This window comes from Somniosus microcephalus, unplaced genomic scaffold (assembly GCF_052327205.1).
Source record: "Somniosus microcephalus isolate GS21.2 unplaced genomic scaffold, FLI_Smic_1.0 scaffold311, whole genome shotgun sequence".
In the NCBI taxonomy this organism is placed as follows: Eukaryota; Metazoa; Chordata; class Chondrichthyes; order Squaliformes; family Somniosidae; genus Somniosus; species Somniosus microcephalus.
In genome coordinates, this window is record NW_028225498.1 from 245,802 (window position 1) to 359,858 (window position 114,057).

Below are 114,057 nucleotides of genomic sequence, written 5' to 3' on the forward strand. Positions count from 1 at the left end.
GCACGATTAAAACACGAAGGAGGGTTTGTTTGTAGGCAGGGCAGGCAGCGATTAACATATTGCTCCACATGCTGCTCCATTTCAGGCCACCAGCAAATGGGTAATAACTTTTGTAGTGTAGTGGCCGCTGAGTAATGTCCCGCCGTCAGGTGAGAATGGAAGAGGGCTAGAATTTCTTCCTTCAACTGAGGAGGAATATAAACTACTAAGTCTCCCTCTTTATTTTTAACCATTAGCAGGGGAGGGTTTTTATCCGCACCATGTTGTACTACAGTTGCGTTTGCCCATGGGGTGGGTGCTGGTAGTGGGCGTCCCTGTTCATGCCAGGCTATTACTTGCGCATAGGGAGCGTGTGAATCCTGTAGGGCCAAAAGATCAATGGGTTTAGTTTTAGTTACCGCCCTCACTATGGGTATCTGAGTGTCATTCATCACCCACCAAGGCAATAGACAGCCGTTCTTGGCAGCTTCCTTAGCAAGGCGATCGGCTGCCTGGTTACCTCGGGAGTGGGGAGATGAATCTTTCTGATGGGCTGCTACCTTTCCTACATGACAAGGAGCGACTCGCTCCTGGAGCTCTTTCCATAGCTCACAGAGGAGACCAGAATGTAATAAAGATTTACCATCTGATGAGCAAAACTCATTTGTATGATATAGGGGAAGGGCCATAACTGCATTACAGACGTAACTGCTGTCGGACCAGGTATTAGTTTCATCCGTAGTCGTATCGTGAGCGGCGATAATTACAGCAATTAGTTCTGTTTGTTGGGAGGAGTGGGCAGGAACCTGGAATCCTACTGACCAATCGGGAGCGTCCATATCAATGAGGGCACCTCCAGTTCTAGGATGGCTGTCTACATAGTATGACGATCCGTCTACGTACACATTTCGAGCTCTAGGTATGGCATTGACCTTTACTGGGTTTGGTTCCATATCTAGGGCTGGTAATGGACACTGGTGTGGGCTTCTCTCACAGGCGAGCATAAGAGGTAAGTTCATTTAGGAGTAATGTCCAGGTCTCGCTGTAACAATTCAAGTGTCCATTTACTGATTCGCTGAGAGGACACCTTAGTCTCACTTGATTTTAGGGGCATGTGTGGCGAATGCAAAATCACTTTCTGCAGTCCGGTGATGTAAGTAAAATGATTGACTACCCAAAATGTGGCCAACAGGTGGCGCTCGCATGCTGAGAATGTGCTTTCTACCCCTCGTAAGATACGTGAGGCTTACGCGATGGGGCGCAGTGTCTCGCTGATTGCTTGGGTCTGACTTAAAACGGCAGTTAGGCTGGTAGGGGTGGAGCCTACTTCAAGATGGAAGGGCTGGCTGTGATCTGGGATAATGAGGGCTTGTTTCAAAGCACTAACTGCTGCAGTATGGTGGTCTTCCCAAACGGATTGTATCTCTTCCGCATCGCCCTTTAAAAGATCATACAAAGGTTTAGCCAAGTCTGCAAAGTTCGGAATAAATTTTGCTGATATCCAACTAAGCCTAAAAAGGGTCACAGTGCGGTCTTTGAAACTGGCAATGGGAGTCTCTGAATAGTCGCTACCTTTTGGTGGTCCGGACTGAGGCCGGTCGCTGAAATCTTTACTCCCAGAAAGGTAACCTCATCTTTTGCCAGCTGAGCCTTTTTTGGATTTATTTTCAGCCCTGCCTTCTGTACTAACCCTATCAACTCATCTAGAAGTTCTAGGTGTTCCTCCATTGTTACGGTAGCCAGGATCAGGTCGTCAACATACTGTAGAAGGGCTGATGGTTTAGAAAAGTCTTTAACTGCTCATGCCATATACTGATGAAAGATTGATGGTGAGCTATGAAACCCTTGCGGTAAACACGTAAATGTGTAACCCTGCCCCTCAAACGTGAAAGCAAATTTGTACTGGTCCTCCTGAGCAACTGGGATACTCCAAAAACCATTCGCTATGTCTAGGGGTAGGGAAGACCGTAGCTTTGGGGGGTACGGATGTCAGTAGCGAAGGGGCTTGACTGTTGGATTTTGAAGTGGGAAAGCTTTGTTTAGGGCTCGGTAATCAATAGTAAGCCTCCAGGATTCATCTGGCTTCCTAACCGGCCATGCAGGGGAATTGGTGGTAAATGAACCTTTGCACACTACTCCCTGCTCTTCTAATGAGGCAATGACTGTTCGCGAATACGGAGTACTCTCCTGGGGAATCGGGTATTGTTTACATGCGCGATGGGGTGGACCATTAATTCGCGTTTGCCCTTCCATTCTCCCGCAGTCGTGTTTAGACTTAACAAAGGCTGCTGCGTGTTTAGTCACTAAGGAGTTAACAGCAGGCAGGGAATGTGTCAGCAGTGCTATCTGCTCAGGCTTCTTTATAGCAAACACCGAGTGGACATCTGAAATTTGCACTACATCTCCCAGTTTAGACTCCACCCACAAACAGTTCTGATTGTAATCTATAATGGCTGTCATTCCTCATAGGGTGTCATTGCCAAGTATTTCCATTTTGTTGATCATACACATATATAACAGATGTGATTTTTATGGGGAAGGTCTCAAGGGAAATACTAACTTCCTCTCCTGGATATGCTGGTGCCTGTGTGCCGGTGACTCCTGTTATTACGAAGCTACTTGATGTGCCTCAATAAATCCGAGACTCAATGTTAGCGGAACAAAACAAGGCTTTTATTAACTTAGAAGGTAACACACAGTGGAGAGGTATCTTCCATCCAGAGGTCTGCTGTACTGGATGTGAGGCAGGCTGGGCCTGCTTACATAGGGGCCAGGTATGGGCGGAGCCCTACACACAATACAATACAATGGTGAGGAAACGGAACTGAGGTAAGGGAAATGAAACCAAGCCACAGTCACAGGCAGAGAATACCGATGAGTGATGAATGGCATATTTCATCACATTCACCCCTTCTATAGATTTAGTCTGTTCGGGGGTTTGATAGTCCTCTGTGACCGACGTGGCTGTTGTGGTGCCGCGGGTGTCGGCTGGGTGTCCCCGGTGGCCTCCTGGGTCTCTGCCGGGGGTGCCACCAGGGTTGTTGAAGGGGTAGTTGGTGGGGGTACCGTTGGTCGATGTTCTTCCGGGGGTGATGAAAGAGTAGTGGGTGGGTAAGAGTTGCTGTGATCGTTGTTGCTGCTGTTGTCGTGGCTGTTGTCGTTACTGGCTGGGGCGACGTCTTTTATAGACACGGTGTCCTCCCTTCCGTCGGCGTGCCGGACATACGCGTATTGGGGGTTGGCGTGGAGTAGGTGCACTGACTCCATGAGAGGGTCCCTCTTGTGGCCCCTCACATGCCTTCGCGCGAATACCAGACCTGGGGTGGAGAGCCATGACGGCATGGATACGCCTGAGGTGGATTTCCGGGGAAAGACAAACATTCGCTCATGAGGCGTGGCATTAGTGGCAGTACACAATAGTGACCGTATCGAATGGAGCACATCTGGGAGGACTTCCTGCCAGCGGGAGATAGGGAGGCCCTTGGTCCTTAGAGCTAGAGTGACTGCTTTCCATACTGTCCCGTTCTCTCGCTCCACTTGACCATTACCCCGGGGGTTGTAGCTGGTGGTACGGCTCGTGGCGATCCCCCTGGACAGCATGTACTGGCGTAGCTCTTCACTCATGAAGGACGCCCCCCTATCTGTATGGATGTAGCTTGGCATACCGAACAGGCTGTTGAGGCATTTAATGACCGTGGCGCTGGGCATGTCTGGGCAGGGGAAGGCGAATGGGAAACGGGAGTATTCGTCCACAATGTTCAGGAAGTAAACATTGCGGTCGACGGACGGGAGGGGGCCCTTGAAATCTAAGCTGAGCCGCTCAAAGGGCCGTGTAGCTTTGATTAAGTGGGCTCTATCTGGGCGGTAGAACCGAGGCTTGCACTCAGCGCAAGTGCGGCAGTTCCTGGTCAGAGACCGAACTTCCTCAATCGAGTAGGGTAAGTTGCGGGACTTTATGAAGTGGAACAGCCGCATGACCCCTGGGTGGCAGAGGTCGTTGTGGAGGGTCTGTAGCCGATCCCCGGTGGCGCTGGCACACATCCCTCGTGAGAGGGCGTCGGGGGATTCGTTAAGGGCCCCTGGCCGGTAAATGATGTCATACTCGAAGGTGGAGAGCTCGATCCGCCACCTAAGAATCTTATCATTTTTAATCTTCCCCCTCTGTTTATTATTGAACATAAACGCTACCGACCGCTGGTTGGTAAGTAGGGTGAAGCGTTTGCCGGCTAGGTAGTGGCGCCAGTGGTGCACTGCCTCCACGATGGCTTGGGCCTCCTTTTCCACGGAGGAGTGTCTGATCTCGGGCCCTTGGAGGGTCCTCGAGAAGAAAGCTACGGGCCGCCCCGCCTGGTTGAGGGTGGCCGCCAAGGCAAAGTCAGACGCATCACTTTCCACTTGAAAGGGAGTGTTCTCGTCCACTGCCTGTAGCGTGGCCCGCTCAATATCCCGCTTAATGCTTTTGAAGGCGTGGGCCTCAGCAGAGAGCGGAAAAGAGGATGCTTTCAAGAGGGGGCGGGCTTTGTCAGAGTAGTTGGGGACCCATTGGGAATAATAAGAAAATAACCCCAGGCACCTTTTCAGGGCTTTGGGAGTGTTGGGCAGGGGCAGCTCCCGTAGGGGGCGCAATCGGTCGGGGTCTGGTCCGATTTCCCCATTCTCCACCACGCTGCCTAGTATGCAGAGGCGCGTGGTGTTGTAAACGCACTTGTCCTCGTTGTAGGTGAGGTTGAGTTTTTGTGCGGTTTTCAGGAACCTCTCGAGGTTCGAGTCGTGATCCTGCTGGTTGTGACCGCAGATGGTGACGTTGTCGAGGTAGGGGAATGTTGCCTGCAAGTGGTGGTCATCGACCATGCGGTCCATCTCCTTCTGGAAGACCGAGACCCCATTCGTCACCCCAAAGGGGACTCTGAGGAATTGGTAGAGGCGTCCGTTCGCCTCGAAGGCGGTGTACGGGCGGTCCTCTGGTCTGATAGGGAGCTGGTGGTACGCTGATTTGAGGTCGATGGTGGAGAACACCCGGTATTGGGCGATTTGGTTCACCATTTCTGATATGCGGGGTAGCGGGTAGGCGTCTAGTTGGGTGTACCTGTTGATCGTTTGGCTATAGTCGATCACCATCCATTTCTTCTCGCTACCCCTTACCACCACCACTTGGGCGCGCCACGGGCTGTTGCTGCGTTCAATAATGCGCTCCTTCAGGAGCCTGTCTACCTCGGTCGCGATAAACCGCCTGTCCTCCCAGCTGTACCTCCTGCTTTTGGTCGCTATTGGCCGGCAGTTAGGGGTAAGGTTCGCGAATAGCGAAGGCGGCTTTACCTTCAGGGTAGCCAGACCGCACACTGTGAGGGGCGGCTGGGACCCACCGTACTTGAGCGTGATGCTTTGGTGGTAGCACTGGAAATCCAGGCCCAAGATCACGCTCGCACATAGATTCTTCATGATTAGTACTTTAAAATTATCGTATACCGTTCCGTTAACGGACAATTGTACCGTGCAGTAACCCATAATGGTCGATGTCTGGGTTTTATCAGCCATAGAGATGGTACCCCGAGTAGGGACCACCTTTTGGGAGAGTTGTACCAGTTCAGGGTGGATAAAACTCTCCGTGCTTCCACTGTCAATTAAACATTTAACCCCGCACCCGTTTACCTCGATGTCCACCATTGATTTGGATAGCGGGTGCGGCCTGGTCTGGTCCACTGTGACCAATGCCACTGTAGGGCCCTGATCGAGACAAGGTGGCGTCCACGCTGTCTGCTCACAAGATGGCGGACCCCACGAGGTTGGGCAAGATGGCGTCCAAGATGGCTGCTCCCACGGCGCACACGCGGCGGTGGCGGGTTTTCCGGCGGGGTTCCCTCTGCACACCTTCCCGAAGTGCCCCTTCTTACCGCACTTAAAGCAGGTGGTGCCTTTCGCCGGGCACAGGTTTCTGGTGTGCTTCGGCTGCCCGCAGAAGTAGCAGTTGGGTCCACGACGCGTCGCGGCTGTCGTAGGGCTTCTGGGGGGAGAGCAGGGCCCTGACGGTGTCGGGCTGCCGGGCGGGGAAGATGCCTTCCAAGGTGGCGGCGTGGACGGCGCAGGCTGAAGAGTAGGCGTCCGAGTTTCTCTGGGCCACATCCAGGGATCGCGCTGTGTCCACAGCCTGTTTCAGGTCCAATCCCATTTTTTCCAGCAGTCTCTGCCGGATGTAAGTGGAGCTGAGGCCTGTGATAAAGGCATCGCGAACAAGCTCGTCAGTGTACACTGCGGCTTTTACATCTTGGCACTTGCAGTCTTTGCCAAGCGTTTTCAGGGTGCCTCGGAACTCATCCAGCGATTCCCCAGGTTGCTGTGCGCGAGTAGCGAGCAGATGCCTAGCATACACCTCATTCGTAGGCTGCTGGTAATGCGCCTTTAAGATGTCGCAGGCGGCCGGGTACGTGTCGGCGTCTTGGATGAGGGGGTAAACCCGGTGGCTTACCCAATTCCGCAGAATTCCGAGTTTCATACTTGCAGCGTCCGTAGCGCCTGTGACGGCTGCGGAATTGTCCAGGAAGAATTCCATACACATAAACCAGTGTCCAAAGCGTGCCGATGCGTCCGAAGCATGCTGGTCCAAATCCAAACGTTCGGGTTTCAAGAGTTGATCCATTGTGTTGAAAAGTAAGTTAATAAAATTGATGTGCCTCAATAAATCCGAGACTCAATGTTAGCGGAACAAAACAAGGCTTTTATTAACTTAGAAGGTAACACACAGTGGAGAGGTATCTTCCATCCAGAGGTCTGCTGTACTGGATGTGAGGCAGGCTGGGCCTGCTTGGGCGGAGCCCTACACACAATACAATACAATGGTGAGGAAACGGAACTGAGGTAAGGGAAATTAAACTGAAACCAAACCACAGTCACAGGCAGAGAATACCGATGAGTGATGAATGGCATATTTCATCACACTACTTTTGCCTATTTGAAGCTGGCGTTCAGGGTCTGGGGTATGCAGGATTGTAACAGATGAACCAGTGTCTATTAGCATAGTCTGATGTCGGCCCCCAGGCAGCAAAGCTGAGACCACTGGTCGACCATGGCCATCTTGTCTGAACCCCACTTCAGACCAGGCTGGTGGGGCCGGATCCTGTCATAATGGGCCGTTGGGTTGTTGGGACAATGGTGGGAGCGGGAATGATGAACTCATAGTTGGAGCCACGGGGCACCCCGACATCTGGGTTGATGCAAGAGTTTACATGAGCCTAGGGCGTCTATTTTACTTTCCATTGGCTTGGGTGAACGGGACGAACCATATTGCGAGTAATTATTATTATTCTTCCCACCTCCAGAGCCTGTCTGTCTAGGACCTCCGCAATCCTTTTGCAAAGTGTCCCACCTTGCCACAGTTATAACATATCAAGGGTTGCTTACGGGGTGGTGGGCCTGGGGTCCCTCTACTATATGCACTGGTGTCTCTGCTGTTGGTACCTGAACCTGAGTTTTAGTGTAGGCCCATGCAGTGTTAGCGTCTCTTAAAAGGTCTATCCATTGCGAGTTGTGGCTGACAGTGTGCCCTAAGGCTGCTCGCAGTGAGGCCTGAATATTCTTTAAGTATATTTTCTTAAATGCTGCCTCATTCTTCCCGTTTAAGACATTATCATTGGGGCGTGCCTGCATCATCTCATAAACAGTGTACAATCGATCCCCGAATACAGCAGGGGTCTCATGAGGCCCTTGTTGAGACTGGTTTAATTTCTGAACCAGATCAATAGTGTCCAAGCCCAGAGCTGTTTGTATTGTTGTGATTAAGTTATTCAGGGGGCTCCCCACATTAAAGGCCATAAAGGGCAGACTAGTTCGTAGGTCCGGGGTCAAGACAGACAGTGTAACATTTTTCATGTCACTTCCTCAAAATTAGGATGGTAATTCCAGAACCCCACTATACGTTAGCTCTGTGGGGCATGTTCGTGGGTTAACTGGTCCAAATTGCTGGACGCATGCCTGTAGATCTGCATAGTTCAGGGGCTGGGATTGTTCATAAGTACCCGCCCATAACATTCCCGGGTGAGCTGCCGCTGGTTGTGCTCCTGCTTGTGCCTGGTCACCGTCTGCAGCTGGTGGCGCGTTAGGAATCACCTGGGTACGAGTCAGAACATTAACTGGGGCTTTAAAGTGTGCAGGCTCATCCACCGAGGTTTCTATGATATTGTTATCAGCATAGGCTGCGGGCCTCTCAGCCAGGTCGATGTGGTATACGAAACGGAGGCCTTTTGTGAAGGGTGTAGTAAGGGAGGATATAGTTCGCCGCTGATCTCCTCGCATTGTTTATCATAACTCATGGGGGGGTCTACTCCCGTGACTGCCGCTATTACAGCCTGTTGTTTACCCAGCTGGTTTTCCAACTGTTGTATAGTAGCTTGTCTTTTTCTAATTTATCTAACTTGGTTTTATTATTTTCCATCTCTAGGAGGGTCTCTTTATCTTGCTCTACACAATACACTGCCGCATCGGCCATTAGCTGCACTGCCCTATCTGACTTCCATTGCTTCTCCTTAACTTGTTTCTCAATGAACGCAACAACGCCCTCAAAGGATACTCTCTTATCCTTTTTTAGACATTCTACTACTAACGTCTGTAACTGTGCATCCTTGCGCTTCTTCATTAACTTCGTTTTAAAATCTACAAAAAAATTCTCACTCGACATTCTGCTGTACGTTAAAGAGACACTACCTGTTAGATAACCTAACTTTCCACAAGGACTTTCATAGAAAAACAGAAAAATTCAAGCAAAAATCCAAGTGCCTGCCTTATGCACAATAGACCTGGTTTCAGTTAATAGTCACAGCCCCACGTTGGGCGCCAATCTGTAGCTTTTAAAAGCTCTTTAGAATAATTTTTCTGTGACTACACAAACCACTCCGGGTCCAGGTATATTGTGCATCAGTAAAACAGTCCGTGACTACACAAACCACTCGGTCCAGGTATATTGTGTATCAGTAAAACAGTCCGTGACTACACAAACCACTCGGTCCAGGTATATTGTGCATCAGTAAAACAGTCCGTGATTACACAACCCACTCTGGGTCCAGGTATATTGTGTATCAGTAAAACAGTCCGTGACTACACAAACCACTCTGGGCCCAGGTATATTGTGTATCAATAAAACCGGTTTATTAAGCATTAAGCATCCAGTACAAAGAAATAATACTGAACAAGAAGATTGTCGTAATCTGTTCGTTGAACCCTGGCGTTCCTTCCGAGTGACTGTTTAACTCTTGCTGTGTTCTGTTGACTGAAGCTTCTCATCCTCTCTTTTCATGCTGCTTTCAGTGTTCAATATCTATTCCTTTTATACCTTTTTTTCTCTTTCAAAAATACATAGCAACTTGCAGCTGCTTGGGCTATCTCACCATTCTGACCTTCACAAGTATGTTCTATTATTTCCTCCCCTTTTCTGCTGTGAGCTTTACTATGGGAACTTTTACATCTTTTGCCTTTCCCATAGCCCATTATCTAGACTGGTCTGAAACTTCAGCGATAAGGGATGTTTGGTATTGAAAACCCTCGATCTTACTTTGAGACTTATTTGATGTTTTGTCTTTCACTGTCTTCGAATGTTATCTGCCACTTATCAGCCCAAGCCTAATCTGCCACTTTCAACTTCACTGCTCCACTTACTGGCATGCAATAACTGTGACCAGCTGACCAAGCGTTGACGAGCAGGAAGGAGGCTCCAACTGCATTATTTAAAGGGATCATCAGCAACTACTTGCAGCTGCCATGTTTCTTCAGTTGGAATGGCTCTGTGAAACTTCCTGCAACTCCAACAGCTTTCTAAACTTCTTTCAAGTTCCTAAGGTGACAGGGAGTGTTGGAGCAAGTGGAGAATGCCTTCATTCTCATTTAAATGCTTCTGCTCACAACACTTGCTCACAGTCATGAGGCAGTCCCCCTCGCACTCGAGTATCTTCGGGAGAGGGAGAGCAGGTAGCAAAGTTGAGGAGAAGATGCGCACAGAGGGAGGAGGAGGGTCAGGAGGGCTCTCAGCAGGAGGCCTTACCCACCTAGGGTCTTCCGAGAGCACTTCTCTTATATCGACTTAAGCGAGGAGCAGTGTAGTAGGAGGCTCCGCTTCACCAAGGAGGTGGTCACAGAATTCTGGCGCCTCCTGCAACCAGACCTGTAGCTTCAGAGCAGGGCGAACACGGCTCTCCCAGTAGCCCTCAAGGTCACCGTTGCCCTCAATTTCTGTGCCAGCGGATCCTTCCAGTCTGCAGCAGGAGACACAGCTAACATCTCCCAGTTCATCGTCCATTGCTGCATCCAGGAGATCACAGAGGCTCTCTACACCAGGAGAAGGGACTACATTTTCTTCTCTCTGAGCAGAGAGAAGCAGGAGGAGCGCACATGTGGCTTTTCCAAGATAATGGACTTCCCCATGGTGCAGAGCGCCTTTGACTGCCTTTGACTGGCCTTGTGGGCTCCGCATAACAATCCGGAGATCTTCTGTAACCGCAAAGGCTACCACTCACTTAATGTGCAGTTTCCATAAATGGCAGATTTTAATTTAAAAGATAGCCTGCTCACACTCTATGTTTTCTTGAAATTATTGACAGTAAACTGGCGGAGCCACTGAATGACTCTGGGCAACTGTATATAATTCCCTTTAACGATGTTCTAACACCAGCCTAAGCCTGTACCATTGTGTTAGACATTACTGTGTTTTGTGTATAGTGTTTGTATGTACGGGGCGTGGCCCCTTTAAGAGCGCGGGAAAACGCGATGATGTCACGTCGCAAACCACGTGACTGTCCGGGCAGTCCTCGTGGAATCTCCATCTTGTTAAGACCTGTTTTCGTGGTTCTCCTGTATCGCTCTCTACAAACTGTTTGACCTCGTTTAGTCTTACATTAAAGACTTGTTTGATTGATCTCCTGAGTCGACCTCAGTTATTGGTACGGAATTCAACAATTCCTACATTGGTGACCCCATTTTTAGTGAACGTTTTTCGCAAAAAGAACACAGCATGGAGGCCAACGCCATTTCGTTGAAGCTACCGCAGTTCTGGGAGCAGCATGCGACCTCGTGGTTCATTCAGGTCGAAGCACAGTTCGCCCTGAGGGACATCATTGCGGATCAGACCAAATATCTCTATGTGGTCTCCGCACTCGACAGCTCTACCGCCTCGCGGATCGTCAGCCTCCTCGAGAACCCTCCAACGGAGCGCAAGTATGAAACCCTCAAGGCGCGGTTGCTGCAAGTTTTCGGGCTCACTAAATCGGAGCGCGCCCGTCGATTGCTCGCTATGCCCGGGCTCGGGGACTCCAAGCCTTCGGAGTTCATGAGCCAAATGCTCACACTCCTGGGCTCGGAACCGGAATGCTTCCTATTCCATGAACTATTCCTCAGCCAGCTGCCTGAGCAGGTGCAAGCTGCCCTGGCCAGATCCGAGGTGGAAGACTGCGCGGCACTCACGGCAGAAGCGGACAAATTTTTGCGGTAACGCAGCAGTACTGCACCGCCACGAGGCGCCCATCCCCCACAGACGCCGCCCCAGCTCGTCAGCCTGCTGGGCTGTGTTTGTACCACGCACAGTTCGGTGCGAAGGCGCAACGTTGCTGCCCTCCCTGCAGCTTTCCCCCCAAAAAAACAACTGCGACTACTGAGGAACGGGCCTAACGGGCGCCCCGCGGCCGCCATGGCGATCGGCAATGCAGGCAAGTTGCTTTTCATCACCGATACGCTCTCCGGTTGTCGTTTTATGTGCGACACCGGAGCGCAGTGTAGCATTTTGCCCGCGTCCGCCCTCGATGTGCAGGCAGGGAATCATGGCCTCGCCCTTGAAGCGGCCAATGGCGGAGCAATTCGGACCTTCGGCAGATGGTGAGTGGAGGTGTGCGTCAGGGGGCAACGTTTTCACTGGGAGTTTGTGACGGCCAAGGTTTCTCAACCCATTCTCGGCGCAGATTTCCTGTGCGCCAACAGCCTCCTGGTCGACGTGAAGAACCGGCGGTTGATCAACGCGGCAACTTTAAATTCTATCCCTTACCGCAGTAACACTACGTCGCGCAGCGTCGCCTGTGCTTTCCCGACTCCTGATGAGTTTGCTCGTCTGCTCGTCGAATTTCCCGACCTCACAAGACCCACGTTCTCCTCCACAGCCACGAAACATGGTGTGGAACACCACATCACCACCAACGGCCCCCGGTCTACGCGCGGGCCCGGCGCCTGGAACCTGGTAAGCTGGCGGTCGCAAAGGCGGAGTTCTCGACCATGGAACGGTTAGGGATTATTCGCCGGTCGAATAGTCCCTGGTCTTCACCCCTCCATATCATCCCGAAGCCTGGCGGCGGATGGCGACCATGCGGCGACTATCGACGCCTAAACCACGCCACCACTCCTGATCGGTACCCGATCCCCCACATCCAGGATTTCTCTGCCCATTTGGCAGGGAGCACCGTCTTCTCGAAAGTCGACCTCGTACGGGGCTACCACCAGGTCCCAGTGCACCCACAGGACGTCCAGAAGACCGCAGTCATCACCCCATTCGGCCTCTTCGAGTTTCTGCGAATGCTGTTTGGGTTAAAGAACGCCGCCCAGGCTTTCCAATGCCTGATGGACTCCGTGCTGCGGGACCTCAAGTTCCTCTTCGTCTACCTGGACGATATCCTAATTGCCAGTCCCACTAAAGAAGAACATATCTGTCACCTACGCACCCTTTTTCGACGCCTCAGCCACCACGGCCTGATTATCAACCCGGCCAAGTGTCAGTTTGGCCTGCGCCAAATTGATTTCCTGAGACATCGCATCACCGCAGAGGGAGCGGTTCCTTTAGAAGCGAAGGTAGAGGCGGTGATATCCTTCCCACGCCCGCAAAGCATTAAGGCCCTGCAGGAATTCCTAGGCATGGTAAACTCTTACCACTGTTTCGTGCCTAAGGCAGCACTACTCATGCAGCCCCTGTACGAGGCCCTCAAGGGCAAGGCTGGCAAGAACCCGGTAGACTGGACGGATGACATGGCCCGAGCGTTCGACGACACCAAAAGCGCCTTAGCCAACACAACCATGCTGGCGCACCCGCTGCCAGGAGCCATCATCGCCCTCACCATCGACGCGTCAGACTACGCCATCGGCGCCGTGCAAGAGCAGTGGGTGAACGGGACGTGGCAGCCATTGGCATTCTACAGCCGTCAACTACGGCGGAACAAGAGAGCGTATAGCATGTTCGACCGGGAGTTGCTCGCCCTTTTTCTGGCCATCCGCCATTTTCGCTTCCTCCTGGAAGGACGTCCTTTCACCGCCTTTGTAGACCATAAGCCACTAACTTTTGCCATGGCCAAGACCGCTGAACCGTGGTCATCCCGACAGCAAGGTCAACTGACCTACATATCCGAATTCACCACGGATATACAGCATGTGGCCGGTAAGGACAACCTGGTGGCAGACTGCCTCTCCCGCGCGACATTCAATACGGTTCATTTGGGCATTGATTATGCCCTTATGGCAGCGGACCAAGCCTCAGACCCAGAAGTCCAAGCCTGCAGAACGACCGTCACTGGCCTCCGGTTGGCCGACGTCAAGTTCCATTCGGCAGGTACCACGCTGTTGTGTGACGTCTCCATACAGGACCCTCGCCCGGTCGTGCCGGTCGTCTGGCACCGTAAAGTGTTCGACGCCATACATGGGTTGTCACACCCAGGAATGAAGGCCTCTCCGAAGCTGATGTCAGCGAAATTCGTATGGCATGGCATAGCATGCACAAGGATGTCCGCGACTGGGCCAACATCTGCGTAGCCTGCCAAAAGGCCAAAGTACAGTGCCACGTCAAAGCTCCGTTGGCCACCTTCACAGTTCCGGAGCGACGGCTTGACCATGTCAATGTGGACCTGGTAGGACCACTCCCACCCTCCCATGGTTTTTCACACATCCTGACCATGGTTGACCGCACCACCAGATGGCCGGAGGCGGTTCCCCTGTCATCCACTACTTCGGCGGACGTGGCCAGGGCGTTCATTTCCACCTGGGTCACCCGGTTCGGAGTGCCCGCAGATATTTCTTCCGACAGAGGACCGCAGTTTTTCTCCGAACTCTGGAATGCAGTGGCCCAAGGACTCGGTGTCAAATTACATCGCACCACAGCCGACCACCCACAGGCAAATGGCCTCTGTGAATGTTTCCACCGATCACTGAAGGCCGCCCTGAGGGCCAGCCTCCAGGATGCTGGATGGGCAGACAAGCTACCGTGGGTCCTGTTGGGCCTTCGCATGGCCCCCAAAGAAGACCTTCGCCCTTCATCAGCAGAGCTGGTGTGCGGTCAGCCACTGCGAGTCCCGAGGGATTTCCTGCCAGCTTCGACGAAGCCATGGTCCGCAGCTGACCAGCTTACTAGTCACCAGGAGGCAGCCAGATGCTTCGCACCGGTGCCCACTTCGCACCACGGGCTGCAGAGTTCGCACATTCCCCCGGAGCTTCACAAGGCTGAGTACGTCTTTATTCGCCATGATGCTCATAAGGATCCACTCAAGGCCCCATATACTGGTCCCTTCCGCGTGTTGGAGGCAGGGGACAAAACCTTCACGGTGGATGTCGGTGGTAAACCGGACCACATTTCGGTCGATCGCTTAAAGCCAGCACATCTGGACCTCAACCGCCCCGTCGAGACAGCACTACCGCCGAGATGAGGTTGGCCACCCATCGCCGTTACAGCAGAACAAGTGCAACCGCCCGCCAGACCGCCAGCCGCCCAACAGCCTCCGCCTCAGGAGTACAGGAGTCGTTCTGACTGGCTCATCAGACCCCCTCACCATTTGACTTTGCCCGTTAAAGCGAATTCTGGGGGGGCGCATGTGGCGGAGCCACTGAATGACTCTGAGCAACTGTATATAATTCCCTTTATGATGATCTAACACCAGCCTAAGCCTGTACCATTGTGTTAGACATTACTGTGTTTTGTATATAGTGTTTGTATGTACGGGGCGTGGCCCCTTTAAGAGCGCGGGAAAATGCGGGCAAACGCGATGACGTCACGTCGCAAACCATGTGACTGTCCGGGCAGTCCTCGTGGAATCTCCATCTTGTTAAGACCTGTTTTTGTGGTTCTCCTGTATCGATCTCAACAAACTGTTTGAACTCGTTTAGTCTTACATTAAAGACCTGTTTGATTGATCTCCTGAGTCAACCTCAGTTATTGGCTAGGAATTCGTCAATTCCTACAAACCGATATTTACCAGTAAAATAAAGGGGAAACAGTGGAAATGCAAAGCAGGCCAGTCAGCATCTGTAAAGAGGAAAGATCGATTATTGATGTTTCAGGTTTGTACCCTTCATAAGAACTACCAGAAAATGCTGGAAATACACAGCAGGCCAGTCAGCATCTGTAAAGGTTATGGTGTCAGCAGTTCTTGCCAACATGTCCCAGTATCTCTTATTACATTTGAAAGGAATTTTATTATCAGTGGAATGCAGGCAAACCCTAGCAATGAAAATGTTGACACTATGCGCCACATGGAGCCACTGCTGGAACACGCGCAGAGTATTATTTTTCAAAGTGCTCTCAGAAAACTGTAATTGATCGCTCAGTTTCCAGTAAATTACTGGACAGGCCCAAAACCAACATCTGGTTGGGAACCAAATGTGTGACCACATCTGAAAGAAAGAAAGAAAAATGTAGCACCCTTAATGACCTCAGAATGCCCCAAAGCATTTTACAGCCAATGAAGTATTTCTTGAAGTGGAGTCACTGTTGTAATGTGGGAAACACGGCGACCAATTTGCGCACAGCAAGCTCCCGCAAACAGCAATGTAATAGTGACCAGATAATCTGTTTTAGTGATGTTGATTGAGGGATAAATATTGGCCAGGACACTGGGGCTAATTCCCCTGCTCTTCTTCGAAATAGTGTCACGTCAACCTGAGAGGGCAGACGGGGTTTGGTTTAACGTCTCATCCAAAAGACGGCTCCTCCGACAGTGCAGCACTCCCTTAGCACTGCACTGGAGTGTCAGCCTAGATTTTTGTGCTCAAGCCTCTGGAGTGGGACTTGAACCCGCAACCTTCTGCTCAAAGGCGAGAGTGCGACCCACTGAGCCACAGCTGGAACAGAAGAACGGAGTGTATGAAATCAAAACAGAAAATGCAGATCAGTCAGGTTCGAGTACCAATGAAGGGCCTCACCTGAATTTTTAAATGGCAGAGACTGAAGCAGACGGAACAAGACAAAGAAGAGAGGAGCAGGAGCCAAGGAGCTCATTGATTGACTGGCTTACCCTGTGGCAGAACCACTGAATGACTCTGGCTAACTGTATATAATTCTCTTTAACGATGTTCTAACACCAGCCTAGACCTGTACCATTGTGTTAGGCATTACTGTGTTTTGTATATAGAGTTTGCATGTACGGGGCATGGCCCCTTTAAGAGCGCGGCAAAACGCGGGCAAACGCGATGACGTCACGTCGCAAACCACGGGACTGCCCAGGCAGTCCTCGTGGCATCTCCGCTGAGTAAAGACCTGTTTGATTGTTCTCTTGTGTCGATCTCCGTTATTCGTAGGAATTCATTAATTCCTACATTGGTGACCCCGTTTTTGTGAACGTTTTCACAAAAGAAGAGCACAGCATGGAAGCAAACGCCGTTTCGCTAAAGCTACCGCAGTTCTGGGAGCAGCAAGCGCCCTCGTGGTTTATTCAGGTCGAGGCCCAGTTCGCCCTGAGGAACATTGATGCGGATCAGACCAAGCATCTTTACGTGGTCTCCGCACTCGACAGCTCTACCGCCTCTCGGATCGTCAGCCTCCTCGAAAACCCCCCAAGTATGAAAGTATGAAACCCTCAAAGCGCGGTTACTGCAGGTTTTCGGGCTGACAAAATCGGAGCGCGCCCGTCGATTACTCGCTATGCCCGGGCTCGGGGACTCCAAGCCTTCAGAGTTGATGAGCCAAATGCTCGCACTCCTGGACTCAGAACGGGAATGTTTCCTAATCTGCAAGATTTTCCTCAGCCAACTGCCTGAACAGGTACAAGCTGCCCTGGCCAGATCTGAAACTGAAGACTGCGCAACACTCGCTGCGGAGGCTGACAAAATTTTCGCTGTAACTCGGCAGTACTGCGCCGCCACGAGGCACCCATCCCCCGCAGACGCCGTCCCAGCTCGTCAGCCTGCTGGGCTGTGTTTCTACCACGCGCAGTTCGGCGCAAAAGCGAAGCCCTCCCTGCAGTTTTCCCCCAAAAAAACGACTGACACTGCGACCGCCGAGGAACGGGTCTAACGGGCACCCCACGGCCGCGATGGTGATCGGCAACGTGGGAAAATTGCTCTTCATCACTGATACTCTCTCCGGTCGTCGTTTTCTGTGCGACACCGGAGCGCAGTGCAGCATTTTACCCGCGTCCGCCCTCGATGTGCAGACGAGGAATCACGGCCCCGCCCTTGAAGCGGCCAATGGTGGAACAATTCGGACCTTCGGCAGACGGCGAGTGGAGGTGTGCGTCGGGGGGTAACGTTTTCACTGGGAATTTGTTACGGCCAAAGTTTCCCAGCCCCTCCTCGGCGCGGATTTCCTGTGCGCCAACAGTCTCCTGGTCGACGTTAGGAACCGGCGGCTGACCAACGCAGCAACTTTTAATTCATTTCCATGTTACCGCAGTAACACTACGTCACGCACTGTCTCCTGTGCGTTCCCGACTCCTGATGAGTTCGCTCGCCTGCTCAGCGAATTCCCCGACCTGACAAGACCCACATTCTCCTCCACAGCCACGAAACATAGTGTGGAACACCACATCACCACCAACGGCCCCCCTGGTCTACGCGCGGGCCCCGCGCCTAGAACCTGGCAAGCTGGCGGCCGCAAAGGCGGAGTTCGCGACCATGGAATGGTTAGGGATTATTCGCCAGTCGAATAGTCCCTGGTCTTCATCCCTCCATATCGTCCCGAAGCCTGATGGCCATGCGGCGACTATCGACGACTAAGCGACGCCACCACTCCTGATCGGTACCCGATCCCCCATATCCAGGATTTCTCTGCCCATTTGGCAGGGAACACCGTGTTTTCAAAAGTCGACCTCGTCCAGGGCTACCACCTGGTCCCAGTTCATCCACAAGGCGTCCAGAAGACCGCAGTCATCACCCCATTCGGCTTCTTCGAGTTTTTACGGATGCCGTTTGGGTTAAAGAACGCCGCCCAGGCTTTCCAACGCCTGATGGACTCCGTGCTGCGGGACCTCAAGCTCCTCTTCGTCTACCTGGACAATCTTCTAATTGCCAGTCCTACTAAGGAAGAACATACCTGTCACCTACGCACCCTTTTTCGACGCCTCAGCCAACATGGCCTGATTATCAACCTGGCCAAGTGTCAGTTTGGCCTGCGCCAAATTGATTTCCTGGGACATCGCATTACCGCAGAGGGAGCGGTTCCTTTTCAAGCGAAGGTAGAGGCGGTGATATCCTTCCCACGCCCGCAGAACATAAAGGCCCTGCAGGACTTCCTAGGCATGGTAAACTTTTACCACCGTTTCGTGCCTAAGGTGGCACTACTCATGCAGCCCCTGTATGAGGCCCTCAAGGGCAAGACTGGCAAGAACCCGGTAGACTGGATGGATGACATGGCCCGAGCGTTCACCGACACCAAAAGTGCCTTAGCCAATGCGACTATGCTGGCGCACCCACTGCCAGGAGTCACCATCGCCCTCACCACCGACGCGTTGGACTACGCAGTCAGGGCCGTGCAACAGCAGTGGGTGAACGGGACGTGGCAGCCGTTGGCATTCTTCAGCCGTCAACTACGGCAGAACGAGAGAGCATACAGCACGTTCGACCGGGTGTTGCTCGCCCTTTTTCTGGCCATCCACCATTTTCGGTTCCTCTTGGAAGGACGTCCTTTCACCGCTTTTGTGGACCAGAAGCCGCTGACCTTTGCAATGTCCAAGACCGCCGAACCGTGGTCAGCCCGACAGTGTCAACTGACCTACATATCCGAATTCACCACGGATATACGGCACGTGGCCGGTAAGCACAACCTGGTGGCAGACTGCCTCTCCCGCGCGATCGTCAATACGGTTCATTTGGGCATCGACTACGCCCTCATGGCAGCGGACCAAGCCTCAGACCTGGAAGTCCAAACTTACCGAACGGCCATCACTGGCCTCCAGTTGGCCGACGTCAAGTTCCATTCGGCAGGTACCACACTGTTGTGTGACGTCTCCGTACAGGATCCTCGCTCTGCCGTGCCGGTCGTCTGGCGCCGCAAAGTGTTCGACGCCATACATGGGTTGTCACACCCTGGAATGAAGGCCTCTCAGAAACTGATGTCAGCGAAATTTGTATGGCATGGCATGCATAAAGATGTCCGCGACTGGGCCAACGCCTGCGTGGTCTGCCAAAAGGCCAAGGTACAGCGCCACATCAAAGCTCTGTTGGCCGCCTTCACAGTTCCGGAGTGAAGTTTTGACCACGTCAATGTGGACCTGGTAGGACCACTCCCACCCTCCCATGGTTTTTCACACATCCTGACCATGGTTGACCGCACCACCAGATGGCCAGAGGCGGTCCCCCTGTCATCCACTACTTCGGCGGACATGGCCAGGGCGTTCGTTTCCTTCTGGATCGCCCATTTCGGAGTACCCGCCCATATTTCGTCAGACAGGGGACCGCAGTTTTCCTCCGAACTCTGAAATGCAGTGGCCCAAGGACTCGGTGTCAAATTACACCGCACCACAGCCTACCACCCACAGGCAAATGGCCTCTGCGAACGCTTCCACCGGTCAATGAAAGCCGCCCTGAGGGCCAGCCTGCAGGACGCTGAATGGGCAGACAAGCTACCGTGGGTCCTGTTGGGCCTTCGCACGGCCCCCAAAGAAGACCTTCACTCTTCATCAGCGGAGCTTGTGTATGGTCAGCCGCTGCAGGTCCCAGGGGACTTCCTACCAACATCGACGGAGCAATGGTCCGTGACTGCCCAGCTTGCTAGTCACCAAGAGGCGGCCAGATGTTTCACACTGGTACCCACTTCGCACCACGGGCCGCAGAGGTCAGACGTTCCCACGGAGCTTCACAAGGCTGAATACATTTTTATTCGCCATGACGCACATAGGGATCCACTCAAGGCCCCATATACCGGTCCCTTCCGCGTGTTGGAAGCATGGGACAAAACCTTCACGGTAGATGTCGGTGATAAACCGGACCACATTTCGGTCGACCGCTTAAAGCCAGCACGTTTGGACCTCGACTGCCCCGTCGAGACAGCACAACCGCCGAGACGGGGTCGGCCACCCTTCGTCGTTGCGGCAGACCAAGTGCGACCGCCCGCCAGACCGCCAGCCGCCCTGCAGCCTCCGCCTCGAGAGTACAGGAGTCGTTCTGACAGGCTTGTCAGACCCCCTCACCGTTTGACTTTGTCCGTTAAAGCGAATTCTGGGGGCGCGCATGCGGCAGAACCACTGAATGACTCTGGCTAACTGTATATAACTCTCTTTAACGATGTTCTAACACCAGCCTAGACCTGTACCATTGTGTTAGGCATTACTGTGTTTTGTATATAGAGTTTGCATGTACGGGGCGTGGCCCCTTTAAGAGCGCGGACAAACGCGATGACATCACGTCGCAAACCACGGGACTGCCCAGGCAGTCCTCGTGGCATCTCCGTTGAGTAAAGACCTGTTTGATTGTTCTCTTGTGTCGATCTCCGTTATTCGTAGGAATTCGTTAATTCCTACAACCCAACCTTTTAGACACTGTTTTCCTGCATTGCAGACTATTCTCCAGCCACTAGCCTGCTCCTATAAATTCTTATTTTAAAGCCAAAAATTAATCATTTCAAGGTTGACAGAATAGTTTTGCAGCTCATGCATGAGATGTCAGCAGCAAGCAATTCAACCACTTTCACATTTGGAGTACAAATTTCTTAGAAATGAAGGTTATTCGAGTATTATCAACAACTGTATACCCCAGTAGGTTTTAAAGGTCATTTATCTGCCCTTTTATCTCATCTAACATCTATTGTAAAAAGCATTTAAAATTAATTAATTTATATAACAGAACTCACATTATACCTATCCTCAGTGGGTAGGGGTGCGGTGGGGGGCTGGGGGTTACCGTGAATATAGGCTGCACCATGTCTGAATGGAACAGGCTTGACAGACCAGTTGGTCTTTTCCTGTTCTCCTTCATATGTTTCACATCTTTAGAATGAAACTAATACACCTGCTGTGTTGCAGCTTGCTAGCAGTCCAGGACCTGCAAACCCTTTGTGCCGCTGTAATAGAAAATTCATTTTGCTGACATAGAGTCATAGCGGCACAGAAGGAGGCCATTCGGCCCATCGAGTCCGTGCCGGCTTTCTGTGGAGCAATCCAGTCAGTCCCATTCCCCCGCTCTATCCCCACAGCCCTGCAAGTTTATTTCCCTCAAGTGCCTATCCAGTCTCCCCTTGAAAACATTGAGTGTCTCCGCTTCCACCACTTCCGTCGGCAGCGAATTCCAGGACCTCACCACTCGCTGCATAAAAAGGTTTTTCCTCCCATCCCCCCTGTATCTCTTGCCCAAAACCTTAAATCTGTGTCCCCTAATCTTTGTACCATCAACTAGTGGGAAAAGCCTTTCCCCGTGTAACCTATCCAAACCCATCATAATCTTGTACACCTCTATCAAATCACCCCTCAACCTCCTTTGCTCTAATTAACACAAATCCAGCTTCTCTAACCTGTCCTTGTAGCTAAGATCTCCCATCCCCGGAGCCATTCTGGTAAATCTCCTCTGCACCCTCTCAAGGGCCTTCACATCCTTCCTAAAGTGTGGTGACCAGAACTGGACACAATACTCCAGTTGTGGCCTAACCAGCGCTTTATAAAGGTTCAGCATAACTTCTCTACTTTTGTACCCAATACCCCTATTTATGAAGCCCAAGATCCCATGGGGGAAAAATTCAGTTGGTTTGCACCTCCCGTTAGCGCCTTAAGAGGGCGCTAATTGGGCGCAAAGCAACTAGCGCCCGGGCGCGGCGATGTTTGCGCCACTCGCGAAATTAACTAGGCATTTTGCGGCGGCGCTAAACACTACCGTCGCAATCTCCTGCGCCGGCAGATCGTGACATCAGTCGAGCGCGCAATGCCCCGGTAGCGCCCTGGACCAGATGTTGAGTGGCGCCCCTGCCTTACCGCCTGCCGTTAGCAACGACAGGTTGAGGGGAGCGTTTTGCAGTCAGAAAGGGACTGGGGAAGCGCTATTTAAAAGCGACCGCTTCCTGCCTTTTTTTGTTGGTGACATTTTTGCACCACGTATTCTGAGAGAGAGAGAGAAAGACCTCTGGAGAAATTCAACACTGTGTGAAGGAGTTTTGGGTACTGAGCTGCACTTTGCAGGTTCATTTTGATTTGCCCTTCCTTGTATTGATTTAGAAGAGACTGTGGGGGCTGCACTCTGAGCTCTTTCCCTGGGTCTCTCCATTGTTCTTTCCAGCAGATTTGATGTACAGGTCTCTCCAGGCCAAGATTCAAGGCTGCAATGAGCATAGAAACATAGAGATAGGAACAGGAGTAGGCCATTCGGCCCTTCGAGCCTGCTCCGCCATTCAATGAGATCATGGCTGATCTTCGTCTGAGATCATAGCTGATCTTACCAGTTCAGTACCCCGTCCCCGCCTTTTCTCCGTAACCCTTAATCCCCTTAGCCTTCAGAAATATATCCAATTCTCTCTTGAAAATATTTATTGAATTAGCCTTCACAGCCCTCTGTGGCAGGGAATTCCACAGGCTCACCACTCTTTGAGTGAAGAAATTCTTCCTCATCTCTGTTTTAAATGATTTGCCCGCTATTTTTAGACTGTGGCCCCTGGTTCTGTGCTCCCCGGCCATTGGAAACATTCTCTCTGAATTCAGCCTGTCCAGGCCTGCCATAATTTTATATGTTTCGATGAGATCCCCTCTCAATCTTCTAAACTCCAGTGAATACAAGCCCAAACTATTTAATCTCTCTTCGTAGGTCATTCCCGCCATTCCAGGTATCAGCCTGGTGAATCGCCGTTGCACTCTTTCCATGGCAAGAACATCCTTCCGCAGATGGGGCGACCAAAACTGTACACAATACTCCAGATGCGGTCTCACCAGCACCTTGTACAGCTGTAGTAAGGTATCCCTATTCCTATACTCGAACCCCCTTGATATGAAGGCCAACATACCATTTGCCTTCTTAATCGCCTGTTGCACCTGCATGCTCTCCTTCAGTGACTGGTGCACAAGAACACCCAGGTCCCTCTGCACTTCCCCATCTCCCAATCTATTGCCATTTAGATAATAATCTACCCTCCTGTTTTTACCCCCAAAGTGGATAACCTCGCATTTATCCACATTATAGTGCATCTGCCACGTATCCGCCCATTCCCCCAACCTGTCCAAATCGCACTGTAGCCTCCTGACATCCTCATCAGAGCCCACCCCTCCTCCTAGTTTAGTGTCGTCAGCGAATTTGGAAATATTGCATCCAATTCCCTGATCCAGATCATTTATATATATATTGTGAACAGCTGGGGTCCCAGGACAGATCCTTGCGGCACCCCGCTGGTCACTGCCTGCCACTCCGAAAACGAGCCGTTTATTCCAACTCTCTGTTTTCTATCCGCCAGCCAGTTCTCTATCCACGTTAATACTTTGCCCCCAATCCCATGAGCCTTAATTTTGCATGATAATCTTTTGTGTGGAACCTTATCGAAGGCTTTCTGGAAGTCAAGGTACACCACATCCACTGGCTCTCCCCCCATCTATTTTACCAGTTACTTCCTCAAAAAATTCCAGCAGATTAGTCAAACACGATTTACCCTTTGTAAATCCATGTTGACTCTGTCCGATCCTTTCCCCATTTGTCAAGTGCTCCGCTATTTTATCCTTAATAATGGACTCTAGCATTTTGCCCACAACCGATGTAAGGCTTACTGGTCTATAATTCCCTGCTTTCTCTCTACCCCCCTTTTTAAATATTGGGGTAACATTAGCTACCCTCCAATCCACGGGTACTGTTCCCGAGTCAATGGAGTTCCGGAAGATGATCCTTAGAGCATCTGCTATCTCCAGGGCCACCTCCTTAAGTACCCTAGGATGTAGTTTATCAGGCCCCGGGGATTTGTCGGCCTTCAGTCCCCTCAACTTACCCAACACCATATCCCTAGAGATACTAATTTCTGTCAGCTCCTCCCTCTCATTAGTCCCTATGTTTGCCGATATTCCTGGGAGGTTATTTGTGTCCTCCTTTGTGAATACAGAACCAAAGTATGAGTTTAATTGGTCTGCCATTTCCTTATTCTCCATTATATATTCTCCCGAATCGGACTGCAAGGGACCGACTTGGGATTTTACCAGTCTTTTCCTCCTGATATACCGATAAAAGCTTTTGCAGTCTGTCTTTATGTTTGCTGCAAGTTTACTTTCGTATTCTATTTTCCCCTTCCTGATTAATCCCTTTGTCCTCTTTTGCTGTATCCTGTACTGCCCCCAATCTTCCGGTCTGGTGCTTTTTTTTGCCAGTTGATATGCCCTTTTTTTTGATTTTATGCTGTCCCTAATTTCCCTCGTTATCCACGGTTGAGTCACCTTTTTAGGTTTATTTTTATGCCAAACCGGTATAAACATGTTCTGGAATTCTTCCATTCTATCTTTGAATGCTTGTCATTGTCTATCCACTGTCAATCCCCCCAGAAACACCACCCAATCAATCTTACCCAATTCCCGTCTCATACCCTCGTAATTCCCTTTATTTAAGTTCTGGACCTTAGTCTCTGATTCAATTTCCTCACTCTCCATCTCGACTGAGAGCTCGATCATATTATGATCGCTCTGACCCAAGGGGCCTCGTACAAGAAGATTGCTGATAAGTCCCTTCTCATTGCACAATACCCAGTCTAAAATGGCCTGATCTCGAGTCGGCTCCTCGACATATTGGTCCAGATAACCGTCCCGAAAACATTCCAGGAATTCCTCCTCCTCAGAATTTTTACTAATTTGGGTAGTCCAATCAATATGTAAATTAAAGTCACCCATGATGACAGCTGTGCTCTTATCGCACGCTTCTCTAATTTCCCTTTTTATGCCTTCCCTCACCTCCATATTACTATTTGGAGGCCTATATATCACACCCACTAACGTTTTCCTCCCCTTGCTATTTCTCATTTCTACCCATACAGATTCCGTTTCATCCGAGTTAATATCCTTCCTTTCCATTGCATTAATCCCCTCCTTTACCAGCAATGCTACCCCACCTCCCCTACCTTTTTGCCGATCCTTCCTAAATATTGTATATCCCTGGATGTTAAGTTCCCAGCCTTGCCCACCCTGCAGCCACGTTTCTGTAATCCCAATCAAATCATACTTGTTTACCTCTATTTCCACAACTAATTCATCCACCTTGTTCCTAATGCTTCTAGCATTAAGATACAAAGCCTTCAGGCTTGCTTTTTTCACACTCTCATTATGAATTAGTTTGGCCCTTTGTGTTTCTCTCCTTTGCTTATTGCTTCTCACCTTTCTACCATCTATTTCTGACTTCATATGACTTCCCTCTTTTCCACTACCTAGGTTCCCATCCCCCTGCCAAATTAGTTTAAATCCTCCCGAACCGCCCTAGAAAATATTACCCCGAGGACATCGGCTCCCTCACAGTTCAGGTGTAGACCGTCCCCTTGGTACAGGTCACTCCTCCCCAAGAACTGGTTCCAATGCCTCAAGAATTTAAATCCCTCTCCCTTGCACCACTGCTCAAGCCACGTATTTAGCTTATCTATCTTACTCTCTCTAAACTTATTAGCTCGTGGCACTGGTAGCAATCCAGAGATTACTACCTTTGAGGTCCTACTTTTCAATTTAGCTCCTAACTCCCTAAATTCAGCTTGTAGGACCTCCTCCCTCTTTTTACCTACATCGTTGGTACCTACATGTACCACGACAACTGGCTGATCCCCCTCCCCCTTCAGAATGCTCTGCACCCGCTCCGAGACATCCTTGACCCTTGCACCAGGGAGGCAACATACCATCTTGGAGTCTCGGTCTCGGCCACAGAAACTCCTATCTATCCCCCTTACAATTGAATCCCCTATCACTATAGCCCTATCCCTCTTTTTCCCGCCCTTCTGTGCAGCAGAGCCAGTCATGGTGCCCTGAACCTGGCTGCTGGTGCCTTCCCCTGATAAGTCATCTCCCCCAACAGTACCCAAAACGGTAAACCTGTTTTGGAGGGAGATGACCGCAGGTGACTCCTGCACTACCTTCCTGCCTTTACCCTGCCTTTTGGTCACCCATTTACTGTCTGAGCTAGCCTTTACCTGCGGTGTGACCAACTCACTGAATGTGCTATCCACAACATCCTCAGCATCGCGTATGCTCCAGAGTGAGTCCATTCGCAGCTCCAGCGCCGCCATGCGGTCCGCTAGGAGCTGCAGCTGGACACACTTCCTGCACACATAGTTGTCAGGGACAGTGTCCCTGATTTCCCACATGGCACAGGAGGAGCATGACACGGGTCCGAGCTGCCCTTCCATGACTTAACCCTAACAATACCCTTTTATTTACTACGATTTAGCTTAATTATTGAATTCTACTTAGAATAAGTTTGTGAAAGTACTCACCAACCAGTCACCTACCTGTTTTCTGGTGTTGTATTTTCACTGCCGCCTCCTGTCCTGGAACCTTTTCCACCTAGGTTAGGCTCCTGAAATAAAATAAATTGAACCTACCTTTTCAACTTCCCCTAACCCCTAAAAGGTTAGAGGAGGTGGAAGGGTGGGAGACACTACACTGTAGTGTTTCGGGTTTAGCAACAGCTCCACCTATATAAGAGTTACTGGCCTCCTGCTCTCCCGACTGCACCAGCTGCTCCCTGGTGACGTCACACACTGATTACTTTTTACCTCTCTCCTCTGCTGTTGATTTGGTACGCCTCGCAACTGCCGCCGGTTTTTAAGCCGGGCTCCTCCTCGCTGCTCCCTGCTGCTCCGAGTGGTCGGGCCTCGCAACTGCCGCCGGTTTTTAAGCCGGGCTCCTCCTCGCTGCTCCCTGCTGCTCCGAGTGGTCGGGCCTCGCAACTGCCGCCGGTTTTTAAGCCGGGCTCCTCCTCGCTGCTCCCTGCTGCTCCGAGTGGTCGGGCCTCGCAACTGCCGCCGGTTTTTAAGCCGGGCTCCTCCTCGCTGCTCCCTGCTGCTCCGAGTGGTCGGGCCTCGCAACTGCCGCCGGTTTTTAAGCCGGGCTCCTCCTCGCTGCTCCCTGCTGCTCCGAGTGGTCGGGCCTCGCAACTGCCGCCGGTTTTTAAGCCGGGCTCCTCCTCGCTGCTCCCTGCTGCTCCAAGTGGTCGGGCCTCGCAACTGCCGCCGGTTTTTAAGCCGGGCTCCTCCTCGCTGCTCCCTGCTGCTCCGAGGCAGGATGTGGATTGAGAGCAAAATCAACCCTCCCCTTTAAGATAAAAACAGAAAATGCTGGAGAAACTCAGCAGGTCAAGCAGCATCTGTGAAGAGAGAAACAGAGTTAACGTTTCAGGTCGATGACCTTTTGTCAGAACTCCCCTTTAAGAACTGGCCAGCGCCAGTGTGTCTGTGTTCCATTGCTGACTGACATCACATGAGCTTTGCCAGCGCTCTGAGGTAGCGCCTCGCTCCTCGGCCTTTGCGCCTTAAGACAGGTGTGAAGCGCCTGATTTAGCGCTCCAATCACCTCCAAGGGCGATAAAAGCCAAGTTTGCCGTCGGAGGCGATAATTAGCGCCAGGCGCTAAACTTTGCGCACGGCCGATAATGGCGCCCCAAACGGGGCGATACTGAATTTTTCCCCCCATATGCTTTGCTAACCCCACTCTCTCAATACGTCCTGCCACCTTCAGGGACCTATGCACATTAACTCCCTATCATGTGACTGATACAAGCTTAAAATCTGGCACACTTTAAATATTTATATTCTTGCTTTAATTTCTATGGGCACTTTGCAGTCTTTGCTTACGGTGCAAGTGCTTCATTCGTTTATTTTCCACTCCATCTCCATATTTTTCTCAGTTAGTTGCGCATTCTGAAAGATATTTCTCTTTCCTTATTTTCCACGGTAGGTTCGTAATTCTCACTGAAGCTGTCGCTGTTGTAGCACTGCCCAGGGAGGCATTGTTCATCGTGGAGTCACCAATGACCAACGTGGCAATTCACCATTAGGCTTGGCTGATTGAATTCGGTCACAGTATCTGAGTAAACATCCAATCTCGGCCCCACGTAAACCTTCCCTCTCTGTGATACAAAAGAAACCACAGCACAAATAACATTGTTAGTTCAGAATTTCTATTTACTAGTTTAAATTATACAAAATGGTCAAAAAAATGAAATATTTTTATTTTTGATATTTTCATCTGCTCATACCTCACAGTTGTTTGTAATTTTTCTGCAATCTGGTTGTCAGATTTTTGAAGGTGCACTCTGGATATTGTAGTTCCACAGGAGCAGGCTGAAAACTACAACTTCCATGATGCATCTTTCTCGCCAACAAAATTACAAGGTGGGTGGGGGAGGGAGGGAGGAACAGCTGGGGAAATTTATCATTTATTTTTTGCCTGGGCCTCCCCTTCCAGTGGTCCACTTGTATCATGGGGAGGTTCCTAATTTGAATCATTTTCACAGCCACAATAAGCCTTACAGTGGGCGAGAAATTGCTGAAAAGTGATGACGATGCACGTCGTTATTAATGTGAAAATCAGTCAGCAACTTATGGCACGGAAGAGATATGCAGTGAATTGCGAATCGCCATAAGTTGCTGGATGATATGTGCCGCTCCGCTGTTAGCTTCCAGAAAATGACATCTCGGCCTTAACCTCGCGGTGATTTTCATGGAATTGCTGCATTTGCACTTTAATTGCCCGTTAAACTTGCCACAGAAAGTTGGTCTAGTAACTAGCAGCATAAGTAACAAGATAATAATTGTTAATGACTGCCAATCAACCTCTCTGGCCCAGAAAGTGAACAATTAAAAGTGCCGAGTCTCATTCCTTCAGCTCGTGAATTGTTCTTAGAGATTTTTAAAAAATTCTTTCTTTTCCTTTCTGTCTCTTTTTCTCTCTCTCTTAATCCAATCTTATTTTTCCCTCGCTTTATTTCTCTTTCTGTGCCTGATTTGACATTGAATTCACACACTCTAATCCATGCTCCTTCTCAGTCCTTCCTCTGTTTATTTCTCAATCCTTAAATCCCATTGTTAAGGACATACCCTGTTTGTCCCATTGTTCAACAGTATCCCAGATGCCCTGCTGCCCTCCGTTATCAGCTCGCACTGCTAGCAGCTTACAGGGCAAAAAAGTATTGAGTCATAGGGGGTGATTTTGCCAATGGGGAGCTTTTGGAGGCGGGGCTCCTACTTGTCGGGTTTCAGTCCTGCCTCCATCAACTTCTGGCCAACCCACGCTATTTTCCCCTGATTGACTTTGTTAAGCCTACCTAGCGGGCTTAGCAGGCCAATTAAGGGAAAGCCGGTTGCAGAGAACGTCAACGTATGACGTTTCATCTGTCAAAAATTTTTGACAGGTGAATTGTCATCGTTTGACAGCTCTGTGAAGCTGTCAAACAGTGACACTCTCTGTAGTTTGATGAGGTCTTGAATTCAAGACCTCATCAAACCTCTTTCTTTTACAGAAATTAGATGGTTTAAGAACAAAATACACACTGCATAGGGTTTTGGCTCAACCTTTGATTCATTCGTTTACTGAACACACACACACAATTACCTCCCCAGTATAAGTCCCTATGATTTATACTAGACTAACAACCGCAAAATACAAACCCCTACGCAAGGGTCATTTGCATCGACACAATATGGCACAGTTAAATCCGTCCGCAGTTTGACTGTTATATATAAAGTTACCCAGATTGTGATCTGACTGAAACTCACAAACTTACTCAGACTCGATCACAAAAGCCCCCCTCTATGATTTGACTGCAACATACAATCACCACTCCCGATCAGCTGTCTCCTGGAGTTGATTGTAGGCCCGAATCTTTCTGCTCACTGCTCTTGCGTTAGCTCCCCACGCTGACTCTTTTCGAAGTGACTCCTCTTTAAACCAAAAAACAACTTACAATATCTGAAACACATTTCCTGGCCCCCTCCTGTGCACACGATGGCCGTATCAAAATGTGTGAATGTCTCTAGCAGGGAACTCTTGATAGTTAATTGCCCCTCGTATTGTCTATTGATTACTTGGGCATCGACTGTCTATATTGAGGTCCTTTCTGACAATGCAACCTTCCCAAGGTGACTGCGTATGCTAATTGTTGGTTTCTCTTAGCATTCGTGTTCGAATGGTTCAGGGCCCGGCCCATTGTCTAGGCCTGCGCTGATACCAGCTCTTCTGGAGCCATGGTCCAAGGTGAACAATGTAACCCCTTAAGGTAAACGGATATGCATAAATGTTCCTTTTCAGAAGCATTTGTATTTTAGATTGTCTGTGAAAATTGATATCCAGTCTCTTGATGGTTTGTACCTTCGGCTGCAATGTTTGAATTAACCCTTTATTGCCGAGCCCTTTTTGTGGGCTGTGCAGTTCTGGGTTTTTATATTTCATAGTCCAATTTTTACCGTTGGGGGGAGGAATGGATCCTACAATCCGGAGATTACTACCTTTGAGGACCTGCTTTTTAATCTCTCTCCTAGCTCCCTAAACTTTGCCTGCAGGACCTCATCCCTCTTTCTGCCTATGTCGTTGGTTCCAATATAGACAATGACCTCTGGCTGTTCACCCTCCCCCCTCAGAGTGTCCTACAGCCGCTCATTGGCATCCTTGACCCTGGCACCAGGGAGGCAACATACCATCCTGAGCTGAAGGGTGCAGGAACAAGTCTAACTAACGGGGCACGTAGCGAGATGCCCCACTTCAGCAACATCCGGCTCAGTATATTCACTGTAATGGACTGCGCTGAGCTCATTGGTCACATTGAAGGCTTCAGACCTCCACACTCAATTATATTTCAGTGCAGCTTCAGGAACCGGGTATCACATTATCGCCAAGATGCCAAACATGTTGGCAAGATTGGTGGGAGACCAGAGGATTGGGAAATTTTTTTAAACCAGCAAAGGATGACTAAAAAAATAATAAAGAGAGAGAAGATGAATTATGAGAGTAAACTGGCAAGAAATATTAAAACAGATAGTAAGAGCTTCTACAGGTATATAAAAAGGAAGAGAGTAGCTAAAGTAAACGTTGGTCCCTTAGAGGATGAGACTGGGGAATTAATAATGGGGAACGAGGAAATGGCAGAGACCCTGAACAAATATTTTGTACCTGTCTTCACGGTAGAAGACACTATCAACATCCTAATAATGGATAATCCAGGGGCCACAGGGAAGGGGGAACTAAAGACAATCACTATCACTAAGGAAATAGTACTTGGTAAAATAATGGGACTAAAAGACGACAAGTCCCCATGACCAGATGGCCTGCATCCCAGGGTCTTAAAAGAAGTGGCTGCAGAGATAGTGAATGCATTGGTTGCAATCTACCAAAATTCCCTGGACTCTGGAGAGGTCCCAGCAGATTGGAAAACTGCAAATGTAACACCCCTATTTAAGAAAGGAGGGAGACAGAAAGCAGGAAACTATAGATCAGTTAGCCCAACATCTGTTGTTGGGAAAATGCTGGAGTCCTTCATTAAGGAAGCAGTAGCAGGGTATTTGGAAAATCATAATGCAGTCACGCAGAGTCGGCATGGTTTTATGAAAGGGAAATCATGTTTTACAAATTTGCTGGAGTTCTTTGAGGATGTAACAAGCAGGGTGGACAAAGGTGAGTCAGTGGATGTGGTGTATTTGGATTTCCAGAAGGCATTCGATAAGGTGCCACATAAAAGGTTACTGCATAAGATAAGAGCTCACGGAGTTGGGGGTAATATATTAGCATAGATAGAGAATTGGCTAACTAACAGAAAGCAGAAAGTCGGGATAAATAGGTCATTTTCCGGTTGGCAAACGGTAACTAATGGGGTGCCACAGGGATTGGTGCTGGGGCCTCAACTATTTACAATCTACATTAATGACTTGGATGAAAGGACCAAATATAATGTAGCCAAGTTTGCGGATGATACAAAGATGGGTGGGAAAGCAAGTTGTGCAGAGGACTCAAAGAATCTGCAAAGAGATATAGACAGGTTAAGTGAATGGGCAAACATTTGGCAGATGGAGTATAATGTGGAAAAGTGCGAGGTTATCCACTTTGGCAGGAAAAATAAAAAAACACATTGTTATTTAAATGGAGAGAGATTACAAAATGCTACAGTTCAGAGGGACCTGGGGGTCCTTGTGCATGAAACACAAAAAGTTAGCATGCAGGTACAGCAAGTAATCAAAAAGGCAAATGGAATGTTGGCCTTTATTTCAAGGGGGTTGGAGTATAAAAGCAGGGAAGTCCTACTACAACTGTACAAGGTATTGGTGAGACCACACCTTGAGTACTGCGTACAGTTTTGGTCTCCTTATTTAAGGAAGGATATACGTGCATTGGAGGCAGTTCAGAGACGATTCACTAGGTTAATTCCAGAGATGAGGGGGTTAACTTATAAGGAAAGGTTGAGCAGGTTGGGCCTATACTCATTGGAATTTAGAAGAATGAGAGGTGATCTTATTGAAACATATAAGATACTGAGGGGGCTCGACAAGGTAGATGCAGAGAGGATGTTTCCCCTCGTGGGGAAATCTAGACCTCTGGGGCATATTTTCAGAATAAAGGGTCGCCCTCTTAGAACTGAGATTGAGATGAGGAGGAATTTCTTCTCTCAGAGGGTCATAAATCTGTGGAATTCTCTGCCCCAGAGAGCTGTGGAGGCTGGGTCATTAAATACATTTAAGGAGGAGATAGACAGATTTTTGCAAGATACGGGAGTGAAGGGTTATGGGGAGCAGGCAGGGAAGTGGCTTTGAGCCCAAGATCAGCCATGATCTTATTGAATGGCGGAGCAGGCTCGAGGGGCCAAGTGGCCTATTCCTGCTCCTATTTCTTATGTTCTTATTTCATAAGTAGTTAAAGTTGCACTGGATTGAATTGAATTGAGGATCTTTAATTCTCATAACACATTTGGTAGAAAAATATAATGGCCCAGAAATTCGGGTCTCCATGGGTGAGTACGCACAGGGTACTCACCCGTAAGCCAAATGGAAGTGCCAGTTTCCTGCATGCACTGCGCATGCGCAGGAAACCGGCACTTCCGTTCCCCTGAAAGCAGGGGTTCAGAGGTCGAACGCGTGCGCGGGGGAGGCTGCGCGTGCGCATCAAACTTCGTTTTTTTTTTACAGGTTTTCCCGGGAATGTAAGCCTGCAGAATTTAGAAATGTAAAAAGCAGGCATAAGGCTTGCTTTTTACAAAGTAAGTGGTGAATTAATTAAAATTAAAACATTTTTTCCACAGGTTTATTATTTTTAAATACTTTAAAGCAGCGTAAGTTTATTTTTAGCCCCGTTAGAAAATAAAATTATTTTTTTTTTAAATTTAAATTATTGTTTAAAATAGTTATTTCATTTAATTTATAGTTTATTTAAAAAATGTGATTTTTAAAAAATTTATTTGAAGATTTAGTGCTATTTTGGGGCCGTAGTATTTATAAGTCTTGACAGCACTTCCTGTCAGACTTATGAATGTAACATTCCCTGCTCCGATTGGCTCCCCATGGCCCACGTGATCCCAGGGGATGCATCGAACTAACTGCGCCCCTGGGATACGCAAGCACTGTGCGCCGGCAGCTGGACCAGGCCCCGGATCGAAATTCCACGGGGGCCGGCGCGCTAGGTAAGTGCAGATCGGGGGCTTGCACACGCGGGAAGCCCCCGACCTGAATTTCTGGGCCAATAACGTTTATTTCTGTGTTCATTTTGGCTCCTTTATAGCACGTGAGTAGAGTGCCTTGTAAAAATGATAGTCGATCATATTATAATTATCCATGACTTGAAAATAATCTTGTTGCTTTGCTGAGAAATTGACCATATGGCAATCTGTAGGGATGCTGAGCAGTAACAAGTAGTACTTGTGGCTAATGGAAAATATGCTCTTGTATTAATGCAGAATGATGACAGTCCTTGTATAACTTGCAAGTGATCAGGCAATTTACATTCTCAGCTCCACTGTAGCTGAATGGTGGTTTGCCTGAAAGCAAATTTCTTCCATTGATTCAGGCTGACCTCTCGTGTATGACCCTTGCCTTGCCACAAGCAGCCAGAGGGCAGTAACAAGTACTGGGAGATGGTGAAGGCATTTTGTGACTGTGGGTATCGAGGGAAACGGTCAGGTTTCAGGGTGTCACTGCTAGAAGTGAATTATGACAGAGGCTTAATGCACATGCGTATTAAGGGTAGTGTCAGTTTCTCGCGGGCTTTTTTTTTCTGCATTGTGTCCGCAAAATAATGAAGTTATATCTTGGTCCTGAAACAGCGGTGTCTCTCAGAGTACGCCGTTGTATTGAAATGCCCCGCAAGTTCGAGATTTCTGCATGCACGAAATCCGGAATTTGCGGCCTGTCGACGTACGCGTTCACAGGCCATCCGCGGGGGCCCCGAGTATGCAATCGCTGGCGCTGAGTTGGTCTATTTGGCCAGCATTTGCCCACGTGTTTGCATCAGCGTAAGGGGATATCAAAGGCTTAAATTAAACATTTTCATAACCTAAATTATGCACATACACTGTTTTAAATGAGTCTATGCAAATATTGACCTGGATTACAATTTTAATGATGTATAAAATTATCAAAAAATTAAATTTTTGTTGAGGTTGGTGCAATGAAGGTAATTATGAATAAAATTTCAATTCTGTACATTGTCTGATTATTAGATTTGGGGATTCAATTGCATATCATTAGAGGATTCTCTTCATGAATGATTGAAATGGAATTCTGCTTATTGATTGAGGGACTGGGCCCACGTAATCCCAGGTACGCTTCTGCAACACCTGCGTCCCTGGGATCCGTGGGCCATTACACTGCCCTCCGCCTCGAGGCCTGAGATCGCAACTCTGCAGAGCCTGGGTGCCAGGAGGTACTTTCATAATTGTTTTGCGGGTTGGAGGCGTACTGCAACCGCAATTTCTAGCCCAATATAAAACCATTCCAGAATAAATTTCAAATGGTGAAACAAGCTACAGGTCAAAGTGCACCAAAATAAACTCCTAGTGAAGCATGTTTCTTGCCCCCCCCCCCCCCCACCACCACCCCCACTTCCCACACGGGAAACATACTTCAGGAATTTCTAAATTAATTTTTGAGTACTTGGAGTTTTGCATTGGGTACAGTTGCAGATTAAGTCATGGCAAGTTTATGCCCCACTGAACTCCCATGGTAACTATTTCTGTACGTCATGTGTGGGTTTCAGTTTTTACTGTAAAAACAAATTGAATTGTGGAAAGTGATCCCGAAACACTAATAAAATCCTGAAACATAATGCAGCAAAAAGGAGTTTAATTTATTCAGACACCATGAAGCAGTGTTCTCAGGCATAGGCCTTTATTCAGGGCTGTTTTTCAGTTTCAGGTTTTTCACGTCGTCAACTCTTTTGGAACTGTGTCAACATTGTGAAACTGTTCATCACCTTTGTGAATGTTGTAGGTGAGCAGGTGCGCTATCTGAGAGCGACAAAGAAAGAGTTAGAAGGAAGGAAAGAAAGAGAGACAATTTTGGTTTTACTTTTCTCTGGGCATGGCACAGCACGTCAACTATTGTATATCAACAATCATATAATCTCGACAGTGACTACTGTAGTGTATGTACCTTTAAGGGGGAGAACTACTTTTTACAGCTCCTGTATCCTGTAGTACCGGCAGTGACCACACCTGTATATAAACCCTGAGTAGTGACCTGTACAGTCAGTTGCAGTTTGAACCCTCATTCAGTAAACACCTGTTGATCGTTCCCTGCAGTCTTTGTCTGATTATTGGAGGACACAACATTAAGCTACACGGATATAACATTGGTGACGACGCAGATTCGAACCTACCTGCAACTCTGGATCACCTCCCAGGGATTCGCTCCTGGAGAACAGTGGAAGGAGGTCGAATCCAGAAGCACGGGCGTCGACCACGGGCAACCGCCCAGTCATCCAGCGGAGATTTGAGCATCGCAGGGGAGGCTGTCGAGAGCCAGGCTTGGCTTTCCAGTCAGGGTGGTCCAGCGAAACGGGCTGGCAACAGGTACTGCGCAGACCCTTCCCGGACAGCGGCGGCTAGAGCCGACCGAGTGGCACAGAAAAAGACCGAGCAGCGTCGATGGGGGAGAGAGAGAGGGCAGAGCGCACAGGGCGCAGCCGGTGTTCAGGACCGAGCGGCTTCAACGGGGAGAGAGACGAGAGAGCAGAGCGCAGCCGGTGTTCAAGGGCCGAGCAGCGTCAACGGGGGAGAGAGGCGCGCAGGAAAACGCGAGGCACTGCCATTGCCATGAGAACCGCAGAGAGCGGCATTGGCAGCAGCGCAGGAGCAGCGCACGAAACACACAGGGCATCGCCATCTGCCACGAGGGCCGCCAAGAGCGGCGTTGGCAGCAGCGCAGGAGACACCATTTTAAGCCGCAGCGGGGAAGAAAGGAAAGCGCGGGAGACGCCATTTTAAGCCAGTCTAACCACACCCAAAAATGCCGAAGAGTGGCAGTATCACAGCGTTCGACAATGAAGTCGAAGATTGGACGACATATGTCGAACGCATAGAAGTATACTGCAAGGCGAATGAAGTGCCAGATGACAAGAAAGCGCTGGTATTGTTGAATTACATGGGTACGAAACCTAGTAACCCCAGAGAAGCCAGTAGAAAAGGATTTTGAAAATATTGTGTCAATCCTACAGGACCACTTAAACCCCACACCGCTGCTGATAGCAGAAAGATTTAAGTTTCACAAAAGGAACCAGCATAAAGATGAAAGTAATGCTGAGTATTTAACGGAACTGCGCAAGCTATCGAAACACTGCCAGTTTGGAACGGGATTAGCAGATACTTTAAGGGACAAGTTTGTGTGTGGGCTTCAAAGTGAAGGAACCCAGAAACGGCTTCTATCAGAAAAGGATCTTACGCTGGACAAGGCTTTCAGCATTGCAGTATCACACAAAGCAGCAGCACGGGGCGCTGCAGAGATACAACGGAGACCGCAAGAATATGGCACAAATGAAATGTCATACGGAACAGTGAAGTGCTATCGCTGCGGCAGAACAACACACGACCATAATGATTGCTGGTTCAAGGACAAAGTGTGCACAGTGTGGAAAAGTAGGACACATAGCAAGAGTCTGCAGGTCGGGAAAGAAAACCAGCAGCAAGAAATCTCCACAGGAGAAGTACAAGAAGGTACATAAGGTGACGGAGAGTAGTTCAGACGAACAGAAGAGTGACAGACTCCGGAAGCAAGGAGCTGGGTTGTCTGAAACTACATAATGTGATCAAAACGGAGGATCACCAAACTATCTGGGTCATGCTCAAGATAGCAGGAGTCCAAGTGAAAATGGAATTGGACACAGGATCAGCCCTAACAGTCATAAACCGAAGGGACTACAAGCGGCTATTCTCACATATACCCTTGAGAGATACAAAGATTGTCTTGAAGACGTACACGGGGCAAAAAGTCTACCCCAAAGGAAAAATAAGGGTGAACGTTATATATAACGGCAAGGAAACACCAAAAATGGACCTATATGTATTGCCAGATGGAGGACCACCACTACTAGGACGTGAATGGATCCGGAAGATACAGCTAGATTGGCATTCCATACAAGCACTGACTGTAGATGCCAAAAAGGATGACGACGTCACACCTGGACGACTGTCAAAAATGCTAACTGACGCACAAGAAGTGTTCCAGCAGGGACTCGGAACACTAAAAGGCATAACAGCAACGATCAAAATAGAGGAAAATGCAAGCCCAAAGTCTTTTAAGGCCAGACCAGTACCTTATGCGATCCGCCCAGCCGTCGAAGCAGAGCTGGAAGGTTTGGAACGTTCAGGAGTACTGTCCAAAGTGGACTGGAGCGAGTGGGCTACACCCATCGTTCCTGTAATGAAGAGGTCGTTGAGTAATACGCCTGGGGAACCAAAGAAGGTTCGCATCTGTGGGGACTTTAAGGTGACAGTGAACCTAGTCCTTCACACTGTACAATATCCGCTTCAGCGGAGTGAAGATATTTTTGCCTCGCTATCTGGAGGGAAACGCTTCACTAAGATTGATCTGGCCCAGGCGTACCTGCAAATGGAGGTAGAAGAAGCCTCGAAACAGTACCTCACGATCAACACTCATAAAGGTCTCTACCAATACAACCGGCTGGTGTTTGGGGTAGCATCAGCTCCGGCTATTTGGCAAAGGGCAATGGAACAAGTCCTGCAAGGGATTCCAGGGACCCAGTGTTATTTGGACGACATCCTGGTCACGGGCGAAAATGACAGTGATCACCTCGCCAACCTGGAGCAGGTGCTCACTAGATTGAAGGAATATGGGCTCCGAGCTAATCGCCACAAATGTGAGTTTTTCCAGAAGCAGATCTCGTATTGTGGCCACGTTATTGATAAAGAGGGGTTACATAAGTCCCCTGAAAAGATTGAGGCAGTAGTCAAGGCTCCAGCACCGGAAAATGTGTCACAACTGAGGTCGTTCCTCGGGCTGGTGAACTACTACCATAAGTTCTTGCCGAATTTGTCTACCGTACTACACCCACTGAACACCCTACTGCAAACGGGGGTACCATGGAAGTGGAGTGACGAATGTAAACGAGCTTTCCAGAAGAGCAAAGTATTGATCACATCAAAAGAGGTGTTGGCTCATTTCAACCCAGCACTACCAATTCGGTTGGCGTGTGATGCATCACCCTATGGCATTGGAGCGGTGCTGTCGCACAAATTCCCGGACGGCTCGGAGAGGCCAGTAGCCTTTGTGTCTCGGTCACTAACCTCAGCCGAGTGTAACTACGCCCAGATTGACAGGGAGGCCCTCAGCCTAGTGTGGGGAGTGAAAAAGTTCAATCACTATCTGCACGGGCAGAAGTTCACCTTGCTGACTGACCACCAACCACTTGTCTCCATCTTTAATCCAAAGAAGGGCGTTCCGGTGATGACTGCACAACGGCTACAAAGATGGTCCCTTTTTCTAGGGGCGCACCAATATGAAATTGAGTATAAGGGCACGAAACAGCATGGAAATGCTGATGGGCTATCACGCCTGCCACTGCCTACTGCGGAGGAAGCACCAGCAGTGGATCCTGTCGAAATATTTCGTTCGACTATAATTGAATGCTTGCCAGTAACTAACGCTGGTATAGAGAAGAAGACCTGAAATGACCCGACACTGTCTCGGGTATATGATTTGACGGTGAAGGGATGGCCAGCACATGGCGACTCACTGTTGCCAGCATTCTCATCCAGAAGAGAACAGCTGTCAGTATGCCAGGGGACCTTGATGTGTGGATCCCGAGTGGTAATTCCACCCAAGTTAAGGGAGAGAGTGCTCAATGAGCTTCACGAAGGTCATCTGGGAGGGGTGAAAATGAAAAGCCTTGCTAGGGCTTATGTGTGGTGGCCGGGGATCGATCAGCAAATCGAGGACCTGACAAAGAGCTGCTCAGGATGCCAGAAGTTCCAAAATGCACCACCACATGCCCCTCTACACCCATGGGATTGGCCCTCATCTCCATGGCAACGGGTGCATATTGATTTTGCTGGTCCATTCATGGACTCAATGTTTTTAATAGCCGTGGATGCGCACTCAAAATGGCCTGAGGTGATCAAAATGTCCTCCACCACCACGGAGAAAACTATTGCAGTCCTACGGACCATTTTTGCCAGGAACAGCTTGCCAGAGCAGATTTGCTCTGATAACGGACCACAGTTTGTGTCCGAAGAGTTTCGAAGATTTATGAAAAGGAATGGGGTAAGGCATTACACATCCGCCCCGTATCATCCAGCCACAAATGGATTGGCTGAGAGGTTCGTACAAACCTTTAAAAAAGCAGTAAAGGCCATGTGCGATGACGACATTCCACTGCAGCATAAGGTGGACAATTTCCTGTTAGCCTACAGAAATGCGACACATGCAGTCACCAACCAGGCCCCGGCCATGATGTTCTTTAACCGAAGGTTGAGATCTCGTCTGGATTTGCTCAGACCAAATGTACGAAGAGATGTTGAGAGTAAGCAATTCCAGCACATCAATGAGAAGCCGATAAGGAGCTTCAATGTCGGGCAACCAGTCTTGGCCCACGACTACCGAACAGAGAAATGGCAACCAGGAACGATATGCAAACGGCAGGGGCCACTAATGTACACAGTGGATGTTCGGGAGAACATTGTGAGACGCCATGCTGACCAGATCCTAGAGTCACAGGAACGAGTCAACCCCATGTCTCGGCCATACGTACCTGGTGAGGAACCCGACGTACAGGTCGCATCTACCTCAGAAACAATAGCATTGGAAGCTGATGAATCAACTGACGACAGGGTGTTAGAATCGCCTCCGCACCAAGAGCGAGACACTCGGGAAAGGCGTTATCCAGAAAGAATCAGGAAGCCTCCCCAAAGACTGAATTTATAAATCGACTATTTTCAGTTAATGTTGCATGTTAAAAGTGTTAATTGTAATTAGTTTGATATTTAATTGTTAAATGAGTTTTATGGTACTGTTAATCTAAAAGGGGAGGAATTGTAATGTATGTACCTTTAAGGGGGAGAACTACTTTTTACAGCTCCTGTATCCTGTAGTACCGGCAGTGACCACACCTGTATATAAACCCTGAGTAGTGATCTGTACAGTCAGTTGCAGTTTGAACCCTCATTCAGTAAACACCTGTTGATCGTTCCCTGCAGTCTGTTGCCTGATTATTGAAGGACACAACATTAAGATACACGGATATAACAATTACACTTCAAAAAAATGTACTTCATTGGGTGTAAAGTGCTTTGGGATGTCCTGAAGTCATTAATGGTGCTATATAAATGCAAGTTCTTTTTTTAACTGTTCATATACAATATATTGTAGGTTACATAATGGCCCAAAATTTGTGATTGGAGGCTTCCGACCTATAAAAAATCTATGCATTTACCTGGTGACCCAGGAGGTATGGAGGCCTGTGATCCTGGGCCTCTCTGGTATCCCGGGGTGCATGTGAGTCGGCCCAACCAATAAAAGAAGGGAATCCCCATTCATGAATGGGGATCACTTAAAAAATGCATAAAATATGACACATGAAATAAATTTTAAAAATTACTTTTTGAAAATTAATGAAAATGCCATTTAATTAAATATTTTAAACAAAAATTTAATTTAAATTTTTTTTTTAAATATGTTTTAATAGGGCTAAAAATAAACTTACTTTATTGGACAGGGTTTTTAATGTAAAAATGAGTGATACAATTTTATTTTTCTATTTTTTTTCATTTTTATGTTGGTAAAAGCAAGCCTTACGTCTGCTTTTACCAAGCGTTAGAATTTCACAGGCATTCAGCGGGCGGAAGTTGGGCAAATAGCGTAACTCTCCACCCGCAGAGGCCCTTCTCCCGGGGATGCAGAGGATCTGTCAAGAAGATTCTTGACACATTGCAAGTTCCAGGTTTTAGCGCATGTGCTTCGCATACCTAAGCCCGGAACTTGCGCGGCCCCCACGGGCGGTGCGCACCTCATACGCACCCGAAGGGGTCGCAAAATACGGCCCTTTATAATACTCCTGTTGTATAAGAATGCATCCTCTGATTGCTATTAGTTCTGCTAGTACTTATGAGTATGTTGTAAAGTCTGAAGCTGATGAGTAATACTGTGTATGGGTTCTCGAGCACTGGTATCCTTCATGGGCCCATTCTTCATATGTGACCCTAAACAAGTTAATATTGGCAGATTGTTTTACCATGAGGATATCGCAGAGAAACCAAATCCAGTTCTTTCCTGATGTCCACTTTCAGCTGGGTTTATCAGGCAGTGATCAGGAGCAGCAACGCTCGCTAAAATTATGTCCCTTCCTCAACCGAATGACACTGAGTCCCCTAATACTGCCTTGACTGAGATTCGTCAATTTAGTACAAATCAAGAATCGAACCTAGAACTTTGTTGGTGCAGTGTCCTGTAGGGTTGCTAATGCTGGCTGGAGGTATTCCTGAAGATTTGATCACCTGATGGCTGACTTCTAAACATGTGACTTGTGCAAATGTTAATACGTTTACATAATAAATGTTAAGTTCCCTGTAGTTGAGTATCTTTGTTTGTGGTTTTACGCCAGCAGCCATTGTGTGAGAGGGCGAAGAGGTGAAAACACGGGTGGGATAGAGGGGAAATCAAGGGTGGGGGAGCAATTCGCAGAGGGGAAACCAGGTGGGAGCAACTTTAATTCCACCAGTAACTAATAGTAACTCACTGATGTTATGCTAACTAATAGAAATGCTGCTAACTCAGGTTTCCTTAATAACAAACAGTAATACAGTAACTCACTGATAGTTTATATGTGAATGGTAGTAATAGGCATAATACCTGAATATCCTTCCTTAGGATCTTCTCCTCCCCACCACGATTCCCAACCCCCACCCTGCGATGTCCCCCACCGCGGCCTTTCCCTTTCTCCTTCCCTTGCTACCTCCCTCCTCTCTGGTCCTTTCGGGGGGGGCGGTGGGGGGTGGAAACTGAGGGAAAAAAACTCAAATGAGGTCCTGCTGTTAAATTCGGCAGGATCTCCGCAGTCCTCGTATTTCCGAGTTTCACGGTTGCTAAAAGTCCCCATGCTCCCTCCCCGCCCCCCTGTAAATAATGGGGCCGATGCACCAGAAACCAAGCAGATGGCATGGAGCCACTTAATCTGCAATTCACAGGTAAATTTTTAATGAAAATGTGAAAGAGCAGTGACACACCGAGAGGACTTGAAGCTGGTTAACTTCACTCAGCGATTAGTAAAACTCTTTCAAAGGGCCCAAAGCACCTCTGCGTACCACACAATGGCCCCGATTTTCCCGAAGGTGCGGGGAATTGTCGGGTTCCCCGAATGTCGGGTTCCGACCCGAATCTAAATGGGTCAGCCAGCTGCACGCAATTTTCCCTCAATTGGCCAATTAATTTCCAGCGTGTGGGCACCCTTGCTAAGTGTCCAATTCCAGTCAGAAAGCCCCACGTTATGATGTCATCATTCGTGGTGCTTTGAAAGTGTCCAGCAAGCTTCTCAACCTCTGCAGGCTTCCCAACCAGTCGGACAGAATGGCACAGGAGCCTGCACCAGCTGCTGCTAGCGACAGAGGCCGAGCTGCCGCCAAATTTGACGAGACCTCATTGCAGACATTGGTGGATGGGGTTAGGGCCCACAGGGAGGTCCTTTTCCCTAGCTCAGGGAGGAAGAGGCCTCCCAAAGAGACCAGGGCTGCCTGGATGGAGGTGGCTGCAGAGGTCAACTCTCTGGGAGTCACCCGTCGGACCTGGATGCAGTGCAGGAAGCGCTTCCATGACCTTCACCGCACAGGAAAAGTAAGTATGAAGTTTCCATCACCCTCAACCTGATCCCCATTGCCTTTCTCCAACAGCACTCAGCTTCAGCAATCTCTTCCTCCACATCCCACTTCACAGTCACATCCATGCACCCTTACCCATTCCTCTCTCTCTCTATGCTCACATTCACATAACTATTCCACCATGCAGCCCTCACACTGCCGCTCACTCTGATGCTTGGAACACAACTGACAACACACAGGGAGGGCCCTTGGTCTTGCAGCCTCACACCATCTTTGTCTCCTTCTAAGTATCTATGCTATGCAATCTCTACACTCACTCCTGCACTCTCACTCAAACTCCACTTGTCTCCCTCATTGCAGGAAAAGAGAGCTCACAATAGACGAGAGCGTGCGAGGACTGGAGGAGGACCACCCTCAGTCGCCCACCTGAGCCCCTGGGAGGAAGCTGTGATGGAGATTGCTGGGGCTGACGTGCCTGTGGATGCTGGGGCAGGAGAGACAGGAGCAAGCCCGCAAGCTGGTAACAGAATAGTTCCCCATCTCTCTCATTGACATAGCATGAGTTGCTGATATGATTCTGAAGCCACATCATTTGGACTTATGAGCATCTGCCAAATCCAATGTGCAAGTAGCCTTGTCATCACATCTCCAACTCTTTCCTTTACTCCCCCACAGGACCATCTGGAGCCCCCGTCGCCACTGCCGAGGAGGAAGAGGCTTTGCAGCCAGACTCCTCAGAGGAAGCTCCAGCCTCTGAGGGCGCAGCGTCAGCAGAAGTAAGCGCACCCAGCACCAGCGCAGACACTCACACCTCGGTGGGACCTTCAGGACATAGAGTAGTGTTGTCACCTGGTGTATCACAGCTCACAAGTGAGCATCAGCAGAGTGTGGAGACAGGGACGGCAGTGGAGAGTCCTCGTCGGAGGGCGCAGGCCTCTGCCAGCACAGCTCAGCTGCATGTCGACCCTATGCCTCTGGGTCCATCCGCAAGAGAGGAGGTGATGGATCTCCATGCACAGATGCAGGAGTCTCTGGCAGGTTTTGTCTCCAGGGTCGCTGCGAGTGTGGAGCGAATGGAGGAGTCCATGGCGAGCATGAGCAAAGCCTTATTGGAGTCATTGGTGCATTAAAGCATCACCACGGAAAAGTTGGCTACCTCCGTGGTAAGGCTGGCTACTGCCGAGGAGAGGAGGGCTGCAGCCAAGGAGAGGAGGGCTGTGGCTGAGGAGAGGAGGGCTGCAGCCGAGGAGAGGAGGGCTACAGCCATGGAGGAGCTTAGTCGCCAGGGTATCGAAAACATGGTGAGTGCTCTGAATAGAATGGCATCTCTTGAGGGGCGATGGGCATCTATTGAGCACCGAAACCAGACCTTCATGGAAGTCCCTCTGAGCAGGACTTCCAGTGCTGAGACGGGTCCCCATGGCCCCCCTGATGTGCAGCAAGGTGCTCTCCAGCCACTTGCAGGCACGGAGGGGGAGCTGACCCATGAGAGGGAGGTTGTTGGCACACCTCAAGGAAGTGGGGGCTCCTCTCCACGCGCTCACACTTCCATGCCACTTCAGAGCCCCACTGGAGTCCACACCCCAGTGAGATAGGAGTCTCAAGCCCTGCACAGCCGCAGGAGCAGCAGACTGCTGGCGAACCCTCACAGGCTCGCCACCCCAGAGGACGCCCGCCAAAGGTGTCGAGACAGGCGCAGCAGGAAAGTGAGCAAGGGGCCTCCACATCTGCTGAAGCCACAGGGGTACCACTACGTAGAAGCACACATAAGAGAAAAATAAAGCACCACTAATCACAAGGGTAGTCACTTAGGTGAAAAGTCTTGTAAATAGTTTTAATGCCATCAGTTTCCTGTACATAAAAAATCTGGTGGCAACTGCTGCAGTTATGGCGTCTGTCGTTTGGCGAATGGGGATATCACATAGAGGCCTTAGGATAACTTGCAGATGTCAGCAAGCTGGTCAAATAGGTAGGAATGTGCAGGCATGGGCCACTGACAATGGTCAGTTAAGAAGCAGTGAGGCTGCAGTGTTTGATGTACCAGGCTACGCAAATCTGCCCAGGATGAGTGCATTCCTTGCATTCTGCCCAGCAATGTTCTTGCGCACTGGTGCCGCTGGTTGGCGGGCCTCTGCAGGATGCTCATTTCTGTCCTCCTCCGCATCATCCTCCGCATCATCCTCAGCATCATCCTCATCCGAGGTGGCTCTGTGAGGAGCCTCTTGGTCCTGCGGAATTGGCAAGCCACGACGCTGTGCCATGTTGTGAAGCACACAGCATACCACGACGATTTTGGAGACCCTGGCTGATGAGTACTGTAGGGCTCCACCTGATCTATCGAGGCATCTGAAGCGCATCTTCAGCAATCTGATGGTTTGCTCGATAATGCATCTGGTGGTAATGTGGCTGGAGTTGTAGTGCTCCTCAGCTTCGCTGGCTGGTCTCCTCAACGGCGCCATTAGCCAAGAGCGCAGGGGATATCCCTTGTCTCCAAGTAGCCATCCTTGAAGTTCATTTGGCGGACTGAATAGCGGAGGCACAGTAGACTGGCGCAGTATGAAGGAGTCATGGCAGCTGCCAGGGTACTTGGCACAAACATGCAAAATCACCTTCTTGTGGTCACACACCAGCTGAATGTTAAGGGAGTGGAAGCCCTTGCGGTTGACAAAAACTCCTGGATTGCGGTGGGGTGCCCTAAGGGCCACATGTGTGCAGTCAATGACGCCCTGCACCCTTGGAAAGACTGCCAGCTGAGCTAATCCAAGCGCTCGCGCCCTCACACTTGCGCGATCCCTAGTGAAATGGATGTGATTGTGCGCGAGGGCAAAGAAGGCATCGGTGACCTGTTTGATGCAAGTGTGTGCAGCCGCCTGGGAGATGCCGCTGATGTCTGCTGCTGATCCCTGGAAGGAGCCTGAGGCATAAAAGTTGAGTGCGGTGGTGACTTTGATGGCCACTGGTAAGGAGTGTGGACCTGGTGCTCTGGGCTCCAGGTCTTGCTGCAGCATTGCGCAGATGTCAGTCACAACCTCTCGCGAAAGTCGGAGCCACCTCTGGCACTGCTGCTCAGTCATGTTGAGGTAGCTCACCCTGTGTCTGTAGACCCTGTTTGGGGGGTGTCTCCTGCGCCGATGGCCTTCCATGCGCTGGCCCCTTCTGGCCTGTGCTGCCTCAGGTGGCTGAGCCGCAGCCTGTCGCTCCTGCTGGTGCTGCTGCTGTTGCTGGTGCTGCTGCTGTTGCTGGAGTTGCTCATTGACCTGCAGCTGAAAGCAAGCAAGCTAACTTTGTTCACGCCAGGTTTCATCAACGGTGTTCCCACCAGGCGTGTTTCACGTGGGGAAAGGCTGAAAATTGCAAGGGACCCTGAAAATAGGATTAAACATGCCAATTATTGATCATTAGGCTCCCGCCGACCATTCCCACCTGCTGCGGGCGGGACTGATTTGGGCCGTGCTGAAACACGGGGGCGAAAGTCGGGCGGGGCGGGGAATCGGGCGGGGGGGGGTCGTGACCCCCTATTTCTGCAATTCAGCCCCTGCCCGACGGCTGGGGGAAAATCGGGGCCAATGACTCTATTGTGATGAAAGCCAGGAATCTCTCTGGACGAGGAAAAAAATAATGGCGCAGGTCAAAAACGTGCGATTTCTTATGATCAAAATAAGAGAGCAATTCTGCGTGTGTTAAAGTGATGGGCAGTGTGCTCTGGGCGGAGAGGGATATTCTGCACTTCAGTGGCTGCAGAATCAGCAGTTGGCAAATGGGAGCAAGTGCCTGACACATTAGCGTTGTGCTCTCCACCACCAAACCCTTTCATCTCGCCGTTATGGCACATGGTACCTTTTAAAGCAATTGCAAGATTTTAAAAACCGCTGCAAAGGAAATATTTTCTTTAGTGACCATAAGTTGGGGAAGCTGCGTGTGGGTAAATGGCAGCCAAGTTGTTTCAGTGCCTGCTCCAGCAAGGAGCAAGTTCCTTAGGATGCTCGGTCTGCTGACAGCTTCCCTGGCAATGCCTGTCTTGATAAAATGCTTGATGATGTGCCTCAATAAATCCGAGACTCGATGTTAGCGAAACAAAACAAGGCTTTTATTGACTTAGAAGGTAACACACAGGAGAGAGGTATCTTCCATCCAGAGCTCTGCCATACTGGATGTGCTGCAGGCTGGGCCAGCTTACATAGGGGCCAGGTATGGGCGGAGCCCTACACATAGTACAATACAATGGGCCAGGTATGGGCGGAGCCCTACACATAGTACAATACAATGGTGAGGAAACGGAACAGAGGTAAGGGAAATGAAACTGAAACCAACCACAGTCACAGGCAGTGATGAATGGAATATTTCATCACACTTGAGTTTGTAGTGCATCCATGCCTTTGTTACCTCTAGACTTGACTATTCCAATGCACTCCTGGCTGGCCTCCCATGTCCCACCCTACGTAAACTTGAGGTCATCCAAAACTCTGCTGCCCATGTTGTAACTCGCACCAAGTCCCATTCGCCCATCACCTCTGTGCTCGCTGACCCACATTGGCTCCTGGTTAAGCAACACCTCGATTTCAAAATTCTGATCCTTGTATTCAAATCCCTCCATGGCCTCGTCCCTTCCTATCTCTGTAATCTCCTTCAGCCTCACAACCCCCCCGAGATATCTGTGCTCTAATTCTGCCTTCTTAAGGATCCCTGATTATAATCATTCAACCTTTGGTGGCCGTGCCTTCTGTTGCCTAGGCTCTAAGCTCTGGAATTCCCTGCCTAAACCTGTCTGCCTCACTACCTCGCTTTCCTCCTTTAAGACGCTCCTTAAAACCTACCTCTTTGACCAAGCTTTTGGTCACCTGCCCTAATTTATCCTTATGTGGATCGGTGACAAATTTATTGTCTTAAAATACTCCTGTGCAGCGCCTTGGGATGTTTTACTACGTTAAAGGCGCTATATAAATACAAGTTGTTGTTGTTGCAGGCAGTGGCAACATTGACACTGGAGATTTTGTTGGGGGTTCAGGAAATATGTATTCAACTGCAGGCACAAAACCCCACTCAGCAACCCCTGACAGCTGGTGAGTGTCCCAGAGGTTTGAGTAGAGCTGATGGGATAGTCAGTTCTTTTGAAACATTAAAAGTAGGAATGGGCTGCCAGTGGATTTACACAGTTTAAAAGCCCGCCTTGCAGTTATACAACCCGCGCTCATGCCGAGCGGTGTGGCACCACCTTCTCCAGGCCAGCTACCAAGTGACGGAATGAAGGAATTCTCTAATATATCCTGATAAGTTGCTAATTGGTTGTAAATAGTCACTAAATTGAAGATCACATGACTGTGAATTAATTGTAAGTAATTACCATTGTTTGTGCTAAATTAAACTCATTTTAGTTCACCCATGGAAAGTTAGAATAAATAAATCCCATGAATTGCAAAGTTTTTACTTTAACTTAAATTGCACTAGGGCATAACATCTGGAGAATATTACCGTAACTCTACTGCATAAATCTGCATGTTTAGCATAACAATTTGTTCAAATAGGGGGATCAATCTGATTTAAAATGTGTAACTTTAACATGTTCTACCGGCAGGAGAAGACGGGTGGGAGGTTAAAATGACAGCTGGGTTTAACCCACTGCTTTCCCACAGCTTTCTCGACACCCCCACACCGACCCTTTTAACTCCTGGGTTTTCAGGAGCATGAAGGCCATTCACCGCAGGCAGGCTGGAGCCTCAAATGTTTTTGAAATGTTGATGTAATTCAGACCCCGACCTCATTTTAAAAGTAGCGGATTATGCGCAGTCTCAGAGCTACCAGCGAAAGGAGTGCTCTTCCTAACCCAACAAGGAAACCTTGGGCCACCTCAGCCCAGGGCCTCCTCCATTGCAGTTGTCCCCAGACCCTTTCCCACTCACATCCCTTGCCGTGGGCCGCTTCCTTGGCAGTGACCTGCAGCCACACGGTTACCCGCTCCCACCCGCTGGCCTCTGTCATCGGGCGGGAGTCAGTGAGGGGGTGTTTAAAATGAGGGCCAGGAGTTAAAATAGGCCAGGCCTCATGCCTCGGGGGACTAGATAGATCGCAGCCCGCTTTTTCCTCCGCACCTGCGATTCCCGGCCCAAGTTAAAATTGGGGCTACAAACGCTGCAATCCTCCATCTAAAAGCATTGCAGCAGACTAATGCACTCAAACAATATCGAATTGCACTTTATAAGAACATACATAAGAACATAAGAAATAGGAGCAGGAGTAGGCCATATGGCCCCTCGAGCCTGCTCCACCATTCAATAAGATCACAGCTGATCATTGACCTCAGCTCCACTTTCCCGCCTGATCTTCATATCCCTTAATTCCCCTAGAATCAAAAAATCTATCTATCTCAGCCTTGAATATACTCAAAGGGCTGGATTTTGTCAATGGGGACGTGGTGGAGACGGGACTTCCACTTTTTGGGTTGTAGTCCCGCCTCCATCGACTTATGGCCAACCCACGCTATTTTCCCTTGATTGACCTTGTTAAGCCCATCCAGCGGGCTCAGCAGGCCAATTAAGGGACACCTGGTTACTGGTGACGTCAGTGATTGACATTTCATCTGTCAAGAGCTTTTGACAGATGAAAAATCAGCGTTTGACAGCTCTGTGAAGCTGTCAAACACTGACAATCTGTCTACTAACTTGAGTCCTTCTACTCAGACTCAGTTAGAGATCTCTCCAGACCAGAAAGCAGAATGCTGCAACTTTTGACATTTCAGCGGCCATTCTGCTTTCTGTGCCGGTGAACTGAGGGACTCCCGAGAACTGAAGGAAGAAAGCCTGCAGGAGAAAGTAAAGGTAAGTAAAACTTATTAAAACACTTTACACTTACCTCACACACTTACCCTCTGCACACATGCACCCATCACTCACCTGCACAACGGACATCTCGACCCCTCCAACCCCTTCAGACCGACGGTCCGCCTTGCTAACTTGGCGTGGTTCGGAGCCGTCGGGAAGCCCACACTTCAGGGCTAAAAATAGGGATTAGGCAAAAAACTGCATGTTAACTACCTGTTAACAAGCAGTTAATTGCCACTAATCCCCTTCCCGCCTCGGGGAGGCGGCTCCCAGCACAGGACGGATACCCGCCTCCTGGGACATTGGCACGGAGGCGGGTTGGGGGCAGGATGGGTTCCTGCTCCCCGATTCTGCAATTTTCCCACCACTCCCGCCTCTACGGGGCTTGGAAATTCGAGCCCAAAGACTCCACATCCACAGCGCCTCTAGGGCAGAGAATTCCAAATATTCACAATGCTCTGAGTGAAGAAATTCCTCCTCATTTCAGTCTTAAATGACCTACCTCTTATCCTGAGACTATGCCCCCTAGTTCTATACACTTCAGCCAGGAGAAGCAACCTCTCAGCATCTACCTGATATAAATCTATCAAACAATGATAAGGCTGATACATGGATTGCCTGACCATATATCCCCTTGTGATAGATCGAAAGGGAGAAGGAAAGAGGCTAGCTTTGATTCAGTGCCTTATCACATTTCTGTGAAACATCTTGAAGTGCTTCACATAAAATAATTTGTTAAAGTGCAGTGAACATTATAGAAGCAATTGGAATTACCCATGTGGTGCTGACTTTAAGAACACTGATGAATAATAGAATGAGAAATGACAATTTAAAACTTCTGAGGAAAAGTTCAATAAAAAAGCTTTCAGACACACGTATATAATTCAGTAAAACCCAAGAATATTAATCCATGCTGACATCTCCATTGTTGAAACTGGGCCTGTTGGCCCTGCAAGTAACATTCCCTCCCCCAGTCCCAACAGCAGAAGAACCATAGGCCTGGAAATTCCTTGGAGCTGCGCCCGCTCCTCCGGTGTTAATTTACCAGAAGTGCGGTGGAAATCCTGTTTACCAAGGAGAATTTGATCATCCCAGTCTACACTTATCCCTAAGACTCCAATCCTATTCTTAACCAGATATTTTATCCTTGTTTCTCAAATATTTTTAGGCTATTTCAATGTAGCAGTTTTATTCATTCATCCAACATCACTGGTACAATTTTCAGTTTTGCCTTCAATATTCTCTTAAGTATAGCAGTGCTGGTTGTTCCTGGAACCAGACATAGGCCTAGAAATTCAGTGGCCTGCGCCACCAGTTTACGCCCAAAGAGGGCTTTTGCGCCACTGTGCAAACCTACCGCGATATTTAGCGGGGCGCTAATGGCGGTGCTAGCCAGTAGCGCTGTGCCACCACCGATGATGTCATCGGTGTGCGCAGCGCCCTGCTATCGCCCCGCTGGCCATATTTGGTTGCTGCCGCCTCCCCCGTGCCGGCTGCAAACAGCGACCGGTACACGGGGCCTACCTGTGCCGGTAGTGGGGCGAGTTAAGGTGGAGGTGCGGCCGGCCGCTTTTTCGGCGGCCGCCTGCCCGCACCTCCTTCCCCGGCCTCCTACACCCCCCCCCCCATCCCGCGGCATTGCCGGCTGTTTCCAGAGAGCCCGGCACTTCTCCTTGGTGCCGGGCTCATTTGCCGGCACTCGCGAGCGGGGATCGCGCTGTTGCAGGCACCTCCCCCTTAAGAATGAGAGGAAGGCCTGCAGTACCACAGGCTGCCGTGCTGCAGCGGGTGGCGCTGCGGCACTTTACACGCCGATATTCAGTTTCAGCGCCCCAAGCAGGGCGCCAAAACCCTTGTTTAGCGGCCGGCTTCCACTTGGGGCACTGAAACTGAATTTCCCGCTGGCGCAAGTGGCTTCGCGCGCAGCGGTAATTCCGGCGCCCAGGCGAGCTGGGCGCCCCTAACTGAATTTCTAGGTCTGAATGTCTTATGTTTACGGGTGTGCCGATACTGCCTAATATCTAACTACACAAAAGTGTAACCAGGGGTGTAAAAATAATATCCCCTTGAGATCTGAGTTGGATATTCATGTCTTTAGCATGTGTCTCCCCATGCACCTCTCCAATCTTTTCATAGGTGGACCAAGAAAACACTTTGTCGGGGGGAGAATTCGGTATCGCCCCGTTTGGGGCGCTAACTTTTAAAAGTTGAAAAAATTAGCACCAGGCACTAATGTTTTTCAACTTTTAAAATAATTCGGGATTTGCGTTCCAGGAAGGAAGCGAAGCACTAAATCAAGCGCTCCACTTCCTTCCTGGAGCGCAACAGGCAACAGACGGGGCGGTAGATGTCCAGCGCTGCACACTGGGCCGTGCAGCACTGCCGCGTTGGAAGGCTCCTTCCCCCTCTTAAAGGGAAGGGCCATCGCTGCAGGTTCTGCAATGGAAAGCAACTTACCTGGTCCTCGACGGCAGCCGTGATCCGGCCCAACCAGCACGATGCACTGCAACAGAGTGCCGGGCTGATCGCTGGCGAAGACGAGAAAAAAAAGAGAGAGCATTTCAGAATTCTTTTTACTTACCTCGGCCACCTCGCCTTTAAGTATCACCCCCAAAGCGCCCAGCCTCCCAGTGAACGCCTCCTGCAGCTGTAGGTGTTGTTGCCCGGTGATGCTGCAGGGGGTGGAACTGAAGTTCGGGTCCGGGACAATGTGCACGGTGATGATGTCATGATCTCTGGGCAAAGGAGATCGGGGCGCAACGCCATAACGCCGCCACAAACCTCCCGCCGAATATAGCGGGAGTCAATCTTCTTGCCGCGCCCGGTCGGTAAGTGTTTAAGGCCCGTTAGCATCCCCTGGAGGTGCTAACGGGAGGCACTGAGGTGCCCAATTTCTCCCCCTTGGTAAGATAAGGCTAAATACAAATCGTCAAGCTGTTTTATTTCACAGCAAGTGAACGTACAGCACAGTAATGATGGGACTCATTTAGTTCAGTCAGTACAACATATCTTTGCGTAATAATGCAAAATAATGAACGTGCTACATATCCCCACATCAGTGGGTAATCTTGCTTGACTCAAACAAAATAACTTCTAATGACTCTCCTGCATTCTAACCTATTGAGTCTCACAAAAGCTTGTCCTTGCAGTCTTCTGTTTGTTTAAAAACTTGACTGTCAGCCCTGTCCCCATTATTATCTCCCTCTGTTCACAACCAGAGGGAAGGACCTATGCCAGACAACCCCTGCCAAACATCTGGAACCAGGGACCTCCCAACACAATTGGTGGGAGGTTTTTTATCGATGACTGAGACAGGCTAAAGAAATGCTTATAGCCTATGGGGAAATAATTTTGATGCCTAGCTTATTAGCATTTTAAACACCTTGGCCTAGAAATTCACTATGGCCCCGCCAGCTGGCTAACGGCCAAAAGTTAGCGCTGGGCGCGGAGCCATGTGCGACCGTCCGATATTCGCTTTTTGCGCCCCAAGTCTGAACCGGCCGCTATTCCAGGGTGTACCCGCCCCCGCTTGGGGCGCAGAAACTGAATTTCAGCGCTCTAAGTGCCGCTGCGCCACCCGATGCGGTGCGGCAGGCTGCGGTACTGCAGGCCTCCTCCTTCTCTTAAGGTGGAGGTGCCTGCAACGGGGAGATCGCCGCTGGATTGTGCCGGCAAATGAGCCCGGCACCACGGAGAAGTGCCGGGCTCGTGGAAAGCAGCCGGCAATGCCGCGGGAGGGGTGGTGGAGGAGGCCGGGGAAGGAGGTGCGGGCAGGCGGCCGCCGAAAAAGCGGCCGGCCGCACCTCCACCTTTATGCGCCCCACTAAGGCTGCAGTAAGGCCCTGGTCTCCGGATGTTAGTAGCGGCTGCCACGGAGGAGGCGGCGGCAACTGAATATGGGCGTCGGGCCGGCATCGGGGCGGAAACGGGGCACTGCGCACACCGATGACGTCATCGGTGCCGGCGCAGCGCTACCGGCTACCGCCACCATTACCGCCGAGCTCAATATCAGCGCAACCTCCTATACTGGCGCAGAAACCCTCTTTAGGCGGTAACTGGGTGCAAAGCTTGCAGCGCCTTACTGAATTTCTAGGCCCTTTTGTCTCGGTATATTTATTAAGCTTGTGTGAACAGACTTTGCTTTTTAAAAAAAACCTCAATGTTTAAATGTAACTTGTTTCCAAATCTTTTCAGTGGAATAATGCTCAAAAAACACTCCCAAAATGTGGCAGACACCAATGAAAATATTTTCACCTACATTCTACCTCTGGATATCAATTTAAACATTGCCTCAACATGAACTACTCTAGCTGTAATTACTATGAGGGTGCAATCGGTCTTGGGCAGTAGCACAAGACGGGTGCTAGTGAATCGGCAGCCTGTTCTCCACCCAGCCTGAAAATCTTTCAAAATTGGAAAAGAAAGTCAGGCAGGGTGTAAAGCGGGCGGCCAATTCTCTAGTGCCTGTTTTGCGCTACTGCTGAAGACCAATTTCGCCTCCATAGTGGGAGAAAACCTTAAATATGTGGTGATTTTCATATCCAGTTATTTTTTCCATCATTTTTGTAAGAGGACTCCCCTGTGGAGCCCTGTATGTTACTTGACTCCTCGGTCGAACACTGGCACGATTGCCCGTTCGAAATCATTTATCTTTATGATGCCCATGAGTCACAAGAGATTAAAAATTAAATCAACTCCTTGACAAGTTACTGAGATATTATAAATACCCTGTATATAGTGGAGCATTCACTGTGGTAGCTCTGAAGACTAAGTAGAATATGAAAGTAGTCCTAGTCCCAAAGCCTGAATAAATTACCCTTTATTGCAAAAATGTATTCAATAGTTTTCAACTACACAAAAGTGGTATAAATATAAACATTAAAAAATAGAAATTAATGTCAAAAACAACTCCCATAGAACTATAGAAGTTCACAACACAGTTTGAGGTCATTCAGCCTATCGTGTCTATGGCTCTTTGCTAGAGTAATCCAAACTGATCACACTGCCCTGCTTTCTCCTCTCTGCTTCAAATATTTATCCCATTTTCCCTTAATAGATGCAATGGTTTCTGCCTCAATCACTCCCTGTGACTCGCAATTAGAGGGAATAGATTTTCCCGGTTAACCCTGTCAAGTCGTTTCACCATTTTAGAAACTGGTGTCACATCTGCCCTTGGCCTTCTCTGCTCCCGCGGAAATAATCCGAGTAACTCAAGTTTCTCCCCATGACTATAGTTTCTCATTCCTAGACTTGTCCTGGTGAATCTATGCTGTAGGCTCGCGATGGAGCTAATAGTTTTTCCAATTTTCTTTTCCATTGAAGCCAATGATGTAAAACCAGCAGCCGATTCACTATGAGGTCATTTTGTTCTACGGACGGAAACCAATTTCATCCCCTATGTCCTTTATATAAAGGAACACCAAAAATTGCACACAGCACTCCAACTGTGGCCTAATCATTGCCTTGTGCAAGTTATTGTTGCCTCTTTACTCTTGTACTTCATGTGCCTATTTATAAAACCTGGCATCCAAGGCTGCTGCTGGCTTTAAAAGCAAATATTTGAAAATTGCATTAAGGAACTTTTCATTAGTGTTTCACCTTTTTCAGACTTTTCTGTCAAATCAAAGATTCTCCGAAAGAGAAGCTGACTTCAACGAGGTGAGTAAAATAATCAAAAATTTACAAAATATGTCTTGTAGTTTATTAAAATGTGGTAATCTGTTAAAAGGGAAGCAAGGTGTCTTCTGATGGCAACTTGGAGAGGGGAGGGGAGCCTGACAGTCCTAGTTGTTGTAAAGATAAAGGAAGCCCGTTGTGGTCTGATGGTTTGCAGAAAATTAATTGGCACTGGCTGCATAATTCATCAGAACATAGGAATAGGAGTGGGCCATTCAACCACTTGAGCCTATTCCACCATTCATTTAGATCATGGCTGATCTGTACCTCAACTCCATTTACCTGCCTTTGCTCCACATACCTTGCTATCCTTACCCAACAAAATCTATCGATCTCAGTCTTGAAAGTTTCAATTGACCCAGCAGCCACAGCCTTTTGGTAGAGATAGTTCCAGATTTTTACTACCCTTCATGTGGAGAAGTGCTTCCTGATTTCACTTCTGAATGGTCTGGCTCCAATTTTAAGATAATGCTCCCTTGTTCTGGATTCCCCCAGTAGAGGAAATAGTTTCTCTGTATCTATCTTATAGAATCATTTTACCATTTAAAACATCTAGATTAGTTCACCCCTCAATCTTCTATACTCAAGGGAATATAAGCAAAGTTTTTTTGCAACAGTTCATGAGTGCCACAGGTAAGTTATGTTGGTAGAAACATTGATGGTTAATTTTGTATGATACTCCACTCCCAGTATGCATTTTTGGTTTGCAGTAAGTCCACACTACAATAAGGTAATTACTGTGAGGTGAGGTGAGGCTCCTGGTTGGAGCCTTGCTCAATGGGAACGTGGATCAAAGAATCGTCACGAGATTCTGCAAGTCCGATTCCCTGATTGACACCCCCTTGAGCAAGGCTCCGTGCTGGGAGCAGGGCCTTGTAAAATACAGCAAGTAACATTTTCTTATTATACTTCCAATGTCTGTTAGTTCATTGCCACTTTGGAAAGCATTTATTGGTTAGGCGTGGTGTGATACATCTGCTCCTACTTGCTTCCCAGTGTTGGAGGCTGGTGTTTCCATGTGAGATGGCAGATGCAAAGGGATAATCGCCATGGCGCCGTTTTGTAACCAAATATTTTTCAGTCTAAGTATTCAAATTTTAGAGCGCATTCAGTGCATTGCCAAACCCAACATAGGGAACAAGGGCCTAGAAATTCGATTGAGCTGCGCCTAAGGGTCCAACATGATGGACAGTGTGCATGCGCTCATTCCGTGCCAGAGGTGCATCACCCGGCATATTAGATCGGGCTGCTCAGTAGGCGTCCTGGGTATGTGCCTGAAACTGGCATTAGGCCCATTTGATATGTAAATCGGGGGCCTAATGTCTGTTTGTAATTGGTTTGCAAGTGACCGTAGCTTGCGCTGTGTATGCTGCGGTCAGGTTTTTACAGGCGCACAGCAGCCAAACCAACGGAACAGACAGAAGGTATGCCACGGCCCTGCTCACTGTAATTTAAAGGCCCAGTCCATATTCTGGCACCCTCCACAGGCGCTAGTGGGACTTCCACCCTCTCCAGTCCCTGGAATTGTGTGATGAAGAAGCCCGTAAGCTCCTCACACTTGTTATAGGCGAGGGCTGGGTAGAGGAAATTAAGAAGATAGTTGAACGTCAAGAAAAGAAACTGTTAAGTCTGTGTGTTCCAGTTGTATTAAGATTAATTACTGACACAGACTACAAGAATAAAGTTCAACAGGTCTTTACTAGTTGGAGGTCAGGACTATACTAAATACAATATCACTACACAGTACTTATATACCGGTGGTCACCACCAGTATTACGTATACAGCAGCCAGAGAAAGTAGTACATCTCTTAAGGTGGACCAGGCTTAAGTTCTCTTAAGGTGGAACAGGTTACATACACCACAATCCTCCCTTTTTAGCTTAACAGTCATATCCCCATTTAACATAACATCATAACATATATACATATATAACTTCAGGTATAAACAGTTCAAAGGTTCAGTCTCTCAGGAGGCTTCTGATTCGGTTTGGATAACGCCTTTCAGTGGTCTCTGATTCTTGTTGCTGAGGTGACTCTTCTTGTTGGTTTCCTATGTATTGGACGTCATCATCAGGTACAGTCCCTGCCGAGGTAGATGCTTCAGGTTCATTAACGTCTTCCACAGTTGTCTCTGTCGCAACCATGGGTTCGACCCTTGCTCTTGATTCTACCAGTTGATCCGCATGACGCCTTATCACATTGTTACCAATATCTACTGTGTACATCAGAGGTCCTTGTCTGGCCCGAATTGTTCCGGACTGCCATTTTTCGTTTCCATAGCTCCTTGCCAACACTGGTTGTCCTACGTCGAAACTTCAAGTGGATTTGTTATTAATATGCCGGAACTGTTTGTTTTCCACTTCCCTCCGCACATTTGGTTTTAACAAGTCCAACCTGGACCGCAACCTCCTGTTATAAAACATCATGGCAGGACTTTGGTTAGTCACTGCATGAGCGGCGTTTCGATATGCCAGTAGGAAATTGTCCACCTTGTGTTGTAACGGAATCTGATCATCGTTCATGGCCTTTATTGCCTTTTTGAATGTTTGGACAAATCTCTTGGCCAACCCGTTTGTCGCCGGATGATATGGGGCAGAGGTATAATGTTTCACCCCATTCTTCTTTAAGAATTTTTGGAATTCTTCCGACACGAACTGTGGTCCGTTGTCCGAACATATCTGTTCTGGCAATCCGTTCCTTGCGAATATTGTTCTTAACACCGCAATTGTCTTTTCTGAAGTAGTGGTATTCATCTTGATCACTTCTGGCCATTTGGAATGTGCGTCCACCGCAATTAGGGACATGGAGTCCATGAATGGACCAGCAAAGTCAATATGTACGCGTTGCCATGGGGCTGAAGGCCATTCATGGGTGTAGCGGTGCGATCGGAGGTGCATTTTGCACTTTTTGGCACCCAGCGCAGCTTTTTGTCAACTCCTCTATCTGTTGGTCAATGCCCGGCCACCATACATAAGCCCTAGCAAGACTTTTCATCTTAACTCCCCCCAGATGACCTTCATGCAGTTCCTTTAGAACTCTTTCCCGTAACTTGGGAGGAATAATCACTCTTGTCCCGTACATCAAAGTACCATGGCAGACGGACAGCTGGTCTCGCCTTGCCGAGAATGCCGGTAACAGAGGATCACCATGTGTTGGCCATCCCTTCACTGTCACCTCGTAAACTCGGGACAGTGTCAGGTCGTTCCTGGTTTCTCTTTCAATACTTGCATTGGTGACTGGTAAACACTCGATGATGGTCGAATGAAATAACTCAACAGGGTCAACTTTCGCCATCTCTTCTGCTTCAGGTAGTGGCAGGCGCGACAGCCCATCAGCATTGCCATGCCACTTTGTACCTTTGAATTCTATTTGATATTGATGTGCCCCTAGGAAAAGGGACCACCTCTGGAGTCGCTGTGCTGTCATCACCGAAACACCCTTCTTAGGGTTAAAAATGGATACCAACGGCTGATGGTCTGTCAGAAGTGTGAATTTTTGGCCCTGCAGGTAATGATTAAACTTCTTCACTCCCCATACAAGGCTGAGAGCCTCCCTATCGATCTGCGCATAGTTGCGCTCAGCGGAGGTCAATGATCTGGATGCAAACGCGACTGGCCTTTCCGTGCCATTTGGCAACTTGTGTGAGAGTACTGCCCCAATACCATATGGAGAAGCATCACAAGCCAACCGAATAGGCAGTGTCGGGTTGAAGTGAGCCAACACTTCCTCTGAGGTGATCAATTCTTTGCTTTTGCGAAATGCTTTCTTGCAGTTTTCACTCCATTCCCATGGTACCCCCTTCTGTAAAAGAGCGTTCAGCGGGTGCAGTACCGTGGATAGATTCGGTAGAAACTTATGGTAATAGTTAATCAATCCCAGAAACGACCTCAACTGAGAGACATTATCCGGAGCGGGAGCCTTTACAACTGCCTCTATCTTGTCAGGAGACTTATGAAGCCCCTCCCGGTCAATGACATGACCACAGTACAAGATCCGCTTCTGAAAGAACTCACATTTCTGCCGATTAACTCTAAGTCCATACTCTTTCAGTCTGTTGAGCACCAGTTCCAAGTTTGCGAGGTGTTCTTAATCACCATCACCTGTAATCAGAATATCGTCCAGGTAACATTGTGTGCCTGGAATTCCCTGTAATACCTGCTCCATGGCCCTCTGCCAAATTGCCGGAGCCGATGCCACTCCAAAAACCAGCCTATTATACCGGTACAAACCTCTATGCGTGTTGATCGTGAGGTACTGGCGTGACTCTTCTTCAACCTCCATCTGCAAGTACGCCTGCGCCAGGTCTATCTTGGTGAAGTGTTTCCCGCCAGACAACGAAGCAAAAATATCCTCAATCCGCGGAAGCGGATACTGCACCGCGTGAAGCACCGGATTAACGGTGATCTTGAAATCTCCACAGATGCGAACCTTCCCTGGTTCTCCTGGCTTGTTGCTCGAAGGACGTTTCATAACGGGAACAATGGGCGTAGCCCACTCACTCCAATCTACCTTAGACAGTACACCTGAACGTTCTAGCGCTTCCAGTTCCGCTTCTACAGTAGGTCGTATTGCATAGGGTACCGGTCTGGCTTTGAAAAATTTTGGTTGTGCATGTTCATCAATCTTGATGTTTGCCGTAATTCCTTTCAGTGTTCCCAGTCCTTGCTGGAGCACCTCTTTAGCATCATCCAATATTTTGGACAATCGTTTAGGTTTGACATCTGTTTCCCCGGAATCTACCGTTAGTGCTTTTAAGGAGTGCCAGTCCATATTCATTTTCCTAATCCACTCCCGTCCCAGTAGTGGTGGACCTCCTTCAGGTAGCACATATAAGTCCATTACTTGGCTTTCTTCACCCTTGTGGACCACTTTTACCTCTATCTTTCCGATGGGGTACACTCTTTGCCCCGTGTATGTTTTCAATATAATCTTCGTATCCCGTAGGGGAATATGTTGGAATAACCTTTTGTAATCTTTCTTATTCATGACCGTCAATGCCGATCCAGTGTCCAATTCCATCTTTACTTGGACTCCTGCTATCTGAAGAGTGACCCAAATTGTCTGGAGATCTGCATCCTTACCAACGTTGTGTACTCTTAAGCTACCCAGTTCATTACTGCTAGCGTCTGAATCTGACTTCTGTTCGTTTGAACTGGTCTTTGTCACCTTGTGCACCTTTATGTATTTTCTTTGCGGTGACTTTTTGTTGCTGGTCTTCTTTCCTGACCGGCATACTTTAGCTATGTGGCCAAGCCTGCCACACGTTCTGCATTCTTGGTTTTTAAACCAACACTGGTTCTGATCGTGTGTTGTCTTTCCACAACGATAACATTTTACAGTACTCAAACCCAATTTATTTGTACTGAGTTCCGGTGACTGTAGCTGCATTACTGCCGTGCCTCTCGCTGCGGCTTCGTGTGCTGCTGCCATAGTGACCGCTTTCTCAAGCGTCAGCTCATTCTCCTCGAGCAGTCGCTTTTGTGTATCTTCTTTTAATAATCCACACACAAATTTATCTCTTAGCGCTTCTGTCAGTCCCGTTCCAAACTGACAGTATTTTGCTAGCTTACGCAATTCCATTAAATATTCAGCATTGCTTTCATCCTTCAGCTGCCTTCTGCTGTAAAATTTAAATCGTTCCGCTAGCATCAGCGGCGTGGGGTTTAGATGATTTTTCAGGACAGTAACAATCTCCTCGAACGTCTTATCCGTCGGTTCATCTGGTGATAAAAGGTGTTTCAATTGCCCGTATGTCTTTGCACCCATTAAGTTCAATAAAGTTAGTGCTTTCTCTGCATCTGGGATTTTATTTGCTTTACAATAATTTTGTATGCGTTCTACATACATGGCCCAATCCTCGATGTCGCTATCAAAGGTATCAATGTTCCCATGTTTAGGCATCGTTGCAATTAATTTTATCCCAAGATGGCGGCTTCCCGCTCTTGTCTTCGTCCTCCGCCTACAAAATGGCGGTTTTCCCGTGCTTGGCGGGCTTCACCCACTGGCTGCAATGGCGTTTGGCGTGCCGCTGCTGCTCCCCTTTCCCAGCGGTTAGTAACTCCCCCGACGCTGTCTCTGCTTCACCGCGGCTCCCTCGGGCATTCGCGCTTCCCCGATGTCGCGCCTCGCAGCCCTTCTTGCAGGCCGGTTATTAGCACTGGCTGCGTTCGCCTTCACCGCGGCTCTCGCGCCTTCAGTCGCCCCAGACGCTGTGCCTTTTTGGCCCGAAAGCGGCCCGGCCCTTATCACCAGCCGCGATCGATGTCCCCGCGCTGCGCCTTTCGGCCCAAATGCGGCCCAGCCCTTATCTCCGGTCGCGATCGATCTCACCGCCCTTATTCCTCCGTCTTCCTCCCCCCGTCTGTACAGCCAACGCGGCCGACTTTCTGCTCGCGTCGCTGACCGGCTTACCCACCACCGAGGTAGAAAGAAGATAGCTAACTGCCGCTGATGGAGGCTTCGAGTTCAGGATGTCTTCTGCACTCCGGGTTCTCGATGCCTGCCGCGCGACGTGTCTTCCAGCAGGGTGATGAGGGTGGATGCCTCTCTTCGACGCCCGTTCTGTGGACGAAGCCGCCGTGGATATAAACTGCCGCAGGGTAAGAATCGGACTCGTCGCCACTGTTAAGTCTGTGTGTTCCAGTTGTATTAAGATTAATTACTGACACAGACTACAAGAATAAAGTTCAACAGGTCTTTACTAGTTGGAGGTCAGGACTATACTAAATACAATATCACTACACAGTACTTATATACCGGTGGTCAGCACCGGTATTACGTATACAGCAGCCAGAGAAAGTAGTACATCTCTTAAGGTGGAACAGGCTTAAGTTCTCTTAAGGTGGAACAGGTTACATACACCACAGAAACCAGGGGTTATCTTTCCACTCCAAGATGATCCTAGAGTAGCAGAGGAGAGTGAGGCCCAGTAGAGCTTGATGTGGCCCAGTAAAATCTGATGATGCATGGTGTGCTAAACATAGAAACATAGAAACATAGAAGATAGGAGCAGGAGTAGGCCATTCGGCCCCTCGAGCCTGCTCCGCCATTCAATGAGATCATGGCTGATCATCCAAATTCAGTACCCTGTCCCTGCCTTCTCTCCATATCCCTTGATCCCTTTAGCCTTAAGAAATATATCCAACTCCTTCTTGAATATATTTAATGAATTGGCCTCAACTGCCTTCTGTGGTAGAGAGTTCCACAGGTTCACCACTCTCTGGGTGAAGAAATTCCTCCTCATCTCAGTCCAAAATGGCTTACCCCTTATCTTTAGATTATGACCCCTAGTTCTGGACTCCCCGGCCATCGGGAACATCCTTCCTGCATCTAGCCTGTCCAGGCCTGACAGAATTTTATAGGTTTCGATAAGATCCCCTCTCAATCTTCTAAACTCCAGTGAGTATAAGCCCAATCGAACCAATCTCTCCTCATACGTCATTCCTGCCATCCCAGGTATCAGCCTGGTGAATCTTCGCTGCACTCCTTCCATGGCAAGAATATCCTTCCTCAGATAAGGCGACCAAAACTGCACACAGCACTCAAGGTGCGGTCTCACCAAGGCCCTGTACAATTGCAGCAAGACATCCTTGTTCCTGCACTCGAACCCTCTCGCTACGAAGGCCAACATTCCATTTGCCTTCTTAACCGCCTGCTGCACCTGCATGCTTACCTTTGGCGACTGGTGCACAAGAACACCCAGGTCTCTTTGCACTTCCCCTTCTCCCAATCTATTGCCATTCAAATAATAAGCTGCCTTCCTGTTTTTGCCACCAAAGTGGATAACCTCACATTTATCCACATTATAGTGCATTTGCCATGTTTCTGCCCAATCACCCAACCTGTCCAAATCGTACTGGAGTTTCACGACATCCTCCTCACAGCACACCCTCCCACCCAGCTTTGTGTCATCTGCAAATCTGGAGATATTACATCCAATTCCCTTGTCCAGATCATTAATATATATCGTGAACAGCTGGGGTCCTAGGACCGATCCCCGCGGTACCCCACTAGCCACTGCCTGCCACTCGGAAAATGACCCGTTTATTCCAACTCTATGCTTTCTATCTGCCAACCAGTTCTTTATCCAAGTCAAAACCTTGCCCCCAATCCCATGTGCCTTAATTTTGCACGCTAATCTCTTATGCGGGACCTTATCGAAAGCCTTCTGAAAGTCCAAATACACCACATCCACTGGTTCTCCCTTATCTATTTTACCAGTTACATCCTCAAAAAATTCCAGTAGATTAGTCAAGCACGATTTACCTTTTGTAAATCCATGTTGACTTTGTCCGATCCTGTCACTGCTTTCCAAGTGCTCTGCTATTACATCTTTTATAATGGACTCTAGCATTTTCCCCACTACCGATGTCAGGCTTACCGGTCTATAATTCCCTGCTTTTTCTCTAGCACCTTTTTTGAATAGTGGGGTAACATTAGCTACCCTCCAATCCATGGGTACTGTTCCAGAGTCTATCGAGTTCTGGAAGATGACCAGCAATGCATCTACTATTTCCAGGGCCACTTCCTTAAGTACCCTAGGATGTAGATTATCAGGCCCTGGGGATTTATAGGCGTTCAATCCAGTCAACTTCCCCAACACCATTTCCTTACAAATACTGATTTCTTTCAGTTCCTCCCTCTCATTAGTCCCTATGTTCCCCGACATCTCTGGGAGGTTATTTGTGTCCTCCTTTGTGAAGACAGAACCAAAATATGTATTTAGTTGGTCTGCCATTTCTTTGTTCCCCATTATAAATTCCCCTGATTCTGACTGCAAGGGACCTACGCTTGACTTCACCAATCTTTTTCTCTTCACATATCTATAAAAGCTTTTACAGTCAGTTTTTATGTTCCCTGCCAGCTTACTTTCATAATCTATTTTCCCCCTCTTAATTAATCCCTTGGTCCTCCTTTGCTGAATCCTAAACTGCTCCCAATCCTCAGGTTTGCTGCTTTTTTTGGCCAATTTATATGTCCTCTCTTTGGATCTTATGTTATCCCTAATTTCCCTTGTTAGCCACGGTTGAGTCACCTTTTTTGATTTATTTTTATGCCAGACTGGGATAAACAAATTCTGTAGTTCATCCATGCAATCTTTGAATGTTTGCCATTGCCTATCCACCATCAATCCTTTGAGTGACATTACCCAATCAATCCTACCCAGCTCACGTCTCATACCATCATAGTTCCCTTTATTTAAATTCAGGACCTTAGTCTCTGAGTCAACTACTTCACTCTCCATCTTAATGAAGAATTCTATCATATTATGATTGCTCCGACCCAAGGGGCCTCGCACAACAAGATTGCTAATTAATCCTTTCTCATTGCATAATATCCAGTCTAAGATGGCCTGATCCCTAGTTGGTTCCTTGACATATTGGTCCAAGAAACCATCCCGTATACACTCCAGGAATTCCTCCTCCACAGTATTGTTACTAATTTGGTCAGCCCAATCTATATGTAGATTAAAGTCACCCATGATGACTGCTGTGCCCTTATTGCACACATCTCTAATTTCCCTTTTAATGCCATCCCCAACCTCTGCATTACTGTTTGGAGGTCTATACACCACTCCCACTAACGTTTTCTGCCCCTTGGTATTTCTCAGTTCTACCCATACAGATTCCACATCATCAGTGCCAATATCTTTCCTTACAATTGTGTTAATCCCTTCTTTAACCAGCAATGCTACCCCACCTCCTTTTCCTTTTTGCCTATCTTTCCTGAATATTGAATACCCCTGTATGTTGAGTTCCCAGCCGAGGTCACCCTGGAGCCATGTTTCCGTAATCCCAATCATATCATATATTCATCTACCTCTATTTGCGCTGCTAATTCATCCACCTTATTACGAATGCTCCTCGCATTGAGACACAAAGGGGGAGAAATTCGGTTGATAGCGCTACCGATTAACGCCTAAAGAGGCCGAGAAGTGGGGCGCAAGCCAATTTCCGGGCGGGCGCAAGGCGCCTAGCACCTCGCCCCATATTGAGCATGCATTTAGCGCTGGCGCTAAATCTTAGCGCCCGCTCATGGGCGCAGGCTGATTATGACGTCATTTGAGTGTGCAACGCCTTTTGGGTGCCCCAGACCGGAAATTCAGTGGCGCCCCCCTCCGTAGCGCCTGGCGCTAATAGTGACAGCTTACCTGGGCCTTACCAAGTCGCTCTCGGGCTGGAGGAGCGTTATTTAAAGGGGACTGGTGTGGTTTAAAAGCAGCAGCCATTTTTGGATCACAACTTCCTCGAGAGCTGCAAAGAGTTGCTGAGCTGCACACTGAGAGCCATTTGACCACTGAGCCAGTGCAGGCAGATGATCTTCAGCCTTCTGACCATCACCTTGCTGTTGGTGAGCCTTGACAACGAGGAACCTTCCTGTGGGCTGCATTGGAGGGGAACGTCCTGCTGCTGAATCATCTGGAAAGGGCACTGAGATGCAGGGAGAGGGGGGCGGGCATGGCCAGATGGAGGAGGGCCAACAGACGTCGCCACAGCAGACCTTACGCTGGCAGGGTTATCCGACAGCAGTTTTCCTACATGAACATGCCGGAGGAGCAGTGTGTTAGAAGGCTGCGATTTGAAAGGAGGTGGTGACTGAGCTGTGCCAGCTGCTTCAGCCAGATCTGCAGCCTCAGATAAGGTGCAGGACATCTCTGTCGGTGGCTGAGAAGATGGCTGCTGGCCTGAACTTCTACGCGAGCGGCTCTTCTCAGGCTGCGCATCAGAGGCTGATCAGAAGTAGCTTCTAGGCCCCTCTCACAGAATGCTTGCTGCCATTCCAAGAACAGGAATTGGCAACAGCAAGGGCCTAGAAATTCGATGCAGAAATTAGAAATGCAGACCTACAGTGCTTGGCCTTCACGTTGGGTGTGACAGAGCTCCAACCCGGTACGGCACATATTCCCAGGACCATCTAACTTTTTAATTGAGACACCTAGAGGAAAGAGACACGGCTCATAGGACAGGAAGCCAACAGTTGGTAAAAGTAAGTGAGGAAATAAATCAAGAAGTAAGGGCCAAAATTCAAGCCTACATTTCGTTGTACTGCACTTGTGCACTAACAATGACAATAAAAGTTGATTTGATTTGATTTGGGTGTTCCACTAGTCTTCCACCATAACTTGTACCAGGTCTCCGCCCTTTCTGGGAGTTTCCTATTTGCCTTGTTCGGAGTGCAACCTTGGTCCACCCCTTACAATGCAAATGATGGCAAAGGGTTGAACCAGGAGTAGAGAATCCCTATGCCGGGAGTGCTAATTACTTTTGGCTAAGTCAGGACTGATGTGCCTCAATAATTCCGAGACTCGATGTTAGCGAAATAAAACAAGGCTTTTATTAACTTAGAAGGTAACACATAGTGGAGAGAGGTATCTTCCATCCGGAGGGCTGCAGTACTGGATATGAGGCCAGACTGAGCTTGCTTACATAGGGGCCAGGTATGGGCGGAGCCCTACACACAACACATTCCAATATACAATACAATGGTGAGGAAACGGAACTGGGGGAAGGGAAATGAAACTGAAACCGACCACAGTCACAGGCAGTGATGAATGGAATATTTCATCACATTCACCCCTTCGATAGATTTAGTCTGTTCGGGGGTTTGATAGTCCTCTGCGACCGACGTGGCTGTTGCGGTGCCGCGGGTGTCGGCTGGGTGTCCCCGGTAGCCTCCTGGGTCTCTGCCGGGGGTGCCGCCAGGGTTGTTGAAGGGGTAGTTGGTGGGGGTGCCGTTGGTCGATGTTCTTCCGGGGGTGATGAAAGAGTAGTGGGTGGGTAAGAGTTGCTGCGATCGTTGTCGCTGCTATCGCCGTGGTTGTTGTCGTTACCGGCTGGGGCGACGTCTTTTATGGACACGGTGTCCTCCCTTCCGTCGGCGTGCCGGACATATGCGTATTGGGGGTTGGCGTGGAGTAGGTACACTGGCTCCACGAGAGGGTCCGTCTTGTGGCCCCTCACATGCCTTCGCACGAATACCGGACCTGGGGTGGAGAGCCATGACGGCATGGATACGCCTGAGGTGGATTTCCGGGGAAAGACAAACATTCGTTCATGAGGCGTGGCATTAGTGGCAGTACACAATAGCGACCGTATCGAATGGAGCACATCCGAGAGGACTTCCTGCCAGCGGGAGAAAGGGAGGCCCTTGGTCCTTAGAGCTAGAGTGACTGCTTTCCATACTGTCCCGTTCTCTCGCTCCACTTGGCCGTTACCCCGGGGGTTGTAGCTGGTGGTACGGCTCGTGGCGATCCCCCTGGACAGCATGTACTGGCGTAGCTCTTCACTCATGAAGGACGCCCCCCTATCCGTATGGATGTAGCTCGGCATACCGAACAGGCTGTTGAGGCATTTAATGACCGTGGCGCTGGTCATGTCTGGGCAGGGGAAGGCGAATGGGAACCGGGAGTATTCGTCCACAATGTTCAGGAAGTAAACATTGCGGTCGACGGACGGGAGGGGGCCCTTGAAATCTAAGCTGAGCCGCTCAAAGGGCCGTGTGGCTTTGATTAAGTGGGCTCTATCTGGGCGGTAGAACCGAGGCTTGCACTCAGCGCAAGTGCGGCAGTTCCTGGTCAGAGACCGAACTTCCTCAATCGAGTAGGGTAAGTTACGGGACTTTATGAAGTGGAACAGCCGCGTGACCCCTGGGTGGCAGAGGTCGTTGTGGAGGGTCTGTAGCCGATCCCCGGTGGCGCTGGCACACATCCCTCGTGAGAGGGCGTCAGGGGATTCGTTAAGGGCCCCTGGCCGGTAAATGATGTCATACTCGAAGGTGGAGAGCTCGATCCGCCACCTAAGAATCTTATCATTTTTAATCTTCCCCCTCTGTTTATTATTGAACATAAACGCTACCGACCGCTGGTCGGTAAGTAGGGTGAAGCGTTTGCCGGCTAGGTAGTGGCGCCAGTGGCGCACTGCCTCCACGATGGCTTGGGCCTCCTTTTCCACGGAGGAGTGTCTGATCTCGGGCCCTTGGAGGGTCCTCGAGAAGAAAGCTATGGGCCGCCCCGCCTGGTTGAGGGTGGCCGCCAAGGCGAAGTCAGACGCATCACTTTCCACTTGAAATGGAGTGTTCTCGTCCACTGCCTGTAGCGTGGCCCGCTCAATATCCTGCTTAATGCTTTTGAAGGCGGCGTGGGCCTCAGCAGAGAGCGGAAAAGAGGATGCTTTCAAGAGGGGGCGGGCTTTGTCGGAGTAGTTGGGGACCCATTGGGAATAATAGGAAAATAACCCCAGGCACCTTTTCAGGGCTTTGGGAGTGTTGGGCAGGGGCAGCTCCCGTAGGGGGTGCAATCGGTCGGGGTCTGGTCCGATTTCCCCATTCTCCACCACGCTGCCTAGTATGCAGAGGCGCGTGGTGTTGAAAACGCACTTGTCCTCGTTGTAGGTGAGGTTGAGTTTTTGTGCGGTTTCCAGGAACCTCTCGAGGTTCGAGTCGTGATCCTGCTGGTTGTGACCGCAGATGGTGACGTTGTCGAGGTAGGGGAAGGTTGCCTGCAAGTGGTGGTCATCGACCATGCGGTCCATCTCCCTCTGGAAGACCGAGACCCCATTCGTCACCCCAAAGGGGACTCTGAGGAATTGGTAGAGGCGTCCGTTCGCCTCGAAGGCGGTGTACGGGCGGTCCTCTGGTCTGATAGGGAGCTGGTGGTACGCTGACTTAAGGTCGATGGTGGAGAACACCCGGTATTGGGCGATTTGGTTCACCATTTCTGATATGCGGGGTAGCGGGTAGGCGTCTAGTTGGGTGTACCTGTTGATCGTTTGACTATAGTCGATCACCATCCGTTTCTTCTCGCTACCCCTTACCACTACCACTTGGGCGCGCCACGGGCTGTTGCTGCGTTCAATAATGCGCTCTTTCAGGAGCCTGTCTACCTCGGTCGCGATAAACCGCCTGTCCTCCCAGCTGTACCTCCTGCTTTTGGTCGCTATTGGCCGGCAGTTAGGGGTAAGGTTCGCGAATAGCGAAGGCGGCTTTACCTTCAGGGTAGCCAGACCGCACACTGTGAGGGGCGGCTGGGACCCACCGTACTTGAGCGTGATGCTTTGGTGGTTGCACTGGAAATCCAGGCCCAAGATCACGCTCGCACATAGATTCTTCATGATTAATACTTTAAAATTATCATATACAGTTCCGTTAACGGACAATTGTACCGTGCAGTAACCCAGAATGGTCGATGTCTGGGTTTTGTCAGCCATAGAGATGGTACCCTGAGTAGGGACCACCTTTAGGGAGAGTTGTTGTGCCAGTTCAGGGTGGATAAAACTCTCCGTGCTTCCACTGTCAATTAAACATTTAACCCTGCACCCGTTTACCTCGATGTCCACCATTGATTTGGATAGCGGGTGCGGCCTGGTCTGGTCCACTGTGACCGATGCCACTGTAGGGCCCTGATCGAGACAAGATGGCGTCCACGCTGTCTGCTCATAAGATGGCGGACCCCACGAGGTCGGGCAAGATGGCGTCCAAGATGGCCGCTCCCACGGCGCGCACGCGGCGGGTTTTCCGGCGGTTGGTTTTCCGGCGGGGTTCCCTCTGCACACCTTCCCGAAGTGCCCCTTCTTACCGCACTTAAAGCAGGTGGTGCCTTTCGCCGGGCACAGGTTTCTGGTGTGCTTTGGCTGCCCGCAGAAGTAGCAGTTGGGTCCCCGACGCGTCGCGGCTGTCGTAGGGCTTCTGGGGGGAGAGCAGGGCCCCGACGGTGTCGGGCTGCCGGGTGGGGAAGATGCCTTCCAAGATGGCGGCGCCCTTGGTGCACACGTGGCGGCGTGGACGGCGCGGGCTGAAGAGTAGGCGTCCGAGTTTCTCTGGGCCACATCCAGGGATTGCGCGGTGTCCGCAGCCTGTTTCAGGTCCAATCCCGTTTTTTCCAGCAGTCTTTGCCGGATGTAAGTGGAGCTGAGGCCTGTGATAAGGGCATCGCGAACAAGCTCGTCAGTGTACACTGCGGCTTTTACATCTCGGCACTTGCAGTCTTTGCCAAGCATTTTCAGGGTGCCTAGGAACTCCTCCACCGATTCCCCAGGTCGCTGTGCGCGAGTAGCGAGCAGATGCCTAGCATACACCTCATTCGTAGGCTGCTGGTAATGCGCCTTTAAGATGTCGCAGGCGGCCAGGTACGTGTCGGCGTCTTGGATGAGGGGGTAAACCCGGTGGTTTACCCAATTCCGCAGAATTCCGAGTTTCATACTCGCAGCGTCCGTAGCGTCTTTGACGGCTGCGGAATTGTCCAGGAAGAATTCCATACACATAAACCAGTGTCCGAAGCGTGCTGATGCGTCCGGAGCATGCTGATCCAAATCCAAACGTTCGGGTTTCAGGAGTTGATCCATTGTGTTGAAAAATAAGTTAATAAAATTGTTGTGCCTCAATAATTCCGAGACTCGATGTTAGCGAAACAAAACAAGGCTTTTATTAACTTAGAAGGTAACACGTAGTGGAGAGAGGTATCTTCCATCCGGAGGGCTGCAGTACTGGATATGAGGCCAGACTGAGCTTGCTTACATAGGGGCCAGGTATGGGCGGAGCCCTACACACAACACATTCCAATATACAATACAATGGTGAGGAAACGGAACTGGGGGAAGGGAAATGAAACTGAAACCGACCACAGTCGCAGGCAGTGATGAATGGAATATTTCATCACAAGGACCCAATGTATCAGTGGAGGATGGGATGTCTAGTGAGGTGATGAGTGCGTGCATCCATGTGGGTACATATGCCCGGACCCGCAAAGATATCCAAAATTTAAAACAATTCATCAAGATTGGCATCCTTGCTCAAGAGGTCAAGAAGAACCTGGCCGGGGTAGGTGGGGCCTAGTGAAGGCTGGCCATTGAAGATTCTGGCTATAGTGGGTAGCAGGTGACAGAGATATGCTTATAGTAGCGCTTGCACCTGCCTGCTTCATGCCAATTAGGTGCCCACCCACTGGCCCTGCAAATTCCAATGAGGTCAGTGCTGGGAGGCATCAGCGAGTGTGATCTTGGTGTAACCACTGGGATTGTGTCCCAAAGAATTCAGCTCCTTTGTCCATGTTTGGACCAAGGCTGTAATGAGGTCAGGAGCCGAGTGGTCTTGGCGGAACCCAAACTGGGCATCAGTGAGCAGGTTATTGGTGAGTAAGTGCCACTTGATAGCACTGTCGATGACACCTTTCATCACTTTGCTGATGATTGAGAGTAGACTGATGGGGCAGTAATTGGCCGGGTTGGATTTGTCCTGCTTTTTGTGGACAGGACATACCTGGGCAGTTTCCCACATTGTCAGATAGATGCCAGTGTTGTAGCTGTACTGGAACAGCTTGGTTAGAGGAGCGGCTAGTTCTGGAGCACAAGTCTTCAGCATGACAGCCGGTATGTTGTCAGGGCCCATAGCCTTTGCTGTATCCAGTGTGCTCAGCCATTTCTTGATATCATGTGGAGTGAATCGAATTGGCTGAAGAATGGCTTCTGTGGAGGTGGGGACCTCAGGAGTAGGCCGATATGGATCATCCACTCGGCACTTCTGGCTGAAGATGGTTGTAAACGCTTCAGCCTTGTCTTTTGCACTCACGTGCTGGGCTCCGCCATCATTGAGGATGGGGATATTCATGGAGCCTCCTCCTCCTGTTAGTTGTTTAATGGTCCACCACCATTCACGACTGGATGTGGAAGGACTGCAGAGCTTTGATCTGATCCGTTGATTGTGGGATCGCTTAGCCCTGTCTATAGCATGCTGCTTCCACTTATTAGCATGCATGTAGTCCTGTGTTGCAGCTTCCCCAGGTTGGCACCTCATTTTTAGATACACCTGGTGCTGCTCCTGGCGTGCTCTTCTATACTCCTTATTGAACCAGGGTTGGTCCCCTGGCTTGATGGTAATGGTAGAGTGAGTTATATGCCGGGCCATGAGGTTACAGATTGTGGTGGAATACAATTCTGTTGCTGCTGATGGCCCACAGTGCCTCATGGATGCCCAGTTTTGAGCTGCTAGATCTGTTCTGAATCTATCCTATTTAGCACGGTGGTAGTGCCACACAACACGATGGAGGGTGTCCTCAGTGTGAAAATAGGACTTCGTCTCCACAATGACTGTGCGGTGGTCACTGCTACCAATACTGTCATGGACAGATGCATCTGCGACAGGAAGATTGGTGAGGACGAGGTCAAGTAGGTTTTTCCCTTGTGTTGGCTCTCACCACCTGTCACAGGTCCAGACCGGCAGTTACGTCCTTCAGGACTCAGCCAGTAGTGGTGCTACCGAGCCACTTTTGGTGATGGACATTGAAGTCCCCCACCCAGAGTACATTCTGTGCCCTTGCTACTCTCAGTGCTTCTTCCAAGTGGTGTTCAACATGGAGGAGTACTGATTCATCAGCTGAGGGAGGGCGGTAGGTGGTAATCAGCAGGAGGTTTCCTTGCCCATGCTTGACCTGAAGCTATGAGACTTCATGGGGTCCGGAGTCAATGTTGAGGATGCCCAGGGCCACTCCTTCCCGACTGTATACCACCACCCCTGGTGGGACAGGGCATACCCAGGGATGGTGATGGAGGAGTTTGGGACTTTGGCTGAAAGGTATGATTCTGTGAGTACAGGTAGACTACCCTTTATCCGAACTTCCGAAAACCGAAACCCTCTAAAAACCGAAGGTTTTTTCGTTCAGCGTAAGTCCAGCGTAAGTCGTGCGCACGACCCCCCGCGGACCCCCGCCGACTTACGCTGAGCGTCAGCGTAAGTCGTGCACACGACCCCCCGCGGACCCCTGCCGGCCCCGACCCCCGCCGACCCCAACCGTAAGTCGGCGGGGGTCGGGGTCCGCGGGGGGGTCGGCGGGGGTCGGGGCTGGCGGGGGTCCGCGGGGGGTGTCGTGCGCACGACCCCCCGCCGACCCCCCCGCGGACCCCCGCCGACCCACCTTCCGAAATCCGAAATTCTCCGAAAACCGAAACACGGCTGGTCCCGAGGATTTCGGATAAAGGATAGTCTACCTGTATGACTATGTCAGGCTGTTGCTTGACTCGTCTGTGTGACAGCTCTCCCAATTTTGGCACAAGTCCCCAGATGTTGGTGAGGAGGACTTTGCAGGGTGTACCGTTGCCAAGGTCGATGCCGGGTGGTCCGTCCGGTTTCATTTTTATTATTGTGTTTCATAGCGGTTTGTTACAACTGAGTCGCTTGCTAGGCCATTTCAGAGGGCAGTTAAGAGTCAACCACATTGCTGTGGGTCTGGAGTCACATATAGGCCAGACCAGGTAAGGACAGCAGATTTCCTTCCCTGAAGGGACATTAGTGAACCAAATGGGTTTTATGAAAATCCGATAGTTTCCTGGTTACCATTACTGATACTAGTAATTATTCCAAATTTATTTAATTAACTGAATTTAAATTCCCCAGCTGGTGGGATTTGAACTCCCATCTCTAGATCATTAGTCCCGGCCTCTGGATTACTAGCACAGTGACATTACCACTCCGCTACCGTTCCCTTGAAATGGTGTGATCTGTTTTGATTTCAACACAATGAGAATGAAGAGGATTTATACTGTTTAAAATACAATGCAAATAGAATGTTTGCCTTCCATCCATAAGGTCACAGGTTGCTGCCTGTCTTGAATCTGTCCATCCTGCTCAGTGGAGTGGGATACGTGGTGGTGAAAAAACATAAAACACAAATATTATTGAATAGATATAGCCCCTCCTTTTCTAAGCAGCACTGTTGGTTTATGCCTCTCTTCTAATTAGCCTGTTTGCAGTTTTGCTAAATGTTTTCAATTATATGTTCATGTGAACTGCAATAGAGAGGATATTTCAGATGCACCTAGCATTTAGATCCTGACATCTTTGAAGTTTCTATCTTATTTTTTTTTAAGAAACCGTCTGGTATGCTTAGTTGAAACCAGAAAACTTGAGCACACAAAACCCAGTAAGTCACAAAGGTCCTCAGGTGGACAACTGCATGGAACTAAATGAACAGCTGCACTGGCCTCACTACACCAGCTGGACTTGGATGTTACAGATACATTCGGCTGCTGTAAAAGTCACGGAATCGTTTGACTGCAAGAAATTTTATGGATGAATCTATCGCCAAGAAAATCAAATGGATAATTAAAATGAATTTGAACTGAAGAGGTATTATTCTGCTCCTGTGACACGGAGTCTACTTCACTGCATTTAATGGGGGAGGGGCAGACCCTGAAAATACCTCGAAAGCCGAATGGTGGTAGTCTATTAATCTATTTATCTTACTCCTGTTCTTTTAGAGATCTAGTAAAAGGACAGCTGAAACTAACAAAATCCCTCTTTGCTTTAGATGCTGCAGGTAAGAAAAATGGAAACTGTCCTCTTGACAAATTAAGTGAAACATGTTCTGCAATATTGGAATACGACACGTTTACACGCAAATTACTGGGTATATCGCAGATGAAATATTTCCATTTCCTAGTATGGTTTAAAAAGACATTTTTCTTTGAAGAGTAGAAAAATGGGTGTGTCTATAAAGTGCAAAATAAAAAATAGAAAGGAGAGGCAATGTCCGGCAGGAGGTCATCCAAATTCACAATTTGAACAGGTTTCTCTGCGTTTGTTGAAATCTTGATATATTGCTGATTTTTTTTGGTCTCTGAAGTAATGGGGGAATTTTTCGGGGGGGCGGGTGGGCAGCGGGCATGTTCGGTGGTGGGTCGGGTGGGAAAATATATTTTTTTGACCGGGTCTGATCCCACTCGACCCCAACCCAGGTTTAAAATTAGACTTAAAAAAAAAATCTGAAACAAGCCTTGGCTGGCAGAGTGGCCCTACTTATCCTACGGTAAGGTGCTGCAGTGATATCCTTCTCCCGCCTCTTTCTCCCCGCTGAGGGGGGCGGGGCACTCCAGTCGGGCCATAAATGGTGAGGGCGCCTGCCAAAGATAAGGGATCAGGGATGCATCCATGGGATGGGTAGAAGTTCTGCTCCACCCTTAGGGGGTTGTCCCAAGCTGATAGCGCCAGTCGTGGAGTGAGCACAGGCACAGGCCCTGGATCAAATTGCCTCGTCTGATCCAATGTCTATGATTCTATGAACTCAAGGGAATTATACATGAGGGTTCATTGGTGTTTAACCGTTCCCCAAGACGTGGATGGAGCAGATCTCAAGTTAAAGAAATCAAGCAGTTTAAATTTGTTATTTTTAATGACACCTTTATAGCTAATTTTTCATTTGCATAATAAAACACAGGCACAGGTACGTGGAAAGAGTACCAGTCAGGATTTTCTTTCTTTCTCTCATTTTTTTCTTCCTTCTTTCATACCGCTGCTTTAATCCTGGAACCCACTGAGCCTTTCAGCAGGCGTTACATGAGAGCACAGTCCTCGCGTTCTCTGATGTGATTTCCAGCCAGAGACAGTGCTGCCATTTCTTACGTGTTACTGTCTGACCCTTCCTAACTTCACCTGCAGGTCCAACCTGCTGACACTGCATGTAGCACGTCGTACCAAAATGTGTGAGAGAGGCCTGCAAATGGGAATATACAGTTAGTGCTAAGAGATTAATCAATTATAACATCATAGAATCATAGAATGATACAGCACAGAAGGAGACCATTCGGCTCATCGTGCCTGTGCCAGCTCTTTGAAAGAGCTATCCAATTAGTCCCACTCTTTCCCCGCAGTGCTGCAAGTTTTTCCTTTTCAGGTATATACCAATTCCCTTTTTAATGTTACTATTGAATTGGCTTCCAACAAGCTTTCAGGCAGTGCACCAGATCATAACAACTTGGTACATAAAAGTTCTCATCTCCCCTCTGGTTATTTTGCCAATTATCTTAAATCTGTTTCCTCTGGCTACCAACCCTCCTGCCAGTGGAAACAGTTTCTCCTTATCTACTCTGTCAAAACCTCTCATAATTTTGAATTGTGGGCACATTCAAATAGAAAACTGCAAAAATAAGGAAAACCACCCTCTTTTGCATAGCTTATCAATAAAGAATGCAATTCTGGATAACAGACCCAAATACAGGATCTGTTTCAGTTCCAAATGTCTTGAAGAGTTTGTATTTTCTCCATAAATGCTATAAATCACTATAAATGTTGACAGCATCCTGTAGTCTTACTCTCAGGTGCGTGTCCTCAGATTATGAGTACTGTAATACCACTGCTGTTAAAGGTGGAAATCAGCTTTTTACTGTAGTTTAATTCAAGCAGCACTTACACAAAATAATTAAGTTTAGTTCCAAGACGAGAAAATTTACCAGTAATGTAAACTGAATTTACAGAGATTTGTCTTCTGTTTTTTTCTCTCCAGATGATTAAAGATTGCGTCAAACAGAGACCAAAGTATCTTCCAACCTCAACAGGTAACACACAGCCTCATGTCTGAAGTGATGTTGGACAATGAAGTAGTTGAAGGGTTAGGTTAGGCTGGTAGCGCCCACACCTCCTCAATGACAAGATCACATTTATCGGGGAAGCGTGATTTAAATCCTGTGCAACCACCAATATTTTTAAAGACGGACTTTTTATTTTGTTTTGGTAAATAAATCTGTTACCTAAGCTTTGAAGAGTGGAAATTTCCCCACTTTCTGGTGACATTTCAAAATTTGAATTTTATTTTTGAGTGTTTTGCACTGCCTTGTGTATTGGTGCAGCCTGCGTTGTGCTTACATGGCATTTGAAAGATTCTGCATTAGCACAATGGTGAAAATTTGCTTCTTCAGTGCTCCGATGCAGAGTTTCACACCTCAGGAGCGCTTATTGCAGCATCATGAGCAGTACAAGCCCCAATTTTCTGATCTAGATGCCAGCACACAAAGCTCTGCACTGGGGACACTGAAGCAAAACTTTACCCCACTGGATTTCTTGCTATACTTATACAAACTGATGTAGTGGGTGTTGGGTATTTTGATATCAGGATATTTAGCTGGCAATAGAATAACACTCCCCTGAAATCACCTCAAATGAGTTTGGCTTGCATTGGCCACTGGTACAACCTGCTCTCGTTTGAGTCCACCTTTTATAAGAATGTATTTAGTTTTGTTCCGAGATTGGCAGCAGTAGAGGGTATCTTGTAGTGCCGGCAATGAGTAAATGTTCCCTCTGCTGCCCAATCCTCTGCAGCCCTGCGAATCAGCAGCAAGACTGCAGAGCTTCTCCAGATTCAACATGGAGTGTGCAGCACGCCATTGATGTGTAGTGACTGGCGGTTCTAAAGAATGATCTTGGAGGAAAACTGTGGGATATTGAGGGGTGGATGGCCTTTTCTCACTGCTTGCTTTCTTATGTTCTGTAGCTGCCTGCAAATAAACAGCATAGTCATTCCACAATAGTTATATTTAAACAATAGCTCGAAGGCATCATTATCTATTGCTCCTCAAATCCATCTTGTTCCCTGTTTTGTGAAGATCATTCTAACTGTATATGAAGCCTGCCAATTGGCTAGAGTGGAGATTGATCCAGTGGTGCAAGTAGAAATTGATGGTAAGAGGAAGCTGACATCGACACAGAAATCGACTAACTGTCCATCCTTCAATGAGGTAACTACTAAATAATCTTGCTGTAGTAATGCATAACTAATTCTGGTCCTCGCCATCTCCCTGCGACTCATCCTCCCATAAAGTGCAACGGCAGCCAATATGACAGCCAGAGACGTCCAGGTGCCCGCTGTGTCCACCTGAAACAGGTGATAGGCTCTTTAATATGCTAATCAAGGACCGAATGGTTGTTTTAAGACCCTGATGGCAAATTCAACAAGAACTGGGCAGTGCATTGTCGAAATCTCGACTCCGAGTAAGACTCTAAAACACAAGCAGTACCGTCAGATTGTTAGTTTAATTTTTACTTGCACAAGGAGAGAGCTGCCTGGACAAAGGCTAGGCCAACATCTCTCAAGGACATCAGCGAATGCAGCATATTTATACACTCAAACAAGCAAGCGTTCCATAAATCACGTGTAATGGTATTGTATCATTTTAGTTTGCACAAGGACAATCAAAAGGTCAGCAGGACAGAAATATCTCCAGACAAGGTTAGTTAATCATATATTCTGTCAGGAGGTTCTGTCTGAATCTTGTTACCAAGATGATTTACTTACTCATGTCTGATCATCTTGTTACCAAGATGATTGGCTTACTCAATAGTTTTGCTTCTTTGTCTAGCGACAATCATTCATAGTTTATCTATTCTATAGCCTTATGCCTCCCTTGTGCTAGTGAGTCAATTATAGCTGTTATCACATCCTCAATGTGGGTGGGTATTATGAGAGATCTCTTGGTCCTGGACACGTTGTGACATATCTACTTTTTCTTGCTTTAGCTACAACCTAAGCAAGTTTGTTCTTTTACTTGGCCATTTTATTCTACCCAGCATGCTAAGTATAATGTCAATTTCCACAGCATGCACCGTGCAAGCTTCACTCAGTGTTTCCAGACTGCAGCAGCCTAACCAGAGGTCATTAAAGGGACTGATGGAAGCCACTGAAGAACATGTAAGTTTTTTTTACTTACCTTAATGTGGAGTCAGGAGGAGCAGAATACTTCGGCTGCTGCCAGTCCGTGCTCGCACCTCCTCCCATTTGTCTCCCCCACAGGACTTACCTATGAACTTCCAGAGCCCTGAAAAACGAGCCGAATCAGGACATCCAATTGGCTTTTGTTGTATTATGTAGATGAGATCCAAGGCACAAATTCCAGTGAGCACCGCCCACTTTGCACCGGTTTCCAGTGCAAGACCAATTTCCTGGCCACCACCTGTATTTTCCCCCAGTTTTCCTCCCATCTTAAGCTGAGATCCTGTTATACGGGCACTGTCAACCCTCTGGCAACCTTGCTCAAATGGCCATTGTTGAATTGTGAGCCTAGACAGTGATTAACAGCAGACCATTTTGACTGTGGGAGGCTGCACTTTACTTAGGAGGGCATTACAGAGATCTGTGGCCTCGTGGAAGGAAGGCTCAGACGTTGCAGCACAGCGAGGTCGGCATTGCCTGTGGCAGTCAAGGCAGCTCCAGTAGCATTTAACTTTTATGCTACTGGAACCTTCCAGGCTGCCATATGTGATATAAGTCACATCTCACAGTCCTCTGTGCACTTCTGCATAAGGGAGGTCAGTAAGGCTCTATATGCTCTGAGGAATGACTACATATCATTCCCTATTGCCAGAAAAGACCAGAGGCAGTCCAACATCTGCACTCAATCCTTTCAGCCCCTTCCCCATGCAGATCACAATAAAAAAGACCACCGATTCCACCACTACCCAATTACCATCATCACTGTTTATATACATCAGAAACAAATGACAGAACCAACATCACTTACAAATATTCAATGATGCACCCTGGTGCTTACCCTTGGTGGCTATCTACAAGTGCCCTCACCTACTCTGGTGCTTCTACGGTGCAACCCCAGTGGAAGCTGCTGGTGAGGTGGATGGCTGCTGAGAGTCTGAAGAGGGCAGTTCAGATGTTCTCCTGGGTTGCCCTCGAGTGGCTGTGGGCCGTGATGGCCCAGCCTCAGACTGCACCATCTCAGCATGGACTTCAGCAGTCAGGGCCGTCTGGCTGACAGGCAACGGCAAGGGCAATGGTGCAGTGGCGGGGGAGGGAGCAGCAATGCTGCCATCCGGAGAGAGGCCAGTAGGTTCCTGCTCCATGATTCCCACACCACTACCTCAGGGCATCTGTTCAGCCCGCCCAGTGATGATCTGGAGGACAGATCTCTGGGCAGCCAAGACACCCTGCAAGCCCCTTTCAACCCAGGAGCCCAGAGCCACCATGGCAGCTGCCCGAGCTTCTATTGCAGCAGTTTGCCGCTCCATGCAGGCTGCAATGACTGCAGTGAAAGCTGCAACTTCAGTCATAAGAGACTGCAAGACGTCGGGCTCCACCGGTCGCTGGCTGGAAGTCACAAGCCTCTCCACACTGGAGAGGATGGGTTCCAGGCTCTGCATCCAAGCATGGACCAAGGTGGAAACGGACTCCTCCATCCATCTAGCCACGACCTGTAGGCTTTCAAGCAGGTTGTCCATTGCACCAAGCATTTGGTTTGTCACACCCATCATCCTTCTTCTGAAGCTTGGCCCTGTGGGGTCTTAATCTGTCTCCTCTGCAGCAGATCTAATATGTGACCTTGCCCCCCTGGAAAGGTGACACCTGTGGTGTCCCTTCTACTTGGCATGGCTACTGTCTGCTAGTGCCCGGTGCATTCCACTGTGAAGATCCCTCTGCTAAGCTAGCCTCTAACTTGCGTGTGGTGCCAGTCTCTGAGCTGGTGCCTGCGACAGTGGTAGCCATTGACGCAATGCATTCATCCTCGGTCTCCTCCTCCTCCCCATCTTCCTCCACTTCCTCCAGGGGGCGAGGTGGCTGGTGCTCTTGCTGAACCTGCTCCATGGGGCGAAGTGCATCTTGCTCCTGGGAGCCTGCAGTGATAAAGCTGGAAGGGTTAGGGAGCATCACATGTGGCCACTATAGGAGGGTGTGTGTGATGAGACCATATGGAGCTTAGGAGTGAGGACAGCTTTGGGTGATTAGGGATCAGGAATAGTTCAGCATCTGCAAGGAAGCTGTAGTGGCTACATTACTCTATGCGGGATGCCCCCTGCTCTGCCTCTGGCCACAGAGTCTGCTACTCGCTTCCCGATCACTGCCAGCACTGCCTCCTCAATGGAGTGACATCATGAATTCGTGCTGCCCTTCCCCCGGTCAGGTCCTGCTGCCGCCTGTTATGTGCTAATTTTTTCTGGATGAGAAAGAGTGATGATTGTTAATGAGTGTATTGGCAGGGGTATTTGTGTGTGTGATGCCTTGCACAGTTGAATAGCTGTGGAGATGTGTCTGAGGTGTGAGTAGTGCCTGTGAAGGACACAATAGTGTGTGGTGTGTGAATGTCAGTGTATAGTTAGATGGTGGATGCAGTGTGTTGTGATGTTGGTGGTGCAGTTATTGAGAAGTGCGTTTGTGAGATGGGATTTTACCTTGACCGCTCGTGTCAAATCATTACATTTCTTGTGGCACTGGAGCCATGTCCTGGGGCCAGAGCTCCTGGCTGTGACCGCCCAGGCGATCTCTTCCCACAAGCGGCGCATCAGCTGCCTCTGTGGCCTCCTTCCCCCATGCGGGTTGAGGACATCCCTCCTCCTCGCTACCTCCTCCACCAGGACCTCCAGTGCCACATCAGAGAACTTGGCCGCCCTCTGTCTTGCTCCTTGCGACATCCTTCCACTCTCAGACGTCTCGCTCCACACCTTCAGTGGAAGTGGGTGAGTGCAGGCTACATATACAGCTCCATGAAAATTGCTTCTAATCCGCATTTGAGAGCTAAACCTGTAGGTTTCTGGTTAATACCTGCAGGCACATTCAAATCATAGTAATCATCAATTAGCCCAAAAATTGCATGCTAAATCCGGAATTTCAAACCGACGTTTCTTATTAGCACTCCACCCATTTAGTGCCTGTGTGGCGGAGCCACCAAAGGATTCAGATCGTTTGTATATAATTCCTTTAACAACATGTTAGCTACAGCCTGAGTCTGTATCTTTATTTATGCTGTTTAACTGTACAGAGCGTGGTTACTTTAACAGCGCAGTTAAAACGTGATGACGTCACGCCGTTCATCACGTGATCCCCCACTGGCGGGAAGAACGTCATGACGTCAGCCCGGGACCGCCCTAGGCAGTCCTCGTGGAGCCTCTGAAGAGAGCAGACCTACATTCGATGTTATCCTGCAGTTTCTTGTTTAAACCTATTTATTTCATTAAAGTTCATTTTGTTTGATTGCCTGAGCAGAACTCAGTCTTTTAGTTAGGAACCCACGTTCCTACACCTGTTTTCATCCTTTGGCCAAAATAATCCCCATTATCTGATTGGAGTTGCTGGCTTGCCAGCTAGAACCCGGGGATGAGCATTTGTTTGGAAACTGCCGTTCAAAATGTTGGCCTATACGGCAGTTATTCATATTCGTTAGCAGAGGTGAAACTGTTTATACACAACATGGGTAGAATCAGCATTATATTGATTTAGCTTATTCTTGTAATAAGAACTTCACACCAAATGTATGTCACAGAGTGGCATAAATTTGGCACAAAACCTATAATACAGAGCAGTGAATTCCACTTGAGTCGTCTGTTCTGTTTCCAAGACCTACTGAATTATGGCTCAGAACGGGATTAGAACTGACAAAGCCGCCAGATTCCAATGTGGCTCATGAAGCGCATGGCGATCACTCGTGCCTGATTCCGGCACCGCCCTCAAATTGGTAGATTTCCGCTGGTTAAGTAGATTCAATGGGGGTGGATCTCCGCCAGGGTTCTCCCGCTCATCCGCTGTTTACCTTGTATTTTTTCCAGGATTTACGTGGCTCCTTCCGCCGAAGTTATTGCGAACAAGGCAGGAGAATCCTCGGGGAGTTTCAGCCCCAGCATGTTCGCAGCTGGAGCGCTGCCGCTTCCTCCAAAACATGGAGTGGAAATGCACGGCGTAAGATGTAGATTGGTGAAGACGTGGAGTGGGACTCCGTATTTTAGAGGGAAACCATAGCGCCTGCTGTCGCCAAGTGGAAGCAGGACAACGTAGGGACCATTCAGCAAATGAGCTTCAATTCGGGTCACCTGAGATTTAGAGTTCTGTTTGGTACACATCAGGCTTACAACATTTGGGGTAGAAATTGGCCATCGTTGCACCTGTTTTCCAGATGAAAAATGTGGGACAAAAAGAAAAGAAAGAAAAGAAAGACTTGCATTTATATAGCGCCTTTCATGACCACCGGACATCTCAAAGCGCTTTACAGCCAATGGTGTATTTTTGAAGTGTAGTCACTGTTGTAATGTGGGAAAATTACCAATTTTGTAAGGCTATGCCTTGCACCCCAAGGGTGCCTGAGAAATGTCTAATGCCATATTGGCCTCAGGTGATTTTCAGGCATCTGAGATGGCTGGCTAAAACAGGCATATATTAATGAGAGGGCCAACAAAGTTTTACCCCTTTATGCACCGAGGCTGACTCACAAGATCATGCTCTTTACGGTGCAGTTCACAGCTTGAAGGTACCCTCACCAAGTATGAATTTGCTGTGTATTTTTTTTCTTAACAATTAATCATTTTACGATTTTCAACATATCCCCAACCAGGCAGTCCTTTTGTTGAAATATCTGATTAGTTCTCGCATTCTGCCACTATCTTTGATTTTACTGAGCAATCCAAAACCAGCTCTCCTTCTGAATTCACAGATGTCACCATGGTAGCAGCTTTTGTTCCAAGAAGTACAAAGGAGATCCAAAAAAAGAGAATGAGAGGAGCAAAAAGAGAATATAAGAACAGATTAGCAGCTAACCTAAAAGGGAACCCAAAAGTCTTTTATAAACTTATAAATAGTAATAGGGTAGACAAAGGAAGGGTGGGGCTGGTTATGGAGGAGATCTTCTTGTATGGCTTCACTAGAGAAGAGGAAGCTGCCAATGTAGCAGTAAAGGAGGAGATAGTAGTGATATTGGATAGCCAGGATGGAATGCATCCTAGGTTACAAGGGGAGTAAGTGTGGAAATTGCGGAGGCTCTGGCCACAACCTTCCAATCCTCCTTAGATATGGGGCTGGTGCTAGAGGACTGGAGGATTACAAATGTTACACCCCTGTTCAAAATAGGGGAGGGGGATAAACCCGGTAACTACAGGCCAGTCAGCCGAACGTCGGAAACTTTTAGAGACAATAATCTGGGACAAAATTTATCGTCGCTTGGAAAAGTATGAGTTAATAAATGAGACTCAGCATGAATTTATTATATTAAATAAAAATCATGTTTGACTAACCTGATTGAGTTCTTTGATGAAGTAAAGGAGAGGGTTGATGAGGGTAGTACGGTTGATGTTGTGTACATGGTCTTTCAAAAGGCGTTTGATAAAATATCACATCATATCTTGTTAGCCAAATTAAAGCCCATGGAATTAAAGGGAGAGTGGCAGCATGAATACAAAATCGGGTAAGGGAGAGAAAGCAGAGAGTAGTGGTGAACAGTTGTTTTTCAGATTGGAGGGAAGTATACAGTGGTGGCCCCCAGGCGTTGGTATTAGGATCACTGCTCTTTTTGATATATATATTAATGACCTGGACTTGGGTATACAGAGCATAATTTCAAAGTTTGCAGATGACACAAAACTCAGAAATGCAGTAAACAGTGAGGAGGATAGTAACAGACTTCAGGAGGACATAGATAGACTGGTGAAATGGGCAGACACGTGGCAGATGAAATTTAACGTAAAGAAGTGTGAAGTGATTCAATTTGGTCGGAAGAATGAGGAGAGGCAATATAAACTAAATAATACAATTTTAAAGGGGGTGCAGGAACAGAGAGAGCTGGGGGTGTACGTACAAGTCTTTGAAGGTGGCAGGACAAGTTGAGAAGGCTGTTAAAAAGACATATGGGATCCTTGGCTTTATTAATAGAAGCAAGAGTACAAAAGCAAGGAAGTTATGCCAAACCTTTATAAATCACTGGTTAGGCCTCAACTGGAGTATTGTGGCCAATTCTGGGCACCGCACTTTAGGAAGGATGTCAAGGCCTTAGAGAGGGTGCAGAGGAGATTTACTGGAATGGTACCAGGGATGAAAGACTTCAGTTACGTGGATAGACTGGAGAATCTGAGGTTGTTCTCCTTAGAGCAGAGAAGGTTGAGAGGAGATTTGATAGAGGTGTTCAAAATCATGAGAGGTTTTAATAAGGAGAAACTGTTTCCAGTGGCAGAAGGGTTGGTAACCAGAGAACACAGATGGAAGGTAATTGGCAAAAGAACCAGATGCGACATGAGGAAACATTGTTTTACCCAGCGAGTTGTTGTGATCTGGAATGCACTGCCTGAAAGGGTGGTGGAAGCAGATTCAATAATAACTTTCAAAAGGGAATTTGTGGATGATGCTTCTCCTCCGTTGTATCACATAGGTATTCAGTACCAACAAAATCCCTTTTAAGAAAACTCTGATAGGAATATTCAAGATAGATGTGGCAACTATTTACAATCAGCCGGGTAAGTGTATGTCGTCTGAACTGCCATGAACGTCAGATCCTGTGAATAATAAGGCTTGTTTCCTGCATTGTGCCATTATAATTTTACGTGATATGGTGAATGCCTGAATCATTTTAATGAGGTCCCAGTATCAATTTCACATGTGATCAGGCGGGTACAGCTCCCTGCGGGCCTGTTTTCGCGTGCAATCGAATTACTGGGCCACTGCGTTATCGAAGGTTATGTTGTCGCTAAGGTACAGATTTAATTCCGACAAAGTAGCCTCAAACCATGCAGGAAATGTATTTAAGTTACACCCTTATTCTTGCTTTGGCTACCTCCAGACTCAACTGTTCCAATGTTCTCCTGGCTGACCTCCCACCTTTCACCCTTCATAAACTTGAGCTCATCCAAAACTCTGCTGCTCATAACCTGACTCGCACCAAATCCCATTCTCATATTACCTCTGTGCTCACTGACCTACATTGGCTCCTGGTCCGGCAATGCCTCAAATTCTCGCGCTTGTGTTCAAATCCCTCCATAGCCTCGCCCCCTCCCTATCTCTGTAACCTCCTCCAGCCCTTCAACCCTCCAAGTACTCAGGGTTCCTCCAACTCTGACCTCTTTTGCATCCCCCATCCTCTTCGCTCCACAATTGGTGGAAGGTCTTAAACTGTCTAGACCCTAAGCTTTGGATTTCCCTCCCTACACCTCGCGACCTCTTTCTCCTCCTTTTAAGACGCTCCTTAAAACCTACCTCTTTGGCCAAGTTTTTAGTCACCCCTCCTAATAGCTTCTTCTTTGTGTCAATTTTTAAGAACATAAGAAATAGGAGCAGGAGTAGCCCATTCGGCCACTCGAGCCTGCTCCGCCATTCAATAAGATCATGGCTGATGTTCCACATCAACTCCACCTTCCTGCACTATCCCCATATCCCTTGAGTCCCTTAATGCCCAAAAATCTATGGATTTTTCTGTTTTCAGTTTTATCTCAGTTTTGAACATACTCAACAGCTCTCTCGCCCTGATGCATGGGTTGCACCTGGCCCTGGTTACCCTGTTTCCCCATGTGTCACCAAAATCGCCAACTTGAGGTGATTTTTTTAGAATATGATGTTCCCCGTGATAGTTTGTCTGCTAAACTCTCCGCTTTCGATGATTAGTGTTCTTTCCCTCCTGCCCTGAAAATTATTTGTGTCCCTTGCAAATTTGATCATCGAGACATCAATTAGTCATGAAGTACCTGAGCTGTGAATATTCTCAGTTTAGAGCCACACAAAGTTAGTATGCAATGCAGCTTTAGGTGAATTGAAAATATATCTGACCTTCCCCCATGCTGTCTGCTGCCCCCTTCGCCCTGCTGGTCATGGTTTCCATGCCAATCCTTGTACCTTCTACCTGCTGAGCATCACTTCTCCACCCCACCCTCGCATGAACATGGCTCTCCCCCACCCAGCACTCTTCTTTACCCACCCCTCATGTTTCTGAGTATATTTTCCTGGCCTCCACCTGTTGAAGCAATCCCTCCCCCACATACTGAAAGTATTTTCAGCTTTCCCCTTGAGATATTTTTCCAGCTTGCCCCAGCCTATGCTGAGCTAGTTTCCTGATTTCCCCCTGGCTCCCTCCCGTACCCATTCGCCTCCTCTCCCCATTCCCCTCCTTTTCCCTTACTCCCCTTCCCTGGCCCTCCTCCACTTTCTTACCCCACCCCCCACCTCCTCACCTTACGCACCCTCTCGTGCTCCTCCTCCCCAATTCTCCCTCTCCCCTTCTATCCCCCTTCCCCCACTTCCTCTTCCCCCTTTCCTCTCCTCCAATTATCCCATGCTTCTCTTCAAGCCCTCATGAGATCTTAACTTCATGCGCACACCACGGAAAATGAACTAGTTTAAAAAAAAATACATTTTCCACCAGCTGACTATGAGCAAAGTGAGAATATAAGGCGTTCATCAGCCATCTGAGTTATTTTGTTCATAAATCTTTTTGACTTTCCTGTTGAGCACAATCCTATAGTGTAATTATTCACACCCCTTCCGTGATTTATGATAGATCCATTCCATCATGTTTTATGGTAGATGCAGTCAGCTAAACAGATGAATGACATAGGAAATGTTCACTGAAGATAAGACCTAGAAGCTCATGCAAAGGAAGGTGCTGTGATGAGCAATATACTATGGCCTAGAAATTCGGTTGCTTTGCGTCTCCCGTTAGCGCCCTAACTAGCGCCTGGGCGCAGTGCCGCCAACACCTCCCACAAAATTCAGCGGGAGGTTAGCGACGGCGGTAACCGTTAGCGCCCTGTGGCACTGCGCCGCCGGCGATGACATAATCGCTGTGCACAGCGCCCCGCTCACACCCTGGCCGCAATCTTCGGTAGCGCCCCCTGACTTACCGCCGGACGCTATGTCCGACGGGGTCAGGGGGGCCTACCTGCGGCCGGGGCGGCGCACATTAAAGGAGAGGTGCCAGGCGGCCATTTTTGTTGCTGGCCGCCTGCCAGCACCTGCCCCCTCTGCCGTCCCTGGCCTCCTCTGCAGCACCCCCGCGGAGTGCCAGCTGCACTCCATGAGCCCGGCACTTCTCTTGAGTGCCGGGCTCTTTTGCCGGCACTCCGCTCCCTGGTGGCCCAGCTGGGCCCCGGGTCGCGCTGCACTAGGCCCCTCCCCTTTAAGAAGGGGAGGAAGGCCTGCAGTACCGCGGTGTGATGTGCTGCAATATTTACTCACAGCACCCCAAGAGGGAGGCAGGGCGCTTCCAGTAGCAACCCGCTTCCCTCTTGGGGTGCTACTGGTGAATTTTAGCCGCGGGGCCGCTAAAAGTAGCGCCCCAGCAAAATCAGCGCCCCAAAGGGGGCACGACTCAATGAGTTGTTTGTAACTTAATTTCTTTTATTCACTTCAGCTAGTTGAGGAAGAGGTAACAATTTCCAACAGCTGGACAGCCACACTAATGTTCCTCTGCCACATAATTTTAGGGAGTAGTACATGGCTTCCTGGAATGGGGGGATTGTCCTATGAGGACAGATTGAGTAGGCTAGGCCTATATTCTCTAGAGTTTAGAAGAATGAGAGGTGATCTCATTGAAACATACAAAATTCTTATAGGGCTTGACAGGGTAGATGCAGGGAGGATGTTTCCCTGGCTGGGGAGTCTAGATCCAGGGGTCACAGTCTCAAAATAAGGGGTCGGCCATTTAGGACTGAGATGAGGAGAAATTTCTTCACTCACAGGGTGGTGAATCTTTGGAATTCTCTACCCCAGAGGGCTGTGGAGGCTCAGTCGTTGAGTATATTCAAGACAGAGATCGGTAGATTTTTGAATATTAAGGGAATCAAGGGATATTGGGATAGTGCAGGAAAGTGGTGATGAGGTTGAGGATAAGCCGTGATCTTATTGAATGGCGTAGCAGGTTCGAATGGTCAATCCTGCTCCTATTTCTTATGTTCTTATGAGAGTGTAGGCTCTGAGCGTTAATAATTCTGACACATTCACAGACTCCTGGGTGAGAATTAGAGAGAAGATAACTTGTTCATCAACTGCAGTTCCAGGATGTTCAGTTTGTCACCAGCCAGGTTCCCCCATGAAGCAACTGGTGGGAACTCATCAGATTCATCAGATATACTGATCATAAGCACTGTTACGAGTCAGCCTGCAACCTGTGGCGAAATTAACTGTACCAGCACATGTGTGTTTACAGTGTGCGAGCAATCAATGTCACTGGCCCGTGGAGTCATCATTCACAGTGATGATAAATAACTAAAATATGGGAGATATCACTTTGGCAGACATTGGCACACTCTAAAATCAATTAAAATGTTCTTTTCATGTCCTCAGTTCTGAATGTTTTATAATCTTTCCTTGATATCAGTGATTATAAGTGGGGGAGAACTGTGGGCACACATGACAACACATTTATCTGGTGAATGATACTACTTCATGTGACAGGTGCAGTGTGACTCCAGAGGAATCCACTGCCAAAATGAATGACAAAGCACTCATTAACCCTTTCATTTACAGCCCCCAGTGCCCTTAACAAGTCTTCCTTCCCACCCCCGACACCCACCCCCACAGGTCACATGTTTTATTACAAATGGGCCGTTTTAACAGATCCCCAAGATATTGAAGCAACAAGTAGAGGTTATGTAAAGTGTGACACTGCTGTCTCACAGAAAGGGAACACAGTGAAAGCTCAGGGGTTCAGCTCATTCGAATTATATTGAGAGGTACATATTTTTATAGTCCTTGACTAATTAGAAAAATTGAGTCTGATCTGGGCTTCAAAAGTCATCGGAATTAACAGGCAGTGCTTGCTAACTGAAATTAATTCATAGGTTCTAGTATCAAATAACATGCTTTATATTTGTTAAAAGAAACCTATGTAAAGTCTTCACTGCCTAGTTTTTAATTAGAGGCTTGGGGATGTGGAATACTCTTTTAGTGGGGAGTGTATTAAATGCAACCATTCAAGGCATTTTAAATTTTCTCGTATCAAGAATATTTAGTGATGATTTATCTGCATAATTTATATGAAAATTAAAATACATTTTGCCCTCATTCATTTAGATATTAGAGTTTGTACCCTGGACTGTCCCTCTTTACACCCAACTAATACTGTACAAGTAATTTAATTAATGGGCTATATGTTCACCAATAGCAGACTGAACAGATGCAATTGAACCAGTTTGTCATGTGAGGGGCAGTCACAGAAAATAAAATGGGGTAATGGACGACCTAAGGAAAAATCTGTGTCACATGCGAGACACGAGTGAGTTGATGTGCATCCATTTATTGAGCCAATCATCACAATCTCTGTGACATATGCTAACAAATCTCTTAGTTTTGCCTGTTATGTGACAAGATGTGATGCATGTTACGCAGGTGTCATCATCGACAATTTTCCAGAGGGTGACATTTTTTTTAGTTATAAATACTTCTTCTGAAATTCAGTTCACCACTAACTTACCTCATGACTGTCACAAAGCGTGATGGGAAATATAGTATGATTGCTTAATGAATTGGTAGGATGAGTTCGATGGACCAAATGACCTCTTCTCATTGTAAACCATTATGCAAAAACTCTGTCAGACTTTATGGGGTCACATTTCTGCTCGGATTCTCCCACCCGTCTGGCATAATTTCATTGGAAAAGCCATAGAAAACCCAGAACAACAGAGTCTACAGGCTGGATTTTCCAAGCCCCGAGGAGGTGGGCATGGAGGCGGGACTGCCGGTAAAATAGCAGAAAGTGGGGGCAGATGGCAAACCTGCCCTCATCCCACCTCTGTGCCCTTTTGCCCAGAGGCGGGATGATGTGCTGCTTCAGGTCCTGTCTCTTGGAGGCAGGAAAGGCATTAAATCCTTTTAATTGCCTGTTAACAGGTAGTTAACAGGCAGAAAAAAGGATTAGTGCCATTTTACCTTCACAGGTGAAGGCTTCCCGACATCGGAGAACCCCGCCGGGTTGGAGGAGACGTGAAGGAGGTCTGCGGGGGTCGGAGGCACCTGGAAGTAAGATGTAGAAGTGAGTGATGGGTGCAAGTGTGGAGTGGTAAGTACCTTGTTTTCTTCCTACAGCCTTCATCCACCCTGGATTGGGAGACCCGACATCCTCCTTGTCGATTTCACAGACTGGCTGTTGGATCCTCCGAACCAACAGCCATCTGAAATCGACAAAGTTGAAAGGTTTGATGAGTTCTGAACACAAGAACTCATCAAACTAAAGAGAATGTCAGTGTTTGACAGCTTCACAGAGCTGTCAAACGCTGACATTTCTTCTTTCAAGAAGTCTTGACAGATAGCACGTCAGACGTTGACGTGATCTGTCAGTGACTTCCTCCCTAATTGGCCTGCTGAGCCTGCAGAGCAGGCTTAACAAGGTCAATCAGGGGAAAATCCCTTTGGTTGGTCAGAGGATGATGGAGGCGGGACATTGACATTGACACGACAAGCAGCAGTCCCGCCTCCAACTCGTCCCCATTGAGAAAATCCAGCCCTACATTTTCTTATTAAGCATTATTGAGGTTGTGTTTGGTGCCTTTCAATGAATTCTTCTTCCAGAAACCTCATGCTTCCCAAAGGAATTCCAGCAGAACGATTTTGGTCTTTTTGGAGCATTAAGATTTACAAGGCAGAGTGACTTCCCAAGATGAATTCTGGGATTATGGGCAAACTGATAAAAATCAGCAAAGTTTTAATTGATCCCAAATTATGCGTAACATTTGTTGATCAACAGGTAAAATAATCTCTCTGTGTAATACATACTTAATAATTAATGCATGTTATAGATAGTGGGCTTGGAAAAATACTGGTTACATTTGTTGGAGTCTGTTTGTCCATGGCCTGAGAAAAGTTAGTTTAATGAACTACCGGTGAACATCCCACATTTAATCCAATATGGTGCAGTGAGATAATGAACCTTGATAGAACGCATCTATGAGCTACAGCTAGTTTTCTGCTTATTTAATCCTCTTGACAACTAAGTCAATAGTAAATTTACACTCTGTGAATCAGGGATGGTCATGACATGATGCAGAAGAATGATCGAGCAATAAACTGCAGGAAATCACAGATAACAATAGCTCAAGATTACACAGAATGGATGAAAGAAAATCAGAATGATGGATTATTGGAATTAACAGATCAGCTAGAGCACACAGAAGTATTGGATAACTTTGGCTTGCAGCAGTAGAGTATGTTTTCCGGTCCCAGAGCTATGGCAGTGAGGCCAGATGCGATGAGATTTTCAACTCATGAAGAGTTGACCCTGCAGATCTTTTGGAGTTCCCCGTAGTTCATATTCAAGTGAGCACTTGGCATTGGGAGTATGCCAAAGGGGCAGTGGGAAATCTGGCATCTCATCAGCCCTTAAAGAGCCGTGCACCAGAATTAAAGGGATTAAGTTAAGTAATAGAGTGTGGGGACAAATTCTTCTTCAGTCTCTGTGTTCTTTTTCCAGCCACTGATTTTTGGCAACTGTTTTATATGGGGCCAAATAAATGGGGTGGCAAAAAATAGTGGATGGAAAAACAAATGCCGTATAATACTGTGCATTTAAATGTCTTTAAACACATTCTATGCAAAGCATTTAAGACCCGCCAGGAGATTGCATCATACGTGGGTCAGATGGAGATCCCGTGAAAGGGATTCCATGCCCAATTTCCCAGCTCCCGCCTACATGTTGCATGGTGGCAGAACTAAGCTCATCAGGCCTCCCTGAGGCAGTAATATGAGTCAATGGGCTAGAAATTCAGTAGGCTTTGCGCCCAGTTTTCGCCCAAAGAGGGCTTTTGCGCCACTTGCTGAGCTTTCGCCGATATTCAGCGCTGCGGTAATGGCGGCGTTAGCCAGTAGCGCTGCGCCACCACCGATGACGTCATCGGTGTGCGCAGTGCCCCGCTATCGCCCCGCTACCGGCCCGACCGCCATATTTAGTTGCGGCCGCCTCTTCCGCAGCGGCCGCAAACAGCGATCAGAAAACGGGGCCGTCCTGTAGCGTTAGTGGGGCGAGTTAAGGCGGAGGTGCGGTCGGCTGCTTTTTCGGCGGCTGCCTGCCCGCACCTCCTTCCCCGGCCTCCTCCACCGCCCCCCCCCCCCCCCCCGCGGCATTGCCGGCTGTTTTCCAGGAGCCCGGCACTTCTCCGTGGTGCCGGGCTCATTTGCCGGCACTAGCGAGCGGCGATCTCGCTGTTGCAGGCACCTCCCCCTTAAAAGAGGGAGGAAGGCCTGCAGTACCGCAGCCTGCCGCTCCGCAGCGGGTGGCGCTGCGGCACCTAGCGCGCCGATATTCAGTTTCAGCGCCCCAAGCGGGGGCGCCGAAACCCTTGAATAGCGGCCGCATTCAAGTTGGGGCGCTGAAACTGAATTTCCGGCGGGCGCAAGTGGCTCTGCGCGCAGCGGTACTTTCTGGGCGCGAGCGAGCTGGCCGCCCCAAACTGAATTTCTAGGCCAATATATCTGTATGTAACTGTAGGATTCAGTTAATTGGGAATGATTAACTTAGTCTTGTAAAACTTGACTAACAAAGGGAATCCAGATTTAATCCATTGTGTATAATATAGCCACATTATAAAATGAAGATTGGGGTATATTTGCATCAGATAAGGGGGAAATATTAAAAATTTAGGACACCTCCTAACGTACCCATCTGAACGTCAGTATGCAACTATTTGTGTAAAACATCCAAAGAAAACTCCGTAACTACACACCTGAGCCAATTGATGAAGTTAGGTGAGTTTTGTTTATTATTGTTATTGACACACCTAAGTGCTGGGCAAAGGTCCATCGTGCAGGGAGTTCAAACTAGTAAAAGAGAAGACAGGGTAAATCAGGAAGTGATGGCAAGCTTGGGTTCCAGCAGTATGAAGGTTGTAGGGGGAGGGAAAGACTGAGGGTGGTAAGGAGTTCTGCAGTTTTGAGGATCAGCTAAAAATCAGTTAGAGAATAACACTACAGTCCGTTTTGATTTCAACTTGGTGCAGGTGTAGAGAGAAGGAGGAGCAAGTAGACTAGCATATTTAGAGTCAGAAGGAGACAGAGAAGTAAGTGTAGTGGTGCAGTGACCATAGTAAATGTAGAAAGATTGTGGCAGATCGAGAGCAGTTGGAGGGTAGAAGTGAAAGAGAGATTGCTGATCAGACGACCAGTATTCTGCTGATGGGTACAAGAGGTGTTGATATGGGAGCAGTATTCAAATCTTGGATGGACTTCAACTTCACAGAAAGTTAAGAATTGTTGAGGGGCAAGGAAGTATTTGGCATAATATCAAGCTTCTTGGAAACAGTTTTAGCAAAGGAGATGTGGGAATTCCACTTGAGGTCAGAGGAGGTAATGAAAGTGAGAGTGTTGACAGATGAAGAAAGACAAGGGTAGAGCTCTTAAATGTAAGGGGTTGTAGCTGTTAGACTTGCGAGAGACATGAAAAATTGAAAGAAATGAGAATGCTGATTTTCCTGATCATTGACCCATTGAACACTCAGTTCCATGGGTGGCGGGGGCAGGGGTGGGGGGGGCGCAGTGGGCAGATGCAGGCAGGCCGCAAAATAGAGGCAGAGACCCAGAGAACCTGGTCTCCACCAATTTTATGTTGCCCTGGGATTATGTTCCCAACGGACCATGGGTCTGCAAGGGTCCCAGAGTTGGTGATAGACTGCAGGATGGGTGGTTTTGTTCTAATTTATACACTAAGGCATGGATGAGAGCTTCAGCAGCAGATGAGCTGAGGTGGGGCGGAGATGGGCGATGTTACAGAGGTGGAAATAGGCGGTCTTAGTTATGCTGCGGATATGTGGTCAGAAGCTGATTTCAGGGTCAAATATGACACCAAAGTTGCGAACAGTGTGGTTCAGCCTCAGACAGATGTTAGGGAGAGGGATGGAGTCAGTGGCTAGGGAACGGAGTTTGTGGCGGGGACTGAAAACAATGGCTTCGGTCTTCCCAATATTTAATTGAAGAAAATTTCTGCTGATCCAGAACTGGATGTCGGACAAGCAGTCTGACAATTTAAAGACTGTGGAGGGGTCGAGAGAAGTTTTAGTGAGATAGAGCTGGGTGTTGTCAGTGTACATGTGGAAACTGACGCCGTGTTTTCGGATGATGTCGCCAAGTGGCAACATGTAGATGAGAAATAGAAGAGGGCCAAGGATAGATCCTTGGGGGACACCAGAGGTAATAATGCAGGAGCAGGGAGAGAAGCCGTTGTAGGTGATTCTCTGGCTACGATTAGATAGATAAGAATGGAACCAGGTGAGTGCAGTCCCACCCAGCTGGACGACAGTGGAGAGATGTTGGAGAAGGGTGGAGTGGTCAACTACTATATTATGGGAAGAATACCTTGGAATGCCAAAATGGGCAAACCTTCTTGTACCCACAGTGTTTCTCAGCTGAATTGGCCTGACATCCCTTTCTGCTGTTTCACCACTAATCTCATTTTGCAGAAGTTCCCAAATGCATTTACCAAAATCTTCTGTAAAACTCCAACTTTCTGTAAAAATATCCATTTCTGGTTAATGAACCCTGCCTGTAATCTGGTGACAGAACAAAATACTGTTTGTCTTATGGTATGTCACAGTACTTTAATGTAAGGATACTCTAATGAAGGTGTCTTGCTATGTTGACTGATGCAATGTATCCACAGGTTTCCTTCCAACCTTTGGCCCTTCCTGGGTGAACCTCAATGGTTCTGGTCAGAACTTTACAGTGGAGGATGAGTAGCAAAACCTCAACAAAGGGCTGGGGGAAGGGACATACTGCAGGGGCAGCCTTCTGTTAGCTGTGGAAGTGAGGATATTGGGTATAGCGACTTCTAAAATCAAACCTAAAAAATCCCCAAACTTCTTTGGAAAAATCAGGAAGAAAGCAAAAACCGGAAACACAGCCACTGACACTGAGGACAACATTGATAAACGGGAGCAGCCGACTTCTGTAGGCACAGAAATTGAAAACATCATCCTCTTCCTGAGGTATGTCTCAAAAAATGGAGGCTCCACATGTAAGTACAATAATGCAATAAGTGATGGTGCTCTGATTGAAGAATCCGTATCAAAAATAGCCCACATTTAATTAGCAAATGACTATCATAGATTTTAGAAGGTATAAATTAAAAAAAATTAAATAACACAGCCCCAATTACAGAGTTAAAGTAGGGTGATTTTCATCGTCATACTTGGGTGGTAAGCTGGCAGAGCGGATTGCCCGCCTCTAAAAGAACCTGCCCGATTTTCACTGCCAGTTTACCACTTTGAGCGGTGAAGGTGAAAATGATCCCTAGTGTGTTCACGGTGTAATCATTGGCCCGGAATTTGCGGTCAGCGGCGAAGCAAAGGCGTTCGCTGTTGGCTCCGAAGAAAACTGCCCACAAAGATCTCGCAATCTCTGTGGCAAGGTGTTTACCTTTTTCAACGCATTAGTGAGATCAGTGCTGTATAATGGGGAATCCCTACTGCGATCTGCTGTGCCCACAAAAGGCTGTCTAAGCAGGCAATCACAATGCAGAATTCTCACAGACAGGTAACCAGGAAGTGAAGAAGTTGCTTTTATTCTGACTTTTTAAGCTTTACAATTGAAATAACCGTGCATGCGTAAGATATTGAATGGACCGCGCACCAAAAACTAAATTACAGGGAACATTGGTGTGGGGGCTCAGAGCGGGGCAGAGAGGAGGGAGGGAGGGAGGCAAAGATCAGGGGTTTAGAGGGAGGGGGTGTCAGCAGATCACAGGGAGAGAGGCTCAGGATCGCGGGCTCAGGGAGTGTGTTGGCCGATCGCGGCAGTAAGGAGAGGCTGCGATTAGCAGAACATTTATTTGAGGGGACAGGAAACGCACTCCTTGTCCTCCTGGCTCACAAACAGTGCTCTAAAAAGCCCTTAACTGTTTGAGCAGGCAGCCCCCATCTCCATTTAGCTACCGCGTTTCCAGAGCCCTGGGAAATCTATTGATTCTCCCCAACTTATTTCTTCCCCTGAAGGATGGGAATAACCTCAGGCAATACTTCCAAGAAGATAAAATTCTGTACAATTTCATCCCGATTCAGAAGGCATTTGAGTGAAATCTCTGGGATGGTGTTAAGAAAATGTGGCTCACTTGGTATTACCTCTTTGAAGTTGTCACTGGTATAGAAAGTGGGAAAACGCAGCTCTGTCCCACCGCCCGAGTGAGAAGCACACAAATTATCTGTGAAAGATCAATGGAGCATGAAAATTATTTTGCCATAAAAATGTTAACTTACAATGTGAATGATGTGAGAAAAGGAAAGGTAAGCAAGATAATTCTGTTAGGAATAGGATTCTAAAGTCAGTCTGATCACAAACTATTAGCAAAGGAGAAATATTTGGTTTTGCTGTATTTTCTGCTTTGGGGAGCTATTTCCAATATCCTGTAAATTTTTAAATATACTAACTGATAAAATAAAAATATAGAGAGAATGCACCATGGGAGCAATGCTTTATGAAAAGTAACCAATTATTTCACTGAGCGAGAGTTATTGAATTTCCCTGGGGGGAAAAAAATAGTTAATTGTATTTAAAAGAATATTTCTTTCCTCTGAAGTACAATGGGATTTGTTTGCAGCAGCTAAGATAGCGCTGTTGTTTGTTTGAGATGGGGTCGTAAACTTTAGTTAAGTGCGCTGACTTGTGCCGATATGCTGGTGCGGTGCAGTGGGCAGTCAGAAAGGCAGGTTCGATGCCTTACGTTGCTGAATTGCCAATCTCAATCAAGCTGCTGTGAGGAGACACCAAGTTGAGGCCAGGCACCTCCCGAGAGGAACCGGGAAATCAGAGAGAGTCACCCCCAAATCACAGTCATGTGCTTTCTTATGGCTCGGCCAAGAGCAGCATTGGCTGCCTTTTCAACACGAGGTGGTGCAGGAACCAGGGAGACCAAGAGGATTCGGGAGAAAATCGAGGGCTTCAGTAGCAGTAGTACCTGTCCACGCTGCCTTGTTCCAGGTATGGAGTGTGCTAGCCATAAGCCACTCCTGAGATGTGGAGAAGATCCACAATGAGATTTAGGCCTAGAAATTCAGTTGGCTGCGCCAGCCGTTAGCGCCTTAGGAGGAGTAGATCTCGAGCGCTAGGCGCTTAGCGCCCAGGCGCAGCGCGATCTGCGCCTCGCCCCAACTTCAGTAAACATTTAGCGCCGGCGCAAAGTCATTGCGCGCGCTCATCTGCGCGCGCAGATCATGACGTCATTTCGTCGTGCAACGCCCTTTGTGCGCCCGGAACCGGAACTTCACTCGCGCCGCCCCATTGTGCGCCTGGCGGCCCGAACGACTGTGAAGTGGAACGGTACACAGCCGAGGCGGGCCGCGGGGAGCGCAAATTAAAGGGCACTCCTGCAGTAGAAAAGGCAGCCGTTTTGCAACACTCCTTCAGGAGGAGGAGGAGGAGGAGGAGGAACAAACTGATGGAGAGAAGCCCTCCCCACAAATACACTAGTCTCGGCCTGTCAAAAAAACAAATCCACCCTCCCTCTTTAAGAGCTCACCGGAGCCAGAGTGTCTACCGGCAATCAGCAGCTCGCCGCACCTGCCCTGCGCCCAACTTCCGGTGTTAGCGCCCCGGGCTGCCAGCTTAGCGCCTAATGATAGTCGTGCATCGCCTGTTTTAGCGCAGCAGCAACCTCTTAGGGCGATGCAACTGAATATCGGCGAAGGGGGCTCGACTTTGCGCCGGCCGCAAACTTTAGCGGCCGCCCGACTTTACCGCCCCAAAAGTGGCTATACTGAATTTCTAGGCCTTAGTCTTTTACAAAGAGATGGGACTTTATTATCAATTGTAATGAAACAATGTCGGTGCAATATTTTAGTGAAGGCTTCTCTCAATTCCTGAAAGTTACCTAAAGGAGAAGCTTGTTTCATGTTCACAGTAAGAACGATCTGCACGTGAGACAGGGAACACACAAGCATTGTGGTTGTGAAGTGGAAGCAATGTATCCACAGGCAAGGCCAGCATTTATTGCCCATCCCTAATTGTCCTTGAGAAGGTGGTGGTGAGCCACCTTCTTGAACCGTTGCAGTCCGTGTGGTGAATGTACTTCCATGCTGCTGTTAGGGAGGGAGTTCCAGGATTTTGACCCAGCGACTATGAAGGAACGGCGATTTATTTCCAAATCAGGATGGTGTGTAACTTGGAGGGGAACTTGGGGGTGATGGTGTTCCCATGCGCCTGCTGCCTTTGTCTTTCAAGGTGGTAGAGGTCATGTGTTTGGGAGGTGCTGTCGAAGAAACCTTGGCGAATTGCTGCAGTGCATCTTTTAGATGGTGCACACTGCAGCCACGGTACGCTGGTGGTGGAGGGAGTAAATGTTTAAGGTGGTGGATGGGGTGCCAATCAAGCGGGCTGCTTTGTCCTGGATGGCGTCGAGCTTCTTGAGTGTTGTTGTGGCTGCAACATCCAGGCATGTGGAGAGTATTCCATCACAATAGAGAAGAAAGTAGTATTAGAGGCAAAAGTAGTACCATATTAGAGAGGAGCAGACTAAGAAAGACTACGAAAATTCAAAAATGGGTTTAGAATGCATGTACATAAACGCACAAAGTGTGGTGAATAAGGTTGGTGAGCTACAAGCACAAATTAGCACTTAATATTCAAGGGTACAACGTGTTCAGAAAAGATAGGGAAGGGAAAAAGGGAGGTGGGGTGGCAGCGCTGATTAAGGAAGACATTGTAGTGTTGGAAGGGGAGGATGTTCTTGAGGGGACAAGGACAGAATCCATTTGGTTAGAGTTGAGGCGCAAAAAGAGTATGATCACACTATTGGGGGTATTCTATAGGCCTCCAAATAGTGAGAGGGAGGGAGAGGAGCAAATCTGCAGGGAAATCATAGAGATATGCAAGAGCTATAGAGTGGTGATATTGGGGGACTTTAATTACCCAAATATCGATTGGGATAATGCTAGGGTAAAGGGAAAGGAGGGGGAGGAATTTCTGAAATGTGTTCAGGAAAATTTCCTTGACCAGTATGTTCTTGGCCCAACTAGGAAGGAGGCATTGCTGGATCTGGTGCTGGGGAATGAGGAGGGCCAGGTCGACCAAGTGTCTGTGGGAGAACACTTGGGTACGAGTGATCATCGTATCATAAGATTTAGATTCGCAATAGAGAGGAGCAAGGAACAATCTAGAGTAGAACTTCTAAACTGGAATAGGGCTAACTTCAATGGGGTGCAAAAGGATCTAGCCAGGGTAAAATGGAACCATAGACTGACAGGAAAAACTGTAACGGAACAATGGGTGATCTTTAAGGAGGAGATGTTCCAAGTACAGGCTAGGTACATTCCAACTAGAGCGAAGGGTAAGGGAACCAAAGCAAGGGCTCCTTGGATGACGAGGGAAATAGAGAAGATGATGAAACAAAAAAATAGGGTGCATGATGCATGTCAGGTGAATTCTTCAAGGGAGAACCAGACCAAATACAATAAGTTGAGAGGGGAAGTGAAGATGAAAATAAGATTAGCAAAGAAAGAATATGAGAGTAGAATGGCGGTTAACATAAAAGGGAACCCAAAAATCTTCTACCGGCATGTAAACAGTAAGCGGGTAGTAAGAGGCGGGGTCGGGCCTATTAGGGACAAAGAAGGTGATAAATGCTTAGAGGTGCAGGGCAAGGCTAGAATACTCAATGAGTACTTTGTATCGGTGTTTACTAAGGAGGTGGATTCTGACAAAATATCGGTAGAAGTGGAAAAGGTAGAAGCAATGGAAGGGGTGAAAACTGATAAGACAGGATATACTAGAAAGGCTGGGTATGCCTAGAGTGAATAAGTCATCTGGTCCAGATGGCTTGCATCCCAGGTTGCTAAGGGAATTGGGGAGGAGATAGCGGAAGAGCTTGCCATAATATTCCAATCTTCCCTAGATGAGGGGGAGGTGCGTGAGGATTGGAAAGTGGCAAATGTGACACCATTGCTCAAGAAAGGGTGTAAGGACAATCCTAGTAACTACAGGCCGGTCAGTTTAACATCCGTGGTGGGTAAAGTTTTAGAAACAATAATCAAGGAAAAAATTAACAGGCACTTGGAGAGGTTTAAGCTAATTAAGAAGAGCCAACATGGATTTGTAAAAGGTAGATCGTGTTTGACTAATCTAATTGAATTTTTTGATGAAGTAACAGAGGATTGATGAAGGGAATGCAATGGATGTTGTCTACATGGATTTTAGGAAGGCATTTGACAAAATATCACATAGAAGGCTGGTTAACAAAATTGAGGCTCATGGAATAGGTGGGTCAGTGGCAACTTCGATAAGCAATTGGCTTAAGGATAGAAAACAGCGAGTTGTAGTAAATGGCTGTTTTTCAGACTGGAGGATGGTAGACAGTGGTGTTCCCCAATGGTCAGTGCTGTGGCCACTGCTTTTTGTGATATATATAAATGACCTGGATATTGGAATACAGAGTAGAATTTCTAAATTTGTTGATGACACCAAACTTGGGGGTGTGGCAAACAGTGAGGATGATACCAATCGATTGCAGCAGGACATAGAAAGGCTAACAGAAGTGGCAGTTGGAATTTAATACAGAGAAGTGCGAGGTGATGCATTTTGGCAGAAGGAACAGGGAGAGGCACTTAATGGCTCAGTTTTAAAGAGTGTGCAGGGACAGAGGGACTTGGGAGTTAATGTGCATAGGTCCCTGAAGGCAGGACATATTGAGGGAGTGGTTAGCAAAGCATATGGGATCTTGGGCTTCATAAATAGAGGTACTGAGTTCAAAAGTAGAGAAATTATGCTGAACCTTTATAAAGTGCTGGTTAGGCCACAAATTGAGTATTGCATCCAGTTCTGGTCACCACACTTTAGGAAGGATGTGAAGGCCCTTGAGAGGGTGCAGAGGAGATTTACCAGAATGGTGTCGGGGATGGGAGATCGTGTGGAGCGTGGACAAGTTGGGCTGATGGGGGATCTTGGCTACAAGGACAGGTTGGGGAAGCTGGATTTGTCTTCATTAGAGCAAAGCAGGTTGACGGGAGCTTTGATAGATGTGTACAAGATTATGACGGGTTTTGATAGGCTAGACAGGGAAAGGCTGTTCTCACTAGTTGATGGCACAAGGACTAGGCGACACAGATTTAAGGTTTTGGGCAAGAGATACAGGGGGGACGTGAGGAAAAACTTGTTTACGCAGCGAGTGGTGAGGACCTGGAACTCGCTGCCGACAGAAGTGGTGGAAGCGGAGACACTCAGGGCTAGATTTTCGTGGAGCCGTCAGGCGGTGTTTCAGGCGTGTGGGGGGGGAAATCCCGAATTTGGGGGTCCCGACACCATCCCGCCCAAAACCCCGCCCCACGTAAGTTTCTGGGGCGGCGGGTACCCGCCTCGCACTGGGACCCGCCGGAACCAGACGGGAAGGGATTAGTGCCAATTAACTGCCTGTTAACAGGTAGTTAACAGGCAGTTTTTAGACTAATCCCTATTTTGAGGGGTTTCGTGTGGGTTTCCCGACGGCTCCAAACCACGCCAGGTTAGAGCAGGCGGGCCATCGGGTTGAAGGAGTTGGAGGGGTCGCGATGTTGGCGCTCAGGTGAGTGATGGGTGCATGAGTGTAAAGGTAAGTGTGTTTGGTGTGTCTAAAGTGTGTAAAGAACTTTTACTTACCTGTAATAACAGAAAATGCGGGAAAAACTCAGCAGGCCAGGCAACATCCGTGGAGAGAAATTAGAGTTGACGTTTCGGGTCGAAACCATTTCTCAAAACTGCAAAGGAAATAAAATAGATCGAAGGCAGGGCTGCGATAGAACAAAAGAAGTAAAAGAGACATTAAGAGGTATTCAAAACCAGACGAGATGGTAATAGGACAAGTGGAGACAAAAGACGGCTGAGATTAGCTGTGAAGTGTACTGGCAGAAAGAGAGACAGCTGCCATGTGGGAGAGAGAAAAGAAAGGAAAGTGGGGGGGGGAAGGGAAGACCCAAAACAAAGGGGTGGAAAAAAATATAAGTAAAAATGTAATAGGGGCTGAGGTTATGATCTGAAATTGTTGAACTCGATGTTGAGTCCGGAAGGCTGCAATGTGCCTAATCGGAAGATGAGGTGCTGTTCCTCGAGTTTACGTTGAGCTTCCGTGGAACAATGCAAGAGGCAGAGGACGGTGAGGTCCGAGTGGGAATGGAGCGGTGAATTAAAATGACAGGCGACCGGAAGCTCGGGGTCACCCTTACGGACTGAACGGAGGTGTTCCGCAAAGCGGTCACCCAATCTGCGTTTGGTCACCTGTCATTTTAATTCACCGCTCCATTCCCACTCGGACCTCACTGTCCTTGGCCTCTTGCATTGTTCCACGGAAGCTCAACGTAAACTCGAGGAACAGCACCTCATCTTCCGATTAGGCACTTTGCAGCCTTCCGGACTTAATATCGAGTTCAACAATTTCAGATCATAACCTCGGCCCCTATTACATTTTTACTTATACTTTTTTCCACCCCTTTGTTTTGGGTCTTCCCTTCCCCCCCGCCTTTCCTTTTTTTTCTCTCTCCCACATGGCAGCTCTGTCTCATCCTGCCAGTACACTTCACACCTAATCTCAGCCGTCTTTTGTCTCCACTTGTCCTATTACCATCTCGTCTGGTTTTGAATACCTCTTAATGTCTCTTTTACTTCTTTTGTTCTATCGCAGCCCTGCCTTCGATCTATTTTATTTCCTTTCCAGTTTTGAAAAAGGGTTTCGACCCGAAACGTCAACTCTAATTTCTCTCCACGGATGTTGCCTGGCCTGCTGAGTTTTTCCAGCATTTTCTGTTGTTATTTCGGATTTCCAGCATCTGCAGTATTTTGCTATTTTACTTACCTGTACTTACCTTCACAGCCTTTCTTCCTGTAGCCGTCGGGAGCGCATCACTCAGCCGGCACTTAAAGCTGAACGGCTGCGATCTGTGAAAAGTGACAGCCTTCAGCTTTGAGTGCCGGTAAGAGTTCTAACTGAGTCTGTGCAGAATGACTCATGTCAGAACTCAGACTGTCAGTGTTTGACAGCTTCAAACAGCTGTGAAACACTGATATTTCATCTGTCAAGAACTCTTGACAGATGAAATTTCAGTCTGTGACGTCACCTGTTGCCGGGTGGCCCTTAATTGGCCTGCTGAGCCCGCTGGGCGGGCTCAACAAGGTCAATCAAGGGAAAATCACGTGGATTGGCCGGACGTCGAAGTAGGCGGGTCAAAAACTCGAAAGGGGAAGTCCCGCCTTCTTCCTGACAGGTTTGGGAAAATCTACCTCTCAATGTTTTCAAGGGGAGACTGGATAGGCACTTGAGGGAAATAAACTTGCAGGGCTACGGGGATAGAGCAGGGGAATGGCCTCCTTCTGTGCCATTATGACTCTATGGGCTGGATTTTGTCAATGGGGGCGCGTTGGGGGCGGGACTGCTGGTTTTCGGGTTTCAGTCCCGCCGCCAATGATGTCTGGCCAACCCACGCTATTTTCCCTTGATTGACCTTGTTAAGCCCTTAGCCGACCAATTAAGGGAAAGCTGGTGACAGAGGACGTCGGCGTATGACGTTTCATCTGTCGAAAATCTATTGACAGATGAATTGTCAGCATTTGACAGCTTTGAGGAGCTGTCAAACGCTGATAATCTCTGTTCTAAGGTGAGCCCTTGCACAAAGACTCATCAAAACCTCTCTCCTCAGCAGAAAGCAGATGGCTGCTGCATCTGAGAATGCAGCAGCCATTCTGTAATCTCTGCCGTTGAGATGAGGCACCTCAGGATCCCCAAGGGTTGAAGCCTGCAGGAAGAAGCAAAGGTAAGTAAACTTTTTCTAACACTTTACACTCACCTCTCATACTTACCTCTCCACACTTGCACCCATCACTCACCTCTACAGTGGACTTTCCTACCCCTCTCACCCCTGCAGACCCACTGCTCGCCTTGCTGATCCTGGCGAGGTTCGCAGCCGTCGGGAAGCTCGCACTTGCAGGGGTAAACTGGGGATACACCTCAAAACTGCCTGTTAACTATCTGTTAACAGGCAGTTAATTGGTTCTAATCCCCTTCCCGCCTTGAGGAGACGGGTCCCTACGCGAGTCAGGGACCCGCCTCCCGGGAAGATGGCACGGAGGTGGGTTGGGAGCAGGGTCGGTACCCACTCCCAGTTTCTGCCATTTTCCTAGCAGTCCCGCCTCTATCCCCACCTCCCCAGGGCTGGGAGAATTCCCCCCTATGACTCTATGGGCTTCATTTTGTGAATGGAGACGAGTTGGAGGTGGGACTGCTGCTTGTCGTGTCAATGTCCCGCCTCCATCCTCGCCTGACCAACCAGAGGGATTTTCCCCTGATTCACCTTGTTAAGCCCGCCCTGTGGGCTCAGCAGGCCAATTAGGGAGGAAGTCACTGACAGAGCACGTCAACGTCAGACGTGCTATCTGTCAAGACTTCTTGAAAGAAGAAATGTCAGCATTTGACAGCTCTGTGAAGCTGTCAAACACTGACATTCTCTGTAGTTTGATGAGCCCTTGTGTTCAGGACTCATCAAACCTTTCAACTTTGTTGATTTCACATGGCTGTTGGTTCGGAGGTTCCAACAGCCAGACTGTGAAATCGACAAGGAGGATGTCGGGTCACCCAATCCAGCGCTGTAGGAAGAAAACAAGGTAAGTGAACATTTTTTTAAACTTATCACTCACCTTACATACTTACCACTCCACACTTGCACCCATTACTCACCTCTACATCTTACTTCCAGGTGCCTCCGACCACCACAGACCTCCTCCACGTCTCCTCCAACCTGGCGGGGTTCTCTGAGATCAGGAAGCCTTCACCTGTGAAGATAAAATGGCACTAATCCCTTTTTCTGCCTGTTAACTACCTGTGAACAGGCAGTTAAAAGGATTAAAAGCCTTTTCCACCTCCAGGAGACGGGACCCGAAGCTGCACATCCTCCCGCCTCCTGGCAAAAGGGCACGGAGGCGGGGTGGGGGCGGGTTTGCCATCCGCCCCCAATTTCTCCAAGTTTACTGGCAGACCAGCCTCCATGCCCGCCTGCTCGGGGCTTGGAAAATCTAACTCTATGACTATGACTCTATGGGGGATAAATTGAGTCGCGCCCCCTTTGGGGCGCTAACTCCCTGGAAAAATTAGCGCCCCCGCAGCTGAAATAGTGTCGTAGCACCCCACGAGGGAAGTGGGGCGTCACTGGAAGCGCCCCACAACCCTCTTGGGGGCACTGCGAGGGAGTATCGCGGTGCTACATGCAGGCCTTCCTCCCCTTCTTAAAGGGGAGGGACCTTGTGCAGCGCGACCCGGGGCCCAGCTGAGCCACCGTGGATCGGAGTGCCGGCAAAAGAGCCTGACACTCAAGAGAAGTGCCGGGCTCATGGAGCGCAGCCGGCACTCCGCGGTGGGGGGGGGGCAGGCCAGGAGGCCGGGGACAGGAGCGGAGGTAGGTGCTGGCAGGCGGCCAGCAACAAAAATGGCCGCCCGGCACCTCGCCTTTAAATAGCACCGCCCCGGCCACAGGTAGGCCCCCCTGACCCCGTCGGACATAGCGTCCGGCGGTAAGTCAGGGGGCACTACCGAAGATCGCGGCCGGGGTGCTGCACATGGTGATGATGTCATCGCCGGCGGCGCAGGGCACTAACGGTTGCCGCCGCCGCCGCTAACCTCCCACTGAATTTCGCGGGAGGCGTTGGCGGTGCCGCTCCTGGACGTTAGTTGCTTTGTGCCCCGTTAGCGCCCTCTAACGGGAGGCGCAAAGCAACCAAATTTTTCCCCCTATGACTCCTGACTTGTGCCTTGTAAATGGTGGCAAGGCTTTGGGGAATCAGAAGGTGAGACACTCACCACAGAATACCCAGCCTCTGACCTGCTGTTGTAGCCACAGTATTTATGTGGCTGGTCCAGTTAAGTTTCTGGTCAATGTTGATTCCCCGGGATGTTCTAAGCCCATTTACATTACAAAAAATATGCACAAGAGGACAGCAAATATGCACAAGAGGACAGCAATAAAATCCCTGAGAGAGCCTAGTTTCTATCTTAGTCTCAGCTGTCCATTGAAATGAACTGTCCCAACTGTGCATTTTTCCTTGGTTCTTGACCAATTGCTAAATGGAGCATGGCACCGTAGCAATCAGTTGGATCTTACTTTTGGGAGGAGAAGGACTGGTAAGAATAAGTCCGCCTTGGAGGAGGGTTATCTCTTCTCACCTGATCACAGAGCACACCATGATGGTGGCTGAAGGGAAACTTCTGACCAAGACCGTCCTACCCTTCCGCCTTCCTTGATGAAGGAAGGAGTGTAGAAACTAGAGGCACTAGTGGAAGACTTAACTGGGGGATGAAACCAAGGGAAGAAGAAGAAAAGGAAAGGAAATAATGTCAATTTTAAACATTAACCTTTTCCAAAGGCAACTATGGGAAATTCAGTGCACTGGCTGAAAAGAAAAGGAAAAAAGTGCAGGCTGAAAGTGAAGACACCAAAATGCTGCTCGAATCTGAAGAGGAAGACCAGAGGACCGACACTGAAGAGACTCTGCCCTGTCTCTCCATGACTCCATCTTGTTACCCAATTGATACTAAAGATGAAAGGTTACATTTCATGTTCATTTCATTTTGCCAGTATATGAACCATATTTTAAAAAGTCAAGCGACTTTGTTTGGGCAGTTGCTGCCCTTAGAATCAGCTGCTGAGACATCGGAATCTGAAACAAAACAGAACCATCAAACTGCCTTTGTCGCCTGGAGGATTAAATGAAAACTGGCTCAGCTGTAATACTTCCGACCTTGTGAGCACGCATTCTGCTTTAAAGGAAACACAATGAAAGATGCCTGAGCAAAATATTCCTGTGCCACAAGCTACCCAAATTAATAACATCGGAGGCAAAAAACACAGTTGTGTGTGAGTTGGAGATAGCAATCTTTGGGATGTTAAAAAAAAAAAAAAAAAGTTCAAGTGAATATTAAATGGGAAACAGAACTAAAAAATAAAATGACAGAAGAAATATTGAATTATTTTTAAGGTTATTTTAAAAGATTTGCACGGACTATATATCTCCCCCCCCCCCCCCCCACCATGTCTCTGTGAGAAAATGGAGAAAATACAAGGAGGAAATTGGACCTTGCTCCTGTTTTTCGGACCCAAAACAGGGGCAGAAAGGATCAATTTCCTACGTCGCAAGGGTGCCTGAAATACCTCCGACATGTTGGCTCAGGTGATATTCAAGTGAGCCTGGCAGCCGCCTTCATCAGCCCTCCTTGCATATGTTAATGAGGTGCATAACGCCCGTTTAAGATTCCCCTCCCGGAAATTCGTCTGCACTGAGCGGACACGTGCACAGGGCATGCTTCCTTTCACTCAGGTTTTGGGGGTTTTCAGAGATTAGCAACAAGTTTTAACTTTTTAACATTGCATAGTATTCCAGTACTTAAAACACAGAAACAGGCCATTTGGCCCAACTTGTCCATGCTCCACACGAGCCTCCTCCCACCCTTCTTCGATTAACTCCATCAACACATCCTTCTATTCTTTTCTCCTTCATGTGTTTATCCAGTTTCCCTTTAAATGCATCCATGCTCATCACTTCAACTACTTCTATATTCTAGCCACTCTCTGGGTAAAAGGAGAACTGAGGTGAATCCTAATGAGTATTAAAAGGACTCCGTGTCAGTGGAAAGACAGATTGTAGGTAGCGTCAAAGGTTTTGGTTCAGAATGCAAGAAACCACAGAATGATAAAAGGCTGGTTGACACATCAAGCCCGCTTCTTCCTCAGACCATGTAGAAATAATTAATCGTGGGCTTTACCTACTTTTTTAATCTCCTGAGGGAAAGTTCTGCATCATTTCTTCCCAACCCCCAAATCGAGAAAAATAACAGAGTAGCTATCCATCATCACATCTCGGCATTCAACCGTGTCTGCTTGCTTTCTATAAAGTCATCAGTCGTCACAGCCCAGTATGTTTTTAATCCCTATTTATACATATCTTTAATATAATTTCCAAATAGATATTTATTTCACTCTTTTATGAAGAAAATGAATTTGCACGGCATTAACTGCTTCTGCTAGAAGTCTGCTCCATATTGCCACTACATTTATACTAAATAAACTTGTATGTTATCTATTCCTCTAAGCTTTTTAACAACATACATTACGTCCCCTTTAAAACATAATTTTGCCAATAAAAATAATGTTTAGTTGCATAACTGTCCAAAACTTACACCCAGATGGACCAGTCATGGGTTTCTGTCTAATCTGTAGTTGAATCTGAAGTAGATATTAATATGCTATGGTGTCCTAACATTGGAAGATTTCAGTTTCTGTCCTATTCCCATGTGACTGGCAGAGCTTTGCACCCGAACCATTTTATCAAAAATGTCTTTGGCTTGAAACTTCGGGAATGTTTAGTAAAGGTGTCAGCCTTGGCTCAATGACAGCATTCTTACCTTTGAGTCAGAAGGTCGGGGATTGAAGCCCCACTCCAAAGGCTTGAGCACACAATCTAGGCCGACACTTTAGTGCAGTCCTTAGGGAGTGCTGCACTGTCTGAGATGCTGTCTTTCAGAAGAGTCATTAAATCAAGGCCCTGTAAAAGATCCCATGGCACTATTCGAAGAAGGGGGGGGTGGGGAGTTTTCCTGGCCAACATTTATCCCTTAACCAACATCATTCAAACAGATTATCTGGCCATTGACCTCATTGCTGTTTGTGGGAACTTGTGCACAAATTGGCTGCTAAGTTGGTCTACGTTACCTTTATACAACATTTTAATTTGTACAAAAAACACCCATAATAAGCTTGTATTAGTGTCCCGTTATGTGATACAGTCAAACAGTTTAACCTTTTATTTTCAGCTCTTTGTACTGCATCCCATATCAAGATGGAAAACCCTGTTGTTTCTATATGGAGCTATTGGGAAACCACTGCTGGCAGTTGCACATCTCAAATGCAATCACACAGATCACAGATGTATTGGTTAGTGGGTATTTAGGGGGAAAAATTGGGGGGGCGCTACCTTCGCTGGGGCGCTAATTTTAGCGACCTGAAAAAGTTAGCGCCCCTGTGGCCGATTTTCCCAGGTAGCGCCCCGAGAGGGAGGAGAGGCGCTACTGGAAGCGCCCCGCGTCCATCTTGGGGCGCTGCGAGCCAATATTGCGGCTCAATGTGGTGCTGCGGCACATTGCGCCGCGGTACTGCAGGCCTTCCTCCCCTTATTAAAGGGGAGGGGCCTGGCACAGCGTGTCCCGGCGCCCAGCTGGGCCACCAGGGATTGGGAGTGCCGGGCTCACGGAGAGCAGCCGGCACCCCGCGGGGAGGCTTCAATGGGGCCGGAGACAGCAACGGGGGCAGGTGCTGGCAGGCGGCCAGCAACAAAAATGGCCGCCTGCCACCTCCCCTTTAACTAGCGCTGCCCCGGCCACAGGTAGGCCCCCCTGACCCCCGTGGACATAGCGTCCGGCGGTAAGTCGGGGGCCGCCACCCAATATTACATCCGGGGCGTTGCGCACGGCGATGACGCTGAATTTCGCTGAATTTTGCGAGTGGCATTAGCGGCGCTGCGCCCAGGCGCTAGTTCATTTTGTACCCACGGGAGGCGCAAATCAACTGAATTTAGCCCCCTTAAAGTTTGCCCTGTCTTTAAAACTTAACATTTTCTTCTTTGAATTTGTTTTTTTTTTGAGGGGGGGAGCAGTAGAAGTGAATGTTGAACTAAAATGCAAATGTGTTTGTGTTTGTGTTTTCTATTAGCGAAATATATTTTTTGTTTTGTTTTGACTTGTTTTTAATCATTTATTGGTGATTTTTTTTGTGCTGATCAAGTAAAGGGATGTTAGTATTGGGTTTGGAGCATTTCCTATTTTGGCCATCCAGAGCCAGCATCAAGCACTCTCCCTTGTCAGGTATATCGTACCCATCTACAGAGTAAAGCTCCCACAAACCTGCCCCACAACTATGTGCCTTAACCCCAGCCTCAGGAATGCATCCCCTAATGCACCAATATAATGTTTTGCACTCTCCTTGCCAGCCATCCTGAGCGCCTCTCTGAGCTGGATTTGCCAATTATGGGTTGAAATTACTCAGTGTTATTTTTAATTGCATGGCTGACACATTCAGGTAAAATCTTTGTGTGCTAATTTAATGAAGCCGTCAGTTTTGGGTCCATTAGTCTTTTCAATTTTTATAAATGACCTAGACTAGGGTATAGGGAGCAGCATTATAAAGTTTGCAGCTGATATGAAACTTGGCACCATAACAGATAGTGATGAGGATAGTTATATACTTCAGGATGACACCGACAAGATGGTGAAATGGGCAGAAGCCTGGGAGATGGAGTTCAATGCGGAGAAGTGTGAAGTGATGCACTTAGGGAGGACTAATATGGAAAGACAGTACACTATAAATGGCATATTTCTGAAAAATGTAGATCAGCAGAGAGACCCTGGTACACAAATCCTTAAAGGTGGCAGGGTAAGTTGATAAAGTGGTTAAAAAAGAATATGGGTTACCTGGATTTATAAATAGAGGCATGGGGTAAAAATTGGGGTGGGTTACTTAGGGGGGGGGCGGAGTTTTAGACTGGAAACGGATTTCCCTACACGTGGAGTTTTAACTCCATTGCATGCTTCTTTTGGCCCTGACAGGTTCCTTGCCCGGAAGTCAGCCCAATTGACAGGCTTGTGTTCCAGTGGGGCAGGGATCAGGCTGTAGGACCAGGTAGGTCCAATCCCTGGCTCTGGGGTGGGGGGTCCGATCCCAGACCCCGGGGGCATTTGTATTGCGGGGGTCTGCTAGGGGGTGGGTGTGGAGAGGTGTGTGTGGAGAGCTTGCGGGGCCGTGGGTGGGAAGCACTCCTGCTCCTCCAGGCCCACAAGCAGTGCTGTAAAGCACTTACCTTCTCTCAGAAGCTGTCCTCGCCTTGCTTCAGCTGTCGGGTTTCTCGAGGCCTGGGAAGCCCGGCCGCCCACGGTTAAACCTGCAAATCAGGTTAAATCAGAGGCTTTCAGCCTCATTAACATATTTTAAATGCCAACCCACCTCCTGGGAGCGGGTTGGCTGCCCGCCCCTTGTCCCATCTCCATAAAACCCGGAAGTCGGCAGGTTGGAGCTGACTTCCCAACATGCTCGGAATGTTTCCCGATTTAATCCCCCACCCGCACCCAATCCCACGCACTCACCCATGTTAAAATTCCCCACAATAACTCTGTTTCTCTCTTTCCAGTTATGACATTAATTGCTGGTTGCAGCAGAAGCAAATATAGGATATCAGTCATGTGATGAGTAATACAATAGTACAAGGCTGTTTTTCCCTTCTTGGTTGACTTCAAGTTTAATATATTATATAATAAGAGCATTATTAAAACTAAACCTTTTGTACCTACAACTCTGTAATTGGATATTTTATAGGACCTTCCAACTTGTCCTCCAACAGTTTTCTTGATGGGGAACAAACTGCAAAGTAGAATTTGGAAGTAACCGTTGACAGAAAAAAAAGCTCAAATTTTTACCATTTATCAAAACAGTTGCATTAACTAGGCTATTGTATTAGGCAGAATTTCTTGCAAATCAGTTCAGTGTCCAGTTCAATAAGTAGGAATTCTCTTTGCTAATGGACCAAATTCTATATAAACCAAATTGGAGGTGAAGTGCAGAACAAGGGGACGTAATCTTAAAATCCAAACTAAAGCAGTTACAAGTGAATCCAAAGAAACAGTCTTCAGACGAGGAGTGGAGAGAATGTGAAATGCAGCAGCCCAGAAGGTCCTAGAGCCAGAAACATTTGAGGTGTCGACAAGAGCGATAAATATTCCTTTGGAAGAGTATTACAAGATACAGAAAAAGGGCAGGGAAATGGGATTAAAAAGATAAACGGCTACCATCGTTCACAAAATGGCAAAGAAACCAAGATGGTGTACTGTTGTTCTTAAGTTCCTGAGGCCTTGCGTTAGTGTGAGTTTGATTTTCCTGGCAAAAGGACGATATTCAAGAAGTTGAAACAACGATGAGAAAAGAGAATCCGGAAACAGAAGAGAGATGGCGGCAAACACTCGAGGCACTGCAAATAATGTGCAGGTCTGTACTAATCACTGTAGAGTAACAAGACATTGAATGCACAGAAAGACAGAGTTCTTTGAGACAACTGGAACCGTGTCCCAGATCAACCGGGAAACTAACTCAGTTAAACATCCCCAAGACTATCAGGGAAACCAGTATTGAAGGCGGTTTTACTTTAAGTGAGTGACTGTTGACATGTATTGACAGCACTCCTGAAGAAAAACAACCTGACCTGTGTAAATTGGATTGCAAGTCAGACCAGTAGATCTACGGCCTCCTTCTGTGGCCGACTTAATACGCTAAGCCACTTTGGTGCACGATATAGCGGGTAATTTTCAACTTCTCTGCCAGGGTGGTAATCTGGCAAGCAGGTCATACGCCCATTGTCGAACCCGCCTGGTATTTGTTCCATTGCAATCAATGGGATAAAGGTTGAGCGAGGGCTACAATGGACGGGTGATCCGCTCCGCCAGGTTATCACCCAGGCAGTGAAGTTAAAAATACCCCCATAGGCCGTGAAGGAGCATGAGGGCCAGGAGATTTTAACCCCCAAGCCTCATTTATGCACCGTGAGTCTGACTCCCGTCCAAAGCCAACGGGAATGACGTCACTGCTGATGGACGAGAGTCTAATTGCGGGAGGTAAGGCTGCTACCGGCGACCTATGGAAATTATCCCTGGCAAGGTAAGTAGGGACTGGGGGAGGGGAGCAACAAGTCGGCGATCAGGGGAGGGTGGGGGGAAGCCCACTCTAGGGGAGGCCCAAGGTACCCATATAGAGTCAGGAGAAGCACTCCAGCTCCTTT

At 48.4% G+C, this 114,057-nt stretch overlaps 1 long non-coding RNA gene across 8 annotated transcripts; it reads left to right on the forward strand.

Moving 5' to 3' along the window:
- Positions 1–846: 846 nt before the first annotated feature.
- Positions 847–84,586, forward strand: LOC147081888 (uncharacterized). 8 transcript variants are annotated; one of them, XR_015076394.1, is made up of 8 exons: positions 847–988; positions 55,764–55,814; positions 74,687–74,945; positions 75,077–75,135; positions 77,098–77,149; positions 78,194–78,325; positions 79,184–79,275; positions 83,133–84,586. It is a non-coding gene; the product is annotated as an uncharacterized LOC147081888 (long non-coding RNA). The 8 variants fall into 8 exon arrangements; XR_015076397.1 differs by lacking the exons at positions 847–988; positions 83,133–84,586 and adding exons at positions 1,228–1,603; positions 82,368–83,124; XR_015076392.1 differs by lacking the exon at positions 847–988 and adding an exon at positions 1,232–1,603.
- Positions 84,587–114,057: the final 29,471 nt, after the last annotated feature.